Source organism: Mesoplodon mirus, assembly GCF_964341445.2.
Source record: "Mesoplodon mirus genome assembly, chromosome: 11".
NCBI classification, from domain to species: domain Eukaryota; kingdom Metazoa; phylum Chordata; class Mammalia; order Artiodactyla; family Ziphiidae; genus Mesoplodon; species Mesoplodon mirus.
Genome location: NC_138987.1, coordinates 53,577,316 through 53,721,494, shown reverse-complemented (window position 1 = coordinate 53,721,494; position 144,179 = coordinate 53,577,316). Strand labels below are relative to the sequence as shown.

The window sequence follows — 144,179 nt, the reverse complement described above, 5'->3', positions numbered from 1 at the left end:
ATAAATTTAATAAAATATAATATATACCTAAAATGTCTCTTTTGAAAATTGATAAGCTAATTGAAAATTTTATATATGGAAAGGGCCAAGAATAATTAAGACATGTTTGAAGAAAAAAACAGGTGGGGGTCACACCCAAGTAGGCATCCTTTCCATAAGGCATTATCAAGCTAAAGTAATTAATACTATAAGGTATTGATGCAGGCATAGGGAAATAGACAAATAGAAAAAACTTAGAGACTCCTCAAATAAACCCATTAATATGTGGGCTGTTGCAATAAGACAGGGGTAGAACTGCAGGTCAATAAGGAAACAATTGTTTTTCACTAAACCATTCTGTGCATTATTTAGCTATACTTTCAGAAAAAAATAAAGTTGGATGCATTTCTCACACTGTAAATAAAAGCAATCACAGATAGATTAAAAACTAAATGAGAAAGCCAAAATTATTAAACATTAAAAATAGAAAATAGAATACTTTATGACTTCAGCAAATGGGAGAATGTTGTAAATATGATATAAAAGCATAAAGCATGAAAAGTTGATGAGTTTAATTACATTTGAGAACACATGTTCATCAAAAGACACCACAAAGAGACTGAAATGACAATCCACAAACTGGAAGTGGGTATTGAAACACATGTATAAAATTTGTAAATCTAGAGTTTCTTCTTAAGATAAGAAGGACCTACATAAAAGGGAAGGCAAAGGACAGGGATGGGATAATTAAAAGATGGAGGGTTTTGGGAAGGCAGGAAAAGATCAGAACACTCAAGGAGACACTTGCTTTTGATAACTGTGGGAACACTTATCTCTTAGCAGAAAGGATGAAAGAAGAAAAGAACAGATACAGGAATCGTTTTAGACTTGCTGGAGCAAAAGGGGGGGCTCATGAGTGATTCTTTATAATTTATGAGGTAGTCATAAGATAGTCATGTAAATTTAGGGAAGTCAGATGCAATGTTGAAGATGAGGGAAAAGCATATGAAACACTTGTAGAAGGAAGAATTAATTTACTTCTAGCATTATTGAGGGCCAATTTGAGTTTGATGATCAAGAGTATCTACAGCTGTTATTTTTCACAATTACATTAAAAAATTTCTGGTAATGTTCAGTCTTTGAACACATATTCTGAGAATGCCAGTGATCAGATTTATCCAGAGTTGGGTTTTTCCAGGAAGGCATGACAGAATAATACTTATTTAGTACTATTTAAGTTTCAGGTGAACTTCCAAGTGTTTCACATACACTAAGATTTAATTCTCCCAGCAACCCTATAAGTTGTAATAATACTACTAATATTATTCTCAATTTAAAGACGAAGCAACAGGATTTGAATTCTGACCAAGGGAATGAAGATTACCAAGGGAGAGAAGTTGTAGTGATGTACCAGGACATCAAGGCTAGATAAGGAGTTAATGAAGGTAGAAGGGGGGTTATGAGAGAAATGGGCATGGTCAATGAGTTAGAAGTCTGAATGAGGTTAAAATATTTCAGTGAGAGTTCTTGAGCAAAGAACCAGAAAGATACCAGTTGTGATAGAAGAAGAATGTTAGAATCAGTGATTTCAGGGAAGGAGTGTTTCTGGTGATGACAAGGCACAGGGAAAAAGCAAGTGGGTGTCTGAGTTGAAGAAGAGGAGGCCACTGGAGGTCAAGGAACAAGAGACTGGGATGTTGGGTAGGACATCTTTGTGGGCATGGAGGCCCAATAACCCTCTGGACTGGGGAGGAGAAAACTGTCAACAGGGAGCTGTCTCAGTCAATGAACAAGAGTGCTTAGGAAGTTGTGAGATGCAGGTGATTAGAAGGAAAAAGGTGTTGTGCCAGGAGAGCATGAGCCTCAATGACAAGAGTTTTACAAGAAGGAAGGGAAACATTAATCTCGATGCAGGCCTGGAAATTATGGAGAGCAACCCACCTGACTCTGGAGAGCACAAAAGGAAATAACCCCCATGTGAGAAGGCTGCAGGGGAAATAGTGCCATCTGGGGGTTATTTCAGTGAAGTCAAGGAGGTGGAACACATGTCCAGGAAGAAGTTGCAGATCTAGGGAAGATTGGTGATTGCAGTGCCAGAAGTGTAGAGGTCAGAGGTATGGGTGTGAGAGTGAGGAGAGGATCTGGAGTTCTGTGAACAGATAAGACACAGAAGGCAGCCTGGGAATGAGGACTCCACAGATGGTAGATGACCAGAGATGCCTGCATGCATTTTATGTGACCCACATAAACTCAATTAGAAGGTGCAATGGAGGAGGTGAGCACCTGGATTTAGTGGAATTTGTCTGTGTCCTTGAAGTAAGTCCAGTGACTATAGTGGGGACCTGGTGTGGCTTTCAGGATTGGTTTGTATAGCTGGAGAAAATGTGCAGTAAGTGTGAGCCTGTAGTCTCCCAGTGAGGAGGGAGTGGGGTCTCCAAGTGGCCCACTTTACTCCTCCCAGGAATGGGTTCGTGTTTTGCGTACTTTAAGGGGTTCTCCATGTACAAGCTGATAATGATTGTCCTTTCCTCCTTTCCCAAGGCAGGATAAGCTCAGCTTTTAATGTATCACATTTAAATACATTGAAAGTTGAAACATTTAAGCCTGAGTATGAACACTTAAAAGTATACGTAAGTTAATTATTTACTCCAAGTTAGTAGATCAAGGCTAAATATTTGCTAGTTGTGTTATTTGGGGGGGGGTATAACAGTCTTGTGGAAATGCCAGATAATATGACCGTATTTTTAAAAATTCTCTTCCAAGGGCTTCCCTGGTGGCGCAGTGGTTGAGAGTCCGCCTGCCGATGCAGGGGACACGGGTTCATGCCCCGGTCCAGGAAGATCCCACATGCCGTGGAGCGGCTGGGCCTGCGCATCCGGAGCCTGTGCTCCGCAACGGGAGAGGCCACGACAGTGAGTGAGAGGCCCATGTACCGCAAAACAAACAAACAAACAAACAAAAATTCTTTTCCATTATAAGTTATCACAAGATATTGAATATAGTTCCCTGTGCTATACAGTAAAAACTTATTGCTTATCTATTTTATATATGGTAGTGTGCATCTGTTAATCCCATACTCCCAGTTTATCCCTTACCCGCCTTCCCCTTTGGTAACCATAAGTTTGTTTTCTGTGTCTGTGAGTCTGTTTCTGTTTTGTAAATAAGTTCATTTGTACTATTTCTTAGATTCCACATATAAGTGATATCATATATTTGCCTTTCTCTGTCAGACTTACTTACTTCACTTAGTATGATAATCTCTAGGTCCAACTACGTTGCTGCAAATGGCATTATTTCATTCTTTTTATGGCTGAGTGATATTCCATTATATATACATACCACACCTTCTTTATCCATTTATCTGTTGATGGACACTTAGGTTGATTCCATGTGTTGGCTATTGTAAATAGTGTTGCTGTGAACACAGGGGTGCATGTTATCTTTTTGAAACTAGAGTTTTGTCTTTTCTGGATATATGTCCAGGAGTGGGATTGCTGGATCATATGGTAGCTCTATTTTTAGTTTTTTAAGGAACCTCCATACTGTTTTCCATAGTGGCTGCACTAATTTACATTCCCACCAACAGAATAAGAGGGTTCCCTTTTCTCCACAGCCTCTTCAGCGTTTATTATTTGTAGACTTTTGATGATAGACATTCTGTCCAGTGTGAGGTGATACTTCATTGTGGTTTTGATTTGCATTTCTCTAATAATTAGCGATGTTGAGCATCTTTTCATGTGCCTATTGGCCATCTGTATGTCTTCTTTGGAGAAATGTCTATTCAGGAATATGACCTATGGTAAAAGGGTCATAACACTATGAAGAGGTTATGGATATAACTGGACGGTGTGGTAGTCTTACTATATTAGCAAGAGTTTTTAGTTGTAAGCAACAAGGCAAACTGATTTAGATAGAAAAGAAATGAAAAGGAGCATGGATACCTCAGGGGCCCACGGAATGGAGAAGCAAAACCACCATACGCCAGCAGAGCCTTGCACCTGCCAGGAGGGGCGCCTTTTTCTTCTTCACACAAAGGACTCAGTTGGCTCCCAGAGACCTTGGGTGAAGAATCTGATACAGGGTGACAGATCCAGACAATGCTAGCACTCCAGAGGGCTGGTCTAGGGATGCCATCACTGGCACCTCCCTGAGCACTGCAGCCTGTAGGATGACAGAGCAAGCAGGGGCTCAGCCCACACTACGGGCACTCCTTTGGCTACTGGCAGAGAGAGTGGTGCCAGGGTGTGGCGACACCTGAGTTGATTTTGGCCCTTGCTTCAAAGAAGGTGGGGAAAGCAAGTCCCTGACATATTCTGCTGTGATAACAGCAGGGTATGAGCCACCCACCAAGACCCAGGAGGTGAGAAATTTCCTAAACATAGGAAGAGACTCCGCTGGGCAGCTGAGAATGCCAACAGTAACTTCTGGCTGTTTCCTGTCCTTGTTTGTTTCTTTTACCCTCTATTTTGACTTTACCTGGCATTTAAAGCACAGACAAATGAGATGGTGCCTGCATGCAATAGAAGGTTACAGGAAGTCAGCACAAAGTTGAAATGGGGATCAGCCCATGGATAGTTAGGACTTAAAGGAGAAAAGAGTTTTCCGCTAACTGTAGGGTCCTTTGGGCTACTGATATGCATTCCAACACAATGGATCACTGCGTAGTGTGAGGAGATGTGGAAACTGAGCTGTTGGTTTAAAATGAAAGCACTAGATATGATTAAGTTTAACTCCATTTCTTAGTGATTAAAGTTTGACCCTGTAATATTATCGCTACACACACACACACACACACACACAAAGATGGAGACTGTTATCTGTATAAGCCTGTGTGTGTGTGCGTGTGTATGTAACAGTATATATAATGTATATATATAGCAATAATCATCATTGTAATCATTTTCTCTTCACTTTGCTTCTGTTTTCTCACTTTGCTTTGTATTTTGCCTCCTTCCTTTTCCCTTTTTCCTCCAGTACTATTGATCCAACTTGATCCCACAGCAACATATATTTCAACCATCAGCTGCATGTCCTTGATCCTGGCTCAGTTTAATTCAAGTCAATAAATATTTATTATTTGCTTATTATTGGCAATTTATACAGATGTTATTAAAAATTCAGCAACACATCTTTTTTCTCTTTGTCTCCCTCTCCACAGCTCACAGCAGATCAAGCTGCCCCAGATAGATATCCTGTAAAAACAAATGAGATGAATGGAAGGATATAGGCAAGATACACACAGGACAAATGAATCTATTACCCATAAAAGATCAGTAAAATACTTCTCTTTGTTGAGAAATATTCTTTTTTTGTTGTTATTCTTTAATATCTGAAAACACCCTGATTTTAGTATACCACTCAATAGCAAAATTTAAATACATTTAGAAATTCACTACATAGAAGATAAAACCTGTGGATAAATTAAATAAAGCACCCTTCATACAAGAGAAAAATGTTAAGAGATGTCTGTTTTATTTTTAATTCTCTTGTCCAATATTCAGCAAATATATTATCATAAAATAGTGAATGATATTAAGGAATGTGCATTTAATATTTAAAAAAGTTCTAATGCACTTATAATTTACAAGAATTTAAGATGTTATTATTTCAGTATGCTAGATACAACTGGAATTATTAGTGATACACTTTGAAGCTTAACCAGGACTATGATGCCTATGCCCTAGGAAAGTGGTGTTCCAAACTTGCTAAAGCCCAGGGGAAGAGAGTTGGCCCACCAACCAAGACTCAAGAGGTTTGGAATTACAGGTGACTCTTCTGGGTATTGTGTTAAACTCTAGTTAAGAACTGAATAAGGACACGGTTGTGTTGCTTTTAATCTTACAATCTATCTTGTCACTTAACAGTCCTGAAGACATGGATGAGCTATTTATTACCAGTACAATTACTGTGAATTGAAGATATTCTTCAAAAAGAGATTGTTGTTGGCAGTGTTGTTAAAAAGAGAGCAATCACTAACAGATTCTGAAAGAAAAGGGATTTGCTTTTTTTGAAGCAAATATGTGGCACACATGGGCAGTTGAAAATCAAGTTCTGGGACTGGAATTTGGAGACATTCAAGTAAAAAGTATGCATAGCTCTGCATTTGTTTATATATTCCTGGTCTGTCTGCTCATGCTTTCCCTACAACTCCTCTTCCTAATTTTTATCATTTCTTTCAAGCCCTCTGCTCAATTCCATCTCCTTTGTGGGCAAATGACCTTGCTTCTTACCTTTCAGCAAAAACAGAAGCTTTCAGAGTTGAACTCTCCCAGAGTCCCAACTATTGTTCTGATATAAATAGGTGTCTGATTATGGGCATCTGTCCTGCTAGATAGAAAACTCTGTTAGATTAGGATTGGAGCCTGTTCACCAGTGTCCCCCGCACCCAGTACATGGTCTGGTGGGGGCTCAATAGAACGCTATTGCCTAAATGAATGAACACAGTTCCTTCCTCTCATTTATAACTTTTTGTTTTAAAAACAAAAGTTTAGTTTTTAACATATATTACCACGGTTAAAAAAAAACAGAATAGTACAGAATCATATTAGAGGAAATGTCAAAGTTACCCTCTCCAGTAAATTCCACTAGCTCTCTTCTCACCTCCTCTCCAGCCTTAGGAGCTAACCTTCCCCCTCTGCCCCAGATTCCATCCTCTTGTTGTGATCTCCTCTAGGAGGCACTTCTCCTCCACATGGACAAGTCAGGGAGGGGGGCTTGTCAGGGCACTTACTCATAGTAGCCAAGAGTTGCAACAGCTGAGGGTGATGGCAATAGTGTGGCCAAGGAGAGCAGTGGCCAGGTGCCAGAGAAGCTAAATCAGTCATCAAATCTTAAGGTTGAATCCAGGCGACAGAAAATAAGAGGCAAAGTAAAAGGTCAGGTGGATGCAGCAGGAAGTCAAGAATGTAAATGCCAAGCAAGATGAAGTGAGAGGTCCAGGGCCACAAAGATGAATGGAGAAGGGATACTGAGAATGCATTTTTAAATTAATTTGGGGGAAGTTTGCTAAGCAGTAAACAAGTAGGTTAATGAGGGTTAAGCTGGCACCCTGACACCTCTTCAGAACTTCAACTCTATTGATTATCCTCTCTCTCCTGGACATTGGACATCTCCCTTTCCTCTAATTTTCTTTCTCAGATTATAAATATGCTAAGCTTCTTTCACCTAGAAATGAAACAAAACAAAACCAAAAGACCTTTCTCTCAACCCTATCTCCCCCTCAGACTACTCTGCCCAATCTCTCTTCTGCTAATTCTAGACAAATTTCTTGAAAGAAATATAAGGTCACTGTCTATATTCATCACCCCACCCCCCCCAACTGCCTTACTCAATGGAGTTTGCCTTCTTCCCCACCGCTTTGCTGAAAACCGTCTTGTCAAATCATCAATTGCTATCATTAGATATAAATGACATGCTTTCAAGTCTAGCTGAATTGACTCCTTGAGGTCTGACTCTGTTGACCGCTGTCTCTTCATTTGGCATCTCTGACACTCCCCTCCGCTGATTCTGCTCTTCTATCTGTGGCTCATTTTTAAAAATTTTCTATGTGAGACCCTATTTCTCCACTCACTTCTATCTCTAACTGCCTATGGACATCAGGTAACATTGTGTGGTAGGCACCTGGCTATATGTGTCTTCCCATTCTGGGGCAGCTAACAGAATCAGAGCGCTTGGGCACTACGCCTTGAAACAAAACCTGCTCTGGGTGATTGCCCGGCTCCATTCCCCATTTACTTTCAGTCTTCTCTTCCTACATCAGCTCAATCTTCCTTTCTCTTACAGGAAAGTACTCTTGCCTGTCATTTATCATATTTTTGTGGTTATGACTCACTGAGGACTTGCTATTTGCCAGAAACTTCACTGCGTGCTTACTTTTATTTATTTATTCATTAAGTTATTTCTTTAGTCAGTAAGTATTTACTGACTCTTACTATGGTGCAGGCACTATGGATATATAATTTCTAGTTATTAAAATTAACTTAGAAGATAGCATGTTGTAATTTTACAGATGATGAAACTGAGGCTGGAAATTGTCCTTGGCTAAATCTCTTGAGGCAGACCAGGCATTTGAATTCACAGCTCTTTCCATGTCACTAAAATATCTAAAAAATATTCTATCTTTCATTGCATATCTTATGCCAGGAGCTTTTCCCTCCTTTGTCTTACTATACCAGTGGTATCATTAACCTATGGCCTGATGTTGTTTTTGAAACATAGGAGGGAGAGATTCATACCAATGAAAATCCAGAATTCCATAACTTTGTTATCAGCACCATCTCACTTGTTTCCACATGATCCAGACAAGGCTACATATAATCAGGTAGCTTGAGAGTCACTTATTTATTCATGTTCTCTCAGAGCTTACAATATATTAGTAGAGGACAGGGAGATGGGGAGACAGAGCTCAATCAATTAAATGAATAAGAGAATATATTATATCTGAGAAAAGTCCCACGAAGGAAAAGGGTACAGTTAAATATAAGCTAATAACAAAGAAACTTGACCCAGATTGGGGTGGGTTGGGGGATCAGAAAAGCTTTCCTAAAGAAGTGATATGTGAGTTGAGACCTGAGAGATGAATAGAAGTTAAGCCCATAAATGGGTGAAGAAGAGCACTTCAGGATGAGGGAACAGCATATGCAAAGGCTCTGGGGAGAGGAGGAGGTACAATGCTTTCAAAACCTAGAAGGCTGGGGTGTAGAGTGAGAGTAACAGAAAGAGGCCAAGAGGGGTAGCCTGGGTCAGACTATGCTGACCAGGCCATTCTTTTTAATCTTAAGAATCAGGGTCTAACCTGTTGGGATCTTATCATCAAATTTGTGTTCTAGAAGTTCACTCTGGCTACAGTGTAGAGAACCTTGATGGAAGGGTCCAGGGAGGATGCATGGACAATAGTTAGAAAGCTACTGCTATAGTGTCAGCATAGATGATGATAGCTTGGACTAGTGTGGTGGTCATGAAGGAAGAGAGAAGTGAGGCAATTTGATATATATTTGAAGAGGTAGAATCAGTAGGACTTGCTGATAGATTAAGTAAGAAGTGGAGAATAGGGTGTCAGTGTTACATCCTAGGCATCTGAGATGCCTAATTGCATGAATGATGGTGCCATTTGCTGAGACAGGGAAAGGAAGAAGTCCAGGTTTGGAGGAAACCTTGGGTTTGGTGGGTTATGTTAAGATTGAAGGGTTCGTGGCATAATAAGATGTATGGGTCTGGAACTCCAAGGAGAGATCTGTGTTGAAGATATAAACTTAGGAATCATCAGCAGAGTAGTAATCAAGCCACAGACATGAATGAGATCAAGGAGGGAAGAATTATAGAGTGAGAAGAGAAGAGGCCTAGGACTGAAGAAGCCAGAATGCTTTCATGTAAAGGATTCACTTTCCAGTCATTTAAAAGAAACACATTCTCTGAAGAAATGTATGAGTTTCTTAAAATAAATTTCTCTTAACCATATTTAAAAATACTAGCATCAATAAGAAGTTTGGAAAAACCCTGCATCTCTGTGGCCCCAAATGTATCTGTAAATTTTTACTTATTAAAAAAATTCCAAAGTATGTAAGATATTGGCACTTGTTTAAGTCTAGAGGTGTATACATGAGTGTTTGTTATATGTCTCTGTACTTTTTGAATGAATGACATATTTCATAATTAAACAACAAAAAGCAACAGCAAAAATTTCCAGGAAATAAAGTCTAAGGCAATAAAAACTCAGGCCAGAAAATTAAACACCAGAAGCAGTTAAGGGAAAAATAAAGGATCATAGGTATTGCCAAGGAGCCTCTTGGCCCTAAATGGAATGGTTTTAGTCCCAACCTAATAAGATATACCGTTAAAGATTCTGCTGGTATTTCTGTAGGAATTTCCTATATTATAGAAACCATAACAAATAAAATCTTGGCTCTATTTATATTTCTGAATAATGGGAAACAGGAAATTGGCCAACATTATTTGCTTTTGCTGCACATAAAAGTCACTAGTCTGACTTAATGAATGGATGTTACTCCTGTGAGACTATATAAGCAGGAATATTATTTAAAATTTGGAAGCAAAGTGTGTCTGAAATAAGAGTAGTGATCCACAAGTGATCTGTAATCAGAAGTGGCTTTGTTAGTAAAATGGAATAATGAAACCCCTGACTCCCTCCTCAGTACCATTTACTACTATAACCACCAGCATCCCTTCCTATCCACTACCCCCAAGAGAGGGTAAGAGATGATTTTAGAAAGGTGCTTTCTCTAAGAAATTACTCTGTCCCTATATTAAGGGATATATGGCTCAGTAATGGACCTGCTAAAACAACCTTGAGAAAGGAGAACAAAGCTGAGGTATCACACTCCATGATTTCAAACTATATACAAAGCTATAGTAATCAAAACAGCATGGTAGTGGCACAAAAATAGGCACATAGATTAACAGAACAAAATAGCTCAGAAATAAATCCACACTCTATGACACAGGAGCAGAGAACATACAATGGATAAAGAACAGTCTCTTCAATAAATGGTGTTGGGAAAACTGGACAGTCACATGCAAAAGAATGAAACTAAACCACTATCTTGCAAAAATCAATTCTCATAAAAATTAACTCAAAATGGATTAAAGACTTGAATGTAAGACCGAAAACCATAAAATTCCTAGAAGAAGACAGGCAGTAACTTCATGGACATTAGTCTTAGTGATGTTTTTTTTTTTTTTTTTTTTTTTGTGGTACACGGGCCTCTCACTGTTGTGGCCTTTCCCACTGCAGAGCACAGGCTCCGGACGCGCAGGCTCAGCAGCCATGACTTACGGGCCTAGCTGCTCCGCGGCATGTGGGATCTTCCTGGACTGGGGCATGAACCCGTGTCCCCTGCATAGGCAGGCAGACTCTCAACAACTGCGCCATCAGGGAAGCCCCTTAGTGATGTTCTTATGGCTCTGACACTGAAGGCAAGGGAAACAAAAGCAAAAATAAACAAATGGGACTACATCAAACTAAAAAGCTTCTGTATAGCAATGGCAACTATTATGGAAATGAAAAGGGAACCTATTGAATAGGAGAAGACATTTTCAAATCATATATCCAATAAGGGTTTAATATCAAAAATATATAAAGTACTCATATACCTCAACAACAAAAAAATAAACAACCTCATTAAATAATGTGCAGAGGACCTGAATAGACACTTTTTCAAAGAAAATATACACATGGCCAACAGGCATATGAAAAGATGTTCATCACTAATTATTATGGAAATGTAAATCAAAACCACAGGGCTTCCTTGCTGGCCTTTTGCCCACATCTGCTCCAGGATTTGTTATCTCTTCTTTTTCTTGATGGCCATTCTAACAGGTGTGAGGTTATATCTCATTGAGGTTTTTATTTACACCCAATCAAATTTAGAACATTTTCATTACCCCCCAAAAGAAATTCCATACCCATTAACAGTCATTCATCATTTCCTCTCAATCTTAAGCCTCCATCCCCATCCATAGCCTTGGGCAACCACCAATCTATTTTCTCTCCACCAATTTGTCTATTTTTTGACATTTCATATAAATAGAAATGCAGTATATGTGTTTTTGTAGCTAGTTTCTTTTACTTAGTATAATGTTTTCAATGTTCATCCATGTTGTAGCATATATCAATACTTCCTTTTTTTGACAAATAATATTCCATTGTATGGACAGACCACAGTTTGTTTATCCATTTGCCAATCAATGAACGTTTGAGTGGTTTCCACCTTTGGGCTACTATGAATAATGCTGCTATGAACATCAGTGTACAAGTTTTGGGTGGATGTATATTTTCATAGGAGTGGAATTGCTAGGTCATATGGTAATATTTTGTTTAGCTTTTTGAGGAACTGCTAGACTGTTTTCTGAAATGAAAAAGGTTTTATTTCTCTTGAAAAGTCTTTATTTCACCTTAAGTTTTGAAAAATGGTTTTGTTGAATATAAAATTCTTATTTGACATTTTTATTTTTTGAGCACTTTGAGTATGTCATCCCACTGCCTTCTGGGCCCCATTGTTTCTGAACAATGAAGTTAGCTGTTAACCTTATTAGTTTTCTCATATATAATGGATAGTTTTTTTCTTGCTCTTTCAAAAGTTTCTCTTTGTCTTTTGCTTTCAGGAATTTTACTGATATGTCTGGGTGTAGATCTCTTTGTGTTTATCTTATTGGGGTTTCTTGAACTTCTTAGATGTGCAGATTAATATTTTTAAATCAAATTGGTAAGTGTTCAGCCATTAATTCTGTTTTTTTAAATTATTTATTATTTTGGGGTCTGTTGGGTCTTTGTTGCTGTGCTTGGGCTTTCTCTAGTTGCGGCAAGCGAGGGCTACTCTTCATTGCGGTGCACAGGCTTCTCATTGTGGTGGCTTCTTTTATTGCAGAGCATGGGCTCTAGGCACACAGGCTTCAGTATTTGCAGTACGCAGGCCCAGTAGTTGTGGCTTGAGGTTTCTAGAGTGCAGGTTCGGTAGTTGTGGCACATGGGCTTAGTTGCTCTGTGGCATGTGGGATTTTCCCAGACCAGGGCTTGAACCCATGTCCCTTGCATTGCCAGGCAGATTCTTAACCACTGAACCACCAGGGAAGTCCCCAGCCATTATTTCTTTGAGTTTTTTCTTTTCTTTTCTTTCTCTGCTCCTTTCTCTCTCTCCTCTCCTCTCTCTCTGTTTCTTCCACTACATATAAGTTGGTGCACTTTAGTAATATCCCACATTTCTCTGCAGCTCTCTTCATTTTCTTCATTCTTTTTTCTCTTTGTTATTCACATTTCATAATCTCTATTGATCTGTCTTCAAGTTCACTAATTCCTTCTGCCAGTGGAAATAAACTGATGAACACTTCTATCTATTGAATTCTTCCTTTCAGGTCTTTTACTTTTTGTTGCCAGAATTTCTATTTGGTTCTTTTGAATAATTTATATCTCTTTATTAATATTCTGTATCTTATGAGACATTATCATCATAACTTTTTTTTCTTTAAACATGATTTTCTTTAGTTTTGTGAATACATTTATAACAGCTGCAATGTTTTTTCTTTAAACATCATTTTCTTTAGTTTTGTGAATACATTAATAATAGCTGCAGTGGAGTCTTTGTCTGTTAAATCCAACATCTGAACAGAAGTCACAAATAGCTTCTGTTGCCTGCTTCTTTTCCTGTGTATGGGTCATACTTTCCTTCATCTTTTATGTCTCATATTTTTTTTGTATGTTAAAAGCTGGGCATTTTAGGTAAAATTTGTAGTAATTTTGGATACTGTTCTCCCCTTTCCCTAGGGTTTATTTTTCCTATTGTTTGCTTGTGCATTTATTTAGTGACTTCACTGGAATATTTTAAATGAAGTCTATTTCCCATGCAATGTAAAGTCTCTGATGTTATTTCTCAAAGGGTTCAGTCTTGGGCAAGTACATATTCACCCTGTGAGTATTGTGCTTTCAACAGGGTTCTCTTTGACTGTCTTTCCCTGATTTCACTATTAAGTTGTCTGCCTCTGCTGGTATCATATCCAGATGTTAGGCTCCACTAATTGCTGTCTGGTCACTCTATTGTTTTGATGATGCCCTGGAGTATACATTGTCCCACAGTATGATCCAATTAAATTCAGGCTTCTTTGCAAGGGTAGTCTTTGAAGCCAATCTCTGAGGTTTTCTGACTCCAGAAGAGATCTTCTCAGTTGTCTCTTTTCCTGGTTCTATCATTAAACTAGCTGACCTACAGTTTAGCTTGTTACTTCATAAAGCTATTAGCCTCTACTTAATTGCTTACCACCAAAACCTCCATTATTTTTAAGAGTGTTTAGGCTTGAACTTCCCCAAAGTCTGTTTCAAATAAAATCAGTTCCTCTAGGAAGAGCTTTGAGCTGTTTTTACTGACTGCCTCTCTCTCTAGGCAAAATCTCTGAGTTCCTGCTCTAGAGCTGCAGATGAGGATAGCTGTCTACTTCTCTCTGATTGGCACCCTTTCTTTATGATCAGGGTGCTGGGTGAAGGTGATAACCTCTCGTGTCAGCTTGCCTCTTTCAGTGTGGAACTTCTGCTCTCAGTTCCCAGTATTCTTGGTGTAGCTATCTCTCTTATAAATTCAAGCTAGATGAAGGAAGGAATCCCTGATCTCTTGATTGCACTCACCAGGAATTTAGCCTCTGCAACAAGGAGCTAAGAGTGATGAGAAATGCTGGCAACCTGCCCTATTGGTGAGAAATTATATCTCTTAACTGAGATCTGAAGAGAGCTCCGTTTTCTTAGCCACATCCCCCAGAGTGGAGCTTCCATTACACTGAGCTGGGGAGTGGAGGAGAAGATCATGGATCAAGAGCCACAGACTCTTGCTATTCTTACTCAAATTACTTGCTATATGCTTTTAGGACATTTTCCAGAGACTTTAAATTGCTTTTTTCAGCATGTAATTGACATAAAAACAGACACATAGATCAATGGCAGAAAATATATAGCCCAGAAATAAATAGACCCACACACCTATGATCAATTAATCTACAACAAAGGAGTCAAGAAAATACAATGGAGAAAATGCACTCTCTTCAAGAAGTGATGTTGGGAAAACTGGACAGCTACATGTAAAAGAATGAAATTAGAACATTTCCTCACATCTATACAAAAATAAACTCAAGATGGTTTAAAGACCTAAATGAAGACATGACATCATAAAACTCCTAGAAGAGAACATACGTGAAACATTCTTTTTTAAAAAATTTTATTGAAGCATAGTTGACTTATGATGTTGTGTTGAAACATTCTTTGACATAAATAGTAACAATACTTTCTTAGGTCAGTCTCCCAAGGCAAAAGAAGTAAAAGCAAAAATAAACAAATGAGACCTAATTAAACTAAAAACCTTTTGCACAGAAAAGGAAACCATCAACAAAACAGAAGACAACCTACAGAATGGGGAGAAATATTTGCAAATGATGTGACTGATGAGGGGTTAAATGCCCAAAATATACAAACAGCTCATACAACTCAATATCAAAAAACCCAAACAATCCAATCAAAAAAAATGGGTAGAAGACTTGAATAGATGTTTTTCCAGAGAAGACATACAGACGGCTAATAGACACATGAAAATATGTTCATAACTAATTATTAGGGAAACGCAAATCAAAAGAACAAAGAGATATCACTTCACACCTGTCAGAATGGCTATCATCAAAAAGTCTACAAATAAATGTTAGAGAGGATGTGGAGGAAAGGGGACATTTATACACTGTTGGTGGGGATGAAAATTGGTTCAGCCTCTATGGAAAACAGTATAGAGATTCCTTTAAAAACTAAAAATAGTACTTCCATATGATTCAGCAATTCCATTCCTAGATATATATCCAGAAAAAACAAAAACACTAATTTGAAAAGATACATGCACCCCAATGTTCATAGCAGCACTATTTACAAGAGCCAAAACATGAAAGCTGAGTGCTTATCAACAGATGAATGGATAAAGAAGATGTGGTATATATATGCAATGGAATATTAGCCATAAATTAAAGAATGAAATATTGCCATTTGCAGTAACGTGGATGGACCTAGACAATATTATGCTTAGTGAAATAAGAAAGATGAATACTATATGATGTCACTTATATGTGAAATCTAAAAAATAATACAAATGAATCTACATACAAAACAGAAACAGACTCACAGACATAGAAAACAAACTTATGTTTACCAAAAGGAGAGAAATTAGGGGAGGGATAAGTTAGGAGCATGGCATTAACATATACAAACTACTATACATAAAATAAGCATTAAGGATTTACTATACAGCACAGGGAGTTATACCCAATATCTTGTAATAACCTATAATGGAATACAATCTGAAAAAAAACTAAATCACTTCTTTTTAGATTCCGTATATAAGTGATATCATACAATATATCTCTCTTTCTGTCTGACTTACTTCACTCAGTATGACAATTTCTAGGTCCATCCATGTTGCTGCAAATAGCATTATTTCATTCTTTTAAATGGCTGAGTAACATTCCTTTGTATATATGTACCACATCTTCTTTATCCATCCCTCTGCCGATGAACATTTAGGTTGCTTCTATGTCTTGGCTATCGTAAACAGTGCTGCAATGAACATTGGTGTGCATGTATACTTTCAGACTAAAAGAAATGATACAAATGAACTTATTTACAAAACAGAAACAGACTCACAGACTTAGAGAACAAACTTATGGTTACCAGCTGGGGAATAATAGGAGGATGGGAGAGTTAGGGAGTTTGAGATTGACATGTACACACTATTATATTTAAAATGGATCACCAACAAGTACCTACTGTACAGCACAGAGAACTCTGCCTCAATATTATGTAACAACCTAAATGGGAAAAGAATTTGAGAAAGAATAGATACATGTATATGTATAACTGAATCACTTTGCTGTACACCTGAAACTATCACAACACTGTTAATCAACTATAATATAAAATAAAAAGTTTAAAAAAACCTAAATCACTATATTGTACACCTGAAACTAACACAATATTGTAATTGATCATATTTCTTATTCCTGTTGACTCAATTCATTCTCATTGTGATAGATTAAACATGGTCTCAAAGTTTTGACACCTTTTTCGTTAAGAGGATGAAGGTCAGGTTTTGTGACTGCTTGACCAATAGAATATGCTGGAGGTGCCACTACTCCTTTTCTTAGGCCCTGACTTAAAGAGATTAGCATTTCCAATTCCTAACCCTTGAACCATTCACTTTTGGAAACCAGTCACCATGGCAATGAGGACACTCAAGCAGTTCCACGTGAGAGGCCCATATGGAAAAGAACTGAAGCTCTCAGACCACAGCTCCAGTTGAACAACCAGTTGACAGTCAACACCAACTTGCCAGCTATGCCAGTGAGCTGTCTTGGAAGTGAATTCTCACAGCTGATGCTCTGTAGAGCAGAGATGAGTCATTCTTGCTGAGCAAATTCATGTGCAAATGTGCCACCTGTCCCCAGTTCTCACTGTCATGACCAGGTTCCTTCTGCTCATGATCAAAGTGCTTCCTGAATCTCCTACAACAGGGCCTCTCTCCACCCTCCCCACACCACCCCCTATCATTTCCTCCTCAGCATCCCCCTTTTCTTGGCCCTCTCTCTCCTCCATGGAAGAAGCTGCATCAAAGAAAATATAGTGAGTTGTCACCAGACCCTTTAAGTAATGTATTTGGACTGCCCGACCTGTCACCTTCCCAACACATCCCTCAGATCTGTCTCCTCAGCGGGTAAGTCTGGTCTAGATGTTCTCAATCTTAGTGGGAGTGAGAACGACTTGAGGAATGCATTAAAAATGTGGATTTCCCCTCATTCTAGAGATTTTGGTTCAGCAGGCCTGGGCTGGGATTGGGGAATTTTTCACAAGTACTCTGGGGAATTCCCATTCAGGCCATCCAGGGACTCTGCTTTGCAAAGTTTTGATCTGATCCCAGGTCCCAGTCCGGTTGATCCCATCCAGCTAAAGTTCATGGACCTGGATTCCAAAGCCAGCAGGATCCATGTAACAGGTATGGACACTGAAATAGAAAGAACCCAATCTATTCGGGGCCTAAGTCATTCCCTGACATTAAGTTAGGTTCCTGGGAAAGGGTGAGAGCTGGCCTTCCAGATAGACATTCTCTGAGCTGATATAATTTCAGGTTTTCAAGAGGTAGCACTGTGGTTTTTAAACCTGGTCACACATTAGGATGACCTAGGGTATGTCAATAAAATATAGATTCAAGGGCCACAGTTCAATGTTACCAAATCAACTTCTCCAGAATGGAGTTTGGGAGTTTCTATATACCCCATGCTCCAGATGAATCTGGTATAAATCTGTGTGTGGACCTGTTAGTGATTAGAAACTATAAGCATATAGCACATTTCTTCCTGGTACCTGAAATCCCACAATTAGAGATTCATTCCTTTGGCCTAAAGGTTGTTCTGTTATTCTGTTAATAGCAAATATTCCTGGGAAAGAAGGTCCCTTCAAGTGCAGGAGAATAGGAATAATTAATGTTAAGCACTACCACGTTGCTTTGGGGAGGGTTTTGAGATATTTTTCAGCGATGTCTCAGATGTAACCATGAGGCTGGTTAGTTCTACATTCCTTTGTACTTGCATCTCAACACTGTCCTCCACCCACCCCAACAATTATTCTCATTTAGAATAATTATTTTTACCTGTATACCTCCCTCCATTAGACTGCAAATTCTTAAGAACAGAGAATGTCTAATTAGTCTCTGTATCTTAGACATTATCCAGCATGTTAATAAACAGAAGATAGTACCTTAAATACTCACACCTTAATGCCAGTGGGTTACAGGCCTTTTCCTCTGATCAGGTTTTGACATGGAGAAGGATGAGAATGTGAGGACAAGGGGACCCCCCCATCCCACGGGGCAAGATAAAGCTGAAGACACATCAGACAGATGTCAAACAGTCATCTTTTGTGCTGAGGTCAGTTCTAAAAGGATGATATCTCCTCCACATCAGGATGCCTCTTAAGCTGCCATAAAATAGCTCTTTTCAAGGCTTGCTCACAGAGTGGGTGATTCTGAGGATTTTGGTTTATTTGATGCCTAAAGATCTGCTTGCCCTAAAGAAGAACAAGCTTCTGATAAAATGAGAGAAAGGGCATTAAGTTTTGATGGGGTGTCCAGAGATTGGGATACTATCTCAGGGAGCAAAATAGGGAGTTTGCCTTCCTAAATAGATAGAATGCTCTTTCTTGTTCTGCAAAAAATAAGAAATAGGACAGTGGACAAGCAGGGACCAGAAGACACTCAATGGGGGAAAGTAAGACAATGTTCCAGTTACATTCCATCCCATTTACTCCTCTGTCTAAGGCCAACCTAAAGAATGGGGACCCTGTGTGGTGAGCTGAAAGGTAGAGAAAGTGAGAGAAAAGGTAACAAAATACTAGTTTCATGAGCAGAAGACTCAATTTGATGAGGATACTTGAAATTTATGTTTGGAAACTAACTGTAATGATCGCCTTGACACACTTGTGTACTAGCTCATACCTTTGAAAAAGGACAGCCAAGTTTTCTGGTGGGATTTTCCCTTTAAGTTATAAGTGAAGCTGCTAACATGAAAATTGGCTACATTAAAAAACACAGAACCCAGAGCCTGGGCTTGAGGTGTGACTTTGTCCTTTACACATTAAATATTGCAACAGGTCTTTCCTAACATACTACATGCTGCAATGTGTCAACATAAGTTTAAGAAAAAATGCAGGCACTGACTGTAAATCTCAGTTTCAAATTGATTTCCCCACTTGGTTGTTTGTTTGTTTGTTTAAGGTTTAAAGGAAACTGTCTCTGTTTCACTTACCACACCTTCCTCAAAATGATCATACTCAGTGTCCCCAAGTTTGAGGCTCATTCAATACTGTCACTCAGATGCTCTCTCCAGTTTACAGTCTGGCTTATTATATATAAGAGCCAGAACCCTTTTTTTTACCTTGAACTCTATATGGTAGATTGAGCTAGATTCCTCCCTCCCCTACTAGAGGGTCAGCAGAGGATCTGGTATGAAAAAGATTCCATCAAGCTGGATCATTTCTTCCAGAAAGTGAAGGAAGTGGCCTCTGATAACTACTATGACATTTAATGTGATGTGCTTGGCTTAAAGCAGGACATAAAAAGAGCCAAAAGCACTGTGTGAGGGGTGGGGACGATTCTTGAAGAATCAAGCAAAAAGAGGCGTAACTCTGGTTATCTCCAGTTGAGTAAATCATGTCTCTGAGAAGTGTGTGAATTTGCAGGGGACCTAGTAACACAGACTGGCCAGCCTGTGCCTCTCACTGGTGGGGAGACAGAACTAGAATCAGGTTCTTGCATTTATCCCATTTTGCAGAGAGGAGTTTTTCCACCCCTGGAGAGACTGAGTGAAGAAAACTGAGCAGGGAAGATGTCCCTCTTGCTACCAAAGGCTATCACTTCACATGAGATGGATCCACCCATCCCACCATCTCAGGAGCACAAGATCTGTCCTCCCTCCACCACAGGCATGGGCTTCTCACAAGCCCTGGAATATGCTAAAGTCATTCACTTTCATCTTCATGACTCATTTCCTCAGGGAAATCTGTCCCTATGATCAGTGTATCTATCCTTCACTGCAGTCTTTGTCATTTTATGTTTATTAGTGTCACACTTTGATTAAAATATTTTCTCCTACCAAATTAGAAACTCCACAAGGACAGGGACTGTGTCTGTTTTGACTCACCATTCAGTTCCTTGCACCTAGAACTTAGGAGGTACCCAATAAATGTCTGTTAAATCAGAGAATGAACAAATGCGGATAGGACTGGATTTTCTGAGGGAGGATATGGGGTCACCAGCTTTAAATAGGGGGTTACCTGTGGGCAGGCAAAGTTCAGAGGGGAGAGATGTCTCAAGTGAAGGCAACATTTGTGAGGTTTCATGTCAGAGCCTTCCTTTTTTCAGTCAAATTAGTCAGAATTTCAACCTTGAATCATTTACCTTGGAATATCCTTTGGAGATGGACCTTACTCTTCAGAACGTGGCATGTTTACATAGTCCTGCATTAGTGGGCTATTGAAGGCTGCCCAAGCAGTATGACATGAAAGAGAAGGGCCTGGACCTTCCACTTTGCTGAGAGCCTCATCAGAGTAGGGGCTGGAAAAGCACTGTGCCCTTAGGTGGAATAGAAGGCAGGAAAAGCATTGGCTGCCTAGGTGGAATAGAGGCAGAATATCTCTTGGTCTGTGGCAGCTGCATGGATTGGCACAGAAAACCCCAGGAAGACTCAACAGCTCCAATGTCCCACATAGGTTAGGAAGATCCCCCTTCCAGACTGAAGTAAGATAAGACCTCCAATAAAGCCAGGTTATAATTTTAAAACCAATGAGTTCGAGCCCTGGGGGCAGAATAGAGATGACGAAGGCTGCATTGGGTAACAGCAAGCTGTGATGTCAGTGGTTACATGCAGGAATGGGCCAGCGTGTGAGAGTGAACAAATGTCTGAAGCAATAACATCAAGGGAGTTGTTGACAAGAAAATCCTAATAAAAGGAAGTGATAACATCAGGAAGCATAAATCCATTTTCTATTACTTCAGCCGTGTGGCTAACAGGGTCTTGGTGCTCTGGCCGGGTATTAGGCCTGAGCCTCTGAAGTGAGAGAGCCGAGTTCAGACCATTGGTCCACCAGAGACTTGGCCCCACATAATATTAATCGGCAAGAGCTCTCCCAGTGATCTCTGTTCTCAACACTAAGACCCAGCTCCACTCAATGGCCAGCAAGCTCCAGTGCTGGATATCCCATGCCAAACAACTGGCAAGACAGGAACACAACCCCACCCATTAGCAGAGAGGTTGCCTAAAGTCATAATAAGGTCACAGGCACCCCAAAACCTACCACCAGATGCGGTCCTGCCCACCAGAAAGGCAAGATCCACCCTCACCCACCAGAACACAGGCACCAGTCCCCTCCACCAGGAAGCCTACACAACCCACAGAACCGACCTTACCCACTCGGAGCAGACCCCAAAAACAACGGGAACTACAAACCTGCAGCCTGTGAAAAGGAGACCCCAAACACAGTAAGTTAAGCAAAATGAGAAGACACAGAAATAGACACCAGATGAAGGAGCAAGGTAAAACCCCATCAGACCAAACAAACAAAGAGGAAATAGACAGTCTACCTGAAAAAGAATTCAGAGTAATGATAGTAAAGATGATCCAAAATCATGGAAATAGAATGGAGAAAATACAAGAAATGTTTAACAAGGACCTAGAAGAACAAAAAAACAAACAAACAATGATGAATAATAAGAGAAATGAAATTAAAAATTCTCTAGAAGGAATCAATAGCAGAATAACTGAGGCAGAAGAACGGATAAGTGACCTGAAATATAAAATAGTGGAAATGACTACCACAGAGCAGAATAAAGAAAAAAGAATGAAAAGAATTGAGGACAATCTCAGAGACTTCTTGGACAACATCAAACGCACCAACATTTGAATTATAGGGGTACCAGAGGAAGAAGAGAAAAAGAAAGAGATTGAGAAAATATTTGAAGGGATTAAAGTTGAAAACTTCCCTAATATGGGAAAGGAAATAGTCAGTCAAGTCCAGGAAGTGCAGAGAGTCCATATAGGATAAATCCAAGGAGAAACACGCCAAGACACATATTAATCAAACTATCAAAAATTAAATACAAAGAAAAAATATTAAAAGCAGCAAGGGAAAAGCAACAAATAACATACAAGGGAATCCCTATAAGTTTAACAGCTGATCTATCAGCAGAAACTTTGCAACCCAGAAGGGAGTGGCAGGACATATTTAAAGTGATGAAAGGGAAAAACCTACAACCAAGATTACTCTACCCAGCAAGGATCTCATTCAGATTTGATGGAGAAATTAAAATGTTTACAGACTAGCAAAAGCTAAGAGAATTCAGCACCACCAAACCAGCTTTACAACAAATGCTAAAGGAACTTCTCTAGGCAGGAAACACAAGAGGAAGAAAAGACATACAAAACCAAACCCAAAACAATTAAGAAAATGGTAATAGGAACAAACATATCCATAATTACCTTAAATGTAAATGGATTAAATGCACCAACCAAAAGACATAGACTGGCTGAATGGACACAAAAACAAGACCTATATATATGCTGTCTACAAGAGACCCACTTCAGACCTAGGGACACATACAGACTGAAAGTGAAGGGATGGAAAAAGATATTCCATGCAAATGATATCAAAAGAAAGCTGGGGTAGCAAAGCTCGTATCAGAAAAAATGGACTTTAAAATAAAGACTATTACAAGAGACAAAGAAGGACACTACATAATGATCAAGGGATCAATCCAAGAAGAATATATAACAATTGTAAATAATTATGCACCCGACATAGGAGCACCTCAGCACATAAGGCAAATGCTAACAGCCATAAAAGGGGAAATCAACAGTAACACAATAATAATAGGGGACTTTAACACCCCATTTTCTCTAATGGACAGAACATCCAAAATGAACATAAATAAGGAAACACAAGCTTTAAATGATACATTAAAGAAGATGGACTTAATTGATATTTATAGGACATTCCATCCAAAAACAATAGAAAACACTTTCTTCTCAAGTGCCCATGGAACATTCTCCAGGATAGATCATATCTTGGGTCACAAATCAAGCACTGATAAATTTAAGAAAATTGAAATCATATCAAGTATCTTTTCTGACCACATGCTATGAGACTGGATATCAATTACAGGAAAAAATCTGTACGAAATACAAACACATGGAGGCTAAACAATATGCTACTACATGACCAAGCAATCACTGAAGTAATCAAAGAGGAAATCAAAAAATACCTAGAAACAAATGACAATGAAAGCACAAAAACCCAAAACCCATGGGATGCAACCAAAGAAGTTCTAAGAGGGAAGTTTATAGCAATACTATCCTACCTCAAAAAACAAGAAATGTCTCAATAAATAACCTAAACTCATGCCTAAAGCAATTAGAGAAAGAAAAACAAAAATCCCCAAGTTTAGCAGAAGGAAAGAAATCATAAAGATCAGATCAGAAATAAATAAAAAAGAAGTTAAGGAAATGATAGAAAAGATCAATAAAACTAAAAGGTGGTTCTTAGACAAGATAAAGAAAATTGATAAACCATTAGCCAGACTCATCAAGAAAAAAAGAGAAGACTCAATCAACAGAATTAGAAATGAAAAAGAAGTAAAAACTGACACTGAAGAGATACAAATGATCATGAGAGATTACTACAACAAACTATATGCCAAAAACATTGCCAACCTGGATGAAATGGACAAATTCTTGGAAAAGCACAACCTTCTGAGATTGAACCAGGAAGAAATAAAAAATATAAACTGAACAATCACAAGCACTAAAATTGAAACTGTGAATAAAAATCTTCCAACAAACAAAAGCCCATAACCAGATGGCTTCACAGGCAAATTCTATCAAACATTTAGAGAAGAGTGAACAGCTATCCTTCTCAAACTCTTCCAAAATATAGCAGAGGGAGGAACACTCCAAAACTCATTCTATGAGACCACCATCACCCTGATACCAAAAGCAGACAAAGATGTTACAAAAAAAGAAAACCACAGGCCAATATCACTGATGAACCTAGATGCAAAAATCCACAACCAAACACTAGCAAACAGAATCCAGCAGCACATTAAAAGGATCATACACCATGATCAAGTGAGGTTTATCACAGGAATGTGAGGATTCTTCAATATATGCAAATCAATCAATGTGCTACACCATATTAACAAATTGAAGGATAAAAACCATATCATAATTTCAATAGATGCATAAAAATCTTTCAACAAAATTCAACACCCATTTATGAAAAAACTCTCCAGAAAGTAGGTATAAAGGGAACTTACCTTAACATTATAAAGACCATATATGACAAACCCACAGCCAACATCGTTCTCAATGGTGAAAAACTGAAACCATTTCCACTAAGGTCACAAAGAAGACAAGGTTCCCCACTCTCACCACATTATTTAACATAGTTTTGGAAGTTTTAGCCACAGTAATCAGAGATGAAAAAGAAATAAAAGTACTCCAAATTGGAAAAGAAGAAGTAAAACTGTCATTGTTTGCAGATGACATGATACTATACATAGAGAATCCTAAAAATGCTACCAGAAAACTACTAGAATAAATCAATGAATTTGGTAAAGGAGCAGGATACAAAATTAATGCACAGAAATCTCTTGCATTCCTATACACTAATGATGAAAAATCTGGAAAAGAAATTATGGAAATACTCCCATTGACCATTGCAACAAAAAGAATAAAATACCTGGGAATAAACCTACCTAAGGAGACAAAAGACCTGTATGAAGAAAACTATAAGACACTGATGGAAGAAATTAAAGATGATACAAACAATAGAGAGATATACCCATGTTCTTGGATTGGAAGAATCAACATTGTGAAAATGACTATACTGCCCAAAGCAATCTACAGATTCAATGCAATCCCTATCAGACTACCAATAGCATTTTTCACAGAACTAGAACAAAAAATTTCACAATTTGTATGGACTCCTGGACTTCAGACTATACTACAATGCTACATTAATCAAGACAGTATGGTAATGGCACAAAAACAGAAATATAGATCAATGGCGGAGGATAGACAGCCTAGAGATAAACCCACGCACATATGGTCACCTTATCTTTGATAAAGGAGGCAAGAGTATACAATGGTGAAAAGACAGTGTCTTCAATAAGCAGTGCTGGGAAAACTGGACAGCTACATGTAAAAGAATGAAATTAGAACACTCCCTAACACTATCTACAAAAGTAAACTTAAAATGGATTAAAGACCTAAATGTAAGGCCAGACACTATCAAAGTCTTAGAGGAAGACATAGGCAGAACACTCTATGACATAAATCACAGCAAGATCCTTTTTGACTCACCTCCTAGAGAAATGGAAATAAAACTAAAAATAAACAAATGGGACCTAATGAAACTTAAAAGCTTTTGCACAGCAAAGGAAACCATAAACAAGATGAAAAGACAACTCTCAGAATGGGAGAAAATATTTGCAAATGAAGTAACTGACAAAGAATTAATCTCCAAAATGTACAAGCAGCTCATGCAGCTCAAAATCAAAAAAACAAAAAACCCAATCCAAAAATGGGCAGAAAACCTAAATAGAAATTTCTCCAAAGAAGATATACAGATTGCCAACAAACACATGTAAGGATGCTCAACATCACTAATCATTAGAGAAATGCAAATCAAAACTACAATGAGGTATCACCTCATACCAGTCAGAATGGTCATCATCAAAAAATCTACACACAATAAATGCTGGAGAGGGTGTGGAGAAAAGGGAACCCTCTTGCACTGTTGGTGGGAATGTAAATTGATATAGCCACTATGGAGAACAGTATGGAGGTTCCTTAAAAAACTAAAAATAGAAGTACCATATGACCCATCAATCCCACTACTTGGCATATACCCTGAGAAAAACATAATTCAAAAAGAATCATGTACCGCAATGTTCATTGCAGCACTATTTACAATAGCCAGGACATGGAAGAAACCTGAGTGTCCATCGACAGATGAATGGATAAAGAAGATGTGGCACATATATACAATGGAATATTACTCAGTCGTGAAAAGAAATGAAATTGAGTTATTTGTAGTGAGGTGGATGGACTTAGGGTCTGTGTTACAGAGTGAAGTAAGTGAGAATGAGAAAAACAAATACTGTATGCTAACACATATATATGGAATCTAGAAAAAATGGTTATGAAGAATCTAGGGACAGGACAGGAATAAAGATGTAGACGTAGAGAATGGACTTGAGGACACAGAGTGGGGGAAGGGTAAGCTGAGACGAAGTGAGAGAGTGGCATGGACTAATATATACTACCAAATGTCAAATAGATATCTAGTGGGAAGCAGCCACATAGCACAGGGAGATCAGCTCAGTGCTTTATGACCACCTAGACGGGTGGGATATGGAGGGTGGGAGGGAGATGCAAGAAGGAGGGGATATGGGGATATGTGTATATGTATAGCTGATTCACTTTGTTATACGGCAGCAACTAATCCAACAATGTAGAGCAATTATACTCCAATAAAGATGTTAAAAATAAATAAATAAATAAAAATGTAAAACCATTGAGTTCCAAAATCATCTTCACAGTGGTATTTTAATCTGAAATATTTTTGATAACATTCCATCCTTATCTTTAAGAAAATTATTACTCAGTTTTTGAACTCCTGAAAAACAGAGAAGCATCAGTTGATTGACCCATCCATCCATTTATTTATTTATTCAGCAAATATATTTTGATATCGCATCTACAGAACTTACAGTCTCAAGAGGAAACATGCAAACAAACTATTATACAATGAGAAAGAATGAAACCTACTGCAGCATTGGAACAGGGCAATGGAGACATAAGCACACAATTCTGACATCTTTCACACCATCTAGCTCTTATATTTGAAGACTAGAAGTTAAATGTCTTCACAGTTTCAAAGTTAAAGTGCAAGTTTTGTTTAATTTTATATTTAGTCTTGTGAAAATTAAGTAATAGGTTAATAACTTCCTGTTCTCCATCTCTTCAGGAAACAAGGGAATGAAAGTAAATCCCCGGAAGCTGTGCAATTGTAGAATGTTAAGATCGCGCAGGTCACAAGGATCAAATAATCTGCTCTCTTATACTAAGAATGAGGAAACAGGCCTAGAAGAATAGAATAAAGTTTTAGGGTTACTATAAGAATTTTTCAGTAACAGATGATACAACTATAATCAGTATTTTCCATTTGAAAAATGATGGTTTAACTGTATTAAGAAATTTACTTAAATTTTAAAACAACTCTAGAATAGGTATAACTGTTATCCCCAAATTACAGATAAGGAAACTGCAGCATAGACAGGTTAACAATTTACCTAATTATTATATAACTAATAATTAGTTTTCAGCTAGTAAATATCAGAGTTGGAATTCAAACCCAGGGAGTCTGGTTCCAGAAATCAGAAACCAAGTGTTCAACTTTACATGTTCTATCTCTTATTTATTTGGAAAACATATATATATATATATAATGTTTATTTTAAATGTGGTCATTCTCATTAAACATGTCTAGTTTTTGGTGATAAGGTGTTTCATTTTATTTTTCCAAATAAAGTAAATATGAAGTTAAGTTTGACATGAACGAGTTTCTAGCTCTCAGAGGAATGTCACAAAGGGGAAAATTTGCTTTTGGAGTAATTTGATATTTTTTGAAAGCTGCCAGGCTCTTGCGTTACCTGCCAATGTCAAATCAACGTCAGTCTCTGTTCAAACACCAGTTGTGCAAACCATGTCAGCGTAGCTGGTAGCCTGGCAGACTCAATCAGTGATTGCCTCTCTGGCACCAAAATTATAATTGGCCTCCTAATTATGGTACCTCTTAATTTCAGAGAAAAAATAGAGAGAAGATGGAAAACGTCATTAGGGAAAACTCACAAATAACTTCATTTAACAACTAGCTCAGGCACAGACAGTGTTTGTTACAATATGTAAATCATAGGGGTATTCTTCATTTGCTCATTCACTCATTCAATAAATAACTATGGAGTTATACTATGGTAAATACCAGGAACACTGATGAGAAAGACACAGAGACTGGCTGCTCAGGAATTTGAAGTCTAGTGGGGGCCAGACTAGTGTGTTATGATGTGCTTCTGGAGCCCAAATGAGGACAAGTTTAATGATGGGACAGAATGGAGAGAGCTTTGGAATCATGTACAGCTGAGTCCTAATTCTGATTCTGCCTTTGGCAAGCCACTCAACTCATTCACTCTCTGTTTTCTCACCTGAAAAGCGAAAGTAAAACACCAACCTCGCAGGATGGTTGTAAATACTAAATTCCATGTCCAAAACATGCTAGTTCTTTTTTTCCACCCCTCTTCAAACTTCCCCACCACTCCATGTCCCCAGTCTACCAAGAAAAAAAAAAATAGCTGGATGAGTTGGACAGTTTCATTCACTTGAGGTGACATGTGAGCTGGGGCTTGAAAGACTAGTAAAAAGTGAGATTGACAGGCAGAGCTGGTAGCAAGGGCTTCCAGGAAGAGGGGACAGTGTGTTCAAAGGCTCTAAGGCATGGAAGACTTCAGCACAGGGAGCTGGGAAGCAGTGAGTGATTTAGAATATGAGTTGTACGGAGGGATGTAATTGACTGTCAGTGAGATACCGTGAGCATCAAGCTGGAAAAGGAAGGTGGATCTGACTGGCCAGCTCTCTATAAGCAGTGCTGTTTCCATAACAGAGAGACAAAAGCTGACCTCCCTGGGGCTGGTATTGAATATTGACCACAGGATGCCCACTCTCCTCTCTGAACTATTTCCCAATGGGACGTGGGTTCTACTCCCCTTTTCACCTCCTGGATGGGACTTCAGAGTCTGGAACCTGACATCCCAATCTTGGACTCTAGAGTTGGATCTTCTAAGATCCCAGGTCTAGTTTGATATTATTTTTTGTTTTGAGATCTAGTATCTAGTTGTTTCATCATGTGTGAAACTGAGACAGTGAGTGATCAAGTGTCTTTTTCCTAGTGCCAGTATGAGATAGTAGTCCATTTAGAGAATATAATACTAAAGAAACTCAACCATAAGCATAATTCATGGTATGACTTGGTTTCTCACATAAATCAAATTCACATTCATAGAAAAGAAAACTGTGATACTGACATTAGAAGTTTGTAGAAGCTCTTGTAATTATAATAAAAAGAAAATTACTTTTATAGTATTATAACTATTTTAAAAATCATTATTTTATGGCTAAGCATGCCATTCACGGCTGGTGACCTTGTAGGAAGAAAAACAGTAATCAGTTTCAGTAAAGAAAATGACTAGAAAAAAGGGAGGTGAGCTGTGGAAGGTCTAACATTGAATTTGAAGCCAGAAAACCTGGTTCATGCTCCAGTCTGTCATTTATCAGCTCTGTGGCTTTGGAGAAGTCACTTAACATCTCTGAATCTCATTTTCCTCTCCCATGAAATGGAGAAAATAATATCTTCACGGTGGGTTTATTTTAGTACAAGGTGGCATAATATATGTTAAGGTGTTTTGTAACCTCAAGTCATCTTACTAATTTCAATAATTATTCATTGAAAAAATAATCCATGTTTAAAATCTACTATCAAAGAAAGAATTTAAGCAAAAGTGCCTTAAAGTCACTGCAACAAACTTCACAATAAATCAATAAATCAAGGAACTTCATACGTATGATGGCAGGATAATAATTGTGTTTTATTTCCTTCCTAAGACATTTATTTATACTAAAATTTAGTAATGACTGTTCTCTGGATGATTAAACCTTAGAAATATTTCTCCAAAAAGGGTTCATGGTGATAGAGAGATACTACGTGCTCCATCCACCTTCAAGAGACTGATTCAAACCCCAGAGGAATCCCACAATAATTTTTAGCACAATGTTTTCCAAACTTACAGCAGCATGGAACTCTGTTTTCAAGTATTAGCTTTAGTTCAAAGGAATATATTTGGGGAATATTTTTAATAGAGACTTAAAGCAGAAGCGTCCAGAACAAAACCAATAATCATTCCTAGGACAAGTGTGTTTATATAATTTTAGAGTGGAAAGCTTCAATCAATTCAGCTTTGTCAAAATGGTAGAAATTCTAACTCTTCTGTCACCCTTTTTTCTCAGTTGCAAACATTTTATTTTCCTCCAGCACTATTTGAGTTTGTAGTACTGTCTGAAAATAAGTAAGGAAAACAATGTATTAAGGAATGTTCTACATTTTTCTCATGGAGAAACTGAGTCACTTAGAACTTAAGCGCATTGGCGAAGGCCACACAGTTGGTAGGTGGTACCTCTGAAATCAGGACTCAAGTTGCCTGTTCCAGAGCCAGCAAATGTTCGGATGGTAAATCAAAATGTGTTTCACAGTGCGGTTTTGCAGGGATATTCATGTTGCTGGTTAGGGTTGCTTCACATTCTTTCAAACACAAGTTTTAAAGAAACCCTTGAGGATTGTTGGGTAGATCCAGCGTAGTCATCAAAGGCTCAAGTTTTTGATTGTATCACGGAAGACAATAGCTTGCCAGTTATCTCATACCACCTGGACATTGCTTGGAGCTCTCTTAAAACTCTAAGGATATACAATAGCTACAAAAGATGACCAATTTGAATTTTTCTCAGCACTTTGTTGCTTTATAGATTAATGCAACTCATTTTATTTCAATCCACACATGATTAAAATAAGTAGCACATATGTAGATGAACAACCTATAGTTCTCTAGTAAATTAGGCAATGAACCACTGCTTCTGAGCTTTTCTGTGCTAGCTAAGATATGGACACGAAGAACTGACTAAATTTATAAGCAATTCATTAAAAAGTTAAGTAGCTGCACAGTGAACTAGTATCTATTTTAGGATTACATTGATCCTATCTTTATTTGTATTTTCCCTGGAATGGCTTTTTGTTTTAGAATCTTGGATTTTGCTTTTACTAAATCTCAGTTTGAGTAGAGAGAAATATCTATCTATCGTGATCTTCCATTAATCCTCTCCCAATCTTACCAATTTTGACAATTTAGTAGTTTTATAAAAGATGCTTATATTTATTAAATAAGAATCAATGAAAAAGTGTAATAAAGATAATCTAGCTTCAACAAGTTTGAAGGGACCTCTAAATTATTCTGATGTATTCTAATTTCATAAAATGGAAACCTCTTATGACAAACTAAAGAGGTTTACCATATTTGGTTAGGCAGGGGATAATCAGCTTTCATAAAAAAATATTTCTTCTATACTCTGGTTAAATAATTAGTGCATTTGTTTTTAGGTTTCAAAATGATAACTCCAGTGAAGCTATTCATCATATCATCCTTCTACTGGATTTGCATTGTTGGATGATTTTAGTACAATTTGATATGTGTGCATGTGTGTTAATGGAGTTTTTAACATTCCTGACTAATATACAACTGCATTATCCAGATGGAATTTTATTCTTGTTGTTCTTGTCCTGTTTCTTAAGTGCTAAGGTGCTGCTGATGTATTAGTTAATGGGAACTGTAAAATGAGATGGTTCTAGATATTCGTGGTCTGAACAGTGAGCCTTACCATTCTGAATAAAGTTAAATTGCATATGTGAGAATTTAGAAAGTAATTTGTGCTGCCTAATGAGTTTGTTAAACTGTGGGGATCGGGTCTCCATAGGAGAATGTTTTTTTCCCTTAAAGAATGACAAATGAGTAGTAAATAAACGGGATGGTGAACATATATGTTACAAGGGCTTTTTGGAAACAAAAATTTTGGTTAATGTCAGAAAATGGTGGTTTTTTTTTAACATCTTTATTAGAGTATAATTGCTTTACAATGGTGTGTTAGTTTCTGCTTTATAACAAAGTGAATCAGTTATACATATACATATATCCCCATATCTCCTCCCTCTTGCATCTCCCTCCCACCTTCCCTATCCCACCCCTCTAGGCGGTCACAAAGCACCGAGCTGATCTCCCTGTGCTATGCGGCTGTTTCCCACTAGCTATCTATTTTACGTTTGGTAGTATATATTAGTCCATGCCACTCTCTCACTTTGTCCCAGCTTACCCTTCCCCCTCCCTGTGTCCTCAAGTCCATTCTCTACATCTGTGTCATTATTCCTGTCCTGCCCCTAGGTTCTTCATAACCATTTTTTTCTAGATTCCATATATATGTGTTAGCATACAGTATTTGTTTTTCTCTTTCTGACTTCTTCACTCTGTATGACAGACTCTAGGTCCATCCACCTCACTACAAATAACTCAATTTCATTTCTTTTTATGGCTGAGTAATATTCCATTGTATATATGTGCCACATCTTCTTTATCCATTCATCTGTCGACGGATGACACTTAACTTTGCTTCCATGTCCTGCCTATTGGAAATAGAGCTGCAATGAACACTGTGGTACATGTCTCTTTTTGAATTATGTTTTTCTCAGGGTATATGCCCAGTAGTGGGATTGCTGGGTCATAGGGTACTTCTATTTTTAGTTTTTAAAGGACCCTTCATACTGTTCTCCATAGTGGCTGTATCAATTTACATTCCCACCAACAGTGCAAGAGAGTTCCCTTTTCTCCACACCCTCTCCAGCATTTATTGTTTGTAGATATTTTGATGATGGCCATTCTGACCGGTGTGAGGTGATACTTCATTGTAGTTTTGATTTGCATTTCTCTAATGATTAGTGATGTTGAGCATTCTTTCATGTGTTTGTTGGCTGTCTGTATATCTTCTTTGGAGAAATGTCTATTTAGGTTTTCTGCCCATTTTTGTATTAGGTTGTTTGTTTTTTTGATATTGAGCTGCTTGTAAATTTTTTTTAATATAAAGTTTTCCTTAAAATGGTGAGTGGTGCCTTAATAAGCAGAACTGAAATTATAGTGCTATTTATTATATCCTAATTCTTTCTTCATATATACTGAGGATTATGCTTACAGTGGAATCCCAGGAAAAAAATGACCAGAAAAGACCCCTAGCCATGGTTAAGTGCTAGCAAGCTATCCTCTGCTCTGCTCTTGCATTAAGTGATTTTTACTGTGAATGACAGGTTTTTCGATTGTACCCCTTCCCCAAATGTTTTTTTTCCTTTATGTCAAGTTCAGGTTTGACATCCCCAAACCTGGAGGAAGTTTAGAGCCACCTATTGAAAGAAAGACTCTTTCACAGACTTCAAAATGAGCACTGACAGGTATTTCTGTGTATAGGACAGATCCAATAAATGCAACCCTGACTAATGAAGAAACTTAATCGTTAAAAAAAAAAAGCCCACAGAAAAGCTCAACTCACACCAAGATCTTCTCTGTTATCATGAACCCAAGAAAGCTGGAGCAGGGGCTGGCAGGTCCCAGGCTTCACTCTTGAGGGACAGCTGGACAACTCAGCCCCACCTGGGAGGATGCTTTTGTTGACATCTCAGGTTGCCGCCTGACGATTGGTGGCTGGGCTGGAAGGGAGGGTCCACAGGAAACGCGACACTGGGGATGCTGCCCCCTATCACATGATGGAAATTTCCACTCTTTAGAAAGGCGAAAAGAAAAGAAAGAAGGGTCTCTCAATCCACCCTTTTCCCCTGGATCCCAATCGGGAGAGGGAAGAAAAAGTGGGGTAAGTGAAGCTGTTTATATTTTCCGCTAGACTTAAAAGACTCGTCAGTGTGCAAACTTGTGGCTGGATCCCAGCCGGAATGCGTGTGTGTGTGTGTGCGTGTGTGTGTGTGTGCGCGCGCGCGCCTGTGCGCATAGGGACACGCACACGTGTGCAGCTCGGTCTCTCACCCGTCTGGGGCTTTGGTGCGGCGCTGTGGCTCCTCATATCTTGTTGATGGCCCCAAATCCTTATCATTTAACAAAGGATCCCCTTTGGGTGCATTACTGAAGGCGAATGACCGGATTGACTAGAAATTAAGTAAGCCGGGGCAAGCAGAGGTAAAGGATAGAGGCTGGGAGAGCTCCGGTGACTCCCTTTTCCAGGACAGGTGACTGCCAAGGCTGCCTGGTCCTGGGGAGCGGGCAAGGGGTGCCTTGCGCTGGGGCGCCCACGCCCCCGGGCCGGGGATTCCCTGGGCGCTTGAATCTCGAGATGCTTGTACTGAGATCGCCATCCACCACCGTGGCCCGGCCTGCCTGGCCAGGGGCCCCGAGACCCCGCTGCAGGAGCTGGCTCTGCGTCAGCTCGGGATCGCGCTGGCAAGGTGTTACCCGAGTCGCCGCGGGACCCGTGCCCGCGTCCTCAGGGCGGGGACACTGGGTGCAGAACCTAAAATAGACCCATCGTTGCTGACAGCTGGGCCGCCCAGGAGGCCAGCACGGTTCCCTGGGTCGGGGGTTCCGGCCCGGGGATCCGGCCCGGGAGGCTCCTTCGGGGAGGAGGAAGGCGAGAGCAGCGCTGGGTCTGGGGCCCTTGGCTGCGGGCAGTGAACGGGTTCCAAGACTGAGCCCGAGGTTCCGAGGGAGGCATCGCGCGCCGTCGGACTGAGAAGCCTGGGTGGGTGGGGGGGCGCTGGAAAGAAGGAAAGGGCGCCGCAGAAAGTGCGGTCAGGAAAGACGAGTGGAGCGGAGGGAACGCAGAGAGGACGTCGGGGAGGAGAGGAGAAGGAGAGAACGATAAGGGTCCAGACCCTGAGAGGGGTAGGAGGAGGAGGGAAAATGGAGAAAAGAGGAGAGAATGAATGAAAGGAAGAGAGGATGGAGACGGGAGCGGAGACGCAGGGAGCCCCCTGGGAGGGTGAACTGGGAGCATCTCCGAGTCCGGGAGAGGAGAGAGGTGGGTGCGGTGCGGGTAGGGGCTCTTCGCACAGATGGGCGTGCGCCCTGGTGGGCGCGGGCTGGGGGTGGAGGCGCGGAGTGGGGAACTCGCGCGCCCCCCAGCTCCCCTGAGTGATCCAGCAGGGAGAGGTGGAGAGTGTCCCCTTTCATGTGCCCCGGGACCAGCCCAGGAGGTGCGCACCGGGCGGTAGACTTGGTTAGAGGAACGGGGGGAACTAAGCCGGGGAACCAGAGCCAGGGAGACTGGGTCCCTGGTGTGCCGGGGCATGTACGGGGGAGTGAGGGGGCAAGATCTGGGGGCCTTGAGATACTTGGCGATGACCTGGAGATCCCCACCTGCAGTCCTCCGCAGAGCCTTTAAACACCTGGGTCTGGTTTCACCGGTGGAGGACGGGTTGGATCTTGATATGCAAAAGGTGTATCTCTACCTGTCTAAGAGGGATCTGAGACCCTGAGAAGAGAAGAGAAGAGAAGAGAAGAGAAGAGAAGAGAAGAGAAGAGAAGGGGGAGCCTCTGCCCTGGAGGTGTAAGCAGACCTGGCCAGGCACTTACCTCAGCGGCCTCCTGATTAGGTGCCCCATCCCCCAAGCTGCTGGATCTGCTTGCTTTGTTATCCGCTGAGTAGTGGTGCACCTTGTCACCCTTAAGGAAAGGAGGGAGTGGCCAGCCTTTCACCAGGAATGGTCTGTTTCCCAATTTCCTGGCTTCCTATATTCATCTTTATCTGCTTCCCAGCAGTGCAGACATAATCATTATGACTAAATTGTTTTATGTTGTAAAGAGAGCATCCTTCATCCAGATCACAATTTCCAAGGTCTGGTAGCTTGGGTTTGTTTTAACTTTGGTTATAACTTTTTGTAGACCTTAACTTTTGGGGGGAGGAGGTGTAGATTAGCCCATGGGTATTTTTTTTTGTCCCCACTGCAGACAAGTCTCTAAGGATTGGGTGAGATTGGTGGACTCTCTCATATGGAACACAAGAAATCTGTGTGTGTGTGTGTGTGTGTGTGTGTGTGGTATAGTCTCTAAGGTTCTAACAAATGAATCTACAGAAAATCTGTGTTCTAGGTAAAAAGTTGTAAGAACAGAGGCACTGAAGAGAATATCTGATCTCCCCAAATTACAGATTACCATATGTGTTCAGAGACAGAAAGCTTCTATTGGTCTGATTTTATCACAAAACTTCAACAAGCAGGAAAACTGGAGTAAAGGGATAAAAAACTTTCAAGCCTGCAGCAGGGATAGGAGGCAAGCTCTTCTGCCAGAGTATGCAGTACTAGGTGCTCCAAGGAGGCTAGTCTCTACTAGATTTATGATAATAATGGCTCACACATAGATATCAATTATTATATTCCTTATATGTTACTAAGTGCTTCTTTTATGTTAACATTTGACCCTCATAAGAGCCTTATGAGATAGATTCTATTATTCTACCCATTTTATAGATCAAGAAATGGAGATACACAGTGTGGGGAACGTAGAACATCTTTGGAAGTTCTATGTGGACATTATTCTGAAGTGTAAAGAACGATTTTCTTTCACTTTGCACTTTATAATGGTCAGAACTGGACAAGTGACATCTAGGGACCCAAAACAGACTTCTTAGTCTATTAGAGACTAATCCTATCCTAAGAAAGCCAAAAGCATGACCATGTACCTTAAGAATTAATCTTTGCCAGCCCCAGGATTGGATTGTTTTACAAGTGACATTTGAGAAATGCATAATATAACTATGGTTACCTTGTGAACTTTTGAGCTAAATGTCTTTCTTCTTTTATGTCATTGTCTTTGTTCATTTCTGCAGTGTTTTTTAGGCATATATTCCTTTTTTCCCCCTTATCCTTTGTACTGACTTAATAATATTTTCCATTTTTTGTTTTCTTTTTTATTATTTTTAAATTTAATTTAATTTTTATTTTATATTGGAGTATAGTTGATTTCCAACGTTGTGTTAGTTTCAGGTATTCAGCAAAGTGATTCAGATATATATATATATATATATGTATGTATACATATTCAATATATCCATTCTTTTTCAGATTCTTTTCCTCTGTTTTTAAAAAACTTAAACCCCTCTTTTTAAAAAAATTTTTACAAATCCAAAGCAATCATTTCTATAAAAATCAAAGGTTTAATGGAGTTTAATGACTATTTACATATTTTAATATGTATATAAATAATATTACAATTCTGAAAAATGTGCTTCCATGTATCACATGAAACCATCTCACATGCTACTGCTACCCTGATGACATCTTGCAGGAAGGTGAGGAATGGAAGAAGGGGAGAGACAAAAGACAGGAAAGGAAGACTTTTCCAAGCCAGACTTTGAGCCAAGCCCCTTCCATGTGTAAATCACATTTAGTCTTCACCTGATACTCCATGGTCTAGGTGTATGGTATCTCCATTTTACAGAGGGGGAAATTGAAGCTCAGAGAAATTAAGGGAAGAGCCAAGGGTCACAGAGCTAGTAAGTGACAGGGCTGGCCTCAGAACTAAGGTCCCTCCTGCGCCAGAGTTCCTGCTTCCAATAAAGACAGCAGTAAGATAAAGACTACTTGGAGAGCAAAATCTTAAAGCAACAAGAAGCTCAGAGAGGTGGTACACAACAGAGCAGCCTGTGAGAGGTGGGGGAATGCAAAAACCAAGTCACTTTCACGTGCCTGCTAATTTTCTGGTCTTCCTTCCACTCTGTTTGTAATGACAATTCTATTCATTCATTCCACAAACAACCATTGAGTATCATTATCCCCCAGGAAGTATATTAGGGAGTTTCTTTTATCCTTGTCTCCCTAACACCTAGCACAGTCCTGGGCAAATACTAGGTGCTCAAGAAATGTTTGTTGAATAAAGGAATTAGTCCAGTGGGGGAAAGAATAAATAAACAAAGAGTTGTGTTAACAGCATGTGAAGGGCCAGGGGAAAAAGTCAGATTTGAGCACTCTGCCACGGAACCTGGCTTAGGAAAGGGGTCAGAGAACATTTCTGGACCGGATGATGCCTGAGCTAGGTTTTTTTGTTTTTTTTTTTTTGCGGTACGCGGGCCTCTCACCGTTGTGGCCTCTCCCGTTGCGGAGCACAGGCTCCGGATGCGCAGGCTCAGCGGCCATGGCTCACGGGCCCCGCCTCTCCGCGGCATGTGGGATCCTCCCGGACCGGGGCACGAACCCGTGTCCCCTGCATCGGCAGGCAGACTCTCAACCACTGCGCCACCAGGGAAGCCCCTGAGCTGGGTTTTGAAGCAGAAATGAAAGTCAGCCAGGCAAAGAAGTGAAGGAAATAGGGGAGGATTCTCAACAGAAAGACTCGCCTAAACAGAGAAAGAAAGAAGGAGCCATTGGGGAATTTAAGAGTTCAGTGGAGATTGCTGGGGGGAGGCAAGGGGGGTGGGGGGGAGGTGTGGTCCGGAGGTCCTTGCATGGTTTCTCTGCAAATGTCCCATAGCTCTGCCCACCGCCCTTGAATGTCGGAAGTGAACTGGGCTAACAGGGAACAAAATAACTGAATACAGGAGTCAGCAATACATTTTATTATGGCCCTATTATAGAGAACTATAGTTTAACTTTTTATAATGTCAGTGTTTTAAAACCTAAGCTCAAATGCAAAGACTAGACTTTGTTGTCCTCTGTATGGGAAAACCAAATTATTTTTCTTATATTCAAGGGGATGTTTTATTTTAGCATAGGTACAACCTACGCAATCATGAAAATGACTTGCAAACAAATGCTTTTCTATGTTTTTCTTAGGAGGTAGCTTGGGTGGGGGGGATTTCTCCCCTTATTTTAGTTTTTAATGGTTTTATTTTTTATTTTAGTGTGCTAGAGAAGAATCAGGAAGTAAAAATATATTTTTAAAAAATGAGGTGAGACGATAGTAATGAATTTCACCCTCTTATCTGCAAATTAGACGTTTATGCTAGTTAAGATTCTGGCTTTTGATAACAGACTTTGAAAAACTTAACTCCCAATGTCTCTTCTTTCTTTAGGGATCTTTTATGCCAATTTTTCGTTGCAGGCTCAGAGGTCTGCATGCCATTTCACCATTTCCACATTTGTAAAGTAGTCTCACTCATACTGTCATTAGTAAGGGAATTCAAAGAGTAAGTGAAACCTATAAATAATCCAAAACCTAACTTCAGTTAACAGATTAAAACCTCCACTTTTTATCATTATGTCCTTGGGCAAGTTCCTTAATCTTTCTGAGCTTCAGTCTCTTCATCTATAAAATCAGGATCATAATAGTATCGGCCTCATGAGATTGTTATGAGGATTAAATGTGTTAACACATGTAAAATTCTTAGACTAATGCCTAGTATATAATAAACCTTCAACATGTGAAAGCTCTTATTTTTAATGTTACTCCCCCTGCCACCCAAAGCACTATTAGAAATGTTATCAGATGTCTATACTGTGTTCTTTGATAATGTGTTTTCCTCTAACTGCCTTAACTAAAATGAAGGAAACAGAAGGGAGGAAATGAAAAACGGGCTAAATGCAGGACAGTCCAGCCCAGATAATATCATTCCCTGTATAATAAGATTGAAATGTTCCCTTGTTTCCTGTTGGCTATTTGCACCTATTGCTCCTGATAAATCTAGCGTGTATCCATCATTAAAATGAACATCATTTCCGGTTCCCTTGTTTTCTCTCATATCTGTCTCTTTCGGTCACGGCTGTCGCCCTGGTACCTCACATAAGTGCGTGGGGTAAACAGACACTCATGCATGTTTGTTGAATGAAGGAAGGAGGAAAACCTGTCCTCCCCACCACCGTTTTTTTAAACAATATTTATTTTTCAACTAAACACTATTTCATCGCCATGTTAAAGGACTTTACAAAGTAAATCTGCATTGTTAATAGTCAATATCAATATTTTACAATTAAATTATTTATTCAGTGTGCGTTATTGCACATAATTAAGCACGCAGGCTTGGGAGTCAGGGAGTGTGGACATGAATCCCAGTGCCATCATGGAGTTGGGCTTCCTGGATTCAGATCTTGGCTCCATCCTTCCGACTTTTTCCTGGGTTCAGATTCCGGCTCGCTCACTTTCTATCTGAACCACCTTGAGCAAGTCACGTAACCTGACTGCTTCATTCTCTTCATCTGTAAATTGAGTGAAACCATTCTTATTTCAGAAGGATTTTATGAGAATTAAATGAGTTAATATGTATAAAGCATTCAGAAGCATATTTGGCACTTTGTAAGCATTACAGGTGTTTGTTAAATTAAACAGTTTAAAGAAACCCTGGTTTTCCAGTTAGATATAATCACAAGTACTTACTTTATAGAATTAATTTGATGATACCGCCTGGCACCTAATAACCCCCCCAAAAATGTTACTGTTACTATTACTATTATTGCAAATCTTTATTTCTGTTTTGTGCTCCAAAGGAGTTGGAGCCCTGCCTCAGCCTTTCCATTCTTGGTCCATTGGAAGTCTTATTGATTCTACCTTACATTTTCCTCCCCACCCAGTGTTTGTCTTGTCATTTTTGCCTTGCGTCATTCGCGCCTTTTACACCACCACATACTCCTCAGGACAAGGACTTTGCTCTTTGTTTTGGCATAATTGAATAACACTGGGTACACTCACACACTCACGGCACTATAAAAATGTTAAAGAAGAAAAGGAAAAAAGATGCAATTCACCAGGAGGCAACTTTGGCCGCCAGCTGATCAGGCTGTTTGCAGTGTTGGCACTCCGTGCAGGCTGCTCAGCAGCATCTCCGGGGGCTGGCTGGTGGCTCGGGGGTGACGCGCGCGTCCTGCGGGGGCGTGGGGACCCTGAGCTGGGTCGCGGCGCGCAGGGAGGACCGCGGGGGGCCGCCGCCTGGGGACGCTGCACCGCTCACAGGTTTGCCTGCCGTTGCTACGGACGGCTTCGCTCGAAAGACCAGGCTAGTGAGTGAGACGAACTTGGAGGGGAAGTAGCAAAGAACTGAAAAAGGCGGGGAGAGGGAGGCATTCGTTAAAGAGAGAGACTAAGGTGACTTTCTGTTTTGAGAAACGTTTCCTGCGTGCTACATGGGGCTACACGCTATGGTCTTATGTTCTGGAATTTTTCCAAATGGGAGAGAGGAATGTGGTACCTGGATGCAGAATGTTCCTGTAAACTAAAAGACCAAACTGCCCTTGATTGTTAGTGAGATCGAACTAAAGGGGTTCTTGTTTCCAGCCTTGCTTTGTGGATGCCTGGAAAGCAGTCAGATGGTTGAGGGCACTGCAGAACCGGAGGCCTCTGTGATAGCCCCGAGAAAACATTTCATCGCGATTTTATTCCTTCTTGCCTTTGAAGCAATTCTTTAGTGACAGCACATCTTTTAAAAAAGATCTGACACTTTTGGGGCATTGTTTTGCTATACTGTATTTATACGTGCTGTACAGAGGAGGCCACACTTTTGGTTGACTTGTATATATTTAAACTTTTATTTTAAAGTAATTATAGGTTCATAGGAAGTTGCGAAGGTAACACAGAGAGGCCCTATATAGCTTTCACGCAGTTTCCTCCAGTGGTTACATGAGACATAATTTTCTTACAGCAGCAAGAGCAGGCAATTGACATTAGTGCAATGTGTATATAATTTCTGTGTCATTTTATCACATGCAGAGACTCATGTAACTACCACCACAGCCAAGATACAGAGCTTCCATGTCACAGATATACAGAACCTTTATAGTCACACCTCTTTCTCTCTACCAATGGAAACTAGATATTTTCCTTCTTTATATTTTTGTCATTTTGAGAATATTACATAAATGGAATCATAGTGTATGTGATCTTTTGGGGATTGATTTTTTTCATTCATTCAGTGTGATGCTCTTGAGATCCATTCAAGTTGTTGTATCCATAGTTGGGTCCTTTTTAACTGCCAAGTAGTATTCCAGTTGCTTGACTGTATTTACTGGTATATTTTTTCCTCTCAATTGCTATACTTATTTAGAACTTCAGTTGGATTAAAGAGGTGGTGAAGGCACTTGGTAAAGTGAAAAGTATGAGGACAAAATTTGACAGTTTTTCTCTTAAAAATGACATTTGTGTGATAGGGCAAAAGGACGTATGAACTACATGTCCATTTAAAACAGAGGCCACTGGAGGGGTGCAAAGGAGGAAAGGAATAGGGCAGAGACAGTATGTATTCAGACAATAAGGTATAAAATCTAGCACCTGTTACAATTTCCACACCCATATAATGATGTATTCTGTGATTTTACCTTTAGTTTAGACAACTCAGATTTCTTGAAACTAACAAAAACAAAACCTCTGCAGTAGGAAATTCCCTGCCACATAGCTGATAACTCAGGGAGAGACGCATGGCTGGAAATGCCAACAAATGGCCCTTCAGTTTGACAGGGGTCGCCAAGAGTCAAAACAGCATCTTTAGCCCCAGGGCAACTATCAAGGGTCCAGAGACAATCAGTGTTACCCTACTCTGGCCTTTCGTCCCACCTGCCGATGGGAGGAGCATCTCCTAGAGATCACTTAAGTCAGATTTTAAAAGAGGATGTTATCCTTCACCTGAATGTCCACAAGCATGGGGAAACTGGACGCTGGTGGCTGTAACTGGCTAAGGGAAATGAATCACTTCTGAATAGTATGTAGAAGAGATAGGCTTGGCCCCTCTGTCAGCCAGCTCCTATTAGAGAGCTCTCTACCCTGCAACACCACCGTGCCCCCGAGCAGAGGAGAAAACAAAATATCCACTATTAGCTGAAAGTGCACATACTCCTTTAAGCTTTTAGAATTTCACATTTTGGAATTTCTGAGACATAACAATTCACAAAATAACACAAACTATCAGTCTGGAACACTGACTAGACCCAAGTTTAGCTGAAGTCATTGCCTTAAGTCTCCATGTTAATGATTTCTGTTACCAGAAAAATTTTCCTTATCTGAAACACTGCCCACGGATGGAGAGTAGATACGGGATGCTGGTTCCAAAGCCTAAAACACAGAGAGGATTGTCATAGCTAAAATAACTTACAACTCCTTTGACAGGCAAATCTACTTTTCTGAATCTTTCAAAATGGAATATAATCATGCTGTCTTTATAATTTATTTTATTTTGTGTAAATGTTAGATGCCCTGTGTTGATTTACAGGCCGTTCTTCTGGGTCCTATCTCCTGTGCTTGGACCACATGGTCCCACAGCATGTGGTGGGGCAGATAACTCAGCCCTGTAATCTTGAAGGAGCCAACACTTCGCTGTAAATGGGGAGACTAAACAAAAGGCCCATTGAGTCTTGTTTACCTCTCTTATGCTATTTACTTATATGACTAATGATGACAGTCATTGGCGTAGGGGAGCAGTGACATAAAATATAAGCACATACATAGACTGTGGGTCTCAACATTGCAGGAGTTGTTTTTTAAGGTGTGATGGGAAGGTGTGTTTGCTTTTTGAACTTTATCTATAAAGAGAAGAAATACAGCTTTTCTGAAAGATAAATAAAATAGAAATACCTCATGTATTGTATCAATGTAGACAGAAATCAAGCATTAGCTGTACAATCACTTTCGAACAATTTTGTAACACTATAGCAGTATCAATACTTTGAAGAATGAAACCAAATCCATGCTTTACATTACATTTTATACCAGAATTCCATAAAGTTCAAACTCCTTAACCTGGCAGTCAAGGTCAACCTCAGCCAGACTGTACACAAACATTCCGTTTGAGCTAAAGTAGACTCTAGTTGTTTTTTGTTTTTGTTTTTTGTTTTTTTGCGGTACGCGGGCCTCTCACTGTTGTGGCCTCTCCCGTTGCAGAGCACAGGCTCCAGACGCTCAGGCTCAGTGGCCATGGCTCACGGGCCCAGCCGCTCTGCGGCATGTGGGATCCTCCCAGACCGGGGCATGAACCCGTGTCCCCTGCATCGGCAGGTGGACTCTCACCACCAGGGAAGCCCGACTCTAGTTGTTTTGATATTTCTGGGCCCAAACTTCTGATCCCATTTCTCCTGCCTGGAACCCCCCTCCTCTCTCAGAAGCCTCACCATTTTTCCTCCATGACACCTGCTCTGTTTGCCCCAATTCTCATGCTGAACCCTCCAGTTCAGTTCCATGACTTAAAGATGGGGATCCTATTAGGAATAGTGTCCAACACAGAGTAGGTACTCGATGGCCATGGAACTGTGCTCTAGACTTGGGGTTGTGAGTCTTACTCAGCCAATCCTTCACCAGCTTTGGTCTCTGGATAAATTACTCAGTCTTTTTGAGCATCTTTTTGTTGCCTCACTTGGAAAATGGGGAGATAATAATACATACCCCAAAGGTTGGGATATTACAGATTTGATACATGTGAAGTGCCTGGCACAATGCAGGGCTATAATGAATCTGATTATTACTAATGAGAACTTAAAAAAAAAGAGATTAAAAAAAAAGGAGATTTCAGGGCTTCCCTGGTGGCGCAGTGGTTGAGGGTCCGCCTGCCGATGCAGGGGACACGGGTTCATGCCCCAGTCCGGGAAGATCCCACATGCCGTGGAGCGGCTGGGCCCGTGAGCCATGGCCGCTGAGCCTGCGCGTCCGGAGCCTGTGCTCTGCAACGGGAGAGGCCACAACAGTGAGAGGCCCGCATACCGCAAAAAAAAAAATTTTTTTTAATTAAAAAAAAATAAAAAGAGATTTCAGACTTTACAGAATTAACAGGATAATGGTGTGAGTGGAGGCTGACGACCACAAAACTTGATTGTTTAGGCCTCTCAGTATGTTTCAACCCTAATTGTTATCATAAGAAGGAACAGAGTCCCTCTATGCCTGTCAACCAGAAAGAGAGAGTCCCCAACTGCCCACCCACTGAGACTGGACACAAACAGATGGAAACAGAATGATTCTTCCCTTCTTAGACCTAATAGAAATATGTGTGGCTTGGCACAGATTTTATTTTTGGTAAGAGATAATCAGGTGATGGATGAATTTCTATAAAGAAGGGAACAAATGCTAGATTCAAAGAGTAATTAAAATAGTCTCATGATGAATCATCTATCCTTGAAGCTATTTACAAATACAACCTGTAGCCTTAGAAAAGTGAAAATTTTGATGAATTAACTGGTTGTTTGAGCTACATAATACCAAATTATTAGATTTTCTAATACTTCCCTACAAATAGTTTGATGTTTTACTGAAGCATGGCTTCAGTCAAATCAAGGGCATAACCATTAGCACTTTTATTGATTACAATGATGTCTAAACAAACCCCTTTTTTGTTTTGAATTACAAATCTAAAAAGGATGTGTTTAGACCATAGCATGCAATTACAAACAGAACAGCCATACTTTAAATAAATAGCAAGGTAGATTGGGTTTGGGATAAGGGGGGCAGTCCCATACAGATTCTGACTTCTTCCTGTTCCTGGGGCCACGCCTTAAATAATTACTCTTTGTTAAGTGATTTGTGTGCAAGTGTTTCAGAATAACAACCTCCTCCAAAGGTGTCCTCAAAATTAGGTGAGGTGCATATATGCACATGGATATATATAAATTTCACAGGCACAGGGGAGGGAAATTTGCTTAAAAGTCTCATTTGTCTAACTAAGGATATAGAAAAACTCTGTTAAATGATTGGGGAATGGAGTGTTCTGGTTAAGAGGAAATTATACCTGCCATGGATTGGCAATTTTCAAAGAATTAGAACACAGCAAGTTCCATTATCAAATCACAATTTTATCAAATATAATTTAATCTTTCTACATTTCAGAGTACCTTAGGTTCACCATTGTGAACTTCATCTGTAATGGCAAAACCCAAAAGTGCCAGTTAATAGAAATTTCTGGTTGGTTGAAGAAATTTATAGTATCTTCCTCTGCTTTCAAATTTTGGGGAGAAATATCAAGGAAAATACATGTAGTAGTTCTGAACTAGGAAATTTAACCATTTTTAAAATGGAAAATTTCTAACATATTTCAAAGTAGAGAATGGTATAATGTAACTCCATCTTCATCCAACTTCGACAATTATTAATACTTGTCTGTTGCATTTCATCTGTACCCAAGACTTTCCTTCCTACTACCCCTACCATAATCATTACTAGATTATTTCTAAGCAATCCCAGTCATCATACAGTTTGATCCATACATGATTCAGGATGTATCTCAAAAAGATGTCTTTAAAAATAACTAAAATACCATCACACCTTAAGTAAACTAACATTTCCTTAATATTATCAAATATCCAGGCAGTGTTCAAATATCTGATTCTCTCCTCTTTTTTACCCTTAGTTTGTCTGAATCAGAATTGAAACAGGTTCACACGCTCATTGGTCGATGTGTCTCCTAAATCTGTTTTTTTTTTCTTATATTGTCTTCATTTATATTTTTTCATAAATTTACTTATTTATTTATTTTTGGCTGTGTTGGGTCTTTGTTGCTGTGCGCGGGCTTTCTCTAGTTGTTGCGAGCGAGGGCTACTCTTCATTGTGGTGCGTGGGCTTCTCTTTGAGGTGGCTTCTCTTGTTGCGGAGCACGGGCTCTAGGCACACGGGCTTCAGTAGTTGTGGCACGAGGGCTCGGTAGTTGCTGTGCACAGGCTTAGTTGCTCTGCGGCATGTGGGATCTTCCCGGACCAGGGCTCGAACCCGTATCCCCTGCATTGGCACATGGATTCTTAACCACTGTGCCACCAGGGAAGTCCCCTAAATCTGTTTGAATACATAGGTTCAGCCACCCTTCATCTCTTTTTTTCTTTCCTCTTGCAATTTATTTGATGATGAAACCCAATCTTCTGTCCTATAGAATTTCCGATATTCTCAATTTTGCTGATTTATACAACCTTAAAAATGTCATCCTCAAACTCTATAATTTTCTGTCCTCTTCAATCTAACCCTCATGAAATTGCTTCTGTTTTAAAGAAAAATTGCACCTTGTTGTCATTTCTTTGCCTGTTTTCTTGAGGATCCTCCAGCCTACATTTTGCCCAGTTTTGCACAAATATCCTTCCTCTTAGTATCCATAATTTACCTAACATTTCTTCATGATAGAATCTGGCCAACATAGAGTGCCCTTTCAGTTTGGTTTCAAAATGTGGACCGGTCTACTAACCCCGGTGCTTACTCAACTTTCTCTAAGATTGCAAGACATCACCAGTAAACAGTAGGGGTTGTTTAGATTTTTTAACTGTGCCACATGACTACTTTTTTAAAAAGTACTTTTCTATTACTGATATGCAAAGATATATTTACTAGGAAATTACACGTTTGGGATTTGCTTTAAAATAATAGAGGAGGGGAGTGGTGGTTTAGAGGTAATGAGATTGGCCGTGGTTGATAACTGTTGAAGCTTGATAATGCACATGTGAGGTTTGACTATATTATTCCATCTACATTTGTATAAACTTGAAATTTTCCCTAATAAGAAATAAAAATGAAATATACTACATAAGTGAAGTTACATAATGAAACATTTCACTTTGGGAACATTTATTGTAATATTTTTGCCCAGGACAATAAAAAAATCATGTCTAAGGAACAATATACTTGCTTTTCTCATTTTGCAAGTCTGGTTTGCCTAAAAACAAGTCAGTTTTAAGGTTAAAAAAATCAGCATTAAATAATATATAAATAGAACGGGGAAATGAGTTGGAGTGATTGAAAATATGACTCCCGCAGACGTGCTTCATAGGTTTTGTCATTTGTCTAAGCTGCCTTTTTTAAGACTCTAGGATGCAGAAGCCATTGACACACCCCTGTGGTCTACCAATAGCTGACAAAAGACTCCCTGGAGAGGAATGGCCCAAACCATTTGACTATCCCATAAGAAAATATGCTGGGATGGATTTTCACAGTCATACTTACAAGCTTTCTTTGCTATTATGCCAGATGAACACCCAGGTTTTATTTTCCAAGGTGAAAGTCAAAAGCAAAACTTTACAAAAACCTATTAGCTTTTAACTTTAGTTTGATTTCTCTTTATTCTGTTTAACTATTGACAAGATAAGAGAATTAACACCTTATGCTTACATTAGCTATATATACTAGAAAATACTTTTCAAAGGACATTTAGCTTCCATTAATAATAAATTTCTATTACTTCATTAGTACTAAATTTAATTAATTTATTTAACAATAGTTAATCTTTAATCATAATCTGCTATGCAACAGCAAAATTTAAGATTCTAGAAACATTTTAGTGAGCAAAAGGTGAGAAGTTGAAATTTAATTGTATTTATCATTGTCAATTTACAATATGTAATAATATCAATGGTGATATTTTTACTTTTATGAGCGTAAAAATATTTTACAGATTCACTCAGGATTGGCCCCAACCCCAGAAACCATATCTTCTCCTAAGCTATTTAATTACTCAACCTGGAATTCTCCCATCGTGGACTTTTCAGGAACTTGATCCTTTCAACTGGTGAGAGGTTATTCTATACCCAGATCCCCCAATCCCTCTGGACTATTACTTCCTACATTGTCACTTTTTAAAAATTTGATCAGAATTGAAAAAAAAAAAACAATGTGTACCCTTTGTAATTATGTGTATAAAGTCCAGAGTTTCTAGACTTGTAAATATTCTCTTTTGCAAAAAATTTAGAAAAACAAAACAATAGCCCATAAGAATACATTTTTTTAACTCCTTTATTCTGCATCAAAATTAAGTGAGAAAAACAGATGAAGACAGACAGCCCACTTTTGAATTACGGAAAGTATGGAAATAGTCAAGTGCGTTGGGCTTCAAATTTCACGGAATTTGAGCAACCAAATATACCAAATATTGAAGCCGAAAGAAGGCCCAGTTACCTGCCCACCTGACAATAAGGCACAAATCGTTTTCTCACCATAAAAATAGAAGAAATGTTTTATACGTGTTCTTTAGAAAGGTATAGAGTGGTTTTTTTCAGGTTCTACAAGATTCGCTTTTAACAAATACACTTCAAACATGTATGTAAAGTATCGTGCAAAATAAAAATAAGGCGTTATATTTACAAATCATGTTTTTTATAAAATGGTAGTCATTAACCCAAATTCTTACATTGCTGTGGCTGTGTCTTCTTTGCCAGAGTCACTGTCATACATCCAAATACCCCACACCTTTCAGATTTCTTTTGTAAATAATAATAATAATAGTAGCAATAATATTTAGAAACAGTCTAAGTATAATCTTTGGAAATATACTTATGGTTCCATATGAAAATGTTATTACTATACACATTTTCATTTCGCAGAATATCTAATCTGGACCTGGACAACTGACATAGTTTTGTATGTTTCTTTAAAAATAGTTCTCCTTATCTTAGAAACACATATAGGCTGTGTGTTGCAATGGTTGCTATGGCAAGTTTGTATATTTTAATAAATACCAGACCAGAGTAAACAGACACCACAGCAGGCCAAGGTAGCTGGAAACATCAAGATCATGTCAGCATTTCTGTTATAAATATATGTGTCTTCAGGATTTCCTACATGTGAAATGTTAACTCCAAAGCAAGTTAACATGAGGCAATGAATGCTAATGCTTAAGAGGCTGACTATTTTAAGAAGCCCACGAAAAGAAGCTATTTCTCCTGGGGAGCTGTGAATATTGCAAATAATGAAAGTTTGGGGACCATTCCTGGAATGTTTGCCAGTAGGCTTAGGAACTAAATTTGCCACCTGGTTTTCAGCCAAGAATACAGAATGAAATGTGTAAATTGGAGTTTAATTAATTTATGATAACTGTTCTTCTGAATCAAAAATAATCTACTGGGCCTCCCTGGTGGCGCAGTGGTTGAGAGTCCGCCTGCCGATGCAGGGGATACGGGTTCGTGCCCCGGTCTGGGAGGATCCCATATGCCGCGGAGCGGCTGGGCCCGTGAGCCATGGCCGCTGGGCCTGCGCGTCCGGAGCCTGTGCTCCGCAACGGGGGAGGCCACAACAGTGAGAGGCCCGCATACCGCAAAAAAAAAAAAATAATAATAATAATAATAATAATAATAATAATCTACTGTTTAAGAAGGTTCTCATAAAAATATTAAGTTCCTGGGCTATTTTATGTGGTTCACCGATTTAAAAATATACAACCAACAACAACTATTAATATTTCTACATCTGTATCTCTATTACTATATCCCAAGCCCTGTTCTAAGCTCTGTACATGTATGATCCCACTTGCAGAAAAGTAAATAAAGAATACACATGCCTTCTTTAGTAAGTTACTGTGTTCTGTGCAAAAATAAGAAAGGAAGGAAAGAAGGAAGGAGGGAAGGAAGGAAAAAGTAATAGAATAAAAGATAAAAAGTCTTAATTTATCAGTCTACTCAAGATATAAAACAATGGTCATCTCCATTTGATTCATAGAGCTATATATAGAGAGAAAGATAGGTGCTTTCTAACCCTTTAGAATCTTTGAAAAGTTATTTCCTCCCCTCCCTCACCAAATCTACTCAGTACAGGCATACTGTCTCATGTACATCTTGTGTCAATTATTCTCAAATAATTTCAGTGGTCACAGCACAGAATAACTAAGTATGATTAGTTGAGATAATGCAAAACTTTGAAAGAAAATTGTTTCTTAAACATTTTTGGTGGAAACTCATGCGCTAGGAGGCCATGTGACCTCATCTGTTTCTACACATTGAAAATGAACCTGTACATACACCTAAACATTCCTCATGGGTAGATCTAAACTTGGTGATAATGAAAATAGAAACTGAATACTTTTATTTGCTGAAATCCTAGGAAAAAAAGAATAAACAGAATCTCGCAGTTTTCACTCTAGCTGGAGAAGACATCTAAAAATGTGTTTCATCTCTTTGCCACATATTTCTAAATCCTTATATTAGTGCAATAAAAAACTAACTATACTGGATATTAAAGAAATATTTAACTAATATTTCTTGTGACTAAAACATGACCAGAAAACACTGAGTAAAATCCTTACGGGATTTTTCAACAACTCACTGCAGTCTCATTTTTTCTATTTCATATCATAGTTCTTGTTCCTGTTGATGCTTTTCATAATTGGGCATGGGACAGACAAAAATCTTGTTTACTTAATGATTGCCCCAGGAAAACCAGTCTACATGACTGCACATTGGACAATGAATAACGCAACAGATTATTTATTGTTACCCTACCACCAAATAGTGGGACCGATTTAAAAACAACAGCTAAATTTATGTTATAAAAATTAAACCGTGTTGTTGAGACCATGAGTCTTAGTAGTCTGGGTAAGTATTAAGCCTCAAGACATCCATATTGAAGTAATAAATATACTTAAACATTATTCTGTTTAGGATAAAAACAGAGACTGATGTCAGTATATTTACACTCATGTGGCAACAGCTCCATATGTCAGCAACTGGAAGATGAACTGTTTGAAAGAGGAAGAGATGGAAAGAAAGTAAAATATCAGAGTGGACATCACCAGCTTCTACCAGTATTATGTTTATTCCTGTTTCTACCCACAGCACCTAGGAAAAAAATGGCCTGTTTCCCAAAGAGCATAAGAATATTTGATAAGAACACTAAAGATTTTTACATAATGTTGTTTTTCATTTCTATAAAGCTTTCTGTTTGAAAACACCTGCATATATGTCTCCTCATTTCTAAATTTCTAAGGAAATTGGCCTGAATGTACTAAAAATTTTGATACAAGTCTTCTAGACTTCAACTCAAAATCTAACGAGTCTCATCTATGTTAACCTCAAATGAATGAGAAGTAGCATATGCATATGCTTGTAAGACTTCCCTGTATTTAAGAGGTGCAAAGATGGAAGCTGTGGGTCCTGTTTGATCAAGAAGGTGCCTCAAAGAGAGCCAGTCATCCAGTCACATTGCCAGCTTATCCAGACACTGATTCATAATGACTAAAAAGGTCTTACCGTTGAATCAACTGATTCTGATTAGACCAAAACTATGTGGCTGGACAATTTGAGAATTAGTATGAAAATACCAGCCATCTCAAATCCCAGAATGTAAGCAAAAGGTAGACAATTTACTGTGGCATCTGGAACATGTGTCTTGGTACGTTTGGGGGTCTTAGTGTTTTGTCAATCTCACAGGAAAAAAAAAAAAATCCAAAGCAAAGCCAAATCAAACCTTCCAAAATCTACCAGCACGTTTGCATGTTTAAACACTGGCTCTGAGAGCAGGTTCAGGGGTAAATATGTACCATGGTGCTGTTCAGCTTCACAGGTTGGTTGGTTAATGTTAAACAAACATGGCTTGCAAACCATGTCTTATTACGAGGTTGTTTTCTGAGATTCCATGGGTCAGGGTCAAAACCTGCCATTTTCTAGCTTTTCAACAGCACTAATCAATAGTTTAACAGATGAAATAATAGTCTAATAAACAGTGACTATACACTTCCAAAGCAAAAGGTGTTGAAACCAATTTAATTCTACGAGCAATTTTGCTAATGTTGCATTACCCTTATAATCAAACAGCCATAAAAATACTTTTTATGTTTAGAATGCTTAAATATCCATTATCATTTTATCCTCACAGTCATAATGGTTCTTATTGGACCCAGTTTTAATGAGAAAACTGAGTTCTAGAATATTTACCTGACTTTATCCACTTTTCAACAAAGACTTATTCAGTAAGTACCATACTAGATTTTGAAGTTAGTGACAATTCCTTAAGTATACACATCTAACAAATACTTACATGTTTAAGATGTGTCAGATACTCTTCTAAATGTTCTAGAAATAGGGACTTAGTTAATCCTCATAACAGCAGGGTGAGGTAGGCACTATTATTATCTCCTTTTTACGGAGGAGGAAACCGAGGCATGGAGATAGCAAACAACTTGCCCAAAGTCAGCTGGTCCTTAAGTGGCAGGAATCAGATTTAAGTCTAGGTAGTCAAGGTCTAGAAGCTATAGTAGATTCAGCTCCACTGAATAGGACCCAATGTCTGCTCCTGAGGACTTCAAACTCTAGAAGGGCAGACACATAGACAAATATGGTAGTACAGCATGTAGGTCTAATAGCAATGCTTGTAGGAAGCAGAGATAGCACAGAGGAGGGAGGGATTAATTCTACTTTGTAAAGTCTCTCAGCTTGCAAATAAGGACATTAATATTACTGAATAAATTACTCTTACATAATTTACTTAGTTATCAATCTTTACTTAGATGTATTGTTAAAATAATTAAGAAAAATTTAAATAGGTTGAAACTTAGATTCTAATTTAAAAAATAATCTTCAAATATCTAGGAATGTGGGACTTCCCTGGCGGTCCAGTGTTTAGGACTCTGCACTTCCACTGCAGGGGGCACAGGTTCCATCACTAGTTGGAGAACTAAGACCCCACATGCCATGCAGTGTGGCCAAAAAAAAAAAAAAAAAACTAAGAATAACTAAAGAGTCAGGATTTCTATAGTTAAAAATTCAACTCCTGTAAGTCTTGTAATTAACTCCTTAACTCCTTATATATTTTACATCATTTGAAGCAAAATACCTCATGAACCTGAATTTTTCTGTTCTTAGCCAAATTATAATACAACAAACCTGGTAGTCCAAACACAGAGCAGAGGCCCCAGCCCACTTAAACACACCAAGGGCGCAATGCACTCAAGAATTGCCTTGTGCTACCCTGGTGGTTATTACTGTTTGCAGTAACCTTAATTATCACCATTCCTAACAAAGCATATTTTCTTCACATAGCCGAAACTGTGAGCTCTATGTGGCATTGCTGGGCTGGTCTTTTTTTATGAACTCATTTGAACTGAACAGAACAAAGAAAAGACATGGCCCCCTGACCCACAGTGATCCCACTAGTGACCTCTCCAGTCGTGTTTCTCAGCATTCCAGGAACAACAAGCAGCCAGGAGCAGTTTCTTACCTCCTTGCCTCTTCTTGTCATGCTGTCCCTCTGCCTGCAGTCCGCTCCCCATGCCATTGCTCCTGGCCAGCTCCTGTTTATTCTTTCAGTCTGAGCCTAGCTGTCACCTTCTCCAGTAAGTCTTCTCTGTCCTTTTCAAGCTGAGTTGGGTGCCACACTTCTCCGACCCCTCAGTTCCCACGGGCATTTCACCTGCCACATTATAGCATCATGACTACTTAAGCAATGGATTCCCTGGAGATACCAGGGCTTCTTGAGAGCAGAGACTGGGTCTTATATGTTTTTGTCGGTCTTGCCTGAGCCCCTACCATGAAGCCTGACACATAGGTGTTCAATAATATTTATTGAATGCACAAATGAAGATGACTGCTTACTAAGCTGTAATAGAAATTGACTGTCTCACAGCATTATGAGAAAACTATGAGGCTCCAAATATATTTAAAATCCCATTTTTCTCAACAATATTTTGAGATCTCTTAGAGTACCTCTTGCTGATGGGGAAAAAAACAATCCATCCCTCCAGAACAAACTGGACATGTATAATTTCATCTACACCCTAAATAACTCACAAGTGCCCATTCAGAATTGAAGATTTTTTTTAAAGAGAGTTGATTGTTCCTAGTCAAGCACCCAAAATATTCTCAATAAGAATAGAGGTTTAGCTAGTGACTCATGTCTGGCATTGATTAGCAATTGTTACAAAACCTAAGAGAGGAACTCTTTGTTTTTGTTGTTTTTGTTTTTAGTAATGTTTATTGGTTTTCTCATAGTGAAAGTAATCCATACTTTTTAAAGGTTATTTGGAAAATATAGATGAGAAAAAAACCATTATCAACATTTTCACAATCTGGAAATAACCACTCTTTATATTTTGATATGTGTTCTTTCAGGCATTTTCCCCTTTGCCTGAAAAGGGAAATATTATATTATACATATAATATATAAAAAATATATGTTTTTTATATATTATATGTATAATTTAAAAAACAACACAGGGAGCATATTACTGTTAGATTTTGTATCTTGCTTTTGAAAACTTATTATAATTATAATTTTCCGATATCCTTATTATTCTTTGAATATTCTTTGAACACATCATTGGTAATTATTGCTTAATATTCTGGGAATGCAGCGCTCTATAAAAGGACTAATGGCTCCTTACATATAGCATGGGCTTTCACTTTACCATCTCACAATTGGCTCTGAGCATAAGAAGGAACTACTGCATTTTAATATATGGCAGGATCCTCAGTTAGAATAATCATTAGAATATTTCTTGTTGCAACCCTTAAATAAATTCTAAAGCATTGTTTTGGATGCACAGATTGAATCAGTACATTTAATAAAGACTTTCATTCAAAATTTATACAGTACCTACTATGAACCAGGCATAACCTAATATTAATAAGGTAAACAAACAAAACAGATTGCTTACAACTAATCCAAATTGGCTGTCTAGACATACTTGAATCCATCCCCAAACCTCGTAAATATACCATCTGCCCCTCTACTGCTGTCCTGAAGAATGAGTTCAAGACATTTACTTTTTCCTAGTCAGCTTTCCTATATTTAAAGAAAGATTTGTGCTACCAACTTTATACCCAGCCCTCCAGGAAGTATAATTCCTAACTCATGCAACACATAAAGAACAAAAAGTTCAGTGAATCTTGTCATGCTGGACACTGCTAACACCTGTAAGAAAGGACAGTACATCTGTCAACAAGCATGCTGCAAAGAGCTCTGACCGCAACATGGCTGGGCCCTGGGGTTGCTTACAGCTCAGCGAGAGAGAGCTCCCTGGGCAGAAACCTGCCCTCTCACTGAGGAGACCTGACTCAGGAAACCCTCTGCATTCCCTGAAAAGTCCATTAAGAAAAGCCAACATGGGCTTCCCTGGTGGCACAGTGGTTGAGAGTCTGCCTGCCGATGCAGGGGACTCGGGTTCGTGCCCCGGTCCGCAAGGATCCCACATGCTGTGGAGCGGCTGGGCCCTTGAGCCATGGCTGCTGAGCCTGTGCATCCAGAGCCTGTGCTCCGCAACGGGAGAGGCCACAACAGTGAGAGGCCCGCGTACTGCAAAAAAAAAAAAAAAGAAAGAAAGAAAGGTCAACATCACTATTATATGTCTTATTCTGCTCAAAAATTCCTTTGAAGAACACTTTATGGTGGACTTGCATTACCTATTTCAATATACTGGTGAGCCCACCTGAGCATATGTTTTGTTATTAGGGGCACTGGTTCTTTTACAGGATGGTTTCATGTCATCACCTTTCCAGAAAGCCCCTTCCCTTTAAAAATTCTTCTGGGCGCTCTTCTGTCTCCTTTGCCCTCTATCTCCTCCCAGTACAGCCAGGCAGCCTATTGGGTCCCAGCTCTAGAAACTGTTGGTTGTCTGAATTCAAGCAAGATGACACCAGATTTACAAAGTCCAATCACTGATGAAATTACAAAAACCAAAGGCACAGAAATTGTTCTGGAAGAGAATTTGCTTCGAAAAGAAAGGGATGGGAGGGACTACGAAAGAGAGCAATGGAAATTAATGTGCTGCTGCCCAAATAGGATGTAATTTTTTTATTTTTATTTTTTTTTTGCGTTATGCGGGCCTCTCACTGTTGTGGCCTCTGCCGTTGCAGAGCACAGGCTCCGGACGCGCAGGCTCAGCGGCCATGGCTCACGAGCCCAGCTGCTCCGAGGCATGTGGGATCTTCCCGGACCGGGGCACGAACCTGTGTCTCTTGCATCGGCAGGCGGACTCTCAACTACTGCGCCACCAGGGAAGCCCAGGATGTAATTTTTAAACCATCAATTGCTATTAGTCAGAAAGGCAGTCGACTCAATTTAGCACCATATTAATACTATATTCTGTATGAAGAACTTAAATTAACAACGTGATTTAGTTATTTAGGAAGTGTTGTTGTAATTTAATCATTAAAATCATACATCTCCTAGCAGGGCTATTTTCTCAAGCAGGCATTTTAAAGGATAAGAATCATTCTTTAAGGCAAGCTTTTAAGAGCTCTAGTTTAACATTTAGAATTTCAGTACATTATTTAAGTTATAACCACCCATAAGCCACACAGACCTTGTTATCCTTCTTCACCTTGGGGTATTTGCTTAAGCAGAAGCCTGGAATGAACTTGTGATACCCTTTTCTCTGCATCATTTCCATGTGGGATCAAGAAATGAAATGGACCAGAAAGATTTGAGTTGCTTGAAAGGCAAAATGGAGAGAACAAAATATCATGAACAACATGAGCTGTCTTCTAACTAGTTTTTTTTCATCAGCTAAGGCTAAAAGGAATTTGCTATTTAGGTCTGTGGCCAAGTCAGTAAGTTTGTCAACCTGCACCAAACTTGTTTGCTAATTTTGCAACACAGTGACTATTCAAACATTTCCAAAATGCTCCATTGTATAACTGTAAAGGTGGTTTAGGCTGGGCTCAAGAGAGGGGTATGCCGTCAACTGAGCAATTTCCTCAGCACTCGTGGGTTGTTGCCCTTCTCTTGGTCAGGGAGGTTTTTTTGAACAGAAAAGCAGGGCCTCTCCCAGGGGCCAGGGCTGGGCAGCCTTTTAAGGCCTCATATTTGAGAGGGTCCCAAATTTAGACTTTTTGAAGTTATCGTCAAATAAGGCTATTCATTAAGTCACTTGTATTATATTTGTGTTGAGGTGTTATTCTGTGGAATAGGATCACTGAAGAATGTATGGCAATTTAGAAACCCCATTCAAGATTTTTTTTAAATTTAAAAAGTATATTTGGAGCCTCAAAATATAGAAGTGGCCTAAGCTTCCATAGATATCTGAGAGACTCTGCTGAAGGGGAATTAGAAAATTATTCATCTTTATTTCTATGTTTACAATTAATTTGGTATATGGCTTTTGGGGGTCATATTCATATTTTCTTGTAGTCCTTATTTCTTTTTCTGTAAATTGAGATTAATAATTTCATAACCATGAAGAGAGAGACCTATAGCACGCCTATGCTTCCCTCACTCTGCAGGAAGGACCTACATGCTCAGGTCACCTCTAGGATAACATGAATTCTGCTATTTGAATGATTTAGGAAGATTTCTGCAACATTTCTGTATGGTTTTTCTTCTTTTTCTTTTTTGCTTGTATTCATACTAAGAGAGATAAGGTGAAGAATTTGGAGGGCCAAAGAGTGACATCAAAAAAGATCACAAATGCCCTTCATCACTCTAAGCCTGAAACCCAAAAGCCAGAGAGTAAATCCTATGTTAAAAAGAAGTAACCAAAATCTTGTTTCTAACTGCAGCTGTGCTAGTGTTTTCCATTTCTAGGAGTGATCTGGTCAGACAGACGTTCACCTATAATACTATAAAAAAAAAAAAGAAAAGTTGGATTAATGCACATTTTGTCCGTATTTGGAAGCACTAATGTTGGCTGTTGGATAAGAACAGACCTATAATCTTGGAAACTGATCTACTTTATCAGATTTTGAGTTTACAAATCTAAAGCCTGGAAATGATAAAATTCTCTTCTTGGAAATTAAGACATCATAAAGACACAGAAAACTTAAAAAGAAACAGAAGCAAGGAAAAGGGTAGGTGACCTAAAGGGAAGTTGAAGTAAGAGCAAAGAAAAGTAAGTGAATACAGATAGAAAGGCGATACAAAATTATTAAAATTTAGGTCATTTTGTTTCTTAGTTGTTACTGTTGCTACCCATCTTCTTCCAATTTGACTATAACCACATTGTATTTCCAAGTATCATTTTGTCCCATGACTAAAATTAGAAATTTGGGTACAGTCATGATGAGAACAAGAGGTTACCTATCCCAGTGTCATTGAAAAATGCCATGATGATCTGGCTAAGGGATTTTTTAAAAATTGTTGACCAATTTTAACTTTATCCAGCTGGAACTTTCCCTTCGAAGAAATCAATGAAGGTAGAAATTTGAAACAAGATGAGCAATGCTTTAAGTACGGGCAAGAAAAAAACCTGATTCAATGCATGGATGTGATCTGAATCAGTTTATTTTGAGTCAGCAATTTTGTACTTTTAATAGATAACATATTGGGATATACATTCTAGGACCTTCTCTGTACTATTTGAAAATAATAGCCACAGATTAACGGGAGGGGCCCTGAAATGTATGAGTTACCACCATATATTCTCTTTCTCTATGTAAAGGAATATGAAGATTTTATTGCAAGTTTCTTATTTCTCATAGAATGATCACATAAAATTCACAGCATGTGTTGTGAGCTAGTGAAAGTGATAAATGGTAGCAGTAGTACAAGAAAGAGTCAAACTACCACTGACCCCACTTTAAATCCTTTCCATCTGCCTTCTCTTCTGCCATTGTTCTCAGACAGGCAAATATCACCAAAGCCCAGCCATCAGTCAACATCCTCAGCATCCTCCTTGTCCCTATCTCTAGCTCCACCCTATCATCCCATCTTATTCCCTTCCCTGCTGATTCTATGATTTTCTTCAGAAGCTTTCAAGAGATTCTGATCACAAAAATCTGAGTCCCCAGATTTAGCGCCTTTTACAGCCTGGACCATTCCGTTCTATTCTGTTTTGCTCTGAAAATTCTCTGCTGCAGCCGGACTACTTTTTACTGTTGCCAGAATATGCTTTTATCATGTCTACAATTTGCATCCAGGATGCCTCTTCCTTTCCTCTCTACCCGTTGCAATCTCACCTGGACTTTAAGGACCTCTTCTAGGTCCTTAGGCTCCCTGAAGTCGTCTTGGATGGGCTCAGCCCCTGGGGACTTTTCATCTTCTGGAATCCTATGGCATATGGTGCAATTCTGCTAATATTAATCATGTTATAATTTGGGAAGCCCGGTATCCCTTTAAGTGGACATATTTTACCACCTGCAAACTACACCCCTACCCTGACCAAGTTTCATATACCTGTTCTTGGTGGCACTTATATGAATTCCTATGTGAAGGACTTGCTTCATTATTCACTACCCACATATTTTTCATTTTATTCATTTCATTTTCATTTTATTCATTTTTTAAAAATTATGTACATATTCTGGTCCATTACCTCTTTGTACAGTGATGCTTGAACCAAATCAGAACCTAACAGAATATGTAGCATTTGCATTTTTAAAAAATCAAAGGAGAATAATCTATTACCAAATATATATGTGAAATCACATTATGATATGATTTTAAGAAATGTTCAGGACATGAAACTATAATGTTTAAGTCTGTATTTTCCTTATGAAAGGAAAGTTACTGTGAGTTTTGTCAAGACCAGACCATACATTTCTTCATTAATTTTTGCATGTCTAAACATGCCAAATATCTAGGGGAAAAATAGTTAAATAACAAAAAATTCCTAAGTCATTTTAATTCAGCCAACTTTTGTCAAATTAATTTTTGTATGTGTGTATTTGATTCTTGAGTCAATGTTAGGAAAGTTCTGTGATAAGAATTTTGTAATTAGAGTAGGTTCTAAAGAAATATGAAAAGACCCTTCATAGAAGTCTCTTATGTGTACTTTTAATTTTAATCCAACATGCTAATTTGCTATAATTATTTAGTGAACTTGAAGATCAGAATTATATGGAAGCCAAAGCTTAAAATTTTAAGAGAAGTAAAGCTGTAGGTGTTTATACATTTATCTCCACCCTATTTTATATGAAGATATAGTATGAAATGGATTTCCACTATTAAATGGACTTTTACTAGAATACAAGTATTTCATTTTCTAACAATTAGTGCAGGTTTTTCCTTTCTTAATTTTATACTCATCTGGTAACTTTGCAAACAGAAGGAAATCTTAAGTTGGAAAGATTATAATTAAATGATGGAAGTAATTTGAAAAGGACTAGTCTTTAAATTTATCTGAAATTAAAATTAGTGTATTTATTATCATTTTTCCCCTAGACCATAATAATTTTTATCTGATAAGGCACAAAACTACAAGGTAACTCTGAAAAATAAAGAAGCAGCTAACTAAAAGACAAATGAATGTAAACATACCATGATAAAGTTAATAGATGAAATGGGCACATTTAAAATGGAAAAGAGAAACAGATAACTGGACATTTTGTTTAATGTTTAATGTCTTGCATCAACTTAAGAATTTCCTACTCAAAGAACAATGTTTAGTCGTTTTTTTTTAGAAATAGGGAATTGACACAACTGTTGCAATCTAGCATTCCTTCTGATTGGTTATTGGATAGTTTATCCACGTTATAAATATTAAAAAGGCAAAGAACCCTTAATTCCGGATTGATTTTTTAATTTGTTTTTTCACCTCACTTTCAGAATGTCTGCTTTATACATTTTCATAACAGAATGAATTATTTGCCAACATATTTGAACTCTTCCTCTAATATGTGGAAAGCCAAGTAGATTTTTTTGAAAGGGAGAAAATGTCTGTTTAGAAATTCTTTAAAAACTCCAAATAGTGTTTTGCTTACTCAGCACACTGCCTTTGAAATGGTAGCAGAGGCTGACAGGGCTTATGATTTCCAACCTCACAGCACCTTGAGTAACTTGGTGCTGTTGGGAGTGTCTGTTATTCTATAACACTTCCTCTGAATAAAATCGACAATTCAAAAGAAAATAACCCTTTTGCTATTCAATTAACATTTTCTATGCATTCTGATAACAATACTCATTAAGCAGTCTGACTCCGTTATTCTGGCATTATTTTACTTTTACTTAAGTTCATAAACCTGTTGAAAAATTAACATTTTGAGATTTATCAGTCAAGCAACCTATAGAATCTTGATACAGAATGACACGAATCAAGAAAAAACTTTCAGTAGGTGAGTATTTTGTTGCATAAAAGCCAAAATTCTAAAAGCAAATAGAAATTGGTGTAACTGATGTTTAATCCAAATGTACAACAGTAAACTGATTTAGCTTCACTTTTTTTTAAGAGCTGACGCAAGTTGGACGGAGGGAGGTGTTGGGGTGAGAAGTGGTGGTGGTGATTGGCTTGTCTAGTTCACTCCCACTGGTCTTTAAATCATTGTCTAGATCCCCAAAGGTTCACATAAGTCACCTCTGCAACAGGGGTCTGCCATTCCAAACAATTCCGGAAAGATTGCACAGGACTGGATAAATAATTAAGGTAAAGCTGTTTTTACATGAATGTTTGCAGTGTTAAAATAATGCTTCCTTTCTTCTTTTTATGGTATTGATTATTTATTACAAATTAAAATGTTTGAAAACACTGCTTGGGTAACTTTTTTTTTCTCATTAAAAAAAGATCAATTCAATATAATATCAGACATTGAAATTATTTACCCAGATCCTGATTACAGTTTTCTTTTGTAGATAATTTTAGGTGGATAATAGAAAAGGGAAATATTGCAAAACCAGCAGGTAACAAGGGTTTAGTTATTTACATTTCCTGGTTAATCACTCTGAGGAACCAACTTAATTTGTCTTAGGAGGAAGTCTAATGTTTGAGAAGTGCATTCTCAGTGTTATAACATTAAAGGTTTTCTTTATCTTGAAAACAAAAACACCCACAAAAATGTAGTCTAATCAAAGAAGGAACATCATATCACTGCAGCAGATGTGAAAGGCTAAATGTTTGGGCTGCATCACTGTCAAATGAAAAACAGAAGTTGTGTCGTACCTTGTCTTCTTATGTAACCATTTTAGTGAAGGAGTATTTTTGCAGCAAATTTACTAGAAGAAACTGAGAGATTGAGTAGAATATAAGCAAAGCTTTGGATTTGGAAGGACTGGAATCATTAAAAATTTGAGCTCTATTCCTCAAAATTATTAATCAGATGGGGAGAATTCTCAATGGATTTAAGTATCCTTGTATTTTGAGCTTCTTACAGAATGTATGATGATTATTTTAATTAAATGCACAGGTGATAACAAAACTGAGTGTTTTATAACTCAGTGAAAAATATTTGAAATGATATATATCATATTCATGGGCAACTTGTTGGATGAAAGAATTTTTATTTTTGATGAACTAAAGAAATTTAGGTATGTTTCCTGTAAAAGATCACCATTTATTTTACAGGCCAAGATCTTCTACTTGTTGCGATTTATATTTAGATAATGTTTTGCGATTATCTGGAAAGTCTTTATATTTATACTCCTAGGAAGTATATCAGTAACTTTTAAGTACTGAGAAATGTAGTTTTGAGAGCTAAACTGTTGAGTTTTCTTTAACCATGTTATACAGTGTGCTTTATGGGTTATTGAAACTATTATTTTTAATACATGAGTTACTTTAAAGAAAGTAAAAGAAATTATTTTCAGAAGAAAAATAGTAACTCTGGGAGTGGTCCAGTATCTATTATATAGAATGTAGACATTTTGGAACTTAGTGTATGCATAATTTATGACAGATTATTAAATATCATGTATTAACATGGATAGAACAAAGAGTTCACTATGTTAATTTCATATCTGCTACATATTGCTGTCCATTTCTGGAAACAAACTATTGTTTGGGAAAATAGGAACTAAAATTTATGCAGGAATTTCAGATATTTCTTAACATTTAAGATGACTAGAGAATCTATGTCTTTTTCTCAGAGCAGAGCTAGAAAATTTGTAAGCAAAATAATGTATTCAGATTTTATGAATAGTCCTTTATACCTCATCAAAGGGCTGCTTTAATTCTTATATTAGCAAACGTAATATTCTTAGCAAAGGGACAAGACCTCAGCATAAGGTTATTTCTTTTAACTTTTCTAGTTCTTCCTTGATATTATTTCTAAGCTATGTCTAAGTAGAGGAAGGGAATGAAAAATGCTAAAGTATTATCACCAGCAATAGGAAGTAGTCAAGTGAATATGGTTCTGCTATTATTGGCAGTTTCTTTTCTAAGATGTACATCAGACTGAATGACAGTGAATGCTTTTATGGATCTCATTTCTGTGAGAAATCATGCCATAGGCTAATAAGCCATCTGAATATCAATGTGTGACTAGAATGGCATTGTTGGGGAAATTGTTTAAGAGAATTTCACATAAAGGTAATTAGGTTTATTTCATTGTCAAACCTATGCTCATTTATCTAAGATATATTTTGGATGTGGATTTAAATCAGTTCCTGAGATGCAAGATAATTTGGCTTTTAGAAGCCGCAGGACAAGCTACTTCCTGCACACTCAACCAAAGTGTAAAATCTGCCACCTAAACCTAGATTTCAGAGTAGATTCATCAGAACTGGGCTGGCATGAAAGACAAAACAAATAGCGATGGTGGGAAATGCTAGCTCCCTTTTCACTTTCACCTATCGGGTAAAATAAATGCTTATAAATAATGATACAAAGAAATGTTATACATAATGTTTAATAACTAGAAATTGGACACAAGGAATCAGCTATTTAGGACATCTGGCTGGCTTAATAAATATGATGAAACAAAGTCTTCCAAATGGTGATAGTGTGCCAAATATCTTTGTTTCAAGTTTTGATTTTGCACCTTCATGAATGAGTGAAGTAAAATGGCAATGCAGAAGACCACTGCACCAGAATATCCAGTCTGTTTCTGCAAAATCTCCTTTGCAGAGAAACTTAACTTAATTAGCTAGAAAGGCTAGACTACCAAAAGTTATGTCAAACCAAATCTGATTTCTCTTTTAGAAGAATTTTGAACATTCTTTGTCTAACAAAGCTGTTCTTTCTCTTGGGAACCAGAAGGGAACATTTCTATTTCACTTTGAAATATTAACCTATAAAGCTATAACAAGAATGTGTACTTGTATCTATAAAGGAGATCATACAAAGTTGCCTTGGTCTTAGGAGAATGTATCACCAGGCACTGTGCTCGATGATGGGAATATGTATATATAGTCTACAAACCTGGCCCTGTTCCCACCTTCATGAAATTTTTTACCTATTGGAGTAGACAGTTATTTATCAAATAATCATACAACTAAAAATGTAAGTGCAAAGTGTAATAATTATTGTGAGGGAGAGGAGACCATACTCCATGGAGACATCCATACTCTAGATGTCAGGCCTCTGACCATGTGGCATTTAAAGATTTTCAGGTTCTTTAGTTAACTTTGGAAGACACTTGGGGTAAGAATGCATGGAAGGGCATTCCAGGCAGAGGGAACAGCATGTTAAAATTCCTGAGGTGGCAATGAAGAAATGAAAGAAGTCCAGTGTATCTAGTGAGTAAGGGGGGATGTGATTCAATACAGGATTAAAGAACTCTGGATTAAACTATGTAGAGCCTTACAGTTTATTAGGAAATTTGACTTTATTCTGAGAAGTGTTGAGAAAAATCATTTTGGGGCCTTTAGTAGGTAGTCATTTGGAATACCATAATGGTCATGGAGAGAGAAGTAAATGAATTTTAAATAAATGTTGCAAGAAGGATTGATAGGACTTGGTGATAATTGAACAGGGGAGGGGGAGTTCAGGACAGAGAACTGGAGGTGTCAATAATGACAGCCAGATTCCACTTATGAGCACCTCTCATGAGGTGCCATGTACTGAGATGGAGAGCAGCAGAAGAATCTATGGCTAAGAAAACTATATTATATTATATTTATTATTATATTGTACTATGTTATATTATTATATTTTTCAATCAGAGCGTTTGCCAGCATCATTCTTTTCTAGCCTCCCCAGGCAAGGCAGTGATTCATTGATTTGTTCAAAAAGTATTTATTCAGAGAGAAAAGTAAAAGTTATAATATAATAGTTGTTCGAAAATCTGTTTTCTATACTAAACAGAATTCATAAGGTGCCGGGATTCTGTCTTATCCATGCTCTGTCTTTCATAGTTTCTGGCTCATATTTAATTCTCAGTATTTGTTGAATAAATAAATACCACCTTTAAAATACTTCCATATTGATTAAACATGTGATTAAGTTTTAGCAATTATGCTGTAGTCTAAATGCTTCAAAGGATGTACTTTGTGTTGCAGGCAAATGATTCAGAGTATCTAGTTTCTCATAATGTTCTAATTCTTTTAAAACTGTGCTTTTAGCTATTGCTCCCTTAAAATAGGTAATAGAATTTTCAGAGCTAAAAACATGAGCTATGAAAATGTGTTCCAACTTTTGTGCGATGTCTCTGACTGGAACCAATATTAGGATTAGGGGTCAAGGTCTTAAACTACTATTTCATACTTCATGGGATCTATCTTACCATCTTCAAAACAGAATGAAATAAGTGTTTTATATATGGTGAAAATAATATAAGATTAGGTCTCAATTTTCTTATTTGTGAAGGAGTACCTACCTTGCTTACAATGTTTGTGAGAGTTTGAGAACTGTAAGGTCCTCTAACTGCCTATGGTAAATTATATGCATGTGTGGATATTCATATGAAATACTATACACATTTGCATGCAGATGTAGGCAGTAATTAAATTCTGATGATTGGGAGAGGGAAGAGGGATTTAAATTTATTGAGGGCTTACTATAAACCAAACTTTGCCATGCATAATATCATTTAAACCCTCACACTGCTTTATTCTCATTTTGCATATGGGATGACAGAAAGTCAGAAGTTAGTTAATTTGGTCAGGACTTACAACCAGTTCTATTTATCACCAAAACCAGATTTTCTGTTCCGTCTGGGCTTTAGTTCTCTGTAGTAGAGACAGCAGCACAGAGGTGGTGTAGCATAGAGGATGCTCAACCCCTCTGGACTTTCATTACCTCATCTGTAAAATGGGAATAAGAACAAAAATAGTACCTACCTCAGTAGGATGCTGTGAGAATTAAATGAGTTGATAGATGTGAAGCCCTTGTAATAATGTCTGGCAAGTAGTAAGTACCATAAGAGTGTTTGACATTTTCTCTTTTGTTTTTAACCCTAGGATTAGCATTGCTTAATGTGAATGAAATTAATGAGGCTCCTATGAATAAGTACAGTGTGAAATAGACTTTAGCTGAAGTCCCCAGGACTGCTGACATGTATACTCCTGTAATCCCCCAGAGGGATTGACTAAGCAAATCGTGGCATGCAGGAGGGGGAGATCATTCCAGGCACAGTGACCTGAATGTGCAAATGGCCTGAGGTGATAGAGAACTTGGGAAGTCCCTGAAATGGAAAGGAGGCCAGAGTAGCTAGTACAGCGAGGTGGGGAGAGTGTGGAAGGAATGAAGCCAGAAGTGGAGGCACCATGTGGAACCTTGTGGGCATGCTGAGAATCTTAGACTTTATCCTAAGAGTAAAGTGAAGACAATAGAAGATTTTATGCAAATAAATGACATGATCTAAGTTTTGTTTTTAAAAGATCACTCTGGATGTTGTGTGGAAAATGAATGAGGAGGGAGAAAGTAGACAAGAAAGGACTCAAGGCATCAATTACAATTGTTGCAATTGACACTGTAAGAAATGATGGTCGCTTGGACAAGACTGATGGTGTAAGAAAGGGAAAGAAGTAGCCTAATTTGAAAAATAATTTGTTTGTAAAATCAACTAGACTTTGGAAAAGGCTGGATGTAAGGGATAAAAAAATTATAATAGAAGACTGATATTTCTTATTTGAGGAGGTGGATAAATGGTGACAACATTCTTTGGAGAGGAAATATTGGAAGAAGGGGAACTGTCACAAGTTAGATTTTTAGACACATTGAATTTAAACTACCTTTGAGTTATGCAAGTGTATATCTGGACACTTGGAACTGGAGATCACAGTACAGGCCTGGGTCAAAGCTGTGACTTGAGGATTCCTTGGTTTATGAAGCTTTGAGGGTAGATTAAAATAGGGGGGCTTATGACCTACCTTTGAGGGATTCAAAGAATGAAACTTCAAACAAAATGGTACTTCTTAAAAGAACAAAACCACAAAAGTTCTGTAAAATAATAGCAGTGTCAATAACAAATGGAAGTTTTAAGAATTCCTAGAAGCCAGGAAGCAGATAGGGCTAGAAAACCTGTGAAAGAGAAAAGGAACCGGGGTAAACCAGGTAAATGAGCTTTTTTCCAGAAGGACCCAGTAGCGGTTCCAAGTTAAGTCAATATATACAAAGAGGAGGCATGAATCACCAACAACCAATGACCAGGTCTTCACCAAGGAGCCTTGGTTTGGACTCTTGGTCTGTTTGGGCTTCCTCTTTAGCCCAAAGGATAAGGCTGTAATCTAGTCTGAAAGAGAGCCTGAGAATGGACTCTATAATAAATATCAGGGCCTCCACAGCAGGCAAAAAGGGATAACAAGCAGGAATGGAAGCTCCATCAAAAGGGGAAAATACATCACTGTGTTTTTCTTCCAGAGGCACCTTGCCTACAGTGCCAGCTGTGTCTGTGAGTGGGGTCCTGCAGGTGTTCTGCACACAGACCGGGTGCATAGATGCCACTTACCCAGGACCCACGAGGGAGCAACCCATCAGTGTAATGAGCCTGCAAGATTTCAGAGAAACCCCAAGGACTAGCTTTCTAAGCTAACCAATATATTCTTCATTCACAAATATGAACAGGCAACCTAGGATCGCTAAGAGTTTAAGGAAAACCAGGCTTATGGAAGAGAAGGGCCAAGATTAACAAACTGAATAACTCCAGGAAAAAAAGACATAATTTAGGGGACAAAGAGAGCTTTTGGAAATTTCTAATCAATAGCCTTAGAAAGGGTTGAGTAAATACTGCATCTGTAAAACAAACAAAAAAAGCTGTCATGAAAAGAGAGGAAGAGACTGAACAGATTCTCAGAAATTAAAAACATGAGTGTGAAAAATAATTAGTGGGCAGGTTGAAAAATAAAATGGGTACAGCTTAAAAGTAAACAATGTTTTTCTACTCTACTCTTAATACTTTCTTCTGATACCAGAAGTATGGGTTTTTCTCACACTGACAAATTCTCCCACACCAGCTGGGAGTCCTACAATTCAGTCAGTTCTGACACTGTTTCCTGGAATCAACATCAGTTCCCACAGGTTAAGGGCTCAGTCCCACAAGACTGCCTCCACTTCAGATGCAATGGCAAGTCCAGACCTCCTGTACTTCTGGCCAGCCGGCTATAAATCAGATTTAATAATTTTCTAGAATTGCTCACAGAACTCAGGAAAACAGTTACTTACTAGATTACTGGTTTATTATAGAAGGATATAATTCAGGAACGGCCAGATGGCAGAGATGCATAGGACAAAGTATGAGGGGGAGGATCTCAGAGCTTTCATGCCCTTGCCTGGTGTGCCACCCTCCTAGCACCTCCATATGGTAACCAATCCAGAAGCTCTCTAAACCCCTTTAGTTAGGATTTTTTATGGAGGCTTCATTAACTAGGCATGACTGATTAACTCACTGGCCATTAGTGAGTCCCCACCCACTCTCCTCTCCCAGGAGGTTGGAAGTGGGGCTGAAAGCTCCAACTCTCTAATCACTTGGTTGGTTCCCCTGGCAACCATCCCCCCCATCCTTAGGGGCTTTACAAAAGTCACTTCATTAACGTAAACTCAGGTGTGTTTGAAAGGGTCTTGCTATGAATAACAACAATGACAAAAACCCCTTTATCACTCCAGAGCTATTTCAGGAACTGGGGACAAAACCCAAATATTAATTTATTGTATTACATTTGGAGCTCTGTGCCAGGAATGAGGATGAAGATCAAATATATATTTATTATTATATCACAATGTCACACAACTGAAGATCAAATTTGTTATTTTGGACATTGAGGAACTATCCCTGAACATTGAGTAATAAAGAGATGGGAAATAAAGAGAAAATCTTGGCAATAGAGATCAAGTGGTCCAATATATGACTAATACAAGTTTTAGAGGGAAGAAACAGATTTAAAATAGTAGAACATTTTCATGGTCAGAAGAAAGACACAAGTCTTTTCAATGAATGGGCTCTCCACGTGTGGTGTAAGATGAATTTTTAAAACTACTCACATCTAGTTACATCCTGGAGAAATTTCAGATTGTGATAAGGATCCTAAAACCCTCCAAAAGAAAAAAAAATCAAAGAAATGAGAATCTGACTCATCAGTGGAAGCTAGAAATCAAGAGGCAAATATGTTCAACATTATGAAGGAAAATGATTTTGAATCTAGAATTCAAACAATCAAAAAAGTTTGAGGGCAAAGTAAAGACATTTTCCAATATGACACAACTCAGAAATTCTGTTTACAAACATGGACCTATTGTGTGAAAAAAAGTTATTCAAGGCAGTATTTCAGCACAATGCAAAATGAATTGAAGAAAGGAGATGGCATGGCATTCAAGGAACATTGGCAGCTGAACAAGACCCAGAGGATGGAGGAGAAAGCCATTCAGAAAGTAAAAGGGCATGGATAATTTACATTCAAAGTTTTAGTAATATAGGATTATATTTCCTTTATTATGTAGTCAAATATACCATAGGTTCTTTGGGCATACTATTTACACAATCATAATGTTGTAAATACTGATTATTCATTTTTAGTGTTCAGAAACATCCTTTAGATAAATTGTGATTTGTTTTACAGAATAGGATGAAATTATTATGCATCTCAACATTGTAGAAGTATTTCATGAACTGAAACAATTAGAAGGGTGGGGGAAGGAATTAGGAGTATAGAAAGAAGTATGCTAATTTCCTTATCCTTCCTAAGTGTCAGTCTAGAGTTGATAAACCAAGTCAGAGAGGTTTTAGTGAATAGTTTAAATTTAGAATGACTAACTTTAAATGAAGAACTAAAAACAGTAACTGTCGTTAGTGATTGCTACTGGGAAGTGAAACTGATTTTGCGATACGCGGGCCTCTCACTGTTGTGGCCTCTCCCGTTGCGGAGCACAGGCTCCGGACACACAGGCTCAGCGGCCATGGCTCACGGGCCCAGCTGCTCCGTGGCATGTGCGATCTTCCCGGAGCGGGGCACGAACCCATGTCCCCTGCATCAGCAAGCAGACTCTCAACCACTGCGCCACCAGGGAAGCCCTATCTTTTTTAACTGTATGTGTGTTTTACTTCTATTCTCTCTAGTACTTTTAACATTTCTCTCTTCATCTTTGATGTTATATACTTACACTACCTCATATTAATGTATTCATTTTTCTTCCTCTTGCTTGAAGTACTGTGTGATTTTTTAAATCAGGAGGGCTACTATCTTTCTTTAGTTCCCAACAGTTCTTTGCCATTATGTCCTTTTTGTCTCTCCCTAGTCTCATAATTTTCTCATATTAGAATAACTATTAGGGTATGTTTAACCTTGTTTTTCTCATTTTTCTTCCCCATGTCTCTTAACTTCTTTATATTTTTCTTTCTTTCTTTGTGATGTAATTTGAGTGATTTCCACTGATTTATTTTCCAGTTTCATTACTCTCCCTTCAGCTGAGTTTTTTATATGACTATATATTTTATTTTTAGAATTCTTTTATTGGCTGTTTCTCATACTAGCCTGATTTGTTTTTACCGTGCTCTTAATCTGTGGATGTTATTTCTTATTTTGAATCTTTTATTACCTTTTATTATATTAATTTTAAAGTCCATTTTAAGTTACTTTGCAGTTTGTAGTCACTCGGGTATGAATCTTATTATTTCTTGTGCCTACTGACACTCCTAATGAGTTTCCATGTGTGATTTGTAACTTTTGTGATTTCGGGTATGAACTCATTTTGAGTGTGAGTTGTCTTTCACAGATGTGCTGCTGCAGCACTGGATGGTGGAGACCTTCTCATGTGGCTGTTTCATATTTGTCAGGGGATTTGTGGATTCCATGAATTCTGGAGCAATTTTTATGTTAGTTTCTCTACTCAGGATTTCCTTACCAAATGGGTAGTGCATATTCCAGAACCACACATTCCAAGAGTAATAGTGTTTCTCCCAATATAATGATTCAACAAGAATTTCAATAGTAAAAATTTCAGAACATTAACATTAATGGATTCATAGCATCTTTTAACACAGTGCCAGTCCACCCCTTTTCACTTTACAGTTGAGGAAAATGAGGTCAAAAAGTTAAATAACTTGTGCTGAAATCCAATGAATTAAAGGCAGAGCAGAACCTAAAAGCTGGACCTTTTTCTTGTTAAAGTGCATTTCAACTTTATATAGATGGTGACTGAGGCTGATTCAAAGATAAACCTGTACTTGCTTTTGTTACTATTCTTAACTTTGGCTTCATGATCCAAGTGCCTGGAAAGTGGCTCCCTGAGGCTGATCCTACCCTGTGTTGCATGTTATCAAGCATTTTGGTGGTGTTAATTCTTTCATGCCCAATTAACAAATTAAAGCAGTAATTTTCTGTGTTACTGCTGGTAGAGACACTGGTAGATTCTGCCTTGGCAGATCTTCCTTTATCAACAGTTTACTATTGTCACCCTTTTAAGTCATGCAATCTGCTTACAAATAGCTAAAGCTTCTTAAAGACTGCTGCCATGTCTTAAGATTTTTTTTTCTTCCTACAGTGACTAGCAAAGCACCTGCCACACATAGGCATTCTATAAATACCTGATGATTTGGCAATTTATTAAGAATTTTCCTTTTTCTCTTCCATTTTCTTTATCTTTCTTTTTTTTTTTGTATTGGGTAATGGAACCTTTGGGGACATGTTTATGTGAAGTTTTCAGGAGTTTACTTCCTTTCCATGTTTTTACAGAGAACATACACAAATAAGTGACTAGTGTTTATTTATCTAATTTAAAGTAAATTATAATGATTTATTTTGTGTTCTGTGTGCAGAACAGAGTGTTCTGAACATAACTCCAAGTAGAAGAGCCTCAAGCTGAAGGTACAGTATCTTGTTTACACTGAAGGAGCTTGTGTGTGGACAAGAAAGCGCTGACAGCTCAAATGGATCCCATGGAACTGAGCAATGTCAACATCGAACCTGATGATGAGAGCATCAGTGGAGAAAGTATTCAAGATAGCTACACCGAGATGGGAAATTTAGAAAAGGCAGCAATGAGCAGGTATGGGGTTAAAATAACCAGGTTCCATGGAAAAATAAGAGACATTTATGGACATGGAAAACAAGGTTTTTGTTGGGAAAAATTGGATTTATTACCTATTTGAGACATAACAATGACTTTGATGTTAACACATCAACTCTCTGATCCTGAAGTACACTTTATTATATTATTATTGTATATCAATCCTTTGTGTGATTTAGAATTGCAGTTATAGTGTTCTTGTCCCTATTAATAATATAGAATAATTTAAATGATATTAGCCTATCACTTCTGTTACCTTTTGGACTGTTCTCTCAGCCTCCTCTTCCTCTGACTGCCCTGTAAGTGTTGCTACATCTCCAGAGTTCTGCAGGGATTCTTCTCTGGCTAAAAGTGTCCTATGAGCAAGCTTATTCACAGCCATCAGGCTTCACCCACTGAACATATGCCATATCTTCTGCCTGTTCCACTTCTATTTCAACTCACAGATGTGTTTACTACACATCTCTACTGGATGACTCATGTGTCTGAATTGCCTCATTGATAAAGTCAAACTTGTAATGTCTAATATTGAACTACTGCCATTCCCTTCAAACTCTGCCCCTCCTCGAGCAAACCCATCTTGGTGAAAGTCATCACTATCATTCAGGAACTCAATCAAAGGATGTTTGGTGTCAACTTTGGCTCATCCTTTCCCCAAAACCGCACATCCAATGTTCAACTATATCTGGTTGGTTCTACCTCATTAATATTTCAAATCTCCCCACTTGTCTGTACCTATTCTATTGCCATCTTACTATAGGCCCTCATCATCTGTCACCTGTCTACTAGAACAGCCCTGATTTGTCTTCCTGTCTTATATTTTGCTCTCTTCCAACTAGCCCTTCACATCCCTTGCAAAAGTAATCTTTTACAATTGCAAATTGACTTATGTTCCATCCCTGGGTAAACACTTTCAGTGGTTCCCCATTAGCTATAGGAGAAAGATTAGACTATACATACATTGCTTGGCATATAAGGCCTTTCATGATCTGGCCCTCATCTAGCTTTCCTGTCCATCTCTTGCCCTGCTCCCTGTTTGTACCCTCTTTCCTAGCCTTGTCGAGCCACTCAGAGCTTCTGTTCCTTCATTAACTCTGCCCTGTGTGCCTGGAATGCCCTTTTTTTAGTATTACTCACTCACCTTACCCTTTTGCTCTATTGACTGCACTCATCCTTCAAGACTCAGCTCAATGTTAGTTCTCCTGTGAAGCCTTCCCCCAGTTAGAAGTGACCACCCCCTGCTTTGTGTAACCTCTCCCTGTCCAGATGGTCACGATGCCACTACAACATGTTAATGGTACTGCCTGGTACATAGTAGCTGCACAACTGTTATTTGATAAGTTTATTAATTTCTCACAAAATATTATATAACACAAATTATGCATGACTTAAGACATTCAGAAGTGAATATTTGACCAAATCTCAGTCTGAAGTAGAGAATATTATCCTCAAACCAAGACGTCTTATTGCATTCACAACATCCAGGAAGGGTGTCTGGAGGAAGCACTGCTCTTCCTCCAAGAAGCCAGCACAGTAAACGTTAGTGCTGTCAGACGAGAGAGGCTGTGGAGATGTAAACGTGATGCTTTCTAGTTAGGTGACTCTTGAGGAAGCACAATGTGGTAGAACCAGGGCTTTGGAATCTGCAGAGGAGTTACCTGATCTTGGAGAAGATATTCATCTTCTTTGAGCTTCAGTGGAAAATGCAGAATGGCAAACCAACACCTACTTTGCTGAGGATTAAGTGAGTGCCTTTGAGATAGATGATACTCAGTAAACTTTTGTTTTTCCTCCTCCACTTCATCACCCTCAGGAAATTGATCAAATCTGAGGGCTCTTTTGTTTCTGAGAAGGATGCACACAGATATGAGCTCTATGGAGGTGGCAGAGCTGAAGGGGACATGGTCCTAAGAACAGTCCTACAGAGTCATTCCATTTGATCCTCTGAAAGCCATCATGGAAAGAGCAAGAATGCTTTTGTTAGCTTCAGTTAATGTGTTCTGGAACACTTACAGTGACCTAGCTTGTAACTCCTGACTCAAGTGGGTCATCATTTTGCAATTGTATGATCACTTTAAAAAGATGGGTTTTGTTTATGTTTGGATAGATCTCTTAAATGTAAATTTAGAGGGAAGTTCAACATAATACATTTATTTGGAATCATTATACTTATGTTTTCAATATATGCTGGGTTTGGTATTAAATCATTGAAGACACTGGGGACATTTCTCATATATTTTATTCAATCTTGGCATGTTTTTTGACTACAACTCATCTCATGCCAAAATATGAACATGCAAATGCCTCAAAGGAGAAAGTCTATTTACTTTCACATTTAAAAATTTTAAAATTACTCATGGACTAAAGGATTCTAACTTATTGATTAAGGTTAAAATAGAACATTGGACGTTCCAGAGTTTAAATCTAGATGACACTTTTGTTTTTATAATCGTTAGGTTCATTTTGGGCTCCAGTTCATCTTATGGTCTCTGTTTCCAACTATGAACATTATGTACCAGTCTCCACATAGCAAGTATATTAACTACGGACATTAAAATAAAGCACAAAAGGGAGGGGGAGTGCAGAAGTGCAGAGATGGAAGAAGGCAGCATCTGAGGGCATTATACTTCCTTCCAGAAATAGGAGAAAAATGACAGGATATGTTCCTAACTTGTACACCATGAGGTTCAAGAAAATCCACTTCTTGAGTTTTAGAAAAGCACACAAAACTTTATGATTTTGTCTGCTCATTCTATCTACACTTTATATTGTTCTCTATTCTCAGAAAGTAACCTTGTTATCCCTCTTTCTCATAAAGATATATTCAGAATTAGCTTCTATTATAAGAGATCATTTGTACAGATCTATAATAATTATTTTCCCCTTTTATATTTCTAAGGGTTATTTTAATAAAATACTCTCCAATCATTTTATTTTACTTTCTCATGCAAGAAATGCCCTAAAATTGTGATCTATCTAATTATAAAGCACTTTAAAGAAGCATACATATTTGAGCATTTCCTGTAACAAAAAGAAAGCCTGTGTGATATTTTGCAGTATCAAAATGCAATGGTGGCAGCCGAACTCATTAGTCAAGCCTTTCGGAAATGTGACTGGTACTAGATCCATATCCTCAAAACCTCTGGCATAGAGCTCCAGGAGCCGACCAGTACTATCAGGGGATGTGCAGCTTCCAGCCTGTACCAAGTAGACCGCAGTCATAATGTTCCATGGATAGTGACATCTTAAAGTCCTCCCAACTCTTCTATTAATTCATTGGATTTCTTTAATGTTTTTCTTAGTTTCGTTCATTGTCTAACAATTCAAGTACATTTTCAGAGTAATTAAACTACACACCCTCACACACAACCAAACACATCACAGAGCTACCATCCAACTCCTTTCCAGCAAGGGATATGTCTATAAAAAGATGGAGCCAAAAATGAGGAAAATACCAGCTACAGTGCCCTGCCCAGGGCTGCATGGCACTGTGGGAGACCATAGACCTGGGATCTGGTGCGGCTGGACACACTAACTCACTCTTCTGAGCCATAGTCGCCGCATATTTAGAGCAGAGACATGGAAGTTTCTCTCACAGAGATATTTGAGCATCAAGTGAGATGGGATCACAGTGCCAAGGCACTTAATAAATATTTACTGAATTAATAAGATCCTCTGATCATGGTGTATTAGCAGTTGAGAAAACTCAGTCACTACTCTGTTCCCTTTCTTTGGGAGGGCTCGAAATGGCAACAAAATTAGCTCTAATTATACTCTCTCTCTCTCTCTCTCTTTTTTTTTTTTTTACGTAGTCAATGTGTGAAGAAGAAATGTGGCTTAAAAAAGATCCCAACTAAAAAAATATTTTCTTTCTTCATAACTTTCTCCCTCCCTCCCAAAGTATATTCATAAATGGGGCTCAGTCATTGGTCTGGAAGGAACAGTAGTTTGTGGAGGAGAAGAGGAAAAAAAAGTCTTAAGTGTCTTGTTTTTCCTCTCCTAATTCAGTGACAGATCACCTGAAACATAAGTATAACTCAGAGCATTTACTAGATGTTTTTACTGTCTTCTTTTCCTTTGTGTGTATGTGTTCAGTCAATTTACTAATGAAGATGCTGAAAGTCAGAAATTTCTGACAAATGGATTTTTGGGGAAAAAGAAGCTGGCAGATTATGACGATGAACATGTAAGTGACTTTCTGCTTTCTGGCAGTAAACAGGACTTGAGGATGTCTGATCTACCTGGGTCTCTGTGCAAAAACAAAGTGACTGAAATTTTCCAAGCCTTGATCAGCACATTCTCTGTTTATTCAGGCCCTTACTGGAATAAGGGCTTGTTTTTCCTGTTCGCCATATGGCTGCATAAATCATTTATGAAATTTATTTGTTTTTTGGAGAAATCATTTTAACCCAAATGTAATCTGCAATCCTACATGCTTTCCCTTCTTTATATTACTCAACCTGTATTTTTTATTTTTACTGAGACCCCTGCTTAAATCAAGTAATACATTCCACTGAAAATTACACACTTTTATTGAAGTTGAGTCATGACTTTTTTTTTTTTTTTTTTTTTTTTTGTGGTATGCGGGCCTCCCACTGTTGTGGCCTCTCCCATTGCGGAGCACAGGCTCCGGACACGCAGGCTCAGCGGCCATGGCTCACGGGCCCAGCCGCTCCGCGGCATGTGGGATCCTCCCAGACCAGAGCTCAAACCCGTGTCCCCTGCACCGGCAGGCGGACTCTCAACCACTGCGCCACCAGGGAAGCCCGAGTCATGACTTTTATTCACTGTGATTTTCTCTTAATCTTCACTATTGGATGGTAGTCTCCTCCAGTAAAGATAATATAGGATAAGAATAATCCAAAAAAAGGTTCGTCCTTTGGCAAACGTTTGCTTATCACGCATCCCTTTTTCTTCAAGCATCCTGGAACCACCTCCTTTGGAATGTCTTCATTCAATCTGAGTAATGCCATCATGGGCAGTGGAATCCTGGGCTTGTCCTATGCCATGGCCAACACAGGGATCATCCTTTTTATGTAAGTGAATGGACATATCTACACTTGGTTCAAAGCCCATGCATACCTGGTGCTCTTTCAATTAATCTGAAGTTTGATCTTAGTGAATAGGAATAATCTGAGAAAATATTAACATATTCTCTTCCTTTTAAATAAAACAACAATGAAAAGTAATCAGAGCAGTCTAATCATCATACCAAATGGCAGAAAGTTTATGTGCCCAATCCCCCAAACTGCTGGAACAGCCCTACCAGTCCATAGAAACCATTTTACAAAGTAATTCGTTATAAAATAATTTGGTGTTTAACAGTTAAAAAGATCTTTCCTGGCAGGAAATCTGACTTTATACACACTCTTAGGAAAAACATCCCTTCCCAAACCAGACCTACAGATTCCTGCATGCCCTGGTCCCATCCCCTGTGCCCCTATATACAAGATATACTGGGCACAGTGAACTTCTCTCCACCCCATGAAGCTGCCATTCCCTCTCACCACAGGTCCTTTGCACGTGATCTTGGAACCTTCTTTCCTTTCCTCTTCAGCTAGTTAACTCCTCACAACTCAGCTCAGCCTCACCTCAGTTATGCCTTCTCCCAATCTCCGTGACGGGGACAAACCACCTTATTAGACACTCATCACAGTGTTAATATTTTAGTGCAGTCATCTGATTCATTTGGTTAATGTCTCTCTCCCTTGCTAGACTATCATCTCCAAAGGGTTGAGCCTATGTCTGTTTTTACTCACTGCATGTCTGTATCCCCAAGACCTAGAAACAGTGCTTGGCACGGGGATTTTGCAGAGTGGCCAAAGTTTATACCTAAACCAATGCACTTTATCCAAACTTGGTCAAATGCTGCCTAGTGGTAGCAGCATCACATAGCCAACCTGGAGGATGGACACCACATTTTCTGTGACAGACAGCCACAGACATCTGTGCATTACGTACAGCCTGGTATTTTCAAAGACACAGTTGGTGGCAGTGAAATGCTTCACAAGAATAAAGTCTATGGGGACTGACTGTAAAAAAAAAAAAAAAAAAAAAGAATAAAGTCTAATGTTAGTCAGGCATCAGTATGAATGCAGATCACAACCCCTAATGCAGTGCTGGAGTCTTAAATAACTGTCTAAGAATGCAACATTTATATTATAAATATATGCTATTTGTGTTCTGAATATCACTTATGATTAGGTAATCACACAGCTATTTGAGGGCTACGGATCGGGCTGAACTATAAATATTTATATTGTGTCAGTGCTTTGATTGAACTGTTAGATGTCATATTTTTTAGCTGAATGGGTTTTGATATCAGCTTTACTTTTCTAAGCCACATTTGAAATAAAGTAGTGTTTAAAAATTTTCTGTCTCCTAATGGCTAGAGGTATATTCATATGCATAGTTGTACACTTTTATAATGTACACTATCTCTAAGACAAAAGACTGCCTTCTTCTTACTAATTACACATACCATTAAAATTAATTAGGGGGCTTCCCTGGTGGCGCAGTGGTTGAGAGTCCACCTGCCAATACAGGGGACATGGGTTCGTGCCCCGGTCGGGAAGATCCCACATGCCGCAGAGCGGCTGGGCCCGTGAACCATGGCCACGGAGCCTGCCTATGCGGAGCCTGTGCTCCACAAGGGGAGAGGCCACAACAGTGAGAGGCCTGCGTACCACAAATAAATAAATAAATAAATAAAATAAAATAATTAATTAGGAAATTTTCATAGATCACTGATGAATAGAAGTAAGAAACACTCCCCCCAGTCCTAGAGTTCATTTTCATGGCAGGAGAGTATTCCACTTTTAAAACTGAAAGCCTCATTTCAGGCCTGTAAACATTTAGCAGATTAATTTGGCCAGAACAATTACATAGCTAGATATCATGAGGTGTGTTTTGTGTATCCAAGTAGCCCAAACTGTATTCAGCAATCTCCCTTAATTCCCAACAAGTGACATAGGATTTCATAGGTGTTACTTTTAGTATTTTCTGCCAAAGCAGAAAGTGTATTTAGAATACAGGGTATGCTCATTATTTTTCCAGGGAACAAAATTATATAATCTGACTTACATAATTCTTTTAAAACAGGTCAATTCATAACGTATATGGAAAAATGTATGAATAAGACATTGATTAGGCAGTTCTGGTGAACATGTTTTGTGAAAGAAAAAAAAAAGTACAATAGAGCTAAAATAGTTATAACATTTGTAACTCGTGGTCTAAATCTACGTTTGTAACATTGACTTCCCAAGAAATTACCAAAGAATTAGATCAGTTGAGGGGAGACTGTTTGGTACGCTCTCATCATATTAAACAAAGGATAAGATTTTTTTTTAATTTCAGGTAAAGTTTAGTATTGTGCCTTAATTTATTATATAGTTGCTTCTACCTACACTCTTTATTTTTGCTGTCCAATTCTTGTTTTTTGGAGAAGCATTGATCACTGTATACATAAAGAAATCGTATATGCCTGTGGACATGTGGAGGGTCCTGAGCCAGAAATGATTTTTCTGAATACAGAAAAGGTTTTCCTGCACCCTAGACTTACCTTTCTCTGTTGTCTCTATTATACAGGCAATTGCCAGACCCTCTGGTTCATCACTGTCATCTAATATGTAAACTCAGTAGTAACGGAGCTCAGAATTTGCTTTGACTTCTGTATTTCTAGATTTTAGATTAATGTTTAGTCAGGTCATTGAATATCCCTTCAATTATAAATGTTCATGGGAATATCACGCAAATATGGTGTACATATACCCATATGCTGAGTAAGTATTTGCTAATTTTGCTATACATTTAGCATCTAAGTTATAAACCAGATTCTACTACTGGGTAGAATCTAAGACTAAAAAAGGTGTGTTAGGAACTTCCAATAGTACGTTTTGGCCCATAAAATAAAGCCAATTCCAGTTCTGGGACATTTAAGGGCATTGGTGGAGTTCTGAAAAGAATTTTTCAGCTTCTGCCAAATCCACATACTCTCGGAAAGTTAATGATTGAAAAGACCGGTGTAATAATGTATTGTAACATCTAATATTATTACATCTTAATTTTTGTAGAAACATTATTGTCTCCTCTCTATTCCCTTCACAGAATCATGCTGCTTGCCGTGGCAATCCTATCTCTCTATTCAGTTCATCTTTTATTAAAGACTGCCAAGGAAGGAGGTATGCTACTCCCTAGACCTAAGACATGCTATTTTGATTCTCATCAAAGGGTATTTAAGTCTTTAGCTCTATACCTATAGGATGGTGTTAGTCAATTTTGCATTTCATTTTCTTCTAACCCCAATCACATGGTCTCTCCATGTTTTTAGTTATCTGGGCAAGTGGGACAAGTGAAAGTCATCCTGCTCAGGTTCAAGCCAAATAGAGAAAGACTTTTGGTGGATGATAGAAATAACAGTTCTGACTTGCTGCATGGAGCCAAGATGTATGAAGGCATCGCTTCTTGTTTGGGGAACATTTACCATATTTTGTAATGGCTTTTGAGATTGCGTATTTGGGGTTTGTAATTTCTATATAGTGTTTATTTACATGTTTGAGGCTCCAGTGTAGAATTACATAGAAATATTTTAGTCACGAAAACAGTTTTTTTTAAAACAAGTTTCTTTTCATTTTTGATTACAGGATCTTTAATTTATGAAAAACTAGGTGAAAAGGCATTTGGATGGCCTGGGAAAATCGGAGCCTTTATTTCCATTACAATGCAGAACATTGGAGGTAAGAGGATCCAGCTTTCAACAAACCGTTTAAACTTTCTAAAAGATGTTCAAGAAATAAGAAAACTCGGGCTTCCCTGGTGGCGCAGTGGTTGAGAGTCCGCCTGCCGATGCAGGGGACACGGGTTCGTGCCCCGGTCCGGGAAGATCCCACATGCCGTGGAGAGGCTGGGCCCGTGAGCCATGGCCGCTAAGCCTGCGCCTCCGGAGCCTGTGCTCCACAACGGGAGAGGCCACAACAGTGAGAGGCCCGTGTACCGAAAAAAAAAAAAAAAGAAAGAAAGAAATAATAAAACTCAATGGCAATGAATAGGCCCTTTAAATACAGAAAAATAGCCATTTTATCATTTTTAAATTTCAAAAGTAGAGTTTCCTAAATAGATTTTCTCTTTAATTGCTCTTTAATCCCTCTTTAATTGAAAATGGCAATATCTAAGAAATGAAATACTATATAAAACCCTACCAAATAAATTCTAGAACTAAAATATAAAATAAAACCTTTCTTGATTTCAAATGGCTTTAAATATTACTTTTAAAAGTTAAAGCATTGGTGCTTATATCTGTCATTGCCCAAACAGTTGATGTGTCACATGTATGATTGAGTTTATTTCATAAAAGGGAAAATTTAGTATCTGAGGCACATAGCCAAATTTTGGGGTCCTTGAGACACAGCCTGCACAGAGCCAGCCCATTGTAGAGTATCCCTAGAAATTGTGCTAATGCAAAAATCTGGCTAAGCTTCGGAAGCATTAGAAAGCACAGATTTCTTGGTTCTACAGATTCTTTTAATTCCTACTGAATGTTCACTTCCAGAGGAGAGCTGAGAAGTACATATTTTTAATAGTGTTCCAGGTGATATGTATGCCGACCAGCTTCACTGGTCCTATCGTGTCTTTGACCCTCAAAAGGCATCTTGACCCATATTTCAGATGTCCTACTGGCTAAGTCTCCTTGCACGACCTGGACTATATCACCACGTAGTGGAACTTATTTCCTCACCTCCTACCCCGTCCCCAAACCTGTTATTCTATACTTCTGTTCTTTCATCTCAGTGAACAATACCAGCAGCATCCAGTTTCTTAAGCCACCAAGCTGGGTGTCAGCCTAAACTTTTCCCTCTCTCCCTAACCCTGACAATCCAATCAAATACCAGCTTTTATCCATTCTTTCTCCTATTTAGCCTTTGAATCTCTCCTCTCCTTCTGGTCTCACTACCACACTTCAGGTGATTACTATTTCTGCTCAGACTTTTGCAGTAGACATCTACCTGTTATTCCTGTATTCAGTTTCCCCTCTTCCATCTGTAACTCGTCTTCCAAATTAACTTTCTCAAATTCAGATCTACTCTTGCTTTTCACATGCATAAACTTCTTCAGCATGCCCTCGTGATTTTCAAGATAAAATTTTAACTCTTTAGTCTGACATATAAGGGTTTTCATCATCTTTCCTTTGCCTACCTTTCTGATACCTTTCCTACAAACCCTAATATCTCTCTCTCTGTGTCTCTCTACCTATCTGTCTATCTATCCTCTGTTCCCTATGTGTCCTGTGTCATACTATAACAAACTATATTTAGTTCCCCTACTTTTACAATCTTCCAGCCCTAACACATACACATTCTCTGGCTCTCCCTCTGTTTGCTCCATGATCCATCGGTCTCTAGGCTATTAGGTACTAGCTCTTCTGGACTCCCTTAACCTTGTGTGTATATATCTGGTATGTCACTGTTTTTTAAAAGACATTTTAAAACCCATGAGTAGAGAATAGACTTTTGACACCTGATAACACCTGAATTTGAGTTTGTTTCTGTCACTATCTATGACCTTGGGAAAATCACTTACACCTCTGAGTCCAATTTTTCCACCTATGCAATTGAGAGTAATAGTTCATCCTCACAGTGTCATAATAATACAAGTTCAGTACATGCACCCTTCCTCTCCAGTTCTTGGATTCAATATCCATGTCACTGGAGCCCTCCTGGTTGTTTTTAAATGGCATTTTTATAATTATAAGACAAATGTATGCTAATTGTGAAAAAAGGAAAACATTACATAAATATATAAATTACAAAGAAGTGTTTATGTAAATCATCCTTAGAAAAACCCATGCCAGGTTTTCCTCTATGACAAATTGAACAAATATATTGTTACTGTTAAAACAGGATCATCTTCTAATACTGATTTACAGCTTGCTTTTTTTATTTAACAATATGCCTTGAATGTTTTTGCATATTACTCTTTTTAATGGCTTTTGAGCTTTCCATTGTATAAATACACCATAATTGGTTTACTGAATCCCTTGATGAACAGTTTTGGATCGTTTCCAGTTTTTTACTATTGCAAACAATGCTGCAATAAATAAACTTGCACAGAGATCTTGCAAGGAGGTCATTCTTCTTGATTAATAAAATCACTGGAATTATCTAGTATTTCTAGAATGCAGCAATTTCTTTAGTAACCTTTATCCAACTATACCTGCTCCTGATAACAGATAGTTGGTAGGCAGATAAATAAAATCAGTCATATCTTAATGATCTGTATTTATGTCTTTCATATTTTTTGTATCGTAAGACTACAGTCCTGGGTAGAATTTGGTAGTAACACTGGAATTGTTTCATTCATTTTACTGGCATTGGGTCCCAAGCATATAAGTCCCCCATTCCCCACCAAATAAACTGCTTTACATTTGGTTCAAATTCTCAGCCTTATCAAGATTTAAAATATCAAGCTTTTCATAAGATCTCTTCATAGGTGATCTAATATACTTGTTTGGACCACTGAACTAACTGGACATACACATGCTTAGCCCTGAGCCCAACAGGCTGAGTGGCAACAACATTGTCTATTGTTCCAAGTATAGCTACTGTTATGCTTCTAAACAATGGAATAAACTATAACATGGTCTCTCAGTCAAGCCCCTCACCCCACAGTGTGGCTTTAAGGGAGTGAGATGAAATTTCATACACCTTTCCTGAAAATCTCTCACTTTGGTTACTCTATGTGATTAGTGGTTATTGTGGCCTAAAAGAAATCACTGTATTTCTGTATTTAGCAACTCCACATTTAGAACGTTTAATTTTCTCAATCCCCTGAAAAATTAACACTGACCATTAGCAGAATAATGTTGACATTACCCAGACAAGTCTGGATCATTCTGAATTTTCGAAGACCAAACACATTAACAGTGGTGACATCACTGAGAGTCAGCAACTAATAGCTCTAAAATTGAATGGTACCTCACTGAACCAGTTAATCAGAAATATCTCCTCTGTTTACCCTCTGTAAGATTTAGCTTTAGCCAAGGTCTTTGTAAAGATTAACCAAATCATGTTTACAGAAGACACATCAGATATTGTAAAAATCATTTCATTTTCACAATAGAGAAGAAACACTGGCCTGAAATCAGGGATCTTATATTTTGGATGTGGTCTGTCATTTTCAAGCTGTGCGATCTTGGACATGTCAGTTAAGCTCTCAAAATTTTTATATCCTCAGCTGTGGAATGAAGATGATAAGTTGCACCTTGCTCTTTCACGTGGATTTTCAGCTGATCACATGCAGAACTAAACAATGTAGGGAATTGTTATCACCGTTATTACTTTTGTTTGAGATTAAGGAAATATTTTAAGCTATTAATAGTTCAATCTGCAACTTAGATATCTGCTTTAAATGTCTGTTAGCAAAAATTCACCAGAAGGATGTAGCACACACTTAAACCCTGCAATGCGAAACTTGTCAGTTTTATTTTCAATTGAGTCTTTTGATCACGTGTGAAATAGTAAATTAGTCTTATTCTTCATTGAGTGGATGGACTTGGGAAAGGGATGTTGCATAAATCCCTACAATTGTAGGAAAAATTTTATGTTATGCATATGTATGCATAAATATTTTTCCAGGGAGAGGGTTTATAGATTTTATAGATCAGGTATTCAGAAGAGTACATGGTCACACATACATCACTTATCTAGACGTTCAAGAAATTTTGCCACTTTGTATGATTTCTTATTTGGACAAAGGATATAGAAAAAACTTCATTGACAAAGGTTAGAGAAGCTATCCTCTCTTGTACTTATTTTTTTTAATCAATCCAGTATGACTCCAGTTTGGAGAATCAGTGGTCTGAGATTTTGTATGCCCCCTAGGGAGATTACAGAGGACTAAACTGGTGCCCACCTAGGGAGGGCAGAGTGACATGTATTCTACCCAACTCCACCCTGCAATTCCCCCCGTTCTTTTGTGGCCGCCAGACCCCCGCCCGAGTTCTAGATACTAAAACAGGCACACTCAGTAAGGTCATGATGACTTATAACAATTGAGGAAAAACCTTTGAAACTGCAGCTTCACTGAAAACCTCAGAGCTGGATTTAACACAGAATCAGCATTGATACTGTTAGCAAAGGTCCATAGGCAAGAGCCAAAGGGCCAAATGTCTATTTATGAGAAGAACTTGGAAACAGTACAGAATACATAGTGGGTGGCTTTTCTTTCGGTTTGGGAGTTACTGAGAAGGAAGGGTATACCAATGCCTGGACTTCTCACAACTTGCCTGTGACTTTGGTGTTGTGCACACCACTAAGCTCTCATGTTTTCCCTTTTAGCCATGTCAAGCTACCTCTTCATTATTAAATATGAACTACCTGAAGTAATCAGAGCGTTCATGGGACTTGAAGAAAATACTGGGTATGTCTTCTGCTCTCTCTGTAACATCAAGAGACTCATTCTACTTGGTCTTTTCTGATCCTAATATTCTGGTCTCTCTTTTCTAGAGAATGGTATGTCAATGGCAACTACCTCGTCATATTTGTGTCAGTTGGAATCATTCTTCCACTTTCTCTTCTTAAAAATTTAGGTAAAGTCATTTTCCATTTTTATTTTCATTTTGTATTCCAAGAGGTAAGCTGATTGTGGACGCCATGTTCACCTTCCGGAATTTCTCTGCTAACCCCTAGGTTACCTGGGTTATACCAGTGGATTTTCTCTTACCTGCATGGTGTTTTTTGTCAGTGTGGTAAGTGAGTTTTGACATGATCCTTGTAACTTGGTAGGCGTGTGATGCTTTCAGTGCCTGAATTGGTGTCCTCATTTTGGTTCAAGGACATCATTAGCATGAAATAGTTCTTGTATCACAAGCAATTTCCTTGTACTCTAATTTGGAATGAGAAAAGAACAGTCATGAGTTTAAAAATAGTTGAGTTAGAATGTCAAGACCATTGCTAATAGTATGTTCTAGGCATACTGAATGTATATTTGGACGAAAGGAACACTTCAAGGAGAAATGTGACAACAACCCAGTATTTAGACAGGCGGAGGAAAAAGAAGGGAAGAGTCCCAGAAGCTAAGTGAGTAGGCTGTAGAATTAGCCATATTTACATGAATCAGCCATTTTCTCTTACTCATTCTACCCATGAAGAGAAGGTGACCACAGTGGAATTAAAGAAAGAAATCCTCTCCCCACCCCACTCCCTCTCCCCTCCAAAAGGGGGAATTTCTGCTAATAACATGAATGCCAACATTTATATAGCATTTCCCCAAAGAGGCAAAGGAGGAGGGGGGAATTTCCTGATGACCCATATTTTCATTAGTTTGAAGAAATGAAAGAGATGCAACATAGCAAGAAAATGATCATCTTTCTCATGGAAGAGTATGCATGAAGTTTGGGATAGATTCACGCAAAATACTGTCTTGTTGACTCTTGCCAACCATGGTTCCAACTCTTTACATCAAACTGAGACTAGAGGGAGTCTCCCTCGTCCATTAGTCTAAAAGGAATCCTCAGCAGACTTCCCTCACCTCTACCCCATAAACCACCCACAGGGATTTTTGTTTCATTGTTTTCCTCAAAAGGCTGACTTGTTGTTGTTGTGTTAATGACCTGGGTCTAGGTGATTTACAAGAAATTCCAAATACCCTGCCCTCTGCCTGTTCTGGATCACAATGTTGGGAATCTGACATTCAACAATACAGTTCCAATGTACGTGATGATGTTACCCAACAACTCTGAGAGTAGTGGTGTAAACTTCATGATGGATTACACCCACCAGAATCCTGCAGAGCTAGATGAGAACCAGGCCAAGGGCTCTATTCATGGCAGTGGAGTAGAATACGAAGCACACAGTGATGACAAGTGTCAGCCCAAATACTTTGTATTCAACTCCCGGGTAAGTGAGAGGCCTAGGCCTCTAAGAGCCTAGCAACGTGGCCTCTGAGTTTTTATCTCACAAGATGAGATGGCCTGGCGTAGCTCTCTGTGTTGGAATGCTAAACATGCGTTGTTGTCTTTGTTTTTCAGACGGCCTATGCAATTCCCATCCTAGCATTTGCTTTTGTATGCCACCCTGAGGTCCTTCCCATCTACAGTGAACTTAAAGAGTAAGGCAGCCATTATTTTAGCATTCTAATTTGCTTTGAAAATGTGCTCATATTTTCAAAGGTGCTTTATACAGAAGCATAGTTTACAGCTTTGTCTTCACAGGAGGTTTATGCTATAACCACTCGTCAGTAATGTGCTTTGACCACAAAGGTGTGAATCAGCCCCCTCACTGCTTCCTTTTCTCTTGTTCCTTCATCCTAATGATCCAGTGGAGAGGTTCAGGACAGGGGGAGGATGAGCCAATGTCTGTAAGGATTTTGGCAAGCATGGGGAATTTGTATTTGAATATTGGTGGGAAGAAGTGAGGTCACCTGAACTGGAAATGACCCACACCCATGAAGACCAAAAATTATGATTAGGGTGGCCTGGGTAAGCCACTGATGTCACCTGTGGTCAGTTTTTAACCCTTGCCTAGAAGACATTCCACCACTGGGATGTGCCCGTATCTGGCCTTCATTGTCTAATCTGTATAATGGAGACACTGGCTAGACAATCTTCTTTCTTCCAGCTGATATTCTATGATTCCTTAATACTCTTTTCCCTTTGAGGTTGTTAACATGCCCTTGGGGATGAATGGGTCTGAGTCCACTACAGCAGCTTCTTCCTTTACCCTGAGGGGAGGTGGTCCTATAATTCTCATCTTCTTTACCCAGACATCAATAACCTCAGTCCTTGTTCTCACTAAATAGCAATAACTTGCCCCATATATTCAGATTTACCTCTTAAAAAATTTATAGAGCACTTTCAATTATTTTGATGTCTTTGATTTACTTGGAAAATCCCATGTAGTAGTTACTCTACACTTGATCTGAGCCGAAGGACAGAGAAGTGATAGCAGTTACCCCAGTGTCAGCAGCCAGGTGCCTCTAGAATGGTTTCCAGAAGCTGTCCAGGTAATGATATCAGGCTTCAGGTTGTCTGGACTCCTGGAAGTAGTGCTTTTTGCTGTTTCTAGTGGATTCTGGTCCTCAAATCTATCTCACTATGAAATATGAAGTCTTTCTACAATAGGAGCCTGTTTGAGCTTTGTGCTAATTACATTCTTAAATACTCAATAGACAAGCATATTTATCAACATAAAATAAACTGATCCTCATCTAGGAAAATAGTCCTTTCTAAGACTAAAGAAGTAGCCTTTAAGAAAAATGGAAACAAATCCTCCATAATTCCCTAAGGCAAATTTAAATAAGCTGTGTTTCTGCACTAGAAATGCCGTTTTATAATGAGTAACACAGGCACACATTCTTTTATTATTTTTAAAATTTTAATTGTAAGTAGTGATATTTTCATCTGTTCAGAAAACCAAAGCTCAGTGTTCTTTTTCTTTTCAGTCGGTCCCAGAGGAAGATGCAAACAGTGTCAAATGTTTCCATCACGGGGATGCTCGTCATGTACCTGCTTGCTGCCCTCTTTGGTTACCTAACCTTTTATGGTAGGTCACTCTATCAAAGTCATTTTCTTTGTGCAAATCCTAGTTGGACTGATCATTAATCCGGGTAGGTATAATTCTTTTAATTACTCTCAATAAACAGCGTGATCTGTAGATGCACATGCTCAATTAACATGCTATTTTAGTCTCATCATTTGACCTAAGAAAATGGAAAGTGAACCAGGCTGCCTAACAGGTTATAATAATTTGTGAATTCACACATATTTTGTAAAAACCTTCCCTCTACTTTAGTTATTTTCCTTAGGGGATAGAGGATATTTCTTTGGCTTGACTCTCTAAGCCATCTAAAGCTACATACATACTGTGAGAGTGAATCAGATTGCATGTTGTAAAGCTCTTTTAGTGGAATAACTAACTACCAAGCAAATGGCAGAAAAAGTACCAAGTCCTTGAGTTGGAACCTGCTTCTTGTTTACCAGTCAAGTCAAATCTGGGGGCTTGGAGCATTAGACAAATTTTCTGGGTTATCTCATTCTATTCTGTTATAGTGAATGGTTTCCTAAGAAAAAAGGACATGACAGAATTCCTTTCGATCTGGGGACGTACTATCAAAAAACAAAGTGACTACGGCCACGTTTGATTATGCCAAAAACATATCCACGTTTGATTATGCCAAAAACATAACAGGACACAAAAGGATCAAGATTGGTCTTCTCTTCGATGAAGCATGGCCCTACAGACAAATTTCAGGGAATCAAACATTAACACAAAACAATGTTATCAACACAAATATGTTTTTAAAATAAGCCTCTCTAACATTTTGCATTATTTTTTCCCTGCTGACTTGGTAAATTAAATTGATTACAAGACAAATTGGGTAGGAAGAGACTGGAGGGGGCACCATTTGCTTGTGTTTTTTTTGGTTTTTTGGTTTTTTGTTTTTGACTAATATTTGGCTTTTAACCAAGCACTGATTTAGATTGGGCATTAACTCTTCACTGGTTGGGAATTAATGAAAATTGGGTCAATGCCTTTGAAGGTATTTTTAACCCCCTTTGTCTGATTTAGAGGGGAGTAGTGGGAAAATCAGAGTACATCTGATTCTGTAAGCATTTCCTTGTCATTTATGCCTGGAATTCTGAAAGAAGTGTGTTTTCCAGGAGGGCAGCATCTTAATCTTATAGCAGAATTCATTGGGAGACCCTATAACAATCATACTAATTCATCTTTGTTACTTAATCTAATGAGTCTCAACTCAGTGAGACAAACAGAAAACTTGAAAAAGCCCAGAAGTATGTCTGTCAGTGTCATGATGGAGTCATAATTGTTGAGCTTGAAAAAGTGTTAAAGATCATTTGTCCTAGGGTTTCCATACTGGGTTTGGAGAAGCTGCTTCGGGGCTCACTGGGCAGGTGAGGGTGGAGGGAGGTGGCAAGATGTGAGGGACAGGCTGATGAGGCTTGGCTCTTTCATCCCTTTCAACCAGAGGACCTCAGCCTGTCCTCTGTTTTGTGATGCTTCTGTATAGCAGAGAAAGATTTATCACGATGCAAATGACTTAGAGAAGAGTCTTAGCAATTTTATATTACCTCCTGCAACTTTACAAGCTTCAGGGCCCTTTTGTTCATTGGAACAAAGGTCACATAGCTAATAAGCTAAGAGACAGGATAAAAGCAGAGGTGTCAGGATTCCCAGACCTGGGTTCTTTCTACTATACTGTGTTCCTTCTGCAAAACGTTGTCTTAGGTAAGCAGTGCCGATTTGACTACACCCAGTGGACTCATTCTCTTCCTCTTTGCAGGAGAAGTTGAAGATGAATTGCTTCATGCTTACAGCAAAGTGTACACATTTGACACCCCTCTCCTCATGGTACGCCTGGCCGTCCTTGTGGCAGTAACACTAACTGTGCCCATAGTGCTGTTCCCTGTAAGTACATGGCTTTGGTGAAAGAATCCTGCTTGACACCACAGATTAGTACATACGTGCTGACTTGATGTTGGTTTAATTATAATGCAATGCCCAGGAACATTATTTTTTTATATAGCATTTTGAACCCACTTAAAAATTGACTATGTAATATGTAGACAGAGCAAGTATTTTTTTAAATTTTTTATTTAAAAAAATTTTTTAAATTATTTTTGGTTGCACTGCGTGGCTTGCGGGCTTAGAGTTCCCCAACCAGGGATCCAATCCATGCCCGTGGCAGTGAAAGCACAGAGTCCTAACCACTGGACTTCCAGGGAATACTTGCTAGAGCAAGTATTTTTAAATGTTAAGTACTTTTTAAATGTAGGGGGAAAATCACAAAATTTATTTCTATGTATTTGTTTTACAGCTTTATTGAGGTTGAAATTAAATTTTTTAACATCTTTATTAGAGTATAATTGCTTTACAATGGTGTGTCAGTTTCTGCTTTATGACAAAGTGAATCAGTTATACATATACATATGTCCCCATATCTCTTCCCTCTTGCATCTCCCTCCCTCCCACCCTCCCTATCCCACCCCTCTAGGTGGTCACAAAGCACCGAGCTGATCTCCCTGTGCTATGCAGCTGCTTCCCACTAGTTATCTATTTTACATTTGGTAGTGTATATATGTCCATGCCACTCTCTCACTTTGTCCCAGCTTACCCTTCCCCCTCCCTGTATCCTCAAGTCCATTCTCTAGTAGGTCTGCATCTCTATTCCCATCTTGCCCCTAGGTTCTTCATGACCATTTTTCTTTTTTTTTTTAGATTCCATATATATGTGTTAGCATACAGTATTTGTTTTTCCCTTTCTGACTTACTTCACTCTGTATGACAGACTCTAGGTCCATCCACCTCACTACAAATAACTCTGTTTCATTCCTTTTTATGTCTGAGTAATATTCCATTGTATATATGTGCCACATCTTCTTTATCCATTCATCTGTTGATGGACACTTAGGTTGCTTCCATGTCCTGCCTATTGTAAGTAGAGCTGCAATGAACATTGTGATACATGACTCTTTTTGAATTATGGTTTTCTCAGGGTATATGCCCAGTAGTGGGATTGCTGGATTATATGGTAATTCTATTTTTAGTTTTTTAAGGAACCTCCATACTGTTATCCATAGTGGCTGTATCAATTTACATTCCCACCAACAGTGCAAGAGGGTTCCCTTTTCTCCACACCCTCTCCAGCATTTATTGTTTGTAAATTTTTTGATGATGGCCATTCTGACTGGTGTGAGATGATATCTCATTGTAGTTTTGATTTGCATTTCTCTAATGATTAATGATGTTGAGCATTCTTTCATGTGTTTGTTGGCAATGTGTATGTCTTCTTTGGAGAAATGTTTATTTAGGTTTTCTGCCCATTTTTGGATTGGGTTGTATGTTTTTTTGATATTGAGCTGCATGAGTTGCTTGTATGTTTTGGAGATTAATCCTTTGTCAGTTGCTTCATTTGCAAAGATTTTCTCCCATTCTGAGGGTTGTCTTTTCATCTTGTTTATGGTTTCCTTTGCTGTGCAAAATCACAGCAAGATCCTTTTTGACCCACCTCCTAGAGAAATGGAAATAAAAACAAAAATAAACAATGAAACTGACCTAATGAAACTGAAATTAATTTCTAAACTCAAATTCAAAAAAGCAGATCTTGAGCTTCTCTCTTGTGGATTAGTAGAAATGAGTAGGAATTCATATAACTTCTGAAATTTGAAAGCCGAAACCACTTTCAAATCATATTACATTTTCACCACAGTTCTGAAGGTATTTCATTCTCTCCCCCGATTTTATTGTGCTACCTAAACATCCAAAAGTCACCTTATTTAATCTGATTTCTTGAAGGCTAATGAGAAGGAGATTCATGTTAAGTAAATTACACACTAGAACCAAATTTCTTGAAAAATAGTTGTGTTATCCATCACATGTCTCTTCTTCTGCTGCTCCCAAGACTGACACACACCCTCTTGCCAGACTCGTACTAGGACGGTCCCTACATGGCATTTGCCATTGGCGCCAGTAGTCCTAGGATCACAGAGCAGGGCTGGTCATGGAGACTTGGGCTGCATGAGTTAAAATCACCACCTATGGATAAACACAAGTCTGCACTTTCCTGCCAACTCTTCTACTTTCATAAGCACTGAATTTAGCATTCATTTTAGGGGGAAAAATCAGTAGCCAGCACTGTCCTGCACAGAATGTTCCATACAGGGCCAAGCAGATGAGGACTGCTCATATAATGACACTGTGGTCACTTTAAATGCAGCTTGTGTGCTGAATTATTTTTTGGCACATTCCTTTTTCATGAGTGCATGAAATCAGATCCTTATTACTATGGCGGCCAAGAGTTTACTTTTAAATAATGTCTTGCCTCTCATATATCTGAAAGTATTTCAAATGTTACGCACTCATCTTTAGCCTAAAATCAGCTCCATTGTGGGAACAAGGCAGAAGACAGCTGTAGACAGAAAGGGTACCATAGGGTAAAATTTCCAAGCAAACAGCATCGCCAAGAAAAGAATATCTGGAACCCTTCTTTTTGTGTGTAAAGATATTACTGATTAAATTCTGGCATACAGTGGGCACTCATATCATTGTTGAATCAAAGCATTTTGTAAAAGAAACCTGTTTTGTGCTTCTGTATTGCTTTATTCATAAACCCTAAATACAGTGCTTTCAAGCCGTGGTCTCAAGAGATTAATGGACTTGGCTGTCGTTACTCAGCTAGTTGGTAATAGTTGAACTAATGCATTGCTCACAGCATGACACTGATGGCTGCGGTCATGATAACAGGAAGTGAAAGTCAGCCTTTGATTTAGTGATGACCATTTCACTTTGACATTAACAATCCAGATCGTCCACAGAAATTCTTCCCCTGTATAACAGATCAGGCAGTGGCATAAATCTGACCATCAGGAATGGCAACACATTTCCCATTAGTTGCATCTCCCGTAGTAGTCTGGAAACATTTCCCATCCGATGCCCATTAAAACCAAAATTGACCATTAGAACCAAATTTCAGAAAACTAACTAACTGCTATCCTTCATTATGTGGTTAAACTCAACATTAGCATTTATGAAACATTTTGCATGAAATTCTGCCTCACCCTTACAACGTTACATTGAGATGGTCTGTTTGATTGACCACATTTTCCCCTGGAGGTAAGCGGTGTGCACAGTGACTGGCACAAGATGAGCTCAGCAAGGTTTGCTAAGGAAAATCGTCTCCAAATGAATCTTGCCCTTTCTTGAGGTGTATAAGCTGCCTTTTCTAGCAAAAGCATAGATTTGTCTCCTCGCCGACATTTGCCATGAACTTCAGTTTGGGTGAGGATCTTAGCTATTTGAACCAAGCCTCCATGGTTTTGATGGATGACATAAAAGTGGGTCCAGCCTCCCTGTCCCAGTCAAGTGCCACAAGGCTACATTCAGACACTTCTCTCCCAAAGTGATAGAAGTTGGTTGTGATGTATTTGTTTGTTTCTTACAGTTTAGAACCAAGATTTTCCACGTGTCAAATGCTGAGTCAAACAGCATGGTTCTCCTGACAAGTTTCTTTGAATTAAGAAAACTCTTGACTAATAAGTTTATTTACTTTGCTTTGATATGCCCCCATACAAATAATAAAACAAACAAATAAAACCTAATATGTATTAGGTTTAATCTGGATTAAAATCTATCAGTTTTAGGTATTATTTTGTATTCTCCTATTTTCAACAAATATGTTGGTTCTTTTTCTTAAGAGCCCAAGAAGAGATGACAAGAGTTTTGTTGTTGTTGATGGTGGTGGATGCTTTTTCCTTTTACCTCTCCATTTATTATCTTTCTTTTCTCCAGACAGGTTAGCTTTTTCCTTCTTAGAAAGTGTACAAAGTAAGTGCTTGAAGTGTTTATTGAACAATAAATAAATAAAGAGAATTAAGACACTAGCTTTTTCACAAGCCACTCAACACTGTTTTTTCTTTCTTAGTAGTGGGAGGGGGTGATATGGAGTGGGATGTCTATTATGGGACTGCACCTCCTTCCCAAGGACGAATAATGCCATTTTCAGCTTGTGCTTCCCTTTATGCAGAAAATGCACACATTACCATGAAAAACAGAAACCCCAATAACCCTAATGGGTTTATCAAGAACACACAGACTAAAATTCTACCTACCACACCTTAAAAAAAAAAAAAAAGGAGATCGTGTCTCAGATTCTTTGGCTACTTCCTCTTCATTTTATTTTAGTAAAACCAATCTTTTCACTTATGTTGCCTTCAGACTTCCTGTTTTGAAGTGAATATAGATATAGGCCTAGAAATATGGCAGATGTTGCTATGAACTGGAATAGAACAGTGATGCATAGGTATTTCCTACACTCTTGTCCTACGCAATCCTTCTGAAGTATGGTTCACTTCTCAGCAACAGAATGGATTTTTTTTTAGAGTTCATAACTAAGGCTCCCAATTTCTACTCAACCTCCATCTCCATGTTTCTGACCTCACATTGAGTCCCCACTTTAGAACACAGCACCTCCTAACAGGCTCCTGTTCAGAATGCTGTCTCTGGAAATAACAGATGTTTTCTCTAGAACTGCATGGAACTTTTCTAGAATTATTCACGGGGCTGTGGCTAGGGACTTCCCCACGCACAGCATCTGACCCACATTTCCAGGTTCTTATCAGTTTGTGTCAGAGAGAAAAGGGCACTGAGATAAGTGGGGCGGAAGGCAAGGCTTTCTGGGTAATAAGTCAGAGTCACCTCTATCTTGACACGGGTAAATAGAGCTGCAGGGGACCTCGCGATCCCAGGCTCACTCCTCAAGGCAGCGTTTACACATGGAATGACTAGCAAGTTTCATTCTATTCTTTTCCACCAACTACCACCATCAGCAGCCTTCCATCTCCCTATTTGCACTGTTGCCCATTTTAGGAATGCATTGGCAACTCTATATGCCTTCAGTTCTGTTTGGGATTTTGTTACTCCTTATTCATTCTGAAGAGCAAGATTTCACCATTTACTTCAACCATTATTCCTGTCAACTTTCTATACTATTACATCATTAGGCCAAATCTTAGTCTTTCTGGGAGCCATGAGACCTTAGGAAACTGTATTTATTTACATTCAGAGGCCCTGTACAGATAGGTTTGCCTCTAACTCAGCTTATAGAATTAAAGGCATTATTTCAACAAAGGGCTAAAAAAGCACATACATGTGACCCCTGCCTGAAAATAACCTGTATTCTACTTGTTTATGCTATAAGTTTATCACTTTCAGACAAATAAATCCTTAAGCACTATGTATGAACCACAGAAAGCTTATTTTAAGCTTATGAAGTTTGGACAATATTGAGTAAGCACTAATTGTAGGACATAATGTAGAATTTCCAAGCTGCTGGGGAAAACAAAATCAAACCATTTGTTTTCCTCAGTCTACTTTTCAGAGTGAGTTTCATAATTTTCACTCATCCAAATTTTAAAATCCGTTACAAACAAACCGTTTCCAGAGACTATCTGGCCTTGCCATTCTGGAAGTGAAATTGCCTTTTAAACCTAAGCAGATGGCTTTAATTTTTGGTGTACTGGTATGAAGAGAATGTCACATTAGACACTGCAAGCAATTCAGCTCAAAGTTTTTGTCATTCATATGTGTGTTTCAAAATATATTTTACATTTTCTCTCTTTTAAGTGAATTCCCATCTCCACACCATTAAGAGACTTCAGAAGCAAAATTTTAAAGTGAAAATCAATCCTAGCATTTCTAAAAATGGGAAGTTCTAGCTTAAGTGCTCACTTACTGAAAAGCCAATAAATGAATTCCACTAAGTCCAAAAGTGTCCTCTAAAAGATTCCAAAGATAAGAATATTTCCAACTTTGTTAAGCTGTTCAAACATAAATGGCACTCCCTCCCTCTACCCACAAGGATCTTTTTATCCTTTTACATCAGGGTAACTTGAGCAGGTGCTACAACTGGAGCCTCTCTTGACCCTTCCCCTACTTATTTCAGCTGCTGAAATAAGGCTGAAATCTGTCAAGGATCTCAAAGGGAGGAAAAAGTTTTGCTCTGTTCAATTTAAGTCAACATTTATTGAGTGCCTCCTGCATGCCAGACACTAAAGTAGAAATGAGAAATGTTAAGATTATTAGGTCTTGTTCTTTGCCTTTTGTGCATTTATAATCTATACTTTTGGGGAGGTAAAAGGAGAAAAAGAGAAAGGAGTGAACACAAAAGAGAAAGGAGTGAACACAAAATATATCATATTTTTTAAAATATCAGGCGGCAAAAATGGTAAATCAAATGTAAAATTAAGAAACACCAGGTTTGTCAAAATTCTGTTCACAATCACATGCAAGTAAATTCAGTGCTTGCCCTTCATACTTAATCCAGGCTGATGAGACATGATTAGAAATCAACAAGGGTTTTATTGTGTCTCTGAATTATATATCTTATCTGTTCTTTTATCTCTTTCTGACTGAGATTATTTTCAAGAAAAAAATTCTGAAAGCCGAGAAGGTGAGCACAAGATAGATCACCAAGGAAAATGACACTTTCCGAAACATCAAAAATCAACATCAAACTTGCACAACAATATGAATGTACTTAATACCACTGGACTGTACATTTAAAAATGACTAAGATGGTACATTTTATGTTATTTTTACTTTACTGAAATTTTTAAAATTTGAAAAAAAATCAGCATCAAGATCTTTGCTGGGAGAAAAAGGAAAAACAAAGAAAATGCTTTAGAGGGGTGAGAATATTTGAAATAGTAGATAAAGTTAAAAACAAAGCAGTGACAGAAAGGGGATAGAAATAAATTAGGAGTTTGGGATTAAAATATACACATTACTGTATATAAAATAAGTAACCAACAAGGACCTATTATATAGCACATGGAGCCATACTCAGTATCTTGTAATAACCTATAATGGAAAAGAATCTGAAAGAGAGAGAAAAAAAATATATATATATGTATAACTGAATCACTTTGCTATGCTCTTGAAACTAACGCATTATAAATTAACTGTACTTCAATTAAAAAAAAAAAGCAGTGACCTTGACTTTGCACTTTCTTGCTGTAGATTCGTACCTCAGTGACCACACTGTTATTTCCCAAAAGACCCTTCAGCTGGATAAGACATTTCCTGATTGCAGCCATACTTATTGCACTTAATAATGTTTTGGTCATCCTGGTGCCAACTATAAAATACATCTTTGGATTCATAGGTAAGTTTCAGAAAGGTTTTTATCTAATCAACTCAAGCTGTCCATAAATGGAGGACAGGGAGCCAGTGATGGAAGGTCAAGCATCCTAGTCCATCTCAGGCTCACAGAATTCCTAGTAGTCCAGCTGGTCACCATCCCTCCCTCCCAGGCGACACTGGACGTTATTCATGGGATCAGAAAATGTTAGTGCTAAAACCTACTTTATAGGTCATCTAGTCTAGCTGCCTTTTCTGACAGACAAGGCAACTGAGCCCCATAGAAGTCAAGTCATATACCTTGGAGTGAACCCAGGATTTGGACCTAGGTCTTAACTCTGCATCGAAAAGAGGAAGGAAGATAGATTTTACCTACAGGATGCCCTCTTAGGTCTGCGAGTATCAGCTGAGCCTTAAAGGATGTCTTTGGAGGAAGAGGAGGTTGACTTTGTAAAGCATATTATTTCCCTTAACTGGGTGGCCTTGTAATATATCTGATTTTCCATTCTGCTGATTTGAGGGTTTACTCACATTTTAAATACAATATAAAACTTTAAAAACTCAGGTGTAGGCCACTTGAAATTTAGAAGTGGATCAGAAGGGTGTGTGATGAGTTCAGCCTTCTTAGTATGTGTTTATATTACTAATTTCCTATAAATTTGTAACATTCAGCCTTTTTGTTGTTTATTATATGTGATGTATACTTACTAGCCAGCTATGATGTTAGGTGCGTTTAAATTTTATTTATAAACATACCTTCTTTGAATAAGCATCCATGAGCTTATAGAACTCTTCGTGCTTTGATTAGGGTCGCTTTAGATTTGGTTTCTTTCAAGTATATGCCCTTGGGTCTCTGCCCTGCTGAGTAAGACTTTGACCTGTCTGGTGTCTCTCCTCAGGGGCTTCTTCTGCCACTATGCTGATTTTCATTCTTCCAGCAGTTTTTTATCTTAAACTTGTCAAGAAAGAACCTCTTAGGTCACCCCAAAAGGTCGGGGTAAGTAAGGTTTGCAATCTCTCCCATTATAACTTGCTCTTTGACTACATAGGGTAAACCAGGAAATGCATGCACACGATTCCAAAAAATGAATTGATGCACAAGAACCAAAAATCAAAGATGGGCTGGAACTCTCTGGTGGAGAGAAAGGGGACATGGATTTCTGTCACTCAGATGATTCCAGGATTTCTTCTCTTCAAATATTAAATGTCTTGGGCTGAGTCCGTCCTACCTGTCAAATGCTAATGGAGTTTGCCCACAGGTTTCCATATGTTCCAGTTTCCACCACCAAGCTATTGCTGCACTATCCACAGGAAATTACACAGAAAGGAATTAGGCTCCCTAGCAGTGTGATGAAAAAATTTAAACATTTTGGTCATATTCGTTAGGTTTGTAAGGCCCCCCCCCAAAAAAAATGTTGCTTCTGTTTTCCACTCCTCAGTATCTTGTTGTTCCCTGGTGTGGACTAAGAAACAGAACCATTCATTTTCCAGTTAATCTCTTACAGTATAATTTACAGTCTTATTAAGCTGGGGAGTATATATTTCTTTCCTATGATAGTACTGCAAAAATATATACTAGAAATAATTGTTTTTCCAATATTAAATATTATCAATGACTGCTTGATAAAGTCTTATAGTAAGACTTGAGTCTGACTGACTGACCCTGAATTTTGCCTGGGAATCATTCTCCTCTCTGGATGGTTCAGGGAATTTGGTATCAAAAGCTCCCCCCATCATCTTGCCCCATAATTTCCACTCTATGTAGTCCATTCTGCTTGGACTTTTACAGCAGTGCGACCTTGGCAAATTACTTGTCTTTTTATTTTCAGTTTGACCAGATATAAAAGCGAGTGAAATTATCTACTAGATCCTTTCTAGTGAAATAAAAACTTTAGCTGATCTTTCCTCATATGTAGAATTAGGAGATTGATCTGTGTGGTAATATATAAAGCTCCTTCTAGTGTTAAAATTATGAAATATTTGTATGTAATTATATGCACATGTATATATATGTGTATATATGTAATTACATACACACACATACACTTTGAAGTTTTTTTCAAGGAATAGGAAACATACATTATATTAGGCTTTTGTTTTTGTTTGCTTTAAAAAATTTAATCATATCATACATACTACTCTTTTATAACCTGACCCTTTTCACCTAAAAGATTGTGAGCGCTCCCTAGGTCATTAAATCTTTTTCTATTGCTTGATTTGTAATGATTACAGGGTATTCCATCATTTTGATGTACCAAATCAATTAACCATTTTTCTATTTTAAACATTTGGGTTAAATCTCACTACTACTGTATTCACCCTCTTTCCCCAACTAGGGTTCTAAATTGATTGAACTGCTAGACATGGACATCTAAGCTGTAAGGATAATACAATTCAATATGCAAATCAGATGGCTGCCTTAAGTAAGCAACTTATAAAAGCAAACTGTACTAAGGAAGTGTAGTTTCTGTGTTCCCTGACAAGTTCTCTCTGACTTACAGGCTTCGATTTTCCTTGTGGTTGGAATCATCTTTATGATTGGAAGCATGGCACTCATTATAATTGACTGGATTTACAATCCCCCAAATTCCAAGCATCACTAACCCAAGGAAAAATACTATATTTTCCTGTTGGAGATAGTTGCAAATTATGCTCCCAAAGACTTTTGAGTTATCTCGATTGGAATGTTATTCACAGGAAATAACAGGAAGATTCCAAAGATGTTTACCAGCCATATCACCAGGCACCTGCAGAAGAGGAAATCATCATTTTCGTCACAAATGGCTGTTTATGTGTTTAAAATCTGTGGTGCACATTTCTACCCAGGTTTTACTAGAGCAGTGTGAGATGATGTATTTTTGCTTCTGCACAAGCAGAATAAGGGTAGCTGCATGATAATACCCTCTTCCCTCTCCTCCCACCTTCTCCCCCAACAAAAGTACCAAATTCCTGTATTCTCAGAACATCAAACAAAAATGCCCTGGTGGCAAAGCTATTACCATTTAATGCCTTCCCTCAATCCTGCACCAAATACTCTGGGTATATTTAATAACAGAGGCAAAAGGCATGTTTTATGAACTGTCTCTGTACGGTACATGAGACACCAGGCTAGAACATCTTATGGTCAACACTAAAGGAATATTTTGCCCATCCTGTTTGTGACATTGAATTAGTGACTTCTTCATTCAGTAGATCTTTTGTAAATGTTAAAACATCTTACAAAACATAGAGAGGGGCTTTATTTAAATTATAGAACAACAGCAAAACAATGCTTATAGCTAAACTGCGTGTTCTGGAAGCATTTACCAATGTTATTCCCAATCCTCTTGTCATAGTTTTGTCACTGAACAATGCCCTCCCTCTCGTCTTCCATTCTCATTCAGAATTTTTAGAAGACCACGATTCACGTGGAGCTACACTACCCAGTATTGTTTGATACATTTTTATTTGATAAACATTCAGTGCAGGAAACTGTGATTGCTATATGTTTATGTATATAATCTTATTCTGTAGTCATCAGAATTTTAATGTATGGTACACTTGATTTTTATTTTTTACATGTGTAGTTTTCTCTCTTCACAGTCAAACATTTATATTATTGGGGGTGGGAGTAGGGAATTAATTTGATGGGCTCGAAAATCCATGTATGTATCCGTTTATTGGGGATATTTTAAATTTGAAATCTGAGTTATATAGTTCAGTAATGCTCTTCTTCAATGTTTACAATATTATCGTAATCATCTAGAAGAAAATAAGTTCCCTATTTGCAAATAATTATCAATACTAAGGTTGTTCTTTTAATTTAGCAGGTCTAAAATAGGATTTCATTTATTTTAGCTTGCACAGGTATTTGCTGACATTCATTTGCTATTTAATACAATGTTGAGCCATTTTCTATAAAAATAAAAATGCTAACATTACAAAGAGATGCAAATTCTCGCTCACTTCTACAACATAGTTTCATGAAATGGATTTAAAATTAAGTATTCATTGCCTAGAATTTCTGGAGTTTGCTCCTTTTTTGTTTCTCAATCAGTATCAAGCACATTTATTGTATATTTTAGTACAGCCAAGTATGAAATATAGGTATATATAAGTATGATAAAATTAAATCATATTTCAATAGTTTTTGCTGGAATGTGCCTTAAGTAAATATATATTTGTCTTCTGTATTATTTTCTAGAGTCATAATACTGTAAAATGGTGCACTTTGTTAAGGAAATTGAGCATTACTAGAAACTATCATAACTTCTGACTTACTATTATTGGAAAAAATTTGCCAAATAGCATTTTTAAGATATATTTCTATTTTCATTCATCTAAAGAGTGTATCAAAATAGAAAGTGAAAAAAGGTACCTTCTGAGTGTTAAAAAAAATGTTTGGTCTGAATGTATTTAAATGTAAATAACAAAGATTGATCCAAAAAATTGAAAAACTGTAAAATCTGTATATATTTTGAATGCTTTACATTTGAAATGACTGACTTGAAAATATCAACATGTTTAATTATATAAATATTCAAGAGCAATACTACAGTGTCAAATAATAAAGCACCATTTTTTTCTCATGGCCTTTTTCAGGTTCATAGATCTCATAGACTGCAGGACAGACATACATATGGCATCTTGTACTGGTTAATTTAGCCCCATTTATAAACAGATGAAAACTTTATTTTCTTATTTCATTTATAAGATGGTTCAATGTATTGGGAGGCTTTTTTATTACAGAAAGTGTATATTGGTATATAATAAATGAACTTTTCAAATGACTATGATGTAATTTTCTTTCTATTGTTGAAGGCTGTGAATTATTTATACATGAAAAAAAATTTTTAATCTAAATATTGTCTCTTTTATTTTGGTATATGTTCCATTCTTATTGTTACTCTTGACATATAACTAACATTTATAGATTTCAAAAATATAGTTGCCATCTTATTTTGGCAAAATACACAGCTAATTCTAAATCATTCTTATTTTATATCATCTTAGAATGAGTGTGGAAGAAATGACTCTTTATGGTGAATTAGGGAGAATTCATTTGGGATGGAAAAAAAGGCACTAGAAGGAAGATGAAAATAGTAAAATAAAGACATGGAAGATTTGGGAGAAGGGAAAGCAACATGGAAGTGATAAGGATTGGGTAGAAATGGACTAGTAGTGGGATTGACAGGTCATGTGCTAAGTTTATGCTTAACTTTCTAAGGAACTTCCAAGTAGGTCTCCAAGGTGATTCCACCATTTTCATTTTCACCAGTAATACATACAAGTTTCAGTTGCTCCACATCCCTACCGACATTTGACATTGTCTTTTGTACTTCAGAGCCTTTCAAGTAGGTGTGAAATGTTATCTCATCGAGATTTTCATTTCCATTTCCCTGATGACTAGTGTTGGACAATTTTCATGTATTTAATAGCCATTCATCTATCCTTTTGTAAAGGGTCTATTCAAATCTCTTGCTTATTTTTAAAATTAAGTTGTTTGTCTTTTTATTGTGTATTTGTCAGAGTTCTTTATGTATCCTGAATACATGTCCTCTGTCAGATTGCAAATATATTTTCCCGGTCTATGGCATGTTTACTCATTTTCCTAAAGGTGTTCTGCAATTCCTCTCTTACTGGGATAAAATAAATTGGAATGTTATTGTCATAATTAATCTTTAGATTTTCAAATTTGGAGGGTAAGATTCTTCTTTTCTTTCTCTCTCTATTTTTTTTTTTTTTTTTTTTTTTTTTTGGCGGTATGCGGGCCTCTCACTGTTGTGGCCTCTCCCGTTGCGGAGCACAGGTTCTGGACACGCAGGCTCAGCGGCCATGGCTCACGGGCCCAGCCACTCTGCGGCATGTGGGATCTTCCCGGACCGGGGCACAAACCCGTGTCCCCTGCATCGGCAGGCGGACGCTCAACCACTGCACCACCAGGGAAGCCCTCTCTCTTTTTTTTTATGTTGGTGTATTTTTGCCTTGTAGTTAGCTTTATTTAATGTATGCTAATTTAGTTCTTGTTTTTTACAGCTCTTTGATTAAAAATAACTTTTCCTAAGTCACTTTAAATCTTCATTAGGGGGCCCAGAACTACCTAGATAAGCCCAGAACATTAAAAATCCTTTCTGGCTACTTGTAATCAACTTTATTAGTTCTCTCATCCCTTGTTACAGGCACATATAGAGGAAATGAGAAATTATTTCATTTGGTTCTTATTTACCAGCTTGGAAGTTCTTTCATTTTCTCTGCATTTTCCTTCATATGCAGAAGCAGTTTGCATAACCTTTGCTTCTGTAGCATGCATCTTCATGACTGTCTTTTCCCAATAAAAAATTTTGTACTAATTATTACTGTTGAAGAAACTGATTTTTTAAAAAAAGTTTTAAAAAAACTTTACACCACACACCAAAATGAAAAAATTCAATGTGAAATCCAAAACATAACTAGGAGACATTTTAGGAAAAACTATTTGATAGCTGCATGTGAAAGTAAAACACAGTGGAAGAAATCACAAAGGCAATGATGAATACACATAACTAAACAACAGTAAAAAATAATTCTGTACATTAAAGAATAAACAATTAAAAATAATAGCTACTACAAAGTACAGACCAATATATCCTTAATATATGAAGATAATACAAATTAATAAGGGAAATACCAAGAATCTAATAGAAGAACGGGCAATGGTCATGAAATCACTGACAAGAAATGGATGGTGAATGAATATTTACAAATAGTATGACCTTGCTATGAATCAAAGACAGGTGAGTAAAAACATAATTAAGTAAAATTGTTTTGCCCGTCAGAGTACTAAGATAAAGAAAAAAGTAATATTCTGTCCTGGTGAGTGTGGGGAGTGGATCACTTTCATTCTGGTGACAGAAATCTTTGTTTTGCTAATCTTATCTGGAAAGCATTCTGACCATACTTATAAAGATCCTCACAAATGTTTGTAGTAGTCAGAATCGTCCCCCAAAGGTATTCACACTCTAATCCCTGGCACCTGAAAATATGTAGGGAAATGGGACTTGGCAGATATAACTGAAATACAGATCTTAAAACAGGGAGATTATCCTGAATAATCTAGTAACATAAGCCCTTAAAACCAAAGAACTTTCTTCAGCTAAAGTCAAAAATATTCAAAGTGTAAGAGGGACTCAACTTGCCATTGATGGCTTGAAGATGGAGGAGACAACATGGAAACTGTGAAAAAGAAATGAATTCTTCCAACAACTTAACTGAGCCAATAAAATGATCCTACTCTGAGCCTCCAAATAGGAGCCTAGGGCACCAACACCTTGATTTGAGGCTTGAGAGACCCTAAGCAGAGTACTCTGTTGAACCAGCCAGACTTGTGACCCTACAAATCTGTGAGATAATAAATGTGTCATTTTAATCTGCTAAATTTGTGATAATTTGTTATGGCAACAATATGAAACTATGAAAGTCAATGTTCTTGTCTTTTGATCCACCAATTTCTTTTATAAGAATCTATTCTCAGGAAATAATCAGAGAAGTGAATTGACTAATATGTACTCATGTATTCTTTCAACATATAATGGGTTACAATTTTGAAATACTCCAAATATCCAAAATTGTGGAATGATTTAATAAATTCTAGGACCTTCATAGGCTAGAATATGACACAGTCATTAAAAATGTTCTTGAATAATCACCAATGAAATGAAAAACTATGGTATAATATTAAGTGAAAAAAAAACAAGAATAAATGCTTTCTTATCCCAAGTTTACATATTAAAAATACATGGAATAGAAAAAATAGGCATAGAAAAAAATGAAAGAGACCTAAAATGTTAAAAGTAGATATTTGTAAGTAGTAAAATAATTAGCAATGTTAGTTTTCATCTTCATATGTTTCTGTTATTTTCTAAATTTTCTACAAAGACTATATATTCCTTTTATCGTTAGGAAAATCTTTTCAGAAGAAAAAATTTTCTGCCTATTTATATTTTCTGGAAAAAGAATGAAAGCATACTGCCAATTTCTATATTTTCAACTGAGTCTAAAGGCAGAATTAAATGAAATTGCAATTCACAATTAGGGAATAGTCATTGATGACTGAAGCAGAACCTAAAAGGATGGGGCAGACCATGGCCAGAGGTGAGGCTGGGACGAGATAGGGATGACATGAAGAAAACGGTATAACATAGTCAGTAGACCAGGATTTGAGTCCCATATACATGTTTTGGTCGTCATTTAATTTTATTGAGCTTTAGTTTCTTCATTTTTGCTGGAATAATTTCTGTGTAATGCAATTCCCAAAATCATTTAGCTTGGAATTGTTGGAAATGTCAGAAGATTCTTTCTTGAACATAGTCACAACTCTAGTTTAAATGTTTGGCAATAGTCACGAATAAGGGCTGGAAGAACTCTCTCCAATGGGAGAATTCCAAAGCATACTATGCAGCAATGATTTCTGCAGCTTGGTTCTGGAAATGAGTAGATAAGTCAAATGCTTCTGAAGAACACTCTGCCTTGCCATTCAGGCTAAATAGTTTAACAGGTAAACATCTACTCAGTGAGGAACATGTGCCAGATTCCACACTAGGTACAAGAATACAGAGTAGTCGTCATCTTTAAGGAGCTTATAGTCTAGAGGAGGGAGCAAATGTATACAGATAGTTACAATATAAAATGGAAAATTCTTTAGTATATACCCAGGATTCCCTGGAACTACTAAGGGGAATGCCCACATCAGCCTTGGGAAAGAGAAGTAGTCAGGGGTTGCTGGCAACAGGTACTCCATAAGCTAAATCCTAAAGTACACATTGGAGTTATCAGGTAAAGAGTTGGAGTACAAGAGCAAGCATTATGCACAAGAACATGATTCCTCTCTTTGACCACTCACCCCCCCAACACACACATATATGCACACACTTTCCACGTACCCTGTAGTAGATTTCTTTTGCTGCTATATAAAATTACCACAGGTTTCCCTGGTGACGCAGTGGTTGAGAGTCTGCCTGCCAATGCAGGGGACACGGGTTCGTGCCCTGGTCTGGGAAGATCCCACATGCCGCAGAGTGGCTGGGCCTGTGGGACATAGCCACTGAGCCTGCGTGTCGGAGCCTGTGCTCCTCAATGGGAGAGGCCACAACAGTGAGAGGCCCGTGTACTGCAAAAAAAAAAAAAAAAAAAAAATTACCACACATTTAGTGACTTAAAAGAATATATTTTATTTTCTTACCACAGAAATAGCAGGGATCAGTAGAAGCCCCAGCAAAATCACATAAACCAAGCAGAGCAAATAAAACAACAAAGATTCTTAACATTAAACTGTACTTAGTACTACAGCTATAAAGTAGGCCAGGACCTTTGTGTCAAATCTAAACAGAGTGACTGCCTGCTACAGTAAAAGATTTAAATAGACAGAATGTCTGATACACAATTGAAAATCATCTGTCATACCAAGAATGAAGAAAATTAAAATTTGACTGAAAAAGAAAATCAACTGATGCTAACACTGCGATGAATCAGATATTGGAATTATCTGACAAAGCTTTTAAAGCAGCAATCATAAAAATGCTTCAATGCTCAATTATAAATTTTCATGAAATGAGTGAAAAAAATAGAACATCTCAACAAAGAAACTGAAGTTCAAAAAAGAACCAAATGGAAATTATAAACTGAAAAATGCAATAACAGAAATTTAAAGAAAAATACATTGGTTGTTCTCAGTAATAGAATGGAGATGATGGAGGATAGAATCAGTGAACTTGAGTAAATATCAATAGAATTCACCTAATCTGAACAACAGAAAAGAAGGAAAGAGACTGGGGAAAGAAAGAAAGAAAGAAAGAAAGAAAGGGAGGAAGGAAGGAAGGAAGAAAGAAAGAAAGAAAGAAAGGGAGAGAGAGAGAGGGAGGGAGAGGGAGGAAGGAAGGAAGGAATGAGGAGAGAGAGAAGGAGGGAGGGAGGAGCGGGAGGAAGGAAGGAAAGAAGGGAGGGAGGGAGAGAGAAAGAGAGAAGGAAATAAGAGAACTGAGTTGTGAACATATGTGGCAAAAATAAACAAAAAAGTTAACATCTGTATTATCAGAATCCTAGAAGGAAATGAGAAAGAAATTGGTGCTAAAAGACTATTTGAAGAAATAATGACTAAATACTTCCCAAATTTGGTGAAAGATACAGAGCTACATATTTTAAAAATCTCAGTGATACCCAAAGGATAAATCAAAAAAAGTCCACACCAAATAATAGTCAAACTTCTAAAAACTAAAGATAAGGAAAAAGTCTTGAAAGCATCTCAAGAGAAATAAAATGTTATCTATAGAGGAACACTAATTCAAACGTTTGAGGATTTCTTATCAAAACATGTGGAGATCAGGGCTTCCCTGGTGGCACAGTGGTTGAGAGTCCGCCTGCCGATGCAGGGGACACAGGTTCGTGCCCCGGTCCGGGAAGACCCCACATACTGCAGAGTGGCTAGGCCTGTGAGCCATGGCCGCTGAGCCTGTGCGTCCGGAGCCTGTGCTCCGCAATGGGAGAGGCCACAGAAGTGAAAGGCCCACATACCGCAAAAAAAAAAAAAAAAAAAAAAAATCGTGGAGATCAGAAAGAAGCAGCACAGCATTTTTCAAGTGCTGAGAGGAAAAGAACTGTCAACTGCAAATTCTATATCCAGCAAATCTATCCTTTAGGAATGAAGGGAAATAACTACACTCCCAGAAAAAGGAAAATGGAAAGGATTGTTGCAGACCTACTCTTAATGATTGACTAAAGAACATCCTTCAAAAAGAACGTAAATGATAAAAGAACAGATGTTAGAGCAACAACAAAGAAGAAACAAAGGAAAGACCAGAAATATGGATATATACAATAGACTATTCTTCTCTTCATGAGTTTTATAAATACATTTTGTGATTGAAACAAAAATCATAATACCATCTCACACTCAAGGAAATAATTTTTTAAATGGTGAAGGTAACAGAGACCTAAATAGAAGTGAGGTTTCCACAATTTGCTCAAGGTGATTAAATGTTGATACCAGTTGACTGTGATAAGTAACATATGTATACTGCAATACCCAGAGAAACCACTACAAGACTATCCAGAAAAATACATTCAAAAACACTATAAATAAACCAAGATGAATTCCTCAAAATGGTTAACCCACTGGAAGCCAAGAAAAGAGAAACAGAATAATGAGAACAAGAAGAAACAAAAAGAAAAGAAATAGTAAAGTGGCAGACTTAAACAATTACATACCAGTAATTACTTTAAATGTAAATGGTTAAGTATACCAATCACAAAAAAAGATTAGAAGAATGAATAAGAATTATGACCCAACTCTATGCTGATAACAAGAAACTTGCTTCACATTCAATGACATAGATAGGTTGAAAGTAAAAGGGTGAGAAAATATATACAGGCAAAAAATTAATAATAATAGAAAAGCAGGAGTGGTTATATTAATATCTGATAAAGTAGACTTCAGAGGAAAGAAAAGTATTAGGGACAAAAAGGTGAGCCTTTGTCCCTATCATGTAAATAAAGATATAAGGATCAATCCAGTAGAAGTGTGCACACACCAAACAGCAGAGCCTCAAAATATGTGAAGCAAAAACTGACAGAGCTGAACTAGAAAGATGAATCCACAATTATAGTTTCAGATCTCCACATTAATCTCTCAGAAACTGATAGAACTACTAGACAGAAAATCTGCAAAGATAGAGATCTGAACAACACAATCAACCAAAATGTTCTAAATGATACACATGGAACACTACATCTCCAGCAGCAGGATATACAGAATTTTTTCAAGCACCCATGGAACATTGACCAAGATAGACCATATTATGGACCATAAAACAAACCTCAATGAATTTAAGAGAATTAAAATCATACAAAGTGTGTTTTCTGACCAGTATGGAATCAACTAAAAATCAATAACACAAAGTCATGGAAATTAAACAACACACTTCTATATAATCCATGGGTCAAATAAAAAGTATCAAAGGAAATTTTAAATACATAGAACTGACTAAAAATTAAAAAAAAAATCAAAATATGTGGGATGCATCTAATGCAGTGTTGAGAGGAAAATTTATAGCACTAAAATGCTTACATTAGAAATGAGGAAAGGTCTCAAATCAATAATTTAAGTTCCTATGTTAAGAAACTAGGAAAAAAAGAACAAAATAAACCAAAAGAAGGCAGAAGGAAGAAAAGTAACAAAGGTAAGAGCATATATCAATGAAACTGAAAATAAGAATAGAGAAAATCAATAAAACAAAAGCTGATTCTTTGGAAAATTCAAAATTGATAAACTTCTAACAAGACTGACAAAATAAAAAGAGAAAAGAAAGCACTGTGTTTTAGTTTAATTGACAGCAGTTTTCCTTTTCTAGTGGTTCATAAGATAATGGTGCATCTTAAAATTTTAAAACATCTTAAGTTTAATAAAATATACTTTTGTAAAAAAAAAAAAAACACCTCACCTTATTAACATTCTTTGGTCAAAAGTATATGGGGTCTATTTTTTCTAGAGTTCCTGTGCATGGTAGTACACAACGGTATGGTTACTATCACCATGGGCTACTTTAATTCTAGAATGGTATTGTATGTGTGTGTTTGTGTGTGGGTGTGTGTGTGCCTGTGCTTTGGAGGCGGGATGGAGGGGGCCAGGCCAACCAAAGGAGGGTTACAGAAGGTGACCAAATATAACATGAACTCACTGCAATCTGAATTTTTTCCCAATCAGCCTAATTTTGGTCTAACTGGTTAACTTAGTAGACTCCTAGGAAGAAAATATTATATTCATTTTATTAAAGGGAAATTGAAGTTCCAGGAATGAAGGAATAATAGTGAAATGGTCTCCACACTGCACTTGGCCTTCCTGGTCTCCGTAAGTCCCAAGCCTGGCTCATGAAGTGTGTAGCTTCAGCAATAAGCCTCTTCGACAAGAATCTTTACTTTTAGTTTGACATTAAGTGTAACTGTCACTAAGCTGGAGTATTTCCAGCAGCCCTGTGGGTGCAGGGAGAAAACAAGAACCCCAGTTCTCCCCTGTTCATAGCTCAGCCTCCCTGGCACAGGGTCATGGAGCATTTTATCAGGGTCATTTGTGAATAAGCTACATGATATTGATTATTTTATGGTCAGGTTCCTGGTATTGTTATCTCAAAGGAAAACTTGACTGTTCTCCATAAAGTGATGGGCTTATTTTTTCTGTCATTGACAGGTTTTTAACTTAAAATTTTGGAATCAACAAGTTTTACTTGGTGAGTAAAACATTGTCTAAACCTGGTCTGAAGCCCAAATTTCTGTTCCTAGATGGGTAATCAGCATTTCTTTTAGCCTATGCTAACTCAGCAACTTAAAGAGAACCAAAAACAGTTGCCATTTTGCATTTATCTCTTCCTAAAGGTACAAATCTTAGCCAGCTGCTGATGGGTTGCTGGATGAGTATTGCTGCTGCTGAAATGACAGTAGTCTTCATCTTGCTGTGCATGAAAAGGAAAAGAAGAAGATGAACTATTTCATAAAATAATTATTTACCTATGAAGGATGCTCATCACGTAGATAATTTTCTATTTGATAATGTTATGAAATGAAGTACTATTTAGTAGAATTTTGTGTAATTATTTTCACTACTTGTTTAGAATAAGAGTTAACTAAATTAAATTATTTTACTTCCAACTCCAATTCTGCTGATGGGAAAGTAGAAAAATTGAGAAGTGAGGCTTTGGAGGCTTGAGTGGTAGTTACCACTCCCTGCCAGGGGATCCTGGGAAAGCCACCCTGCATCAAAGCCCTACCGTCAGAAACACAAATGACCTGAAGCAGATCCTCCCTGGGGACCCGCTAAGTCTACAAAGGTGCCTTCAGCTAGAGGAAAATTTAGAGGAAAACTTACCAAGTGAAAGTTGCAAAATTGCTGTATTCCCGTGATACTTTCAAAATCTCCCTGAAAGACAGATTGCCCAACAGTTTGGGCAGAATCTCGCATTAAAGTAGAGGGCCAGGACATAGCTTCCTGGTTTATGCAACTCTTCACATCCCAGCACCATGTATCACTCATCAGTAACACACACACACTGCAGTGGACTGAATGTTTGTACACCTGCCAGTGTCATATGTTGAAGCTCTAACTCCCAATTTGATGGTATTTGTAGGTAAAACTGTTGGGAGGTAATTAGGTTTAGATGAGGTCCTGAGGGTTGGGCCCCCATGATGGGTGTTTTTATAAGAAGAAAAAGAGACCAGAATGTTCTCCCTCTCTCTCTCTCTCTCCCTCTGCCATGAAGAGGCAGCGCCATCTGCAAACCAGGAAGAGGGCTCTCACCAGATACCAAATCTGCAGATACCTTGATCTTGATTGCATGGGAGAATATATTTTTAAAGTAAATATTCACAATAATGAGAAGATAAGAGGATAGAAAACCACTTAAGCAAGACCCTTCTGAAATAAAAAGTTGCTTTTGGATTAGTTTGTCCTGAGGTGTTTAAAACCATTAACTTTATGCAACGAAAATTCTCCTGCTCCAAATAAGGTTACAGCTTAGAAATTTGAGTGTTCCGTTTTTGTTTTCATGATCTTTCATCAAAAGATAACATTAGTATTTCTTAATTTTCATATATTAGTTCATTTGGAATTTTGATATTTGGTAACTTCTCCTTACTGCTCAGTGTGGTGTCACTGCCATGAAATTGGAAGCATGCACTTAGAAGAGCAGGGTGAAGAGTTATCCTGTAACACAGAGGCTTTTTAAATTTAGCTTTTAGCAAGTTAGGTGACTAAGGACTTAAAATGGAAAAGCAGGTCAAAACAATTTCTTGTTGCTGATTTTGTCACCATGAATACCCACCTTGTATATTTTTAGCTTTCAGAGCACACTCACATACACAAGATAATCTTCAAAAGAAGCTCATAACCTCATGAACTACATAGAGGATTCCATAGGATTGTTTTCCAAACATCCTTTGACTCCTTGAAGGAATTTTGTAGGAAACTGAACTACCAATCAAATCTGCATTGCTCAATTCCTAAACGTCAGCATCAGAATACCATTGACTTTCCTGTGTAACCGTCAGCATTTGTTTAACCCTTTGGCATCATGCTGTGCCCACCCTGCCCCTTCAGAAGCCTCACAGAGTCAAACTCTCAGCCACTCTTCCTGTTCTGCAAACCTGCTGTTAGAATAGGGTCTGATACTGGTCACTTACAGCTATGGCTAAATTTAAGCCAGTTGTTTCCTTCTTCCTGGAGTATTTACATATAAAGCTTCTCTCAAACTGAGATATAAAGCTCTGATATTTTTTGTTGTGGTTAAAAACACACCTTAACCATTTTTCATCTTGCAAAATTAAAACTCAGTACCCACTGAACAATCCCCCCCACCCTGAACACACCCAGCCCCTGGCAACCACCATTCTAGTCTCTGTTTTTAAGAGTTTGTCTACTTTAGATACCTCATATAAGTGGAATCATGCAGTATTTGTCCTTTTGTGACTGGCTTATTTAACTTAGCATAATGTCATCATAATATTATTGTAGCATATGATAGGATTTCCTTCAACATTAATGAGTTGGAAATTTAAAAAACCATAAAATTAGAGACATAATTAGAAAGCAGTAAATAGAAGTACATAGTAAGAGGTGTTTTATGGGCAACTTTATCAACCATAAAATCCATACTGTTCAGATTGGGTTAACCTTCCTTGAGATAAGAATAGTTGGAGAATTAGTGTGACTTAAAGTTCAAAATGGATGAACTACTTATTGTTTGCTCCTAAATATCATAGAAGGGATAAAAACCAAATCTTTAGAAGCACTAGTAAACCAAAAAGCTGACCTTAGCAGACCAGAATATTAAGGATTTTCTGTATGATGTAAAGCAGATGGACTGGACTTTGATGTTGGCAAAACCTAACAGAGTTTGGGAATCTGCTTTCCAGGCCATTGCCTATAACATTCGCCCCAGTTAAAGTCCTAAGAACACCTCTCTGGACAACAGGTTTACTCGTAGAGAATGCCCAACATAAGCCCAAGGGCTGGAGAGGGAGGTAGTGTAATGTCCCAGGCCACTCTGGCTTCTCTGTGGACATACAGCCTCACACTCAAAAGATAAGCTTCTCTGGACTTCAAAAGAAGCCCACCTATCACATCGGACAACTCACTATAGAGCCAGACTCCAGCATTTGATCAAACAGAAACAAAGCCAATAAATGGAAGAGGCAGAAAAATTATCATCAAAGCAGCTAAAGCAAAATTAATGCAAGATAGTAAATGAATCCTAAAAAAATATTTACAGAAAAGTTTTCTGAGAATTCAAGAAAATTATATCCACTAAATGAGACGTGTTTAGTATGAAACTCAAGCATGAGAACACTAAATAATTCTTGGAAGTTAAAAATCTGGTTGCTAAAATGAAAACTCAGTAGAAGGACTGAATATAGGAACAGGGAGGACTAGAGACACAATTAGCATCCTGGAAGCTTAGGCTAAGGACTTTTCCAAGAACACAGCTCAAAAAGAAAGAAAAATGAAAACCGTGAAAAGTTAATAAACTTGGAGCTATATCCAGATAAATATACATCCAGATATTTTACCCAAGAAAATGAGAACAGAAAGCATGGAGGGAAAAATAAAATCAAAGAAATAGTAGAAGAAATTTCCCTATGCTAAAGAAAGACGAGTGTGTTCAAATCAAAAGGGCTCACTGTGGGCTTTATGCAAATATTAACAAACAACACATTTTGGTGATTTCCATGAACTCCAAGGATAAAAAGAAAATTCTACAAACTTTTAAAAAGAGAGAGAGAGGATGGAAGGAAAGGAACATTGCAAAGGAGTTAGAATGAATCTGGCACCAGACTTCTGATTGGCAAGTGAAGAAGTTAGAAAACCATGGAGAAATAGCCAAAATATTCTGAGGAAAAAGGATTTGGAAACTTTTCCCAGCTGAATTACCATTCAAGTATGAAGGCAAAATGAAGATAATTTTGAACACGCAAGCAATTTAGAAATTTTGCCACCCACAGACCCCTCTGAAAAATATTACTCAAAATAAAAATGTAATCCAAGAAGGGGAATGACAAGGGATACAAGAAATACAAGAATAGGGGAAATAGAACAAGTAACCTGGAAAGCATATAATTAAGACAAATAATTTCTTATAGTGCAGCTGTAATATGTTTTCCAACTGTTGAGCAAAGATTCCTAAAATGGAAAATGTAATTTTAAAATAATTTGTAATGATAGTAGTAGTAGTAGAAGAAGAAGAAGAAGAAGAAGAAGGAGGAAGAGGAGGAGGGGGAAGGGGATGAGGGAGGAGGGAGAAGGAGAAAGCGGGGGGAAGCAGCAGCAGCAAAGGATGAAGGAGAGGAGTGGGGAGGTGGGAAATGAGAAAAATGATGTCAATGGTCCTGTCTTGTATAGTTTTAAGGGCAGGCTGGAGGGAGGGTACAGGTTAGTGGGAAGCACCCCTCCCCCAATCTGTCACTGAAGATTCCATTAAGCTCTCAATTCAATTAGCAGAAATCACAATTTATGAAGACCTGTAGGGCAAGAGCAGATGTTGCATATCCTGGTGCAACTTGTTCCTGACCACTTGTTTGTTTATTAAAGAAGTTGTCCATAAGGTTATCATCCAAATCTGTATATGCATGAGAGTGAATGGGGCTACTAACTGAATGGATGCAAGGACTACACGCATAAACCAGGACTTTCCTGGAAAATGAGGGTAAATGGTCATCTTGTCTATAAGGTAGCCACCTGTCAGTCACATTGACTACACTGGATAGAACCCTGTCATGTTGGAGAAAACAGCTGGATCTTTGCTTGGCCACAAATCATTGATGGGTTTTCCTCAGCATTACTGAAGAACTTACATTCTGATGAATGTATGTAATTCCATGTAAGGAATGGTTTGCAAACATCAGGTTCTGTTAGTTGTTCTTTTGTTGGTTTTTTTTTGTTGTTTTTTTTTATTGGAGTATAGTTGATTTACAATGTTGTTTTAGTTTCAGGTGTAGGATCTGTTAGTTCTTGAATCAGACTCTGCTAATGACTATTCTTGTCAAGAACCTCCTCCTCTGCCATCTTGTTTACTCCTGAAGTGGTTAAATCTAACAAAGAAGGTGCCAAATGTGAGGTCTATTGCAGCCCTTGTTTAAAATGATCATTTCCTCACCTTAAAAAGCTGAGACGGGGGTTGTAAAATGCTCCTTTGAAGGGACTTAAAAGATAAAATTGCTATCTCAGAGGCTGAAAGCTCGGCACCCAGTATCCACTTGGCTTGGTCACAGCTGAGGAAAACATAAGGAAGGATGTATAGACGAAAAGACCATCCAACAGCCTTATTCAACTCAACTGTGCTTGAAGTGCAGGAAAACAAAGCAGCTAATAGCTGTAAGGGCCCCAGGCGAGCCAGACTCAGGGTTTCCCACTCACAACCCGTCTCTGCCTCCTGCAAATCTAAAGGCCATCTTTACAGGCAAGGCTTCCCCTGACATGAGCTTCCCAGGACATGGACCCTGAATGCAGGTTCTGCTACATCCTCTCAGACTTGAAAGTGTTTATTCTCTATCAATGTACTTCTACTTTCTTGCTTTCATCAGGGTCCTTTTCTGAAATCACCCTCATGTTTTTCACTCAAGGGCAGGACTTAGCATAAAATAATTAGAGCAACATGGATGTAGCTTGAGGGCATTATGCTAAGTGAAGTAAGTTAGAGAAAGACAAATACTGTATAATCTCACTTATATGTGGAATCTAAAAAAGCTGAAGTCAAAGTTATGGAGAATAGACCAGTGAATGCCAGGGCAGGGGGCAAAATGGGTAAAGGTGGTCAAAGGGTACAAACTTCCATTTATAAGATAAATAAGTCCTGGGGATGTAGTGTACAGCATGGTGATTACAGTTAACAATACAGTGTTGTATATTTGAAAGTTGCTAAGAGAGTGAATCTTAAAAGTTTCTCATCACAAGAAAAAAATTGTAACTAAGTGAGGTGATGGATAACTAACTTTATTATGGTAATTATTTTGTAAAATATACATGTATCAAATCATTATGTTGTATACCTTAAACTAATATAATGTTATGTTTCAATTATATCTACAGTTATTATTTATAACTGTAAAAAAATAGGATCCTATCCAAAGTGGTTTAATTCTTAAAGATTTAAAAGAAAAATCCCTATGATGCAAGGGAGGCCCCAGAGTATTCCTAAATTATGTCTTTTTTTAAAACCAGTAAATAAATAAAAGTGAACCAGTGGCACAAACAATGCTTACTATGTGCCTGAAACTATTTCAAATGCTTTACAAATATTAATTCATTATAGTGAAGTGCAAAGGGCTTTACTCTAGAAAAGGGCTTTACTTTAGAAAAACAATAATATAAAATGTTTCTAATAATGTAAAAACCCTACTTTTAAGTCAGGAAAAGGAGAGAAAGAGGGAGCAGAAGGGCAAGAAAGAGGGGAGGGAGAGCAGGGAACCAAGAAACAGAAACAGAAAGACCAGGTAAGGAGAGATAGAAAGTGGAATTTTTTTCAAGAGGGGAGTTAATTGATGAAGAAAGTTAATGATGAGAAAGAAACAGTATGAAAACTTACTCATCAAAAACTAGCCCCCTTCCAGCATTAGTATTTTGGGAAAGCCTTTTGTAAGAGCATGACACTCATAGTAAAATAGAAAACAACATAAAGGTTTGTTTCTACTCTGGCCTGAAGAAGCTTCAGACTCCCCTACCCTGGAGTCTGCCTTTTCCCATTGATGAGCAATGCCAGACCAATAACAATAAAAACAGATAATATGAATTGAGCATCACCCATATCACTGATACTGGTATTAACTATTCTAGCCCTTGGGTCAGGTTCTGCAATGGGCTTGCTCACCTCTATTCCCTTACTAATGTTGCTGATGCCATTGGGCTACCAGTATACTTTGTGCAGTCAGAAAATAGGAGATGAAAAGTGAAAGACCACACTTCTGTGATTCCTTAAGAGTTCAGTTAGTCATACAGCTTAGGCCAACAGATATACCTGTATGAGATTTGGAAGAGTCAAATTCTAGGGTATGGGCTTCCCTGGTGGCGCAGTGGTTGAGAATCTGCCTGCCAACGCAGGGGACACAGGTTTGAGCCCTCGTCTGGGAAGATCCCACATGCCGCGGAGCAACTAGGCCCGTGAGCCACAACTACTGAGCCTGCGCGTCTGGAGCCTGTGCTCCGCAACAAGAGATGCTGCGACAGTGAGGGGCCCGCGTACCGCAATGAAGAGTGGCCCCCACTTACCACAACTAGAGAAAGCCCTCGCACAGAAACGAAGACCCAACAGAGCCAAAAGTAAAATAAAAGAAATAAATAAATAAAAGAAATGCATTTCCATTAAAAAAAAAATTCTAGGGTATCTAGAAAAGGAGAAGTTGTGCTTTATTAGTTCTTCTGGAAAATGGTGCCATGGGAGTATTTCTGTGTCAGATATAGAAGAGGCTGGTCTTTTAGGCCCACTCCTAGCTTTATGAGTATTGGGAGCAAGGGGATACATTTACTTGCCCACATCATGGCAGAGGTCAGGGGTAGGAGACATTCTAGAACCAGTAGCTGTGGTGGCGGTTTCCTATCTTCCCAGATTCCTGGTTGTGGTTGAGGCACAAGCTCACTTAGTGGGCCAGTTCTTCAGGACCATTTTAGGAGTCATTCTTAGAAGCTGAGCCTACAGCCTGTTACTCCAGCCTCCAGTTTTCAAAGCATCTAATTCTCTACACTAAATCGCTTTCTGTTTAAACTGGCTTGAATGGATTCAGTTAACTATGCTGACCTCTCACTGGGGTAACTCGATTGACTGGGACTGGATATCTGACTTGGTAGATTGGAAGGTAGTGATGACCCAGTTGCCATTAAAGAATAGAATAGAACATGCAATGACAAAATAGCTGCCTCAACCATCTTTAAAGCCATATGGAACAAGTGCCTGTTGGCACTTTTGGCAGATGGGGACTATTTCCATAGCACAGTATAAGAGGCACAAGAAATACAAGACAGCACTGAGGGCTAGATGCTTCTAATGCACTTTGGAGCTTAAAGAAAGGAAATTCAAGGCTCAGTGTTGTAAGTTTTTAGATCAAGGCATGATCAGAGAACCAGGGAATTTCTCAGATTACCCTAATATAATCTCTTATCTCAAGAAAAATCTATGAAAAATCTGATGCAGAGTGTCATCATGTGGTTTGGGAAATTGAGTCTTACAATTTTATGTGAAAGCAGAGCATTGACTGAGAAAGAGTGGAACCATGAAAATTAGAATGGTGACATTTGGGAGAATAAGATGGTTCTGAATCCCCCCAACTCTATTGATCATTCTTTGACAGGAAAATCACCCTCTCATTCTCTATCTGAAATAGTTCTTGCTTAAAGTCTCCTCATGTTCCATCTATACCACCTCTCATTTCTTTCAGATGTTTAACTGCATCCCAACATGACCCAGGAGACCAATTAGAAAATCAAATACAGGAAGGAAATGCTTACATGGTCTCCAAATTACAAAACTTTGCTACTTAATTTACCTATTGCTACATATCATATCAACCAAAACCTTAGAGGCTTAAAGCAACAAAAGCTTTACCTAGCTCATGAGTCTGTCTTTATCAGTTTGGGCTAAGAACAGCTGGGTGATCATTCTAGTCTGGATCAGGATCAACTATTTATGCCTGGGTTCACTCACATGCCTGAGATCTTAGCCGGAATGGCTGGGGTGGCGGTGGAATATTCATATGATCTCTCATCCTCCAGTAGCATAGCCTGGGTTTGTTCATGTGGTAGTGGAAAAAATCTTACAGAATTGAAAGGAGAAATAGATAAATCCACAAACATAGTGGAAGATTTTAGCTGCTATTTCTTAGTAACTGATATAATCAGATTAACAATCAGAAAGGACATAGACAATTTGAACAACACAATTAACAAACTTTTCCTAAAATACATACACAGAGCTCTGAACCAACAATTACAGAATATACTTTCTTTAAAATTGTTTATGGAATAGTTACCCCAATTACTCATAGGCCTCAAAGACTTTTCAAATATCAAAATCATACAAAGTATGTTCTTAACACAGTGAAATTAAGCTCAAAATTAATCATAAAACATAAGTTAAAATCTCCCAATGCTTAGAAATTAAATAAGGATCAAGAAGGTATCACAGTAGAAATTGGAAAATATTTTTAACTAAAGGTTAGGAAAGATATTACAGATCAAAACATGTGGGATGGGGCTTCCCTGGTGGCGCAGTGGTTGAGAGTCCGCCTGCCGATGCAGGGGACACGGGTTCGTGCCCCGGTCCAGGAAGATCCCGCATGCCGCGGAGTGGCTGGGCCCGTGAACCATGGCCACTGAGTCTGCGCGTCCGGAGCCTGTGCTCCGCAACGGGAGAGGCCACAGCAGTGAGAGGCTCGCGTACCACACACACACACAAAAAAAACATGTGGGATGATGATAATGCTGTGCTTATAAGAAAATTTATTGTGTTAAATGCACATATTTAAAAAGGCATAAGTACCCGTAAAGAGAAGTTTAAAAATACAGCAAATTATACCTAAAGGAAGTAGATAAAAAGAAATAATAAATAACCAAAATTATTGAAATAGAAAACTGGTATACTAGAGAAATAGTCAATAAATCCAAAGGTGGCTCTTTGAAGACTAATGAAAAGAATAAACTCCTCAGAAGACTGATCAAGAAACAGGAGAAAATATTACAAATTACAGCAGGAATGAAAAAGAGACTACTATTATGGATCCTACTGACATTAAAATCACAATGAGAAGTTATATATAAATTTATGTCAATACATTTGAAAATCAAGATGAACTAGACTGATTCCTTGAAAAATACAGTTTCCCCAAAATAACATTGAAAAAAAGTTTTATATTTATTGAAGATGTTGAATCTGTAATTTAAAAACATCCCAGAAAGAGAATTCCAGATCCAGCTGGATTCACCCATGAGTTCTTCCAGACTTTTTAGGAAGCAACAATAATCAACCTTACATAATTTTTTTCTGGAGAAGAGAAAAAGAGAGAATTTTTACTGTTTTTTTTTTTTTTTTTTAATTTTCGGCTGTTTGAGGTCTTCATTTCTGTGCGAGGGATTTCTCCAGTTGCAGCAAGCGGGGGCCACTCTTCATTGTGGTGCACGGGCCTCTCACTATTACGGCCTCTCTTGTTGCGGAGCACAGGCTCCAGACGCGCAGGCTCAGCGGCCATGGCTCACGGGCCCAGTTGCTCTGCGGCATGTGGGATCTTCCCAGACCAGGGCTCGAACCCGTGTCCCCTGCATTAGCAGGCAGATTGTCAACCACTGCGCCACCAGGGAAGCCCTTTTTACTGGTTTTGTTGTATGAGGACATTAATCGTGGGCATGGACATAAAAAGAAAAGAAAATTATGGACCAGTCTTTCTCAGTAGATGCAAAAACCTTAAACAAAATATTAGAAAATAAGATTCTGAAGTGTAAAGAAAAGGAAAATGTATGTAGACTAAGTTGAGTTTGTTTCAAGAGCTTGAAACTGGTTTATCATTTCAAATGCAATCAATGTATCTCACCTACATTAATAGAATAAAGGAGAAAAAAGCATATGGTCAACTTGAAAGATGCAAGAAGGCACTTAATAAAATGCAACACTCTTTTATGATAAACTGTTAGCAAATTAGAACTGAAAAGCAAATTAGAACTAAAAAAGGAAATTTGTGTTCTCATAGAGTATTTATTAAAACTTACAATATATGTCAGACTTTTAATTGTTTAATAATTTTCAAGTGGGAGAATATATTTGAAATACATGTATCTGACAAAGAACTCACATCCAGACTCTATAAAGGACTTCACAACTATAAGAAAAAGGTTGGTAACCCAATTTTTCTAAATGCTATTTCACAAAAGGGAATCTCCAAATGGCCAATACAGTGAAAAGTTGCTTAAGCTCATTAGACATCAAGAAAATCCAAATTAAATCCACACTATGTTACCAGTAGACATCCACCAGAAATAAGGTCTAAAGAAGAAGGAAGAAGAGGATGGGGAGTGATAGGAGGAGGGAGAGGAGGAGAGGGAGAGGAGAAAGAGGAGGAGGAGGAAGAGAAAGAGAAGAGAAGGGGAAAGGGGGAAGGAAGAGAAACAAGAAGGAAGAGGGAATAGAAGGAGGAGGAGGGGGAGAAGACAGAGAAGACTGAGAAAAGGAAGAAATGGGAGAAGAAAGGCCAATGTTAATAAGGATACACTCAGCACCTGAGGCTTTACCGATACAGCACATGGGCATGTAAATTCATACTACTGCTTTGGCAAGGTGTTCAGCAGCATCTTCTAAAGCTGAATATACGTATACTATGTGATCCAGTAATTCCACTCAGAGGAATAGACCCAACAGAAAAGTGTATATCAAAAGATATACAAGAATACACTCATTTACAGCACTCCTCATAAAAACCTCCCACTGAAAACATCACAGTGTCCATCAACAGTAGAATAAAAAGAAATCGTAGTGTATTTATACAATAGAGGAGCAAAGCAATGGGAATACACAAAATACAACTACACACAAAATCACGGATGAATCTCATAAATGTAATGCTGAGCATAAGAAGACAGACACAAAAGAAAGCATAAATAGAATTCAAGAACAGGCAAAACTAATCTATGGTGATAGAAGCCAGGAGAGTGGTTACTTTGAGAGGGGTAGGCAGGAACTGCAGGAGGGCTTCTGGGGTTCCGTGGAGGGGAACGGTCCTGGGTGTGTCCTGTTTTTACCAGCTGGCTGCTGGTTTCAGTTTATGAAAATTCAATAAACTCTACACTTATGATTTTGCTCATGTCTATATTTATGCTATTCACAAGGAAAATTTTAAATTAAATCTCTTCCTTGCCAAAATATGTAAAAAGTATTCATTTTCTATTTATTCATGAACTTTAATCCCTTTCTTAGCATTAGTATCTTTAGTATCATGTCTTGCTATCATTTGAAGAATTTATCTTTTTGAATAAGGTGCTTACAAAATTTTATGCCTAAAATTTTCCTCAAATTTGCATTTTATGGTTTATAGGTTTGAAATGATTAATACATTTAAATGATTTGGTTCTGTAAACTTTGTCTACCTGAGAAAATCTCTCTCTACAGGCATTGAGGTACCTGGTAAGCTCCAAGCAAATGCTGCTGAATTGAAGCTATTTTTGATTCAATATTTTTATATTGAAGTGTGAAAATTTTTGAAGCCCAGATATTTTCTCAGATAGTGTCTTTTTGTCTGCATTCAGGATATATTTCTTTGATAAATATTTTTACAGAAGAAAACTTACCAATTCTATTTATGATTCTTTTGAATTTTTGCCATATTTAGAGACTGAAAAATAGTAAAAAAAAAAAAAAAATGTGATTAGTCAACTCCAGATAAATTTAGTCCTAGTGTCAGTCATTGGGGATTGTCCCCCACCTTCCTTCTCACTGAGGTGGCATCTATGTTGAGGCTCAGGTACCATCATGGCATCAGGGGAGGCATCTAGATGTTAGTCACCTGTCCACATTGACATTCATTGCCATGGCCATTGTCCCACCCGGTTATGGCATCACCCCTTTATGCCAGCATCTTCTAAGGGGTCACATTCTCCCTGATTTTGAGACATACTGTCCTTCAAGTTCCTTTGAAGACATCCGCTTACAACTGATATAACAACTTCAGGTCTGTCAGTTTGCTCGTATCTAGTTTTTGTGCTTTTCTTGGGGTATGGAAAAATCCTGCTTTCCTTGCAACTCCTTCTGACTCCTTTCTATTTTTAAATGGGTTGTGGCAAAGCTTCTGGGGCTACCTCAGACCCTCCAGCCCTAATCCCCATACAGCTATCTCTTTTTATTTTTAATTTATTTTATTGAAATAGAGTTGATTTACAATGTTGTGTTACTTTCTGCTGTAGAGCAAACTGATTCAGTTATGCATATATACATTCTTTTTCATATCCTTTTCCATTATGGCTTATCACAGGACATTGAATATAGTTCCCTGGGCTACCCAGCAGGACCTTGTTGTGTATCCATGCTATATATAATAGTTTGCAGATGCAAACTATTCCGAAACTCCCACTCCATCCCTCCCCACCTCCTTCCCTCTTGGCAACCTCAAGTCTGTCAGCCATCTCAGATTTTCATAGGATGCTGCTGCTGAGTGAGCACTTCCCAGGTTTCTGGAGAGAAAAAAGAGCACCTGACCCCTTTGCTCAGGGGTTCCCACTGTTGGCAGAATTATTCTATTAGCCAGCCACCCACCATGTTAACCACAAGGTAGGGAAGCAGGGCACAGCACACCTGTTCAGGGAGTATCATCATCAGCTTGCTCTCTGCTTGTCCTCTAAATTTACTCTCTTTCTAAGACCCTTCCCCTGCCAGGAGCAGAAGCTGGTGAACCACTCAGTAATTTCAATAGGAGGGGCTTTTTAACACTTAAAAAACAAGGATTTAATGCATTTATTCTCTGTTCTCTTGTGCTGACTTCATTGGGGGACAATAAAATCTTCTATCCCCAAGAGGAGAAGGTTACAGGGTAAACAAATAACATAAACAACAAAAACCACATGGAGGAATGTGATCTTGCCCTATAGCTGGTAGCTATTCCTTTACAGCATTTGTTACAGGACAGCCAAGGTGTCTTTTTTTTTTTTTTAACATCTTTATTGGAATATAATTGCCTTACAATGGTGTTAGTTTCTGCTTTATAACAAAGTGAATCAGTTATACATATACATATGTTCCCATATCTCTTCCCTCTTGCATCTCCCTCCCTCCCACCCTCCCTATCCTACCCCTCTAGGTGGTCACAAAGCACTGAGCTGATTTCCCTGTGCTATGTGGCTGCTTCCCACTAGCTATCTATTTTACGTTTGGTAGTGTATATATGTCCATGTCACTCTCTCACTCTGTCTTAGCTCAACACTTGGAGTAGACTTTGCATGTGCAGATGCAAAGCCTAAAATCTCTATGCCCAATAGCAAGGGCCCTGTTAAAAGTAAACATTGGCTCTGGGACAAGACAGCAGAGCACACTGAGGAAAGGACGACAGAACTGGATGATGAATGAACAGGTCACCAGACAGTACCAGAATTTGTAAAACTTGATTCCTTTATATGGAATAGTGTTTCTCAACTGGGGGTCTTAGACTCATGGCGTTCTTTAAGTGCACTTTCTTCTTTTTTTCATTTAATCATTTATTGTCAAAAATGTAGTCACTGTATAGTATATATGCTTTCTCCCACAATTTCTGGTTACAGAACAAACTCCTGATATTGGCTATTACAGACTAGAACTGGGTTATACATATTAGCATTTGTTACTGTGATCTACTGTTTATACTTTAAATGCATTTTCAGTGATCCACATGTTCCCTACAGAAATTCTTTAAGTCTATATTTTCTGTTTGATGATAACCTTAAAAATTATTACAAACATATTAGGAATCATCTAGACAACCACTTTATCGTCAAATACCATCGTGCAGTTTTAGTTCCCACTCCATTTGTGTTTACAGCAGCCACAAGGAGTCATTTTAAGTGACCTCACTTAAGTTTCAACGCATTGAAAGCATGTTTGCCTGATAATAGATCAGCAGCCAGACCTTAGGTGTCCTAATAGCAAAACAGAAATGCCTGTCCCTTATTCTCAGTTACACTCAAATTGAATTATTTTGCCAGTTATGAACACGCAGGTTCTCTTTTGAATGATAGTTTTGAATTAAAAAATGTTCCATAGTGTGCTATTTCAATTTTTTAATATTAGTTAATAAATGAGATTGAGTTGACAATATGAAACAACCTCCTGCCACCACGTAATATAATGAACTAGTCTCACGATTCCAGGCTACTGTAAAAAAAAGAGCAGCTGAGGGTTTTAATCCGGGTTTTAATTTCTGCTAAATGAAGACCAGATGATGTCATTGTGTACCTTATGAGAGAAATTTCTTATATTTGAATGAAGAAAGGGGTGGGATACTTGAGTCATCTCTTGGCTCAAGAAAGCTCAGGGAGGGCAAACTTGGAAGCTCCAAACAACACGCATTTAGGTTTCAAATTGCAACTTAGCCAAGGAAAACAATTACCCATCACACTGAAATACTATTGTTAATTTTGAATACTGCAGGTTTTACAGCTTTGTTTTACAGCTTTGTTGATTTTTAGCATATAATTTGGTTTTGTTCTTGCATCTGTATAGGAATGATCAGCCATATTGAGTTTATAACTAATTTTTCTTTTTTTACATAGATAAGAAAAATTAAAAACAGTTTGAGTTCTCATCAATAAACCTTCACACACACACACACACACACTCACACTCACGCACACACAATCCAGGTCCAGTGTTTCTAACTGTGAACTCTTCCAAACATTAAAGAAGAAATAACAATACTTTTATACAAATTCTTCCAGAGAAGAAAAATGTATAAGTGTTCCCAGCTCATTTTCTGAGGCCATTGTAACCTTGACCCCAACAACTGTGAAGAGTATTGCAATAAAAGAAAATTGCAAATCAATCTCATGAACAAAGATGCAAAAATGCTCCACAAATTGAATAAAAGTAGACTTTTCACTAGAGTTTGTGACTCACTGATATACAGAGAAGTTAGACATTTATATTAGAACAACACTATGTAGCACCTACTTGTTGTTTATATAAGTACATTTAATGGAAACATTTATTTGAAAAGTCAATAGCAGCATTTTCCTAGTGAGACAATCTTTTTTTTTTTTGGTTTATTAGTCCTTTAATTGTTTTTCCCACCTTGTTTAAGAAAAAAAAATGGTTCTTTAGTTAGTATAGGATATGCAATATTAACATATTTTATTAGTATTAATATATGGGTTTTTAAAAATATTTTTCTTAAGTGGATATGCATTTCTTCTTTTTCTTATATAATGTCAAAATAAAGACCTTTTACTAAAATTATTTGGACATCACAATATCCCAAAGAGAAAGCAGTAGGAATAATATGGTATTTATTCCCATTATATATATGGAGAAAGTGTCATAGTTAGATTAAATTGCAAAGTAAGGCAGTATTTGTGTAAAGCCTTGAAATCAAGGCTAATGATTCTTATATTGTTTATATTCTATCAATGTGGTTATATTTGCCCTTACAGCTACAAATTTTAACTCAGTTTTGCAGTGGCATTAACAAAGGCTAATGGTGGTGTCCTCACTGGTGAAAAACATTTAAATAATTCTAATTTTTAACCATTTCAGTTAATATTAATTGCATTTGGCTGTCAATCATCATTTAGAAATGATTAACCAGGATCACTTTGATGAATGGAGTCATATTCTGCTAATATATTATTTTTAAAACGTGACTTCATTTTTTATCTGACAAAACACTCAGATAGGCCTTGTTTCTGGAAGATGGGGCTGTGAAACAAAGAGAATGTTAACTGCTGTGAATAATAAAGGAAAAAAGATGGAGTTCCTCTGGTTGCCCAGGAAAGAGGATCTGAGGAGACTGGGCTAAAAAAGGAAGAGAGATGAGAAATTGAAACTGAATGAGAGAGGAAGAGGCTTAGGAACTTGTCCTGTGAGACAAAGCAGTGGCCAGGCACACCTTCCTGGAAATGGGAATGTCCCATGGACTTTCCAAAACAGGGGTGTCTGAGAGTCCATGGTAAATTGCAGCCACTGTGGTATACTGCTGCTGTTACCCTCTAAGCCTTGGATGAAATTATTCTAACTGGCTTTGTGATGGAGATACTTCAGGGAAATCTAGGACAAGAAACTGTGTCTCTTGGTAGAACAAAGAACAGCCACAGGACGTGAGAAGTAAGTGGCTGTTTCATGAGCAAGAGCTGCTGTAATATGCAGGAGAGCACACAGAGCCGGGGGAGGGCACCATAGATAGGCCCTTTAGCCATTTTAATTTTAATATCAAGAACAAAATGACTCTTTGAGATGATGACTCTTGAATTAAATATATACAAGAATAATACCAATATTTATTGAGTTCTTCATGTGTACAGTTTTTCCAAGCTCCTTCAACGTATTAACATCTTTAAGTTTTACAACAACCATATAATTAAGTAAACTCATTATTTCTACTTTACAGATGAAGTTGAGATAACTTGTCAAAGATCACATGACTCTTACATGGTAGAGCTGGGATTTGAACCCAGGGAGCTGGTGTACCAGAGCATCTGTTCTCACCTGCCAAATCATACCGTCTCTTAAACATAAAAATTAAAAATACATCTGCATTTGTTTCTCTTTTAAGGATTCAGTCATGCATTAACACAGACAATCAGATAAAAAAAAACTGAAACAAACAAACAAACAAAAATCCACCTTTCTATTGACTTCAAAGGCCCAAAGTTATAGCTCAGCTAATATTGCCTCACACCAGAACCATTTCTCTTTCACACAGACCGCCTTCCAGGCTAGTCTTCCTTCCTCCAGGCTTAGCTCCCTCAACTCTTTCTCTAAGTGCATTAGTTTATACAGCGATTAATTTAGGACACAAATCATGTGGGTTACGTGTCTGGCCTGGGTAGAAACTACCTGACTATCTCAGTCAAGACTTCGGTAATCAGGGGCTTCCCTGGTGGCGCAGTGGTTGAGAGTCCGCCTGCCGATGCAGGGGACACGGGTTCGTGCCCCGGTCCCGGGAGATCCCACATGCCATGGAGCGACTGGACCCGTGAGCCATGGCCGCTGAGCCTGTGCTCCACAACGGGAGAGGCCACAACAGTGAGAGGCCCGCGTACCGCAAAAAAAAAAAAAAAAAAAAAAGACTTCGGTAATCAGAGTATGCTCAACCAATTCATCATCATGCCTTCCAGAATGGCTCCTTTTTGAAGCTAATTTCTGGTCAATTGGTGCCACTCTCTGCTCTCCTTCCTCCAACAGCTGGACAGTTGACGCAGGTGGAGAAAACCATACTACTCTGCCAATCTGTGTTTTCCATGCTCTGCTGAGTCCTCAGTTCTGCCCTTCAATCTTTGTGCTCCCTTTGTTTACCATCTTCTCTATATTCAGTTACCGCTGTAAACCTTGACCATCCTCAAGTCCCTAACACACGCCAATCTTCTCATTATTATCTGATGGCATTGCTTCTCACTGGAGAAAGCAGCTTTAAGCTGCTACAGCTTCCACATGGTCTTCTCCTCACCCCTTCCACTGCTCCTATATTCTGTTGATATGTTTCATGTGGTAACAGCACTTCCTACCCTGTCACTCAAGCCTGCAGAAAGGGAGTCATCCTTCACCCCTCACCAATCCTCAATCAATTACCAGCCCTTTCCCAATACCTACCAAATCCTTTCCAGATTTGTTATTGTCTCATCATTCCTTCTAACACTGACCTAGGATGTCTTTATCATCTTTTAGAAAGTCATTGCCATTGTTTTCTTTTGGTTTCCCTGCATCTGTTTATTTCCCCCTTGAAATGTCTCGCTCACATGTACAGCCTTTTTGATCAAGTTCAAATCCAATTTCCACCACACCATGCTCCCTTGAGTTCCCTGTGTTCTGATGTGTAGGATAAAATGTAAGCTAAGTTCCCTTTTTGGTTGTCCTTCAGTATTTTATGAGTGATGGTTTAATCAGGTTCATGTATTTTAAAGCCACTTGTGTTTTTCAGCTCTATAGCATCAGGACAAGATAAAGAGTCTTGGCATCTTGAAATTTTTTTGCCAGCCCTGAATGGCTAGATTATCTTTATGCCTCTCAGCCCTCTGCTTCAGAATGAGAGAGGAAAAGGCAGCAGGAATTGAAGAGGAACATATATTTTTATTGTTGTTTTCTATTTTCTGGAACTTAGGATCCAGCAATGGTGGAATAGGCAAGTGACTTGGGCTCTTTATATAATTACTTACACAGCTGGCACACAACAAACACAGGCTCATTAGACACATTTAAGGAAAAGCATGGCATATGATAAAAGAAAGTTACCAAACAAATTTTTTCCTTTGCAGGAGCCATGTAATATTCAAGTGAAATTGCTTTTGTGGTGCTTTCATGCATTCTGGCACCTTTGGGTGAGGATGTCTCTTTGTTCCCGAGCTCGTTCCCACATGTTCGTGCAGTCACAAGTTGTGCTAAATGCACGCTATTAGAATTAACACCACATATTTTGGGAACTTGTCATGTCTGAGAACAGAAGCTTCCTCTTTTGGTGGACTGAGGCATATACTTGCTTGTTTCAGTTCACTGCTTCCTTCCCCAAAGGCTTATCATCTCAAGGAAACTGGCAGCTCATTATTTCAGAACTTGGAAGAAGCATTGGAATTGGCAAGTGTGAGCCTGTCTTCCCCACCAAGGCTGTCTCCCTGATCCTCAATTCAGTTTTACTCAATTACACAAATATTTATTAATTGACTTAGGTTCAAAGAACTAGGCGGGGTGCCTCAAGGAGCAAAGGGAGCATAGACACAACTTCTGCTATCACAAGTCTTATGATAGGGGCATTACACAGCCCCCTGTACTATAAGGTATAGTAACGCATCCTGAGATGGACAGAGTGCTCTGTGGGAGGAACAAGGAAAAGAAAGGACACCCCTTGTGCCCTTGGCCACACTCTACACAAGGGTCCGTGCAGCTCTGCCCTTTCCTAGCTGAGCAGAAAACTCATCTCAGAGCCTTTTCTTGTCTCTCCTACCACAAAGAGTTGGACTGAGAATTAAACAAAATGTTTTATGTGAATTTCCTTAGTAGAGTATCCCAAAGATAGTGGGAACTTAGCAAATGTTAGTTTCTTTCGCTTTGATGGTATCTTTGAGATGGATTCTCCCCAAAATGGGTGTGAAGTTTTCAGGCAGAGAAGGGGCCTGGAGACAGGCATTTGGGGCAGAAAGAAGATCATGAGAGGACACAGAGGTGGGGAATGGATTTTGTCAAGGAAAGAACGAATGTTCCAGTTTTGCTACTTGGAAGTAAAGAGATGGACTTGGAAAAGTAAGTAGGGGCCAAACTGAAGGGCCAGCAATATCTGGGTAGGCAGGGTGGTGCAGTGGTCAGGCCTGGGCTTTGGAGCCAGATTGCTTAGGTCCTACTCCTGGCTCTGCCTGCCTATTCACTGTGTGACCCAGAGCAGAATTCTAACTCTGTGTCTCAGTTCCTTCACCTATAAAATGGAGTTACTATGAATGTCTTTGCCGTATTCCTTTTCTGTGGATTAAAAGGGTTAAAATTTGTAAAGCAATTGGAACTGTGCCTGGCACATAGTAAATGCCCAATAAAAGCTGGCCAGCTCTTATTAGCAGGCTGAAATATTCATCCTGAAGTGACATAGCCAGAAGGCATACTACAAATGCATGCTACTCAGAGGACACTTGATCTGCCTTTACCAAGTAAATGGGCCTTTCCGATATGAGAAACGGCTCTGCCATTTACCTGGTTGAGATAACATGGAGGTTTCTTAAAAGAACAGGTGTGAACTGTTCCTCAGACTTTCTATTCTTTGGATGATACCTGTAGGCGCCCCCCACCTCCATGAGGCTCCCTAGTTCCACCCCCAAAGGAGGACTGTCAGCTGCCAACGGGAACCTCCTGCCAATAGCAGACGTCACCTCTTCCTTCTTGCTAGTGGTTAGAGGACCAAGGGTATTGATCTCGGAGAGGCAGCAGTGAGCATTGGCGTGAAGCGAGATCTTAATTCCCTGGCCAGGAAATGAACGTGGGTAGCCTGGATGAAAAACAGGAATCCTAGCCACCACACCCCCTGGCTCTTGCCCCCAGCGAAAAAAATGCATTTCTCACGGAAGCAAAAACTATAAAAACAGGCACAAAGTTTATTATTAGAGACATAGCACAACAACAAGTGGGAGAGCACACAGAGAAACAGTTTGTTCAGTTAAGACAGAAACAAGGCAGAGATGCACACCCAGAGTGAAAGGGTGTGGGCGTCCTCCCCAATGAGGAGGAGTGCAGTAAAGAGGCCATTAAGTCACTTATATAGGGCAGTTCTTCTGGGTCTTTGTTTACCTCTGGCCAATTATCTGCTTTTTTTTTCCACACCTGACCTGCCCTAGGACCCTCCCCAACATGCGTGCGCAACTTTTTTCCAAGATGGATTCCAGCCCAGAGGCCTATGGGACAGCCTTAGCATCATATATTTTGGGGTGGTGCCCCCTCCTTTTTGACCCCCAAGGAGACTTTCTGCACATGTGCAATGTCTCCCTTTCCCGAGGGTTGGGAAATATATGACCTCTTGATCCTTTACTCAAACAAGGGTTAGCTCCCCTCTGCTCCTGCCATGACTGTTATCTTAAGGTGTCCACAGGAGACAAAGCCTGGCTATTTACCACGCTTCTGTTGTTACTTCCATTTCAGAGAGCAAACATGAGGCTGACTGTAAGTGCCTAACCTGGAGCCCACTTTTTTCCCGCCTCGGTATCGTGCTAGACAGAATGATGACTAAGTGGCCAGAGACCAGCTTGAATAATAATATAATAGTTCAGATCTTCAGGAACTAAAATCCTCACTTTCACAAAGAAACTACCGGAGCCCTCTGAAACTACTATTCAGAGATTAGAGACCTGCCCAGGCAAGCTCCAGTTCCTGTTGCCTGCGTGGCTGCTCTCCAGAGGCTGGACGTATGGAGGAGCCGCCCACAGAGGAATGTTCTGGGGGCCCCGAGCCTACTTCCCCCAGACCTTATCTCTAGCTGGTTCATATATTTGTGGGATAACTCTGTGTCCTTTGGGTTAAGGGCATGGATCGCCTCTGAGTAAGAGACAGGTGGTTGGGATTAAATCGTTTGCTTTCAGAAAACCCATGAAGTGAAAAATTCAATCCACACGTGGTGTGGAGAAGAGAAATTATATCCAGTGCTAAAACCGGGACCTAATCTCTCAGCAAAAAGAAATTAGGAGGGGAATCGTGTGTGTGTACTATAACTCTATGGTGAAGTGGATGAGGGTGAATTCCATACCTTCAGACTAGGCATAAAGGTACAAGATTTACTGGGGAAACGTGAAACCCAAGGACATTTGGAGAGCCCTGTCCTTATTGTACAGTCTTGAAAGTGGACTTATAAGTCGGTGGGGGGACAAACTGTTTTGGACTCAGGTGCTGAGCTGACTGAACTTAAGTGCTTGCTCACTACAGGAGAACTGAGAAATGGTACCCGCCATGGGAATTCACAGCTGCTCCTGCTGTGGGAAAGAAGCTACCAGTCCAGAGGCCACCTTGTCCTTGGCAAGTTGGGTTCAGGTGCAGCCCCTCCCACTGGAAAAGAGGGGCCTTCAGTCCCAGCCCACTTGTTAACAATCCACAGAGAGGTCCCGGATCATTGCACAAGCCTCATCCCTGGAGCCTGCACACAGGAGAACCACAAGTTTTGATTGGGGAGGGAGAGTCTGAGCTCTACTCTCGCTCCAACAGCAATGGGGGATTGAGGAGGAGCCAGGGGCTGTCACTGCAGCATTCTGATGATCATGGAAACTACACCCATGTCACCCTGGATATTCAAGATGGTAAAGTGTCCCCACACCCTCAGAAAACAGTTAAAAATACTTCAGAATGTTTAGCTGAGATGGACTAGGCTCAAGTTTAATGGTCACACAGAAGAAAAAAAAGACTTATTCAGTATAATTCCAGACCTAATAATAATGAGCAAATTTCACCTCAACATAAAAGCAAATGAAAACACAGGGCTGCCCAGCAATGGGTGAAATGGTACCCTTCAGAGTTCTCTATCACTGGAGGTACTGAAGCAGAGCCCGGGGGCCATCTGCCAACCAGTACGTAGGCGATATTTCTGCATTGGGAGAGGGTTAAAGTAATAAAGGAAGTTTATCCTTGACCAACACTTATCAAGGCAGTTTTTGCTCTTTCAATGACCTAAATTCTTACATTGCTTTAATTTTGCTTCCTAGAACCCCACAGAATTAAAGAGTTTTGTGTTGCTTTTCTAGGTTCTATAAAGGGTCTTAGGGATCATATAGATCCATCTCACCCAATTTCACTGATGGAGAGACTGAGGTGCAACTGTTAGGTGACTTCTAAGGTTACATATTTGTTAAGTGGTAGAACAGCAATATGAACTCACAACCTGGAGTACCATGATGGTTTCCCAACTGGTTTACTTCCCTCCATTATCTCCCCAATGCTATTCAGCCTACACATTCTACACATATACCAGATTGATATTCCTAAAACTCAGATCTAATTATGTCATTGCTGTATTTAAACCATTTCAAAAGCTCCCTGTGCTCTTTAAAAATATACTTAGGGTTCTTTATTACGGCATTTAAGGTTCAACCTTCCTGGTTTTATCTCCAATTCCAACCCCTAAACCCAGTCCTTTTCATACACTAAGATGTTAAATGAGTATTGAATACAATTGGTTTTGGGAATATCCATTTTATTTCTTAGACTATTTCTTGCCATATTCCTCCTTTGTAGGGTTTGCTGATCATCTGGTTGTTGACCAGCATGTGACAAACCTCAGAATTTTTAAAATGTGCTGTTCTTCAGGAAAATCAGCACAAGATGCCATGGACCATGTTTTGACCAGTGTTGCATTAAGGGAGCTTCAAATGAAAGGCTATAAATGTTGGAGAAAAAAATCCTACTCATAACCTACTTCCAAGAATTTCTTAATAATTCCTCTTTCTTTCACCATAAAAATAAATCAGAGCTTTTAAAACATGCCTTCCAGATACCGACTTCTCAGAAATCACTCTGCAGTTGTGTGAGAGTATGTGCCTTCACAAGATCAACACTAGCATTTTTAGTATTTTAAGAGAAAAGATCAAATCCCTGAATGCCTTTAAAAGCCAAATTGAAAGGACTCCTCCAGAAACACTGAAGACATCTGTAATTCTGGACTGTAATAGGAGTGAGAAAATAAAATGTATTAAATCGCAAGTTAATCTGAATTCATGACAGTGAGTACTTTGACACTGCTTTTACAGCCATCATTTCCATTACTGATTTGCAATCTATACTCTCCAACTTCCATGTCAAATGAGCCAGGATCCTACTCTCTTTAGGATGAAAAATGGAACGAATTGTGATGGACCTGTTATTTGCCAGAGTGTATGAGTTAGCTTTTGCTTCCTAACAACTTACTACCCAAACTTAGTAGTAAGCTTAAAACATTATGTATTGGATTGCCAGAGGGTGATAGACCTGCACTCAATACCTCAAACAAACAAAAACATAAACCTGAATTTATTGCTGACATAGTAGGGAAGAGCTATGTTGATCAGGAACAGTCTCTCCAAGCAGAGCAGACTACTGATCTTACAGAGGGTTTGGGGAAATCAGTGAAGTTCAAAGATTGGTGGATTTTCATGGTCATCATCTGTTTAATCACGGTTACTTGAATGAGACTTTTGCTCAGAGGTGTGCTAACTGGAGTGAATTTATTCCAGATTGATTGATTTACAAAAGTGAGATGTTAATAATACACATTGGCTGGGCTTGCAAAAGCATGTTTAATGAGGCAAGTTGTAGTTCATCTATTAAATGGGTTTAAAATTAGTATGGTGGTTATTTGTTTCCATGGCTACAGAAAGATTGGTCTTTTTATAAGAGTGTGTAAATTAGGCAACCCCAAAGATGATTTCCAATGATCTCTGCTTCATGCTATCGTGACTTGTGCAATTCCCTCCCCTTGAATGTGGGCTGGATTTAGTGACTTGCTTCTAACAAACAGAATGCGGTAGAAGTAATAAGATGTCACTTCTAAGATTAGGTTAAAAAAAGACCACGGGGGCTTCCCTGGTGGCGCAGTGGTTGAGAGTCTGCCTGCCGATGCAGGGGACTTGGGTTCGTGCCCCGGTCCAGGAGGATCCCACTTGCTGCGGAGCCGCTGGGCCCGTGAGCCATGGCCGCTGAGCCTGCGTGTCCCGAGCCTGTGCTCCGCAACGGGAGAGGCCACAACAGTGAGAGGCCCGCGTACAGCGAAAAAAAAGACCACAGCTTCAGCCTTGAGGGAGTCATCTTTCACTTGCTTTCACTTGGATTTCTCACTTGGGGGAAGGAAGTTGCCATGTTGTGAGCAGCTCTGCTCAGAGGCCCATGTGACAAGAAACTGATATCTTTATGTTTTCCCTCAGGTGATCATATAATTTTAGTGATGATGTAATTGCACAAGGAACACTGCCTAGAGATCCAGATGCATAGGCAGCATTGTAAATTATAATCTGAGCTGTATCTAATTTCTCAAGTGGCCATTGAAGCTCTTGCTTCCTTTAGGGACTTGTTTATCTGTTTCATTTTCTGGGTTCTTGTCCACACATACGCTCATACTAGCTTTTAACAAACCATATCCATCTGACCATGCCAACTTCCACTCTAACACAATGGTTTTTCCATATGTATCGTACTCATCATTTCAAAGGAAATTGATTCCAACTCCTTCAATAACAGAAAAACTGATCTTGAAATTCACTGTAACAAAAAGAGCAAAATAGACAATATTCGATCCACTTCTCCAACCTTATAAAGGCAATTCTTTGTCTTCACGTTTGTTGCACTAAACAGTTGTTCAAAATTAAGAATCTTATATGATTTACTATGAAGCTGACTCATTAAAAGTAATTTATATAACTGGTTATTGTAATGCTTCCTTCATCAAACTTTCTAAAGAAATATCCATTGATTATTATGTAGCATAAAGAAATATTATTTATAGGGAAAAAAGGAGTTTGTAGTTAAAAAGCCAGTAACCAGTTCCTTTTCAGAAAAATAACCTAAGTACAATCCTATTTCTATGGAGACAAACATCATATTAAACTGCTGCTGAGAATATTTTTTTCCAGAAATATAGCATATTGTTAGTGTGAATGAGAGTATTTTATACTTTGTAAGTTAGTATTTATTTTGTCTATGGATATAGGGAGAGTCTTATAAGAAGGAAGAGATGCACTGACTATTACTTAGAAATTTTAGTTTTTTTAAAATGCTCTTTTTATATCTGTATTATAGTGAAATCATTCTTAGAGGATGTCCCATACTTTAAGATCAAGAATATAAAAACATTGATTTAGATAAGGTCCACAATAGACTAAATAGTATTGAATTCCACGTGATAATAGTTATCTTCTTGTATACAGTATATTATATATTTTGTGTGCTTTTGTGTAGTATATTATATTTTCATGTGCTTTTTAATGCAAAAAGGGGTCAAAGAAGCTGGTAGATACTTAAGTAATCAGAATTTTCTGATGGTTTCTTGTTCATAAATGCAGCATATACTTCAAATATCTATCAAAGCCTCAAACCTAGTATTTTTATAGCAAATTAGAAGTACAAGGGATTTGCTCATTTGTTTCTTCACAACAGCCATATAATATTTTACCCCTAAAAAAACATTATATGAAGAAATTTTATAGAGGAAAGTTCTGATTATCAGAGGGTTATGGCTTGCCCAGAATCACTCAGCCAGCGAAAGGAATAATCAGAACCACACTCAGGTCTTCTGGCTCCAAACACGTTCTTTCCATTTCATCACATATCTTTATCATATCTTTTTTTACCCGCCAGCCTCCCATAACCATTCTATTTCTCATGTCCGAAGGCACTGAATCCATTCTTTGAGAACAGCACATGGGAAACACAATATGTATGAGCGCTCTCTGTCCCTCAGCAATTACAGAGCCCAGTGGGCCTTCACAGTTTAATTACTTGTTAATTATATTAGCAGGCATTCTGAGGGTATGGCAAATCACAAATACTTACATAATGCTTCATATTGATTAAACTCAAGACCAAACAATAAGCAGAAAAGTTCCTTGGTGTGGTGCATAGTTCTCTTGTCTTGAATTCAGTATAAACATGTACATACATTTGTTGTTTATATTCTCTTGAATATTCTTAGTAGAACTTCATGTTTTTAAAACTCATAAATAATATGAATAAGAGAAAGATCCTTGTATTTGTAAAGCGGTTTATAGTTTATAAAGCACATTCAAATGCATTATTTATTTAGTCCTCCCACCAAGTTGTGAAGTAAATAGATAGCAGTTGTCCTCATTTTATAGACATAAAACCAAAACTCAAAGAGGTTGATATTTCCTTGAGTTTAGACAACTCTTAGGTGCAGGAGGCAGCTCACCTAACATAAGAGCTGGAAGGAGCTTCCTTAGATATTAGGAAGGGCAGGATTTCCCAGTATGTGTTCTGTGCCACACTGGTTTTGTGAGATGCTCTATAGAAAGTGGTTTAGTGCTCCAATAAATCTAAGAAACATCGCATATTATATTCCCTACTTGAGAATCACAATGCATACTGGCATAAAAAGGCTCTGAGAAGTATTACTTTTTTTTTTAATTGATTTTGTTCAACTGAGAGTTTCCAACAATTGACTTAATCAAGCAAAACTGTTTTGCAAAACGCTGACCTAGTGTAACCCTTACATTAAGGAGATGAGAGAGCTGATGTTCAAAAATATAAAATATTTATTTAAGACAACACAATTACTTACATTAGAGTTAAGGGTGGAACTTAAATCTCTAAATTCAGCTTCAGCGTTCTTTCTAATATCCTACATGGTTTCTCTGTACTTAAATGCTTCTCTATTCTAGAAAAAATAATTTGGCTGGTCTTTATATTCAAAATTAGAGGCATATTTTGAATAAAAATCTTGTAAAAAGGAAAAGAGGCCATCCTTAGTTCTTAATTCACTTTTGTGCTAATCAAAAAATCTCGATGATAATATTTGCCATTCTTCTATGCCAAGATTATAAATAATTTTAAAGCTTTTAACAGACTTTCAAGTTAAATGTTTTTACAGATGAAGTCACTGAGGCTCTGAGAAATAAAATAACTTGAGGAAGATCATCCATGTATTAAAAGGAGGAGCCATGATTTATTTAAAGTTGAGTCTATCTGACTTCAAACCTGTTCAGCAGTTACATTCTGAGGGCCCCATTTTTGGTTTTTTAAAAATTTTTATTGGAGTATAGTTGATTTACAATGTTGTGTTACCTTCAGGCGTACAGCAAAGTGAATCAGTTATACGTATACATATATCCACTCTCTTTTTTTTCCCCCATGTAGGCCATTACAGAGTATTGAGTAGAGTTCCCTGTGTTACACAGCAGGTTGTTACTAGTTATCTATTTTATATACAGTAGTGTGTATATGTCAATCCCAGTCTGCCAATTTATCCCTTCCCACCTTATCCCCTGGTAACCATAAGTTTGTTTTCTACATCTGTGACTCTACTTCTGTTTTGTAAATAAGTTAATTTGTACCCTATTTTTGATTCCACATATAAGCGATATGTGATATTTGTCTTTCTGTGTCTGACTTACTTCATTCAGTATGACAATCTCTAGGTCCATCCATGTTGCTGCAAATGGCATTATTTTGTTCTTTTTATGGCTGAGTAATATTCCATTGTATATATGTACCACATCTTCTTTATCCATTCCTCTGTTTTTTGGTTTTGGTTTTGGTTTTGGTTTTGGTTTTTTTGCAGTACGTGGGCCTCTCACTGCTGTGGCCTCTTCCTTTGCGGAGCATAGGCTCCGGACGTGCAGGCTCAGCGGCCATGGCTCACGGACTCAGCCGCTCCACGGCATGTGGGATCTTCCTGTACGGGGCACGAACCCATGTCCCCTGCATCGGCAGGCGGACTCTCAACCACTGCGCCACCAGGGAAGCCCCGCAATAAGTATTTTTTAAATATAAGACCAAAACCCTGCAGCACTTTTAAATTTTCTTTATACTATAAATCAAGCTAGCCTCAATCAGTAATGAGGCTTGCAGAGGATCAGTATTTCATGTCTAATGGAGCCTTAAAGGTCTTGGACGTTTAACCAGGACTTGAATTCCATCTGTAACATCCCCAAAGGTGGTCATCTGTAATGAAAGGACATCTTAACACCTCTGGAGGGAGGCCACTTTATTATTGGACAACTCCAACTGCAGAAAATTCACTGACTAGACTGTATACTACTTAAAAGAAGGATACATTCCTGTCTTGCTCTACATCTCTAGTGTCTAGCAAGAGAGAATCCATCACTAAGCCTTTTATTTTTTAATATTTTTGGCTGCATTGGGTCTTTTGACCCATGTCCTCTGCACTGGCAGGCAGATTCTTAACCACTGTGCCACCAGGGAAGCCCTTTCTTTTACTTTTTTGAATGATCAAATGGTACTGACATGAAATATTTCTTCTTGTAATGTTTATCCCATTATTCTAACTCTGTTTTCTGGGCAGAAGTTAAGTGATTTTCCCAGAAGGTATACCTGTGCAAGGTACCTAGGAAACAAAATAAAATCTAGGTGTCTTTTTAAAAATTGATATATAATTCAAATACTATAAAATTCACCCTTTTAAAGTATAAAATTCAGTGGTTTTGAGTATATTCAGAAAATTGTAAAGCCATCACCACTATCTAATTCCAGAACATATATATCACCCCTCCCAAAAAATAACCCTACCCATTACCAGTTATTCCTCATTCCCCCTTCACCCGAATCCCTGGTAACCACTTTTTTCTCTATGATTTTGCCTATTCTGTACATTCCATACGAATGCAATCATATCATATGTGGCCTCCTGTGTCTGACTTCTTTAGTGTAATATTTTTAGGATCAACAATGTTATAGGATATATCAATACTTTGTTCCACTTATGGCCAAATCACATGGATATTCCACATTTTGTTATCCACTCGTCAGTTGATGGGTATTTGAATTGTCTCCACTTGTCTATTATGAATAACACTGATATGAACATTCATGTACAAATTTTGTGTGAACATATGTTTTCAGTTCTCTCGGGAATGTAACTGGGATTGGAATTGCAAGGATATATGGTAACTCAATGTTTAACATTCTGAGGAACTATCCAACTCTTTAACAAAGCAACTACATCATTTTATAATCCTACCAGCAAGGTCTGAGAGTCACAACTTCTCCACATCCTCATCAACACTTGTTGCTTTCTATTTTATTCTGTTTGGTTTTTTAAATTATAGCCATCGTAGTGGGCATGAAGTGGTATCTCATAGGGTTTTGATATGCATTTCCCTGAAGACTAATAATGTTGACCATCTTTTCATGTACTTATTGGCCATTTGTATATCTTCTTTGGGGAAATGTCTATTTAGATTCTTTGCCTATTTTTTAATTGGGTTGTCTTTTTATTGTTAAGTTGTAAGTGTTCTTTATATATTCTGGTGAAAAGTCCCTTATCAGATATACAATTTGAAAATATCACATTCTTTGACTTGTCTTTTTATTTTCTTGACAATATTCTTTGAAGCACAAGTGTTTTTAACCATGAAGAAGTCCAGCTTGTCAACTTTCTCTTTCATTGCTCCTGCTTTGGGTGTCACATGTAAGAAACCATTCCCTAATAAAAGGCATGAAAATTTACTCATGTTTTCTTTTAAAAGCTTTATAATACTGTATCATATTTAGGTATGATCTAGTTTGAGTTAATTTTGTATATGGTAGAGTCCAGCTTCATTCTTTTGCATGTGGATATTCAATGCTCCCAGCACCACTTGTTGACAAAACCACCCTTTCCCCACTGAATTGTCTTGACGTTCTTGTCAAAACTCAATCGACCATAAATGTAAGAGTTTATTTATGGCCTTACAATTCTATTTTATTGATCTATATGTCTATTCTTATGCAAATACCACACTATCTTTATAATTGTAGCTTTGTAGTAGTTTTGAAATTGGGAACTTTCAAGACTTCTTTCATCTTTTTGAAGATTGTTTTGACTATTCTTGGTTTCTTGCATTTCCATATGAATTTTACAAATTCTCAATTTCTACCAAACAAAAGACAGATGGGATTTGATGGAGATTACAGTAATCTGTATATCAGTTTGGGATGCATTGCCATCTTAATAATGCTAAGTATTCTGACACATGAATATGAGATATCTTTCCATTTATCTTTGGTCTTCTTTAATTGCCTACAACACTGTTTTGTAGTTTTCAGTATAAAAGTCTTGCACTTTTTTGTTAAATTTGTTTTATATATTTTATTCTCTTTGATGTTATTGTAAATGAAATTGTGTTCTTAATTTTATTTCCAGATTACTCATTGTTGCTGTACAGAAATATAATTGATTTTTGTATATTGATCTTTTATTCTGCAATCTTACTAAATTTGTTTATTAGTTTTAATAATTTTCTTGTGGTTATATTACATTTTCCATATGCAAGATAATGTCATTTGTGAATAAAAATAGTTTTATTTCTTCCTTTCCAATCTGGATGACTTTGTTACTTTTCCTTGAATGATTGCCCTGGCGAGAACATCAGTACAATGTAGAATAGAAGTGAGGAAAGCAGACATGCTTGTCTTATTTGTGATCTTAGGGGGAAGGCTTTCAGTCTTTCACCTTAAAATATGATGTTAGCTGTGGCTTTTTGTTCATGCCTTTTATCATATTAAGAAAATTTCTTTCTATGCTTAGTTGGTTGACTGTTTTGTCATGAATAATTATTGGATCTTGTTGAATGCTTTTTCTGCATTTATTATAATAGTCATGTGTTTTCTGCCCTTTTTTCCTATTAATATAGTATATTACATCGATTTTCATATGTTGAACCAACCATCCATTCCTGAGATCAATTTCACTTAGGCATGGTGTATACATTACTTTTTATACATTGTTAAATTTGGCTTGCTAGTATATTGCTGAAGATTGTTGTGTCTATATTCAAAAGAAATATTGGTCTATTGTTTTCTTTTCCTGGGCTTTCTTTGTCAGGTTTCGGTATGAGAATAATACTAGCCTCATAGAATGAGTTGGAAGTTTTCTTTCTTCATCTTGTTTTTGGAAGATTTTGTGGAAATTTGCTGTTAATTTTCTTTAAACATTTGGTTGAATTCACTGGTGAAATAATCTGGGCCTAAGCACTTCTTTGTGGGAAGGTTCTTGATTACTAATTCAATCTCTTTAATAGAAATCTATCCAGATTTTCTGTTTCTCTTGAGTCAGTTGTTTGTGTTCTAGGAATTTGTCAGTTTTACCTGTTAACGAATTTATAGGCATACAATTATTCCCTTCTAATTACTTTTGTTTCCATAAGGTCAGAATGTTCCCTGTTTTGCTATTGATTTTATTAATTTGAGTCTTATCTCTTTTCATCTTGGTAAATTCAGCCAAAGGTTTGTAAATTTTGTTCATTTTTTCAAAGAACAAACTTTTGGGTTTGTTGGAGTTGTTGACTTTCTCTATTGTTTTTCATTTCATTTGTTTCTGCTCTTTATTATTTTCTTCCTTCTGCTTGTTTTGGGTTTAGTTTACTCTTCTCTTTCTAGTTTCTTAATGTTGTAAGTTAAGGTATTGATTTGTTTTTCTTCTTTTATAATACAGACATCTACAGTTATACTTTTCTCCCACTTACTGTTTTAACTATATCCATGAGCTTTGGATATATATTGTATTGGGATATATATTGTATATATTTGGATATATTCTATTTTCATTTTCATTCATGTCATAGTATGTTCTAATTTTTCTTGTGATATCTTTTTTGACTCAGTTGTTTAGTAGTGTGTTGTTTAATTTACACATTATTTGTGAGTTTCCTGTGTTTCTTTCTGTTATTCATTTCTCTTTTCTTAATGTTTATTTTTAATAATATGGCTTTTTTTACATTTAAGGTAAGATTTTTTTTGAATTTTATTGTCATTCATTTCTAATTTCATTGAACTGTGGTCAGAGAACATACTTTGTATTTTAATCTATTTAAATTTATTTAGATTTTTTCTCCCTTCAGTAAATGCCATTACATTGAATATCATGACATCTTACATTAAACTTCCTAGCAGAGTAGATATTTAATGTTTGTTGAATTAAAGTCATACATTTTTCCCCAGATATCAAGTCTAACATAGTATCTTATATAAATGTAGCATCCAAAAATATTTTGAAAACTCTGAAGATTTATACTATACAACTGTGTTATCCAAACTTAACTGAAAACCAAAATCTCCTGGGGAATATTTTAAAACTGGTGATCATGCTAGTTAGACAACACTAACAGGGACCACTCTATGAGGCTCTGTCTTCAGATCTGTTGAACAGGAGCACACCTCTACATATGCCACCAACAAATCTGGCAACTGGCCATTTCCAATAAGAGCACTGTGTTTTCCTTTTCTTAAATATTGCCCTTAAAAGATCTGGAGTTATTTCTAATTTGCACCACATGACTTGTTAAATGTTTAAAACCTATTATAGAATGTGATTCAAATTTGTCATTGACACAGATTGGAGGTA

The 144,179-nt window shown here is 38.1% G+C and overlaps 1 protein-coding gene and 1 long non-coding RNA gene across 5 annotated transcripts; one reads left to right on the top strand and one right to left on the bottom strand.

The window, feature by feature from the left end:
* Window positions 1-26,462: 26,462 nt before the first annotated feature.
* LOC309812724 lies at window positions 26,463-33,439 on the bottom strand. Its single transcript, XR_014295387.1, has 3 exons — window positions 33,298-33,439; window positions 28,680-30,630; window positions 26,463-28,145 (listed from the first exon to the last, which is right to left on the bottom strand). It is a non-coding gene; the product is annotated as an uncharacterized lncRNA (long non-coding RNA).
* Window positions 33,440-33,543: 104 nt separating this feature from the next.
* Window positions 33,544-102,040, top strand: SLC38A4 (solute carrier family 38 member 4). Of its 4 annotated transcripts, none has more exons than XM_082636759.1 (16): window positions 33,544-33,615; window positions 72,092-72,321; window positions 76,438-76,528; window positions 77,263-77,378; window positions 80,449-80,522; window positions 80,985-81,077; window positions 85,674-85,755; window positions 85,842-85,924; window positions 86,025-86,083; window positions 86,958-87,233; window positions 87,365-87,444; window positions 88,777-88,877; window positions 90,637-90,761; window positions 97,869-98,013; window positions 98,888-98,985; window positions 100,490-102,040. In XM_082636759.1, exons 2-16 carry the CDS (start codon window positions 72,203-72,205, stop codon window positions 100,589-100,591), a joined length of 1,644 nt encoding a protein of 547 aa, XP_082492885.1. In that variant the 5' UTR covers window positions 33,544-33,615; window positions 72,092-72,202; the 3' UTR covers window positions 100,592-102,040. The 4 variants fall into 4 exon arrangements, with proteins under 4 accessions (XP_082492885.1, XP_082492886.1, XP_082492883.1 ...); XM_082636760.1 differs by lacking the exon at window positions 33,544-33,615 and adding an exon at window positions 40,120-40,631; XM_082636757.1 differs by lacking the exon at window positions 33,544-33,615 and adding an exon at window positions 40,120-40,678.
* The last annotated feature ends 42,139 nt before the right edge of the window (window positions 102,041-144,179 follow it).

Excerpts from the sequence above, each read along its gene's own strand:
- SLC38A4 (XM_082636759.1), top strand. The coding sequence starts at position 72,203 with ATGGATCCCATGGAACTGAGCAATGTCAACATCGAACCTGATGATGAG. Across the intron at positions 77,379-80,448 it reads ACAGGGATCATCCTTTTTAT|AATCATGCTGCTTGCCGTGG; the intron begins GTAAGTGAATGG and ends TTCCCTTCACAG. Across the intron at positions 87,445-88,776 it reads ATCTACAGTGAACTTAAAGA|TCGGTCCCAGAGGAAGATGC; the intron begins GTAAGGCAGCCA and ends TTTTCTTTTCAG.